Genomic DNA, 121,896 nt, shown 5'->3' on the forward strand with positions numbered 1-121,896 from the left:
ACCTTTTCTTTTTTTCATAGATATATTTTATGCGAAAAGGAAATAAGTTTCTTTTTCTTTTAAATATTTCATATGCATATTAATTCATTATATGGGCTTTTAATCAATAAGAAAATATAAAAAGAAAAAAAAAAAGCAGTAAAATCTTTTATTATTCTGTAACAGTTCCTTAACTTCTATTAAATACATTTAGTTCCTTTTATTTATCATGGAATTTCATTTGATTAAAATTGTTGAGATAAAATTGAGCAAAAATATATGATAACATGAAAAATAATATTACGTATGATTATTTTTTAATTAATGTATTAAGTGAAAAGTAATATAATGATTTATTAACATTGAAATTTCGATATATATAATAGTTACACTGATCAAATTTCATTAAATATAAAAGAATGAAAAAAAAAAAGTTAAAGTCGTTAAGATTTTGAAAATGTTTAAATAATTAAAAAAATTATATCAAATGATTCATAAATTTACAAAATATGTTTATTTTTGCATGTTGTATTATATGTATATTTTTTTTTTTAAGCAAATGCAAATTTTTTTTTGTTTTATTTAGCATTATATATATAAATTAGTATTATAATTATTAATCCATAATTAAATAAAATATATATTTTAAATAATAAAAAAATATATATTTGTATATATTTATATATCCAAAATAATACATAATATTTAAGTAGTTCATAGATACTTTTTATTTTTTAATATTATATAAATATAATCAATTTTACGTTATTCAAAATAATTAAATGTATATAATTGTGTATTAAACTTTTTTTTTTTTTATAGAAATTCAATAATTTTATAAAAAAAAAAAAAATTTAAAGGAATATACATTTAATTTTCTACGATTCCACACTCATACTTTTGTATATCCTAAAAAAATTTAATTCGTTTAAAAAAAATATTAAATTTAATTCTTTTTTTATATTAAAATTACATATAAATGTACATATATATATACATATATACAAATTAATTTTCGAAAAGTGATTGTTCTTTTAAGATTGCTTTTAAAAAAAAAAAGAGTGCACAAGAAAGTACACATAATTATGTAGAATATTAAATATATCGAATTCATTTAAAAATATATTAAATATATATGTATATATATTATTGTAAAATATAATATATATTTTTATGTAAATTTTTATAATTTATGAATTTCATTATATTCATTTGGTTTTGCATTATTATTTTGTATTTTAAATGAATATATTTTGTAAAACTTAATAATCGAAAACCACAATATAGTGTATTGAATTCCTTACTTGCATTAACTTTTGTAACTATTTAATAATCGATCTGCTTAATACAAACAATTTTTTTTTTCTTATATCTTTTTTTATTACATATAAAATCATATTCCAATTTTCATTTTATTTTAATTTTTTTTTTTTTTTTTAAATTCTATATTTTTAACTTAATAAAAAAAAAATAATTATATAAATTAATACATTTTATATAAATACTATTCACAGTAACAGATAGCATACAAAAAATAAATATACAATATAATTTATAAAATAAAATATAAAATAGTAACGATTTTCAAAAATTGTATGATTTATTCACGAATAAATATATTATTTTTATTTTTATGTATATGTTTTTTTTTTTTTCTTAGTTGCACTATTACTCACAGCGCCCCAATATATGCGTGTAATATACCTGAAAATTTTGATAATTCTTAAGGACAGGATTATAACATTAGTTATTCTAGCTTACTATATTAAATTATTATTAATATATCTTTATGAAACCAGTATTTTTAAATTTTGAATTGCATTTTTGATAAAATAATTTATTGAAACAGTATTTTCAAAGAAAAATAAAATATCCTCATAAAATTTAAATATCTTTTAAAAGAAAATACATATCTACCATTATATTTATAATTTTATTAGCATGAATATATATATAATATAATTATTCTAAATATTTTCATATATACTTTTACTATATATTAATGTATGTTTATTAATATTTCATATATTTAAGCATTTTATTTTATATAATAAAATATAAATTTGCATATTCTTATATATGTAATTCTTCTATTAAAATGGTAATGTATTTTTATTATATATATATATATATATAAAGTAAAAATATAATTTTTATTTTTCATAAAAAAAATATATTTTCATTACATATATAAGACAAAAGAAAAAAGAAACTTATTTCAAAGAACAGAAAATTTTAACATTCATAAAAAAAATATATTTTCATTACATATATAAGACAAAAGAAAAAAGAAACTTATTTCAAAGAACAGAAAATTTTAACAGCATAAAAGCAGATAGAAAATGCTTTATTATATATATTAGTTATATATGTTAGTTATATATATTAGTTATACATGTTAGCTATACATATTAGTTATATATTCTTAATTTTTAACTTCTACAAAATATGTAAATTTTTCCCTATTTTTAATATATTTATAAATATTAATGCATAAATTATTATATTTTAATTTTAACTAAAAAATAGAAATAATATAAATAATAAATAATTTATTACATATTTTTTTTTTACTATTTAATTAAATTTAAAAAAGCATCGGATATATGTTTATGTTGCTTTTAAATTTTATTCATTTTAATTAGTTTCATTCCACTTTATGTCTATATTTCTTATATTTTATTCTTTTTTTATCATTTTTTTATGAAGAAAAAAAAATTCATTTTATTATGCCAAACCTTTATAAAGGTTTCTATAGACGTAACAATGATGCATTAATTTAGTTTAAGTTTTTATTTTTTTTCTTAGAGCATATTTTTTTTAACCTTTATTTATATAAATTCGAAAAAATAAAAAAGGACATGAACATAAAAAAGTATTTATATTTATATATTTTTATTATCTTTTTTAACTCTATATCATTCATGTATTATTCGTAGTTTTCACTTATGATTAAGTATATTATATTTCCTTTTTCTTATTATTACGATTTATAATTTATTTTTTTTTAATTCTATATGTTTTATTAAACTTGAATATTTGTTTTTTTTTTTTTTTTTTACGAAAAGTTCATATAGTTATTTCTAAAGAACAACAATTATTTTCATATTTGTTTCCTTTTTTATTTAAATAGTATATATATTATCTTTTTTTTTTTTTTAGCAATATTCTTATAATATTTTTAAATTAAAATAATTCTTAGTTACAGCAATTTATCATTTACTATTTTCTTTTTTTATAATATATATATCTTTATTTTTTTTCTTATTAAATATCATACACACATAGTTAACCTTTTTTTTCTAATATATTTAATATTTAACGACTTCATTGTTTCTTTTAATTAATCATTATTTATTAACTTATTACTAATATGATATTTCGAATTTTTTATGAAAATATATTATTCATATATGCTTAAATGAAATAATTGTAACTGTTATAACTATTATCAAGCAAAATATATATATTTAATTATAATAAAAGTCATTTTTATTTGTATATTTTCTATTTAAATTTAAAAAAAAATTAACATAATTTAAAAAAAAAAAAAAAATAAAATAAAATAAGATGAATTAAGAAATACATAATGGAAATTTTTTATTCTTTATATACATAAATAACCCAAAAAAATAAAAAGAAAGAATAGTGCATGATTAAAAACACATTTTCATTTTTGATTATTTGATGATTTTTTTTTCTTCTGATGCTATACAATTTTTAATTTAAAAAGTATATTAAACATTTAAAAATAAAGATAATAAAAAGTAAAAAAACATAAAGAAAGTTCATATTATGTTTTGTTAATGTTGCTTTAAACTCAAATTTTTATTGAATTTAGAATATTTATGAATAGCTTTCTTAATTATACTTTTAAAATTTTTATTGAAAAATCCTTATTTGTTAATATATGTCTAAATTATCTATCTATTTATCTATTTATATATCTATCTATATATATATCTATATCTATATATCTATATCTATATATCTATATCTATATATATATCTATATATATATATTTATTATAAGCATGTATATTATTTATTAATTGGTATTTTGTTCATTTCATATTGAATTTAAAATGATTCATTTTTGTTTACAACACGTATATTTATTTTTTTTTTTTTTGTTTATTATTTTTCTGTATGTTACAATAAAAATAAATATATATATATATATTATTAAATATATTAAAAATATATAAATTAGTTAATAGTGAACCCTCATTATATGATTAAATTTTATTTGCATAAATATAGTTATATATATTATTTTAAGTATAATTTATATATATATATATATATTTACATTTTTAAAATAATCTTTTAAATGAAGTATTAAATACAAAGGTAATATAATATTTAACATGTAATTTTTTTTTCTCTCCTATTCTACTATTTTGTGAATTTACTCTATTATATTCTTATGAAAATCACATTTTTTTTTTTTATTATGTAATTATTTATTAAAAAAACATGTTATAGTATTTTATATACATTAATATATACATATATATAAATATAATTCCTTCTTTTTATATAAATATATATGTATATAATTCCTTTATTTGTACAAATTTTTTTTTTCAATTATAAAGGAATAATATATTATGCATGAGCCTTTTTCATTTTATTTTTATAAAATTTTAATATAATTTTATATTTTAAGTTAAATATTAATATTATTAATATTATTATTTTACTATTATTATTATTATTATTATTATTATTATTATTATTATTATTACTATATAATATTTCAATTATTTATGTTTAATTATTTATTTTACATTCATTTTTTTTTTTTTACATAGAGAAAAAAGCTTACTATAATTCATATATTTTTAGTTATACAATATTTATAGTTAATAGATTTTTAAGTAATTAACAGTTATATATGTATATATATATTTATGTGTTTATATTTATTTTTATTTATAGAAAAAAGATTGTCATTGTATAGTGATAATTTTTTAATTTACATTTATTATGAAGTTATTACAATTAGTGATATATTATTATTGATATATATATAAAAAAAAAAAAAAAAATAATAATATACTGTGTGACCTTTTATATATAATATACATTTTTTTTATTTAAACTCTATATGTATATATATATAATTAAATACGTAATTTTTATAAAAAAATACCAATTTTAATTATTTTGTTCATTGATGACAACTACATAGAATTGATATGTGTAAAATAAAAAAAATGTTTTAAAAAGAAAATACATATTTTTATGTCTTATATTTATGACAATTCTTTTTAAATTAAAATATAAAAAAGCTACATTAATAATTATTTTTTTTACTTCTCATAATTTATATTTATTTCATGAAATTTTTCTGAAATTCGTTTTTTTCGTGTATCAAATTGCATCATTATTTTTTTTTTTTACATTAAATTCGATTATTAGTGATTATTTTAATTTAATATAAATAAAAAAATTATTTCATTATATATTTTTTTCTTAAAGAATCTATAATTTTAATAAATTTCATAGTTGTAAAAGTCTTTATATATATATATTTCTATTAAAAATTTATGATTACTATTTAAAGTTAATTTTTTATTATTTTTTAGATAAAAAAAAAAAACTGTTTGAATATTTTCTGATTAAAGATTTACCAAAAAAAAAAAAAAATATCATTAATGTTATATATATTATGATGTTTTATTTTTCTTTTTAATATATTATTTTAATTGGCTATTTGTTTGCGTAATATGCTTCATATTATTTTAATAATTTAGTTTATTGAAATTAAGATTATTTATTTTATTAAATTCATAATATTATTATATTCTCAAATATTCTTTACTATTTATGTATTAAAGAAAAGTCTTATATTCCTTTTTTACATTTATTTTAAAAATTAAGTTTTAAATTTTAATATGATGTTAAGTAAAATTATTATTGATTATTCTATATATATATTTTTAAAAAAAACATTCATATTCTTTTTAGGATTCATTGTCTACATTAGTTACAACTTATTTTAATTTTAAATTAAATGATTTATATTATTTTTATTTATTTTATTTTTTATTTTTTTAATGACTTTTAAAATATTTCTAAAAAATTTTATTCACAGGCATAAACAGTAAATAAAATTTATAGGAAATATATATTTACCTTATTAATTAATTCGTGAATTTTTTATATAGGCATATGCATATGTCTTTTTTAGAAAAGTTATAATATAAAGAAATTATATTTTAAATAATTAGTATACAAGTATTTATATTTTATTTGTTTATTTATTATTAAAAAGCATATGCCATTATATTATTGAGATTTATATATTAGAACATTTAAAAAAATTATATTTCTCTTTTTAGAAAAAAAAAATTATAATTTTTAATTATTAAATAATATTTGATGTGTTATTTTCTTTAAATAAAATATTACAACTATTTAAATTATTAATATTTTTAGAAAATTTCAATTTTAATATAATAGACATTATATATAAATTATGTATTGTTCATATACATACTAATTTATTTTTAATTTTTTTATTTTTAATTTGAAAATTTATTAAAAACACGTAATATAAAAAATTTGTGAAATTTGTTAATTAGTAATTTATCTATCATAAAGAAGAATGATACGTTATTAATACAAAATTTATAAAAAAAAATTAGTTTATGATTTATTAAAAAAAAAAATTAGTGTATCTATATATTTGTAAATTCATATTTATTCAAATTTTTTTGCAAACGTATATGTGTATATATTTGCATATTAACATTTATGTAGATATTTTTATGAAAATAAAAAATGGATAAAAATATATATAATTTTTTAAATATTAACCAGAAAATTTCTCAGGAAGAACTAAATTTAATAATCAGTAATATGAAAAAAGAGAATAAAAAAGATAAATTACATAATGTTTTAAATGAAGTATATAACTTTCAAGAAAATAAATTAGAAGAAAAACATTTTTGTACATTAAAAAATAATGATAAAATAAATGAAAATATAAGGATCATAGATCATTTTGAGAAAAATAATTTCCCTTTTTGTAATGGAAACAACAAAAAAAAAAATCAAGTATACTCAATGGAAGATGCTCTAAGCAGCATGGACATACAAAATTCCTCAAATTTATTAAAATCAAGTATAAAAAGAAAAGAAAAAAATAAAAAAGTTGATAATTATGGTAGTAATAATAATAATAATAATAGTGATATGCATGTAAATGAAAATTCAGAAAAAAATATCAATTTGAATTCTTTTAATTTGAATAAATATACAAAAAATGATATGAAGTTATTCATGATTCATGATAATATAATTAATGAACAAAAAAGGAATAATTTTAAATGTAAGAATATGCAAGATTCTATCACTAAAAATAATAAAAATTGCAATATTGTAAATTTAGAAGAAATAGACAATAAAATTAAAGTGAACACAAGAAATGATCAAAAATCAAAAAATATAAAAGAAACTAGCTATGAAGATAAGAACTGTTTTATTAATGCATTTAATAATCTTGAAAATAATCACGTATTTGATTATTTTGTACATGAAAATCTAAATAATCTTAATAATATACATTCTGATAATCTATACAAGTATGATAATGTCAATGAAAGAAATCATATATTTGAAAATAGACCAAATTATATAAATGAACATAATTCAAACTTTATAAATGAAGATATAATTCATATAAATAACAATAATGATAACATGAGTTTACCTAATAATACAAATGGCAACAATAATTTAAAAAACTTACGTGATTCATTGAATATAAATCCATCATTAAACATTTATAAATATTTTACAAATAAAAATAAACAAGTACACAATGTTAATGAGATGTATACGAATTTTAACGATAAAAATAAAAATAGAATAATTGACGATAAAGAAACAGATGATTTCAATAGAATAATTAATTATAATAAAACAAATAATAATAATATATTAATTAATGAAATTAGAAATGCTAATAACTCGATAGCTAAAGAAAATGAAGTAAATAATTACGAAAGTAGAATAAATTACAATGAAAATGATAATTTTGACAATAGAGCAATGGGTAATTATATTACCAATAATAACATAAATTATAAAAATTTAACGAATTTAAATAATTTCAATAATAAAAAGAATGACTACAATATTGATTTTTTAGGAGATTATATAAATAACATGAATATAAATAAACTAAAAATAAATAGCATAAATAATAATAATGTGAATATGACTAATTTAAATATGTATAATAATAATAATAATAATAGCATAAATTATGATGAACAAAAAATGCAAGATATGAATAAAATGCAAGTAGTAAATAATTTTAAAAAAGATGAAATAAATGAATTAAGGAATAATTTAATAAATAATAAAAATACGAATATTCAAAATATAATGAATTATAGCAATTGTAATTTTTTGAAAAATGATACAAAATTATCTGGGTTTTCATTGGATATTAATACATTAAATAGCGCTGAATATAACTTAAATAATTCTTTATATAATAATTTTACAAACAATATGAATAAATTAGAAACTGATTTAAGTGAATATGAAAATTATAAGGAAAATATGAAAATATATGGAAGTTTAAGTCAAGAAAACTCAAGTAGTAAAAATATAAAACCTAATTCATACTTTAAAATGAATGCTCTTAATAATACAAATATAAGAAATGATAAAATAAACGATACAATTTTAAATTTTGATGAAAAAGCAAAATGGTTATTGGATTTCAATTTCGAAAAAAATAATTTCAGTCCGTCAAATACATTTATGTTTAATGAAAAAATGATGAATAAAAATAATATGTACAATTTAAATATTAAAGATGATTTATTAAGTAATATAAGAATTGAAAATAATAGTGAAAAAGATAAAGAAAAAAGCATAAATTGTGATGAATATAATAAATTTGGCAATGTGCATTTTGAAGATTATATTGAAAAAGTTAATATAGAAAATAACCATGTTACCAATAAAGTAAATTATTATGCTATTAATAATGAAAAAAACAGTAAAGATTATTTATTTAATGCGTTGAATGAAAATAAGGGATTAATTTTTACAAATGGAATAAAAAGTTTAAAGTATGATTGCTCTAATAAAAATTATGATCTTAAACTTTTGAAAAATAATGGAGCTTTAGAAAAAAGTAAATTCAATAAAAAAGGAATTATGTTTGATTCATCTGGTTATAATTCTGATAATTCAAAATCTTCTAATATGTTTAATGGAAAAAAAAAAACAAAATCGAAAAAAGACATTTTATTTGATGTCAATAATAATGATGATGCTTTTTTGAATGATATCAATTTAAATAATAATAAATTTGATTATAAATTGGGAGTTATAATGCAGAGTATACGAGATTACAGTAACAAAGTGTTTAACGATTTATTTATGAATAACGATCCTTTTAAAAAAAAAAAGATAAATGAACTGAATTTATATTTATCAAAATTAAGGGTCAAAAATTGTGATGAATTTTTTTTCAATTTAAATAAATTTTACGAAATTGTTCTTACGTTACCTAATTCAAATTACATATATAAGTACAATTCATCTATTTTATATAATATTTGTGTAGTAACAAAAAACCTTCTGTTATTACTTCATTTAGGTGTTTATATATTTCATATTATTAAAACCTGCTTGTTTTGTATTGTAAAGTTAATCTTAATAAAACCTGTTTCAATTATAGATAAGGTATGGTTTTTTTTATTAAGTTTATATAGATGTTTGTTTGAAAAATTATATGAATATTTTCAAAACGATTTGAATAGTGAAAATTTACTCAACAATAAAATATTTCTAGGAATAATTTTATCGTTTACAAATGTTTTTAATGAAACTTTAATGGAATATGCAAAAATTCGTGTATTGTCTAGAAATAAAAAAAAAGAAGAACTTATTGCCTTTCCATTATATGAATCACTAAAACCTTTTTTCTTTGTATGTACAAATTATACAGAAGAAGAAATAAAATCAGAAGATGATAATTACATAAATGAAAAAAGAAAAGATGAGAACAATAATGAATATAATAAAGAACTCATGGAAGAAAAAGTAAAGAAAACAGAGTTAGAAAAATGTATTAATAATTTCGATGAAAAAATGAAAATAAAAAAAAATGATAAAGAGAGTGAAAAAGAAAAGAGAGAAGAGATAGAGAAAGAACAGGGAAAACAAGAAAATAAAATATCCTTAAAAGAAAACAATAATGAAAATCATATTGATAATTTAATTGATGTGGGATTTACAAATAATATAAAGGATAGTGATATATATGATAAAAATATAGAAAATAGTAATATTTTTATTTCTTCTAAAGTATATACCAAAAAAAAAATCGAAGATGAATTATTAGTTTCAATAAGAAGTAATGTCTTATGTTGTGTTCATACATTAATCAAAATGTTTTCACATATTTACATAAACAACTGGGATAAAATTTTATATTATTACAATGAAAAAAGAAAAAAAAGTATTCCAATTTTTATGTCTATTACAGTAAGTGATCGAAATCAAAAATTAAGAGCTAATGCAATATTATGCTTAAAATATTTATTTGATTGTAAACAGCTGAAATACTGGTTTTTACTAAAAGATAATAATAGTAATAATAATGACAATAATGCAAGTATTGTTGATAATAATTATAATAATAATAATGATTATATAGATAATAGCTCTATGAATAACAAAAACGATTCCTTTAATTTATTAAATAATAGTAAAATTCTTAATACTTTACCAGATGAAGAAAACAATTTCGCTTTAAATAAAGATGAATTATCACAAAATGAAATTATATCAAATAATTTAAATAGTATAAATTTTAATAAATCGATTTATATAGATAAACATGGAGAATCAAATAATATTACGTCTAATCAGTATAATTCTATTTCAAATAGCACAAATAATTTTAATAATAATAACATTAATAATTTCAGTAACAAAAATTCTTCGAATATAAATAATTTTGATAATGAAAATAAAGCATTAACAGAATCAGAAAAAAATAAAAATAATCTATATGATGCACATATTAAAGAAGAAATTAGTGATAAAATGAATCCTTCTAATATGAAAATGATAATGACTAAACAAAATGTTGTAAAAATATTATATGCATTAATAAAACTTATAATTAAGACATATACTTTAGATAATAAAAATAATTTTTATACAGCTGCAGATAGATTAAATATTTATCGTTTCTTTTTACGAGTTTCTCAATCAATATCGATGACTAGATTTAAAATTTTTCTATTTCCAATTTTAAAAATATTTTTTTTCTATTTGTTAAAATATCTTATTTATTTCAACCATGGTGACACTTTTCATTTTTGTGTTGAAAGATTACTTCAAAATAATAATAATTTATATAATAAAGTAGAAAGAAGTAATTCTAATGATTTTTTCTCGAATAACGAAGAAAATAGTGACAAAGCAAAAAATGATAATAATATGAATGGTGTGAATCCTTTATATGATCTTAATTGTAATAATAATTATATAAACTCCAACAAGAATAAGCATATAAATTGCGAACAAATTAATGATGACTATTTTTTTCAGAACTACTTGGATGAAGATGATCGCATATTTAGCTCATTAAACAATTATATAAATAGTTTTAAGGAAAATGATGAATATGATGACAGTGAAGATGATATGAGGGAAAACATAACAGAAAAAGATAATGATAAGGCAAAAGAAATACAAGAAGAAAATGAAGAAAGAAATATTTATGGTGATAATGAAATGAATGAAGAAAATGAAGTACAAGAGGAAGAAGAAGATGAAGAAAAACAGGGAAATGGAAAGAAAAATGAAAAAATAAAAAAAATAAATAAAAATGAAAAGAAAAAAAAAAAAGGTAAAAAAGAATGTGACGATAATAATAAAGAAAATACAAATGTTAAAATTAATAATGATGAAAATAAAGATGTGGAAAATAAAAAAAGTAGTACAGTAAAAAATGTATGTTCGTGTAAAATTGAATTAGGTAATATAGCAAAAAATAAAAGAAAAATTAACAAAAAAAAGGGTTCTAATGATATTGCTTCTATGTATAAAAATATAGATAAAATAAATAAAAAGTTAATGTCTAAAGAAGATTATAAATTATTAATAAATATACTATATAGTAATGAATATTCTAAAAATTCTAAATATATATGTACAATCACTGTTATAATTAATATATTTTCTGTTCTTTTATGTGAATATAATGAAGATATGTTTCAATTTCTTTGTAGTAATATATATGGAGAAATTATCAATAATAAATTAAATAATCATAATATTTATTGTGGCAATTTGTCTCAAAATTATCTCTATAATATATCATTTTCTCAGTTAATATATTTTATGTTAATTTTTTTATACAAAATATTTTATCAGCATACTTTGAATAAAAATGATGTTTTAGCAAAAAATTTAAATACAGCTAATATAAACGATAATTTTTTTTTACATAAGAATGAAAACATAAATAATGTGTCCAATACTACTAATATTGATAAAGTGTATTCATTTGATGCAGATAGTAAATATGGTTTTGAAACTTTTAATAAAGACAAAGAAAATAATTATAAATATGAAAAAAGACAAACGATGAGTTCTTATAATGATTTATATGACAATTACATCATTTCTTATATGCAAAAGGAAAATAATGATCATAATAATATAAATGTTGTTGATAAAAATAATTTAGTACCTTATGATATTCAGATATTTAAAAATATATTTTTAGTTTTTCAGAAAACTTTAAAATATTATTTATTTTGTTATATGCATTGTTGGAAAGACGTAAAAAACTTATTGGAATATTTTTTACAATCAGAAAATATAAATATTAAAGTTATTTCAATAAAAATAGTAATTGATATATTTGTTTTTATTAATTCTTATTATGATAATAATTCTAATGAATATGAATTACCGATTTATAAACAAAAAGATGAGTTTAAAAATAACCAAATTTTTAATAATTATAATAACAATATACAACAACAACAATTAAATGAAAATTCCAAATATTCTAAAGATTGCATAAATACTAAAGTAAATGCTTACTTAAATACAAAGGATTATATACCTAATAATGAAAATGAGAATAATATAAATATTTACAATAAACTTAATTCAGATACCTTGAATAATTTATGTAAAAATAAATATAATTCCATACATAATGATTTTATCAATACAAAAATAGAAAATTATATAGATGTTGATATTAAGAATATAAATAATTTACATGTAATAAATAATTTGAATAACTTTAATTATACAAAAGACTCAAATACTATTGATAATGCAAGGTATGTCTATGATGATAATAATAATAATAAAGATAATAGTAATAATAATAAAGATAATAGTAATAATAATAAAGATAATAATGATAATAATAAAGATAATAATAACAATAATAATAATAATAGTAAAGATAGTAATAATAGTAATAATAATAATATTAATAATGTGCATGATGATAACTATAGTAACAATATTAATAATGTTAAGATTAATAATCACAATTGTAATGGAAATAGCTTTAATAATAATGATGATACTACTACTAATAATAATTATATAAGTCACAGAAGTGTTCCTGATTCAATTAATTCCAATAGCAATATAAACACTATATCAGAAATATTCACTGATCAAAAAAAATTAAACATTACAAAACATAATTTAGAAAAAAGTATTGATGTAAATAATGTTACAAATAAAAAGGAAGTATATTACACTAAATTAGATGAATTAGATCAAAATAGCAAAAAAGCGAAATTTATAAAAATTGTAGAAAATGATATGATTTATTTATTTCGTAAATATATATTAATACATATTCATAATATAAATAAGATTCATGATGATGTAATTAATAAAAGAAGTAAAGTGAAACATATATTTTTAAATACCATTATTTGCATTTCTCAGTTAAGTTATGAAGGCTTTAAAATTTTAAAAATTGAAGATATCCAAAAACTAACTAATTTAGTTTCTTCATGTGTTCATAGTATTAAATGCAATATTATAACAGCATTAAGTAAATATATTATTAAATATATTTTTGCTTTTAACAAGAAGTTTATTCAAAATTATGAAAAAAAAATTAATTTATTGCACATGAATTCTACCAACGTTTATTTTAATAATATTCTCACAACAACAAATAATTTTAATATTAAAAAAAATATAAATGTTGATGCTCTATATATTGCAGAAAATATATTGAATAATAAAAATTTTAAATCACATAGTAATGAAATATTTGAACCAAATGCTAAGGAAAGTGTGAATTATACTACTAATTCCTGCTCATTAAATAGTAGTGTTAATAAACAAATGAATATAACTGATAATAATATGAATAATAAAACGTACACGAATCTAAGTGAAAGTAATTCACTTCTACAAAAAAATGAATATAATAATACACAGTATTTTATGAATACAGATAACTCTTTAATATGTGATAAAATACATTCATATGATAACAAAAATAATTTTTTTGACGAACATGTAATGAGTCGTACACAGTCAACAATATACAACTCAGAAATTAATAATGATTACAGTACCGCAAAAATGAATTTTGATTCATCGAAAACAGAAGCATGTACGAGAGATGTAATAGCATTAGAAAATGTAGTCAACGTAATTCCTGATGAATATAATTCTGATAAAAGTCATAATCTGAGTGACAGTTCTTTTGCAAAAAAGGGAAAAACTCAAGGCAAAGAAAGAATTATGATTTCTGATCATAATGTTAATACTTATTCAAATGCAAATAATCAAAAAAATGATTATTCTTTTAATAATGAATCTATGAACCATAAATGGGATGGATATATTGATAACTATAGCTTAAATGAATATAATAATGAATTATTCAATATGCATTACGGAAAATTTATAACACAAGAAAAAAATAATTGTTTTGATTCTAATAATTTAAAGAAAATGGAAAGTAATATAAACAATGATAAAGAGAAAATGAATAATGAAGAACAACTAAGTAAAATAAAAAATAAAAAAGAAGAAATAAAAATAGAAGAAAGAATAGAAGATAAATGTATAATAGAAGTAAGTAATTTTGATATTAATAACGATGAAAATAATACGAATAACTCAACACATAATTTTCTTGATGTTCATAAATTAAGTCAACCTGTTCAATCATTAATTAATTCTAAAGGAAAAGATAAATATGATTTTGTTAATTCTTACATGGATTCAGAAATAGATAAGTATTATTTAAATGATCTATTTCCCATTGAAAAATCTGAAAACAAAAAATGGAAAGATATATATATGTTAGAAAAAAAGAGAAATGAAAAAAAATTATTTGAATTATATTATACATATATTTATATTATTATTCACATAATTAAGTTTTATAATGATTCCTTTGTTGATTTGAAGTATTATACATACAATTGTATATGTGAAATTGCAAGTTCCTATATTCCATTTTATTTCACACAGAAAAATATTAAAACATTTTCGTACTATAGTAATTATAGTAGTGAAGAAAATAAAGATATTAACAAGTTTATTGATTTTATAAATAATATCAACTTATCTACTGATATAAATAGCTTAAACTTATATAACTTAAATAAATTGAATAATAATATTAATGAAAAATGCACTAATAAAGATAGTGATTATGATAACATAAATAATGAAAATAATCTCATTGGTAAATCATTTCAAAATTCAAATAACAAAAACAAAATAGTGTGTGATAAAAAAAAAAATATTAACAATAATATAAAAATATCAGAAAATCACGAAAAATCACTAACTAATATAATTACATGCTATAATAATATGAATGAAGTATTTTTAAATAATATATATTTAATTTCATACATTGAATATATATATATATTATTATTAATCATAAGAGAAAACAAAAACGTAGAAAAAGACAGAGCAGTTTGTTGTATAATTAGATATGTAGGTTTCATTTGTAAAAATATGAACTTTTTTTTATTTAATTCCATTAATTTATTGCCTTCTACGTTTCTTATTAAATATTTTATATATTTAAATAATTTAATTGAAAAAAGATCATTCGACTTCTTTAATTCTGATGAATCAGATAAAGAAATGAATAAAAAAGAAGAAACAGAAAAAGATCAATTATTAAATGAAAAAGATGAAAATTCAATTATGAAGCAGCATATGCAAGCAAAATTTGATATTAAGGAAGGAAAGTCATGCAATAATTATATTCATGAAATTGATATTTTAAATAAGAAAAAATTAAAGGATTTAAAAAACAATAATGAAAAAAGTAATTTCATAGAAAAAAATAATCATGCTAGTGATGAAAAAAAACAATATCCGAAATTATATCACTTATTTTTGAATGTATATATAAAATATGAATATGAATTTGATGACTGTTTTTTTTCATTTAACAAAAATATGCAAAAAAAAAAAAATATAATGGAAGATGCAGAAAATTACAATAAAATAAAAAAGACAATGATCAACGAAAGTATAAATGAATATGATATAATAAATAACGAAAATTTAGAACATTTGAAATGTGATACCACCTTACATCATTTTAATGAAAACATATTTGAATCATATTCCGATAAAAAAGAAAAAAATATATGTTCAAATCCAATCATAATAGAAATAAGTGATATATTCAACTCAAATTTAAGTAAAAATAATCTTATAAATAATCCCAATAATGTTGACGCTAAAATTATTTTATATTTATTATCAATAGTTAAAGATCATATAAAAAATAAAATTACGTGGAATGTATTATATGCTTTTAAATTAATTTATAATAATTTTTCTTTTTTCCTTGCTCAGAATTTTTCTGAATTGCATTATAAGATTTTAGATAATTTGATAAATACATTAAGATTCACTAATGTTTATAAAATTAAAATACTATCATCATTGGCTTTAATTCACATTCCTTTATATTATAATATTAGTAAACAAAAATTGAAAGAACTGTGGGAAACTTTAATATCGAATATTTCCTTTTTTGATGTAATTTTTGTTGATGATAAATCCAAATCAAATCAATTCGTTTATTATTATGACAAGGCGTTAAATTATATAACTATTAGTAAAAAAACAGAATATAAATATAAATGCACATTAAGGGTTAATATTTGTGAATTACTATATATATGTATATATAGATCATATATTCATGCGAATATAAACACATATATTGAAATTGATAATAAAAAAATAAATTGTTATGAAGTTTTTAAAAAACACACACATATCTTTAATATTAATAACGATATACACATATACAATTTAAATCATATATATAATAATCATGTTATGTATTATTCATTTTACAATCAAAATAATTCTACTCAAACTCACACAGAAGAAAAATATATAGATAAAGATGATAATACAAATTGTTATATTTTAGAAAAAAAGGAAGAAAAATCCCATGATGATGATATTTTTGAACTTAAGTTATTTTTAAATGATCATTTTGATAAATATCAATCTGTTTATAAGAATTTATTAGGAACAAGTAAAAACCCAATTTTTTTAGTACTCTTTTTAAAGCTTCATTATGAAATAAAATTGTCATTAAAAAAATATATAGAAAGAAAAAAGAAGTAATAAAAATATTTATATAAAAAAATACATAAGAATTAAGTACACATTTTAATATAATTTTCTTAATTTTTATGGGATTCTTATATTTATACTAACAATTATTGTTTGAATTATTTATATATTTATTATTTTTAATTTTTTTTTTTTTTTAACCATTTTATTTACTCATCTACGAAATTTTTTTTAAAGCTTAAAATGTATACTTAAATTTTAAACAAAAATACAATTATGAATTATATTTAAAAAAAAAAAAAAAATTCAAAATCATTTTTAAAAATATGTAAAAAGTTAAAACTTATTGCCTTAAAGTATTAAATTGAAATAATGAAAAAAGATTAATTCACTTCTAAAAGGTTGAAATAGTGTTCATTTAATATGTAAAATCTTTAATTATGTTATATTTTTTTTAATTTTTTTTTAATTTTTAAAGTTAATCTTGATATATATATTGTTTAAAGTATAAATAGAATTTTATTTAATTTTATTATTTTTTTTTATGTGATTTTTTAATAAATAAGTTAACATCACATAATAAAAGGTATGATTTTATGTTATAATAATTTTGATCTCTTAATATATAAAAATAGCCATTATTACCCCAGTTTGTTCCCCAGCTATTTAAAATTTTCCAATATTTTATTATTTTATTTTTTTCTTTTTCTTTTATATCAAATATATCATCCATATCTGAATCATTTAAATAATTTTCTTTCATAAAATTTTCTACTGTATCTTCTCCCCATCCAACTATAACAACAGCATGATCAACTTTATTCCATATGTATGCATTTGACTTATTTCCATCATGCATTTTTATGAAGTTTTCTTTTAATATTCCTTTTTTATATCTAAAAAATTCTTTTGATGGCTCAATGGCTGCTGCTATAGGACCATTATAGTAGATATATTTTTTTAAATTTTCTTCATCTTCTATATCTAAATACTCAAATTTTCTTACTTTAATTTTTACATCACAGCTGTTTATATATTTAAAGTCTAATTTATTTTTTTCGTATATCTTTTTATTCATTAATATATAGTCTTCATTTAATTCTTCATCATACTTTTGACTTCTTTCATCACTATCATCATTATTATTATCATCATTGTCATTTTCATCATAATCACTATCATCGTTATTATTATCATCATTGTCATTTTCATCATAATCACTATCATCATTATTATTACTATCATCATAGTCATTTTCATCATAATCACTATCATCATTATTATTACTATCATCATAGTCATTTTCATCATAATCACTATCATCATTATTTTCACCATAGTCATTTTCATTCTCTTTTTTTTCATTTATTTCACTGTTGCTTACTTCTACATTATTAAAATTATCAGTTTTTTCTACATCATTTTTCAATTCATTTTCACTGCTATTATTATGCAATTTTATATTTTCAATTATTATGTTTTCTAAATTTTCCAAGAATTTCTTTTTTTTTTTTTTCTTCATATTAATTACAAAAGTGCTATCCTTTTCTTCTTTTTTCACATCATTTCTTTTATGCAGGAAAATTTTAAAAGTGTCAAATCGATCACACAGAAAATTATTTTTTTCATCCTTATTTATATATTTATTCATGTATCTTTTAAAACACTTATCTGTATATAAAAAATTTTCGTAAGCATATTTTAAAGAAATGTATATATATCCTCCTGAACATCCCTGATTAAAATAATCACATATCAACAATTGTTCTTTACTGAAAAATAAAAAATCAATATTTTTTATATAATTATACTTTATCCTTAATCTACTATTAATAATTAATGCAGCTGAATTTGCGTAACAAGAACCACAATTTTTCTGATCAATAGCATTATCAACAATTTTTATAAAATTACCTAATCTCTTTCTTACATCACCTTCATTTGTCCAATCAAAGTTTGATAATGTAATGTTTTTATTATCATAAATATCAAGTAATCTATTTTTTTTAAATTTTTTAGAAATATTATTACTAAATAAATTCAAACTAAAAATATTATTTCCTTCTTTTTTTTCTTCATTTAGTTCTTCACTTTCCTCTTCAATAATTCCTACATTTTTCTCTTGATTTTTATCTTTTTTTTCCTCTTTTAGTAATTTAAACATTTCATAATTCTTATTATGCATATTCACATCAACTACTAGAGGAGATACAATGTCAGATGGAATTTTGTTTGTTGGCATGTCTGACGCTACACTTAATTTTTTTCCATACCAACAATATCTATCCATCGTTAGAAAATTAAAATTTATAAAATTATCATTATAATAATCAATTAATTCATAAAAATATTTTTCTTTAATTATTTTTTTATTCTTTTTTTTTTGTAAAAAAATGTTATAGTAATTGTCTGAGCTTTTATAGCTGATTGGAACATACTTTATTTCTGAATAATTTACATTTTTATTTAATACATATAAATCATTTCGCTTACTATTTAAATTTTTCCTATTTTTTAAAAGATTTTTTTTTATATTATTATATTTTATAAAATTAATATTTTTATTCTTTCCTATGCTATTATACACCAAGGAAGTAAAATTCCTTCCCTTATTTATATAATTATAATTCAAGTAATAAATATTTACTATACCTATAATTAAATTATTACAATAGCTATAAGACACATCACCTTTTTCTTTAAATTTAAAAAAAGAAAAATATATTTCTTTTTTTTTGTTATCTTTGTATATTTCTATGTATAAAGCTTCATCGTATATTATTCTCCAATAACCATTATATTTATAATTTATATGATTATTTTCAATTATATTTATTGTTCTATCATTATTGAAAACAATAACTTTTTTTTTTTTTTCTTCAAAATTTTCTTTGATTTTTTCTGGATTAAGATAGTCTATTTAATAAAAAAAATTATGACAATTTTTTAACTTTCAAAAAATAGTATGAAATACAATAAAATAAAATAAAAACATAACGCAATGTAGTAATATAAAGTAAGTATATGCATTTAAATGTAATGAAGTAAAATGTAACAATATGTCGTAAAAAAAAAAAAAAAAAGAAAGAAAATGAAATATAATTAAAACGAATAGAACAAAAAAAAAATTAAATATATTAAAAATATTACACCATGGAAATCAGAATTATCAGGTCTCCTATACCCACATTCATAATCATAATTAGGTTCATTCAAATTATCTTCAAGGATGCCTTTTTTTGAAATTTGCAATTTTTTGCTTTCTGAATTTTTATTTTTTAATAAACCTAATTTAATTTCCCACTTACCTTCTACATGTCTACTTAAACAATGAACTGGAACGTCACATTTTATATAATTCAAAAAAATTAGGAAAAAAAAAAGGATGAAAATCATATCAAGATAATTTAAAAAAAAAAAAAAAAATCAAATCAACGGAAATTCCTAATAATAAAAATTAATAAAAAAAATCATCACATTTATACATATATATATGTTTTTCTTTCTTTTTCCTTTATAGTGACATTCCAATAATTTTAGAAGAATTAAATATATGATTAACAAATTTTTTTTTATTGAAATATTCTATATCTTTAGCATATACAAAACATAGTTCTATTATTTTTTATTTATTTTCTTGTTAAATTTTTACAATGCACTTAACTGCATAAAATGTTTCGAAATATATATTTGAAATAGTTTTTACAAAAAAGTATCACACTTTTAAGTTAAAAAATTTTATATATATATAAAATGTAAAAAAAAATTTATTTCATTATAAGAATTATCAAACAAAAAAAAAAAGATAGAAGATAAATTAATCAAAAAAATATATTTTTATTAAGTAGACAGGTAGAAATCATTATAATAGTGATCTATTCTTTTATAAATATAGAAAGTGAAAATATTTTTTGAATAAAAATAAAATTTGAGATAATAAATTAAAATCATAAAAAATATTTATATATATATATATATATATATATATATATATTTATATTATTAGAATTATATAATCTTATTTTTTTTTTTTAAATCTGTAAAAGTTCAAGAAAATGAATAAAACTAAGAAATTAAAAATTTTTATTTGTTATATATATATTTTTTTTTCTCTCAAAGATTTATTTTTGATTAACAAATGGTATCATTAGGTTATTCTACTATATAATTATGTGCTTTTTTCAACAGTAATTGAATTAGGTAACCTAAGATGGCTTGTTCTGCAATTTTTTTTGTAATGTTTAGCTTTTCATATACTATTCTAATTTAAAAAAAAATATATATATATATATATATATATATAACAAGTTTAAAAAGTATAAATTATTTAAGAGTAATACATTTAAATATGTATCAAATGAAATAAATTAATATAGACAAAAAATATATTTAATAAAAGTTCAAATTATTTAATTATATATTAAAAAAATTAATAACCAAATGAAAGAAAATGAGAGAATATACAAATACTTCATTATAAGTGATAAAAACGAAATAGAAGTTATATCAAGAAAAATTATTGAAGAAAGATAATATAAAATATTTAATATATATCGTAAAATGTATATTCATATAGATAATTATAAATGTTATAAAAAAAAAATTTATTGAAGTGAATTTTTTTCGAAATAATTACTTTTTTTTTATTGGGATATATTTACATAGAATTTCATCTTCATTTGAAAAAGTATTTTGAATATTATTGGTGTTATTTGATATAGATCCATTCAAATTTTGAGACTCTTCAATAAAACTATATTTTACATTTTTATTTTTATTTTTTAAATGTTTTAATATTTCTTTAGATTTTGAGTTATTTAATTCATTATTTAAAATATTTTCTAAAATAGAGAAAGAATATATTTTAGTTAATATATTTTCAAAATTTTTTTTATTTAAATTAGGAATATAAAATAGTTTGGAGCCAACGTGAAATGGAGTTTTCAATAAAAAACTTAAGACTTTCTTATGTAACAAAATTATGTTTAAAAAAAAAGATTCAATAAATTTAAGCATATCTGCAGCTATTCTTTCTTTTCTAGTTATAGAAAATAAAGTATCTATAACGATTATGAAACTTGAATATAAATATTTCTCATTTTTTTGGTATTTATTAAATAATATTGATCTAAGTGCTTCTATAAATATTTTATTGCTTATTTTTTTTTTAAAATCTTCTTTGCTATCTTCTGATGGATAAAAAATGAAATATTTATATAATTGATCCATTTGATTATGAAATTTTGTTTTTTTTATCATAAATTCTAAAGAACTGTAATATTCATATAAATCATCTGCCTTGAAGTATTTCTCATCTTTTATAGAGGATAAAAAGCATTTTAATGTTTTCATGTTACAGTATTGTGGTGGGTTTTCTTTTTTAAATTTACAATCCTTAACACAGTTATTACATTTTTTATCATCTGAATCACTAATATTTGGTATAGAATAATTTGATTTGGATTCTTTAATTAATTCTTCTGATTTTTTTAAAGCAATTCCATTGTTATGACACATATTAATCATTAATTTTTCACTTAATAATATGTTAAATACTCTTTTTAAATATATATGTACATTTAATTTTATGCTACTTTTTCTCTCATATAGTAATATTCTTACATATTCAATAATATGTTCATAATTTTTTTTCTCAATTTCTTCCATTTCTTCTTTTTGTCTCATTGGATCCTCCTTTTTTTTTAAATCATAATTTTTTCCAAATAAATTATCATCTTCTCTAAATAGACTTTTAAAACTTTTTGCAGCATTTTTAAATGTAGCTATCTCTTCCAATTTTCTTAATTCATATTGCTTAATTAATTTTTTTTTTTCAATCTCTTCTTTTATATTTCCTTTTTCTTTTCCATCATTTATTTCTCCTTTTTTATTTTCTTCTTTTTCTTTTTTATCTTCTTTTTCTTTTTTATCTTTAATTTCTCCTTTTTTATTTTCTTTTTCTTCTTCATCCTCTTGTTCCCCCTGTTCTTCACCTTTTAGTTCTTCCTGTATTTCACTCTCTTGTTCTTTTTTCTCTTCATCCTCTTGTCTCCCCTGTTCTTCACCTTTTAGTTCTTCCTGTATTTCATTCTCTTGTTCTTTTTTCTCTTCATCCTCTTGTCTCCCCTGTTCTTCACCTTTTAGTTCTTCCTGTATTTCATTCTCTTGTTCTTTTTTCTCTTCATCTTTTGCCCTTATTTCCTTTTCTTGTTCTTCTATCTTTACTTTTTCATTTTCTTTCGATAAGAATTCCTTATTTTCTTCTTTTTTTATATATAATTCTTCTTCTATTACTTTTTCTAATAAACTATTTTTTTTTTTTATAGGAAGTATCGTTTCTTGATTAATTTTTCTTACTCCCTCTTTATCTAATGAGTCATTATTTATTGAATCGTTACTTTTATATGAATTATTTAAAATTCTGTACAATCTTTTCTTATAATTTCCATTATTTACCCACTTATTTGGTAAATTAGAGTATTCGAAGTATACCCAATTAGAAAAGTAGCTAAACGCTAAAGGAAGAATAAATATGTATGTTCTCATTTTTTTTTTTTTTCAATTTAATTAAAATAATTTAACTATTAATAATGACATAGGAAAAAAAAGAAGAGAGTAAAAAAAAAATTTTTTTAAGTAATTGCCAACAAATTTTATGAATAATATATCCTCTATCTTAATGTAGAATATAAAATAAAGAAACAAAATAAAAATTATTTTATATAAATTTTCTATTTTATCATACGAGGTAATATAAAAAAAAAAAAAAATTAAAAAAATAATTAAATAATTTTGAATATTATATATATAGTTGAGAAAAAAAAAAAAAAAACCCATATTAATAGTATTTATATATCTAGCTTGGTTGCATTTAATGAGTTGCATATTGCTCAACATGATCCTTACATGTATTAAAATTAGCTAATATTCAAATACCGATAAAGTAAAATTCTTAAATTTAAAATGAGTAAATGATATTATAAAACTACGTATTCAATTTTAAATAAAATGTAATTTTTATAGAAAATTTTGCTTCAAAAAAAAAAAATAAAACAATTATTAGAACAAAATTTAAGGTAAAATATTTATGAATTTAAATATATATACCTTTTAATAAATTTCTAAAGATATATAGATCAACTCATAGATCAAAATAAAAAAAAAATATATAAATAATAATATAATAATATAAAAATAAAAAAAGAAAACAATATTAATAATATATAAATATAAAAGAGAACATTAAAAAAAAAAAAAAACATAAGAATCTGTTTATTAATAAATAGACATGCATGTATGAAAATTTTGAGAAATGAAATAAAAAATTCCCATAAAGTAACATAATTGGGAAAATTTGTTTTTTAGAATGAAAACAAAAAAAAACCTATAGAAAATTTATTTTTTTTTTACGTAAAGTACAACTAATTAAATAAAAAAATGTGAAGTTGCTATTTTTCTTATTTATTTAGAAATTTCCTAAATAATAATTTCTACTTTTTTTATTTTATGAACTCTTTAATAAAAAAAAAAAATATATAACTTCTAAATCCTTAATTTTTTTTTTTTTTCTAACATGCTTTATAATATTACTTATTAAATAAAACTTTCATATTTGAAAAATATTTTAAAAAATAATATTATAATTAAATTTTATAATTTCTTTCTATTTTAGTTTTGGTATATTTACAAAAAAAATATTATAAAAAGAGGAAAAAAAAAAAAATGAACAAAATTAAATCAAATTATTTCAATATGAAATATATATATTTTTAACTTCTGAAGGATTTTTTTATAATGCCACTTTCCCCTCCTTTTACATTCAATTCAAAAATGTAATTATCAAATTCATGCTGAGTTGATCTACATTTGCATTGAATAGTGTAATCACTTTGTATAAAATGAGGCAATTGTAAATAATAAGCATAATAATTATTCTCTGTACTTCCATAGGAAATGTATCCTGGCATAATATCTTTTAAATTGGTACTTGTATTATTATAAAAAACATTATCAAAACAGTTGTTTGGCTCAGTAGAACCATGGGTATCATAAATACATTTAAATCCTACAAAATCACCAGGTTTTGCTTCAATCCTACAAACTCTACCACCATTATGTTTCTCTAAAGGAAATGGTTTTGTAAAATGATCAGAGAAGGCAACACCGAAATCACATCCACTTATTTTATAAGAATTTTTAGAAACAACAACTTTCATAATTCCATATTTATGTGTTGATTTTTTTACAACAAGTTGTGGTTCCTCTAAAACCACCTCTTCATTATCTTGTTGTTGTTGTTCATTTTTTTTTTGTATATTATTTACAAGCTTGTTCACCTTATCTAATGCTCTTTGATCATTTTCATTTATTTGCTCTTCTTCTTCTATTATTTGCTCCTCTTCTTCCTTTTTCTCTTTTTCCTCTTTCCCTTTTTCCTTTTTCTCTTCTTTTACTTCTACTGGTAATACTTTATTTTCTTCATCCGTTTGTAAATCACAAAAACAATGGAATGTTTGATTTTTTATAACTGCTGGTGATACTATAAGATTATTTTCATAAGCTATTGATCCGTATAATATAGTATTTATCGATATTACTGATCTATTTAGATTTTTCGTATCATTATATAAACTTACACTATGAAAACATTTTGTTCCAGCATGTTTGGGGCATATAAAAGTTAATATATCAAATGGTTTGGCATTTATTTCGCAAATTTTATTATTTGAATGTTTAATTAAATTTTCTTCTTTTGTAAAATCACAGACATGATTTTCTGGGTAAGCAGAAAATTGCTTTATGCATAATAGTAAGGCATATAATATATATATATTCATTTTTATAATTTATCTAAAAGTGCCATATAACTTTAAAAAAGAAAAGATATATTTATTATATATCAAAAATATAAATTTTTGCACTAACAAGAAATACAGAAAAATATTTGAAAAAAAAAATATAAGGTAAAAAATTAAAAAAATATTATATAATTCATATATATAAATTAAAAAAGAAATATGTATGATCTAAATAAAAAAGTAGAAAATAAAAATACAACAGTGTTTAATTATGTTCTTGCCATATACAGATAAGTTTTTAAGCAAATTTTTTTTTATTTTTTTAAATAAATCTTTAATATTTTTAATAAAAAAAAAATTTGTCCTTTAATTAGGTAGATGTAATTTTGTTACAACATTAAAATTTTAAAAAAAAGTGTGCATATCATGCATCTTATTATACTTTCTCTTTTTACTTATGGTGGTGTTAACCTATGTAATAATTAACAAAAAATGATTAATTTTTGTTGTTATTCCTTAGATTTTTTTTCTCTTTTTTTATGCATATTTTTTTATTTTCTCATTTTTATAGCATTTTTTTTTTTTTTACTCACTTTAATTTTAATTTTAATTTTTAAAGATTTTACTACTTAAAATTTTTTTTTTAATTTTCAATGGTTTCTGATGTATAAGTTCAATATTTTTTTAATTTTTATTCTTTTTTTTATTTAAACATATAATAAATAAATGTAACAAAAAGAAAAAAAAAAAAATTTAAAAAGGTGTAAAGTAATTTTAACACATAAAACAATTATATTTAATTGCATAAATTGCTCTTCAAATAATATTTTTCTCCAGATTCATTTATTTTTTTTCTTTATAATGTGTAGATTTTATTTTTTTTATAATGCATAGATTTTTTCTTTTTTTTTAAAATGTGTAGATTTCTTCTTTTTTTTATAATGTATATATTTTTTCTTTTTATTTCTTATGCGCAGATTTTTTTATTTTTTTTTTCAATATACTTCATTTATCATAGCTAAGATAACAGCAACTTTACCTTGAAGTTTCATGTCCAAAAAAACAAAAAAAAAAAAATTTTTTTATATTTCTTATTATAACTTATTTTATATTCATATAAAGAAGTGTTATAAAAGAAAATATTTATTTTGTTTAATTTAAAATGAGTATTTAAATTTTAATTAATGAATTTATACAAAAATTTCTATGATGTAATTTTTTTAAAAAGAGAGTGTGTAAAAAAGTGTATAATGCAAAATGCAAAATGCAAAATGCAAAATGCAAAATAAAAGAAGGCAAATTAAAAATAAATTAAAATTTGATCAAATATATTATATTTGTTCAAATAAATATAAATTTTATAGCATGCTAAAATTTATTCAAATTTAAAATAAGCTTAAAATAAAACAGGATAAAAAATTTATAGTAATAAAGAAAAACCTCTAAACATAAAAGGTTAATACAAAAAGTATAAACAAGAATAATTTATACAATATAAAACATTTTTATATAATGTAAAAAAAAAATAAAATAAAATAAAATAAAATAAAATAAAATAAAATAATAATAATAATAATAATAATAATAATAATAATAATAATAATAATAATAATAATAATAATAATAATAATAATAATAATAATAATAAAATTATTTAAACTAAAAAACTTCAGTTAAAAGAAAAATGATATAAACTTTTTTACTTTTTAATAGCTATTGCAATTTTGTTTTAACATTTTCATATTTTAATAAAAATTATCTTAATATATATATATATTTTTTGTCTATATAAAAACAAAAGAAACATAATTTATATTCAAAGATATATCTTTGGACAACAAAGTTTTAATATGAATTTTATAAAACCTATTTCTCTTTTTTTGAATATTATTTTAAAATTTTTTTTACTAAACTAAACATATACATACTATTATTATTGAAGATTTATTCTAATCAAATCTTCATAACTATAATATTTGTGACATTTTATTATCTCTCTATTTTCCATTTTTATTATATTTTTAATTAGTGGTTTTAAATGTAATATGTTCTTTTTTATATCGATTAATTTACTTTTTTTAAATCTCATTTGTTCAACTAATTTAATATTTCTTTGCTTAGCCGACTTATTCATAATAGCCTTTTCCTTTTTCTTAATAAAATGATACACATTTCCTTTATTACTATTATATCTGTACAGAAATATTTATAGTACATATATATATATATATTTATGTAATACAAATTCATAATATCAATATTATGTAAATTTATGTTTTAAAATTTATTAAATATGCAATGATTTTATTTTTTTTATATATAGAAGTATCATAAAATTTTTTTACCTTCCTAATCTTCCAATTCTATGCGTTAAAATATTGTAATATTTGGGCATATCATAATTTATAACATAATTTAAATTAACTGTATCCAAACCTCTTGAAATAGAATCCGTACATATTAAGATATTCAATTTTTTATTTAAAAATTCATTGAGAATTCTTTTTCTTCTTTTATTTGATAAATTACGACTATACTCTTTTATACTATAATACTTTTCATTAGTATAACTAAAATAAATTGTTAAATATCTGAATAAGTTGTGTGATGATTCATCGTTGTCACAGAAAATTAACATATTCAAATCACCTGAGAAAAAAAAAGGTATATTTATATAGTTAAAAATTATTATCTAAAAAAAAAAAATATGGAAAAACATATTTGTAACTTCGTCATTATTATTATCATTTTTTTTTTTTATTTTTGTTTTACTTTTATTTTGAATATCTGTAATTAGTTTAATTAAAAAGTAAAGCTTATAGTATTTATTTTTAGTATATAAATAAAATTCTTCATTTCTTTTATAATTTAATATGTAATAAAAAAATATAGGCCTATATAAATTTAAAGACATTATTTTATCAGAAACTTTACATAAAGTAGCAGAAACTAAAATTTTTTGAAGAAAATATTTTGGTTTATATAAATTATTAGTTGTATTTTGATATTTTTCTACAATATTTGTTAAAGAATTAACTATACTACTTATATTACTTTTATTAAAAGACAAAATTTTATCTACTTCATCTATAACTAAAAATTTTAAATGTTTAAACATATCTTCATTGCTATAAAATAACATTTCAAATTTGTTAGTAGTTGTTACAATAATATTGCAATCTTTAAAAGAATCATCATTATCGATAAATTCATCAAAATAAATATTAGAATTAAACATATTTATATTTAAACTTTTACATATTAAATTGTTTATTCCAAAATTTCTAATAACCGTTAATATTTGATTAACTAATTCTTCTGTGGCTGTCAAAATAAGACAATATAATTTGCTATCTGTTTTGCATAAGAAATAATCTAGTATTGAAATTATATAACATAATGTTTTACCAAGACCAGTTGGGACTTCAATATAAATATCACCATTAATTAAAGAACTTGATCCATTTTTATATAATAACAAATATGGTAAAATGCAATTTTGGCAAGGTAATAATGTTTTGAAATGAAATTTATCATTCAAAGAATTTATAATAAATTCATTTATTTTGGTATTTTTTAACGAATTCCATTTTGAAATTTCTATTTCTTCATCTTCTATTTTAACTATTCTGCAATTAGAACTTAAAGTACTTCTTACCTCTTCTAACTTTTTATTATCTTTTTCCTCATTTTCTTCCTCAGTTAAGTTTTCAAAATTAGGAACTGTTAAATTTTCATTTTCAATAAACTTTTTCAGATGATTTATGTATAAATAATTTTTCATTATATTAATAATATATATGTTTTTTTTAAATTATATATTATTTTGATGAATTTTCTTTTTTTTAAAAATAATATGAAAATATCATATAACAAACAATTTTAATTCCATATTTTAATATTTATTACTTTTTTTTTTTTTTTTAAATTGGATACTTCACAAAATAAAGTAAAAAAAAAAAAATTACATATTTTTATAAATATATTTCAATAGTTTTATTTTTGTTATTATTGTTTTATATATTTTATGTATATATTTATATATTTTAATTTTTTAATGATGTTACAAATGAATTTAAGCTAATATTTATATATATATATATATATATTCTATAAAATTCTTAAGAAAAAAAAAAATAAAATAAAATAAAATAAAATAATTTTTTACAATTGTTATAATCTATATTAAAAATATAACAATTTTATATTAATATTTAATCTTTCTTTATGTATATATATATAATTTTTTTATCTTTAATTAATGCTTTTTCAATGCTTCAAAAATCATATTTTCTTTTAGAATAGTTTTAAAAACTTTTTAAAAATGTGAATAAATTTTATATATTGAAATTATCGTTTTAAATAAGCATATTTCTTTTCCTTTTTACAAATTATAGAAAAAATTTAAAAATAAAAACTATTATAAAACAAATATTATTGATTTATAAAGTTCATAAAAACAATTGTTATAGTTAAAAAAAAAATTAAAATAAATATTTTCTCTTAAATTTTAATATACTTATATTTATCATGTATTAAATTCATAAAATTTTATAAATAAAAAAAAAAAAAAAAAATATAACATATTATATTGTGATAAGTAATTAATGCCTTCAATTATATATTTTCCTTATTTCCATATAAATATAAATAAGCTTTTTTATTTTATTTTTTTAAAAATTTTTATGATTCATCAATTTTTTTATGTACTAATTTATGAATAAAACATAAGAAATTTACATAGCTATATTCCTTATCAACTTTGTCTTCGACACATAATGATATTAAATGTGATTCTTGACTAGATCTACAAAAAAAAAAAAAAAAAAATGATTACATTTACAGACATATGAATATTAATTTTTTTTTTTTTTTTTTTGCTATATATTTACTTTGGTGCAACTACAACTAATGGGATATATTTATTGAAATGATATATTCTAGTTATGTTAAGAATTATACGTTGAATTTTCTCTGTTTAGAAAAAAAGATATAAGTAAATTTATATCAAATATAACAAAAAACGAATATATTCCTTTTAATAATTGTATTATTTTTTTATATATATATTAATAAATATAAATAAATTTTTTATTCTCACTTGCATTAATACTATCTGTCAAACTTAATTCATGGTAATTTTGCTCTGTTGGTATCTCTCCTATAATCTTTAAAAAAAATAATATAAATATAACACATATATATATTTTTATAGATAATATACATAAAAATTTCATTTTTTCTCATTATATAAAGTAAATTTCATTCTATTTAGTTAAAAAATAATAATTTACTTCTATCGTAAAATCCATATCGGAATGATATCCAAAGTAAAGATAAAAATGGGTACAAGCATCTATTAAATATATTCCATTTGAATAAATTTTTTCTGCACTTGTTGGTATTGTTCTAGGAAGAAATATCTCATCATCTATATCCATCGAATCAATTTCATTTTCCCTTCCTTTCATGTGAATTAAATATGTAATAGGATACACATACAAAAGAGATGAAATGATTGGTGAAGACAACAATTTTATTAAACTGTATACTTTTAAATCATGTAAAACTTCTTTCTTCACAACATTGTGTTTCAGTAAAGAAGATACAAAAAGAGGTAATAATTTTAATGTATCAGGCAAAATTAGTTGACCTGAATGAGCAGAAGAGGCACACTAAAAAAAAATATATATATATATATATAAATATATAGATAATTTTGATGATTAAATAATTTTAATAAATTAGATTAACATATATAGAATATTTCTAAATGTATTGTTTTTATTAATAATTAAATTATATTTTATTTCGTACATTTACTCTATAAGAAAATAAAATATCAGCTAAATTATCTATTATTATCTTTGAATAATTATCATTATGTAAAATATTTGTACATAATTGTTTAATTAATAAATTCATTAATGCTTCAGCATCAGTATATCTGAAAACAGTGCTTAAGGAAGTAGTCAAATTCATATGAGTTGTATGCAAACGAACGAAACGATCTCCATTTAAATTTGTATAGATGCATGCACATTGAATGTACAACTGTTTTTTTGTTTCTAACATGTCAGAATAATTAAATAAAAATGCAAAGGTATGGTCATATCTTATTTTGGGAATTTTAATAGTATCAACACTAATTATTGAATTAAAATTATTGTTGCAACAAAATAAATTCTTTACTGTTATATATTGAGAATATCGTAATTTTAATTCACAAAAATAAGCTATATCTTCTGATGTTAGAGTATCCTTTATATTCATGTATATTTCTTTATAGTCTTTTTGCCATACAAAATGTTCAATAAATAATATTTTTCCTCCTGTATTTTGCGCAATATATTGTAAGGAGGGTACACAAATGTGAATATTATTTGATGAAATAATAAATGTATCTACGCTAATATTATAAGAATATAAATCTAATAATAACGAATCGTAAAAAATTTTTTGTTTTACCTCTGACATATTTTCTTGAAAATCTCTTTTTAACTCTGTTATTGCTCCAGTTCCACAATTTGGAGTAGATGTATAGAACATACAAATATTCCCAGCTCCATTTCTTTCTTTTAGCATATCGATGGCAACCTTCAAAGCACTATTTCCACATGAGCCGTATGATTGCATTGTACTTGTAATTGACTTAATGACATCTATCAAGTTATTAATTTTGTCTAAGTCTTCTATGCATCCAAAAAATAAATCATTTAATGGTAAAGGAATAAAGGGATTATCTATATCACTCATTACAATTACTTGGTTATTGTTATTATTTTTTTTACAATTATAAAAGTGTATTGCACTGTTAAATGTAATGATAGCAATTTTTGTTTTATCACATTTAGTATTTTGTACTGCATATCTAATTCCTTCTAATATGGTATGAGTTATATTACTATATACTGCATTATAAGAGCATTCTACGACAAATACAAAATAAGGAGGTAAGCATTTCTTAATTTGGGGATACTTTGATAATATATTATCTCTTTTAAATTTATATTCCTCAGATTCTTTTTTTTCATTTATCATATTTTTTATTTCATTAAAATTAAAATTTATGTTATTTATTATTTCTTCGTTACTTTGAGATGGATCGGTGCAAAAATTATTTGATACTATCTTGTTAGTTTCTGATGTCTCATTAAATGTATTATTCATTTTTTGTTTACCAGATCCTTTCATATCATAAGTAACCAATGAATTTGATATTTGTTTCGTTATTGACTTTATTTTATTTGTTATCATAGTAGCTGTTTGATTAATGTTTTTGTTTAAATAAGTATAGGATAATTTTATACTATTATAATTATTAAAGTATATTGGAGGTAACAAAATATCTACACTACCTTTTAATAATGGAGAAATTCTTCCATAATTTTCATTTTCTCTTTGATTTATCTTCTCATTATATTGATATATATCGAATAATACATTCTCGTTAATAAAAAATTGTGTTTCGCAAAAAACACAATTTTTTGATTTTGATAAATCCTCCAATATAGTTGCATGCAAATAACTAAAACATTTAGGGCACCTTAATATCTCTATATTTTCTTCTTTGTCATTTATAACATCTTTCATATCAATTTTATCTACTTCTCCTTCATTTAAACATGCAAAGGGATTTACTATAACACCAAATGGTATTTTAGATAATTTTAATGTTTCTGAAAATAATGGAACTTGATATAAAGTACTTTTAATAAAGCGAGGATCTGCCTTGCCAGTATCAATAGATATATATGGCTGAAAAAAAGAAGGAGGAGAAATATACTTGCACGTTTCAAAAACTTTTAGGTTTCTTTTATTCTTTTTATCATAAAAATTAATTATAGGTCTAGGAATCTTATTCATGTCTATGCGATTTAAGGTTTTTTTAATTAAGGTGTATACTTCCCCCTTGTCTATTATAGAATTTTCATTATTACTTGAATTTTCATCACTCGAACTTTCTTTTTCATCTTCATATACTTCATTTTTTTTTTTATTCAATTCTTTTTCTTCTTCCAATTCATTTTCCTCATGCTTTGAATCTAAATTATATTCTCCAGTTTTAACAGCATTTCCTAAGTATAAGTTGTTATTTTGTTTACTAGTTAATTCATTATTTATGTTGTTATTGTAATAATTATAATTATTTGATTCCTTAGTTCCGTTTGGATTGTAATTATAATTATAATATGCAAGTGTATTATTCATATTATTATATATATTATTATCTACATTGCTATATGGTCGAATATCCCCATTATTATATGTACGGTTATCTTCATTATTATATAATTTATTATCTGCATTGTTGTATACTTTATTATCTACATTATTATATGCTTGATTATTTGTATTATTATATACTTGATTATTCATATTATTATATATTTGATTATTTGTATTATTATATACTTGATTATTCATATTATTATATATTTGATTATTCATATTATTATATACTTGATTATTCATATTATTATATGCTATATTATCCATATTATTATATGCTTTATTATCCACATTAGTATAGACTCTATTATTATTATTATCATTATTATCAAATAGCCTTTGATAATTTATTTTATTACATATTTGATTATTTGCATCATTATTATATATTTTGTTATTTGTATCATTATTAAGCATTTCATTATTAATATCATTATCATTATCATTATTATTATTATTATTATTATTATTATTATTATTATTATTATTATTATTATTATTATTATTATTATTATTATTATTATTATTTTTATTACTATTATATAACTCAAAGTTATTCATATTATCATATACTTGCTTATCAATCATCTCAAAATGCATTTGATGATTAATCCTGTTATTATTAACCTGATTATTTATATTATTTGCTATACAACCTGGTTCATTCACTAATTTATTTTGCATAGCGTTGCATATATTATAATTTATTTTATTCAATGGATCATTAACTTGGTCATTCATTTTTTCTTTATTTAAAAAGTTCATATTGTTTTGCATTATGTTATCATTAAAATTATGGTTAATTTTACTAGGTATATTATTTATATTATATATATTATTTTTGCTGCATTCAGATACATTATTGATGTTCTTACCATTTATTTTAGATGCTTCATAATTATTTACTTCTCTGCAATTGTTTTTATAAATTGATAACTCATTTTCATATTCTATACTAACATTATTATTTTCATTTATACTATGAGTTATATTTTTTTCTTTATTTTTTAAGGTATTTGCTCCATTCATTTCATCAATTTTCAAATGATTTTTATAAATATCCCTTACTGAGCTATTATTAATATATTTACTATTGACAGAAGTATTATTAAAAACGACATTAATTGAACTGTTTTGCTTATTATCCATTAAATCATGCTTTAAATTACTTTTACTTTCTTTTTGATTGATTGAACTCTCCATTATATTATAATTGTTTATACCTATTTTAGAAATATTTTGTAATTTTATACTTTCTTTATAATTTTCAGTTTCAAAGGAATCCACATTTTTCAGTTCACTTATTCCATTATTATTACTGTTTTTTTTTTCATCATCGATGCCTTGCTTATCACTTTTTAAGTTATCATACGTTAAATTTTTATTTATATCATTTTTATTTTTTTCAAATTGTTTTATATTTTTATATATGTTATCAATATTATTATCCATATATTTATTAATATTATTATTTTGACAGTTATTATAAGCGCTACTACTTACTAAATGCCTACCTTCCGCTTCTTTTATTAAATTATTATCCATGATATTACATTCTGATACTTTTACAAAAGAAGTATTCAAATTATTTTTTAATTCGAGCTCAGATATTCTATTAATTTGATAGTCTTCTGCCTTTAAATTTCTTTCATTATCTCTAGAGATTAAGTTATTATAACTGTAATTTATTTTTTCTTCATTATTTTTTAATTTATCAAAACTACTAAAATAAGAGTTTACATTTTTTTTTTCTGTCATTTCCTTTTTATTTTGTATTATTTTATCATTTGTATTTGAATTATTAAATGTGTTTATACATTCATTATTGTTTAATAAATTTATAGATATATTATAATTATTTGATATATTTGTTATTTTATCTTCGTTATTCAATTTGCTTTCTCTTTTGAGATTTTCATCTAAATTTACTTTTGAAGAAATATCTTTACTTAAACAATAATTCGATGTAGTTAATGAATTCATGTATATATCAGAAATATTGTGAGAATAAAAATTATTATTAGTTTTTAATGGTATTTCTTCGTTTAATTTATTAAATTCTACATTCTGGTTAATTTTTTCTATGCTTTTATCATATGAAAAATAGTTATTTGAGTAATTATTTAAATTATTATTATTATTATTGTTTTCTAGTTTTTCAGAAGATTTTTTTTCATTTTTAACAAATTTATTACATTTGGTTGTATTTAAATTTATACTTGATAAATTTTTGTTTGAAAAACTGCAAAAATTTTCAGTTTCTTTTCTTATTGAAGGGTTGTTCATATTATATATATTTTTCTCATAATTTAAATTATTTTTATTATCTAAAAAATTTTAAGTATTTTCATTTACTTTGTGTATACTTAATCTATTATTATCACGAATATTTAAATTTTTTATAAAATTTAATTTTTTTTTTTATTTTTTACAAATTCATTAATGTTTCAAATGTTAAATTTTTATATAAAAGCAAATCGTTACTATCCTCTATATTAGCATTTTTTTCTTTTTTATTTTTTAAGAAACAAAAAAAAAAAAAAAAATTTAAGTTTAAAAGAAAATTGTAAAATTCTTAAAAAGTATATAATCATATAAATTTTTTTTTTTTTTAATCTCAATTTATCCAAATATTGATTTAAAAAAATTATCAGAAAATATAAAAATAAAAAAAATAATTAAATAATGAAAAAAAAATAAAATAAATAAAAATATAATAAATCTAAAATTTAAGAATATCTTTTTTTTTAATGCAAACGATACAAAATTCATTTTTTTATGTGTGTTTTATTTTTTTCATATATTAAATAAGAAAAATATGAGATCTACATTAAAATTACACATATTATCATTTAATTGAAAACCAGAAACTTTTTATATTTAAAAAATTAACTAAAAAAAAAGACTAAAAAAGCTAGTAGAGAAATAAGTGAAAAAATAAAATATAATAATAAAGTGAAATATATATATATATATATATACAAATATTTCAGATGAATATTAATATGCATTCATAGTTATAATGGTCTTTATATTCTTGATGAATTTCTCATAAATTTTTATTTAATGACATCTGATATACTATATTTGTTCTTATATTAAAAATTTAAAAATTTATAATTCGTTGGAAATGTCATTATACTATGTAGTTAAAAAAAGATACAGAATTATTATTTAAATTGCAAAAAAAAAAAAAAAAATTCCTTTTAATATGCATCAAAATATATTAATATATTGAATTATCCTATATTATCTTTAAAATTTGATGTTAAAAATACTAATTTCTTGAATATTATTTTTGAAATTTTTTTATTTTATGATAGTTGATCTCAAGAGTGAAATTATGTAAAATGTAAATCTTTTATAAGATATGTTTAAAAAAAAAAAAATAATAATAGAATAATTATTTTTATTTTAATAAAAAATGCCATATAAATTTATTAATTTTTAACTTAGTGTATCACTACCACAAGAAGGAATGCAATAAATATAACAACTATGTACTGAGTTTTTATAATATACATATATATATGTATACTAAAAAATATGAAGAATATTTAATATTTCTTTTTGGTTTTATAATTTTTTTAATATTTTTTATTTTTTTTATTTATAAAAATATGCAAATTTTTAAATTTATAATGATCAAAAAGAAAAAATTTGCATTAGAATTGTAGTATTATAGTAAAAATGAAATATTTTAAATTATTGTAAATAAAATTCTTTTTTTTTATAATGTAATTTGTATTGAATGTATAGGAAAAATAAAGGAAGAATAAACATATTTTAAAAATGGATATATTCTTTTAAAGTTTAAAAAAAAAAAAGGAATTAAAAATGCTTCAAAGTTTCTGTATAGACATAAAATTTTCTTTTTATCCTTTTAGTGAGATTAATAAAAAATGTTCATAAGACAAACTAAAAGATATTTTATTTTAAAGATAACTTTTTTTTTTTTCATTAAATATATTATACATAAAAAATAAATAATAAATTAATATCAAAATTAAAAGTAAAGTATGAACAACAAATATATATATTATTACAAAGTAAATAATAATCAAACATTATGTTAATTCAACATGTACAAATTTAAACCAATTATTATTCTTATAATTTTTATCTGCTAATTTTTCAAAATTTTATTATTTTCCATTTTAAAACAAGCTTAGTCTTATTTATTAATATATTCTATAAAAGACTACAAATGTAAACAAATTTACTAATTATTTAAATTATTATGTAATATATAAATATTAAAATATATAAAGAAAAAATATTCGAACAACTTAAAGTAACTATTATCTAGTATTTTTATTATTTCTTTACTACACTATATTCCATTATTTTGATACAATTGTGAGAATATGTCTATTTAATTTTTCTTCTTTATATGAAGTTCTAAAATGACTTATTTATAAAAGCACTTTAAAAATTTAAGAAATTGAAGAAATAATATTAGCAACCATTACACAAATACTATCAAAAAGAGAAAACACATAATATATATATATATATTTTCAATATTGTGACATCAATATAAATTATGCTTTTTCATTTATTTTAATTATTTTTATGCTTATTCTTAAATAAATCATTATAAATATCTTATATTGTTCATTGCTATTTATTCTTAAATACTTATAAAAACACTGTACGTAATTTTGGACTGAAATAAAGCATTTCTTTTAAAAAGTTTCATTATGTAAAGAATCAAAGGAATTAAAAAAAAAAAAAAATAAATAGGACTGATTTTATTTTATTTAGATTTTTAAAATTTATAAAACTTATATGTATTTTATAAAGTAACCTATTTTTTTGTTATCATCTTTTTTTTTTTTTTTATTAATATAATTGTATATTTAAATTAATCTTCTTAATTTTATGATTTATGGAATATGTAATAAAGAAATAATTTGTTATTTAAATTAAAATAATAATTATAACAACAGTTATTAGTAAAAAAAAATCAAAATTAATTTAGTTATAAAATTAAAAAAATATAAAAATAAATAAAACAAAATGTGTTAAGTTCAATTATAAAATGTAAAAATCAAAGAAAAATTAAGTTATAAAATTCATTTTTTTTTTTTTTTCTCCTATTTCTACTTGATATTTTTTTTCATTACTCCCATAGATAATTTAGTATAAATTATTATTTAAATTTTACTTTAGCAAAATTTTACTTTAGTTATTATTGAGAAAAATGTAAAATTTTAAAAATTGACTAAATTCAATTTTATTTTGCATATTATATGATGTAGTGGTATCAAAAAAAGTTTTAATTCAAAAATTAAACATAAAATCACTTTTTTTCTTAATAAATCGTGTTGTCTTTTTTATGCAAACATAAAAAAAAAATTTTAGTTTTTTAAAAGTACATACATATCAAAAAAAATATAAAAGTTCTTCATAAAATTGTAAATATATTTTTGTTCTATTAGATGTGTGTGCATTAAAAATTTTGTAATTTTTGTTCAATTTTCATTATTCATAAGAAATTTTAGAAAAAAAAACATGTATATATGTATCAAAATATAATTGAAATAAAAAAAAAAATAAAGAAAATTAAAATAAAATAAAAGGTAACATAATATAAAATAGTAGACTATTATATCTATAAAAAAAAATATATACATATAGATAGCACAAATGCTGATTCAATATCAAAAATATTTAGTGAAATATAAACCTCAAAAATTTTAGGTAACATAATATGTATATATAATTAATAAATAGAAAAATATATAGAGTTAGTAATAAAAATTAAAAACGAGATTATATACACAAAATTTGTACAATTTATTTAAAAGATAGAAAAAGCACAAAGAGAATTGTTCTATTAAAATAATCTAAATAAAATAAGATATATAAATACTTATATTCTTAAATTAAATTATATATATTCTGAAACATTTATTTTGAATAGAAATAAATTGTTTTTCTAAATGATATTATTTTATTCCTTATGTTTAAATAATATTTGAGATGCCTTTATTTTAAAATAATATATAATTCTTAAATTTAATAATATAAAAAAGAAATGCTTGGTACTAACTTTATTTTAAATTTTTTTAAAAACAAATTTAATGATTTATCAAAAAAATGCTTTACGTGCATTATAAGAAGTTATAAAAGAGCATGCCCTCATATAAGTGATTTTGAGCCATTTGGTATTCATAAATTTTTAAAATGGAATTATAAATTATTATAATGCTAAAATATATATATATATATTTATAAATTTTTAATATTTCTTATCAGCTTCTATGTATTATTTCAGCGGTTTACATAATTATAGGACTTTCTATTTATTAATAAGGATAACTGAAATATTTAATATAAATAAATATAAAAAAATATATATTATATTTAGTACAGATAAATATGATTTTAAAACTGACGGTAAAGAAATATTTTCCTTTTCTACTTTTATAAAAATACGTTATTATTATAATATAGTTATTGTTATGAATGAAATAATATTGACTTTATTAATATTTAATTGAACAAAATGTTGTTATTAAATTATAACTGATCATTTTGATTTTCTATTTTTTCTTTTAGAAATTACTACTAATAAGAAAAATAGAATACATACTGATCAAAGAGTGGATATAAAAATTAGACAGTGTGATGAAACTTTAAATGTTAATTTATTTACAACAAAACTTACAAAAAAAATTCATATAGGAGAAATAAAAATAGATATCAACTCAAGTATTGTTATGAAATCGTTTCCTAAAAATCAATGGTTAAATATTAAAAAGGAAAAGCATTTATATATATAAATATATATTTATTTATTATATTATTTTTAAATTATTTAAAATTCTAAAAAATATGACTAGGTTCGTATGTTTTAAGGATGGGCAAGAAATTTGTAAAGTACAAATGTCCTTTTATAAAAGTAAACTTAAAATATTGAGAGAATAAATATTTTATTTTATTTATTTTTTTTTTTTTTAATTGAAATAATATATATTTTTTTTTATTTATTTTCTTATTTATTTTTCTCTTGATTTCGTTTTTCCTTTTTATTTATTAGTTCAAAAATATGCATGTCCTAATGAGTGTATGCTGATACAAGATGGTCTTGAAATATGGAAGAATAGCTCAAAAAACTTAGGTGAAAATAAAAAGAAAATTAACTTTCAAGATATTCATAAAAACTTTGATGATGACGACGAAAATCTATCTATCATAGATATTGATACAGTAATAAAAAAAATATAATTAGGCTTATCAATAATTTCATAGTTACATTTTTAGATATATATATATTATGAGCATTAATTGTAACTATTTTTTTACTGTATTTTTAATTATGCTATATAATGTTTTTAAACTATTTAAATATTTTTTTCTATTTTTCAAAGGATATAAATGATATAAGTTTAATGCAAAAATTGAGATTAATAAGTTTTGTTTTAGAACAAGAAATATATGTATTTGATTTTTACGCGTATGTACCTAAATATATGTCTGCAAAAGAGATAATGGGTAAAGTATTTATTTTAAATGAAATAGTTTTTTTTTTTTTTTTTTTTTATTATAATTGTTATTATTACAGTTATTGTTGTTTTGTTATAATTTTTGTTCATTATTATATGTATTTTTTTTAGTTAATATAATTATTTATTTATTTTTTTTTTTATAATATGTAATAGGTGAATGGTTTTTATGTTTCCTCTGCTTTAAAAATAATAAAGAAGATGAAACAATTAATATTGAAACAATAATAGAAAGAAATATACATAGAGATATAAATATTCCATTGTTTAGTATACATAGGATAGTTATTGATAATAAAGATAATACAAATGCCAGTATTATATATTCATATGAAGATGTAAGATATAATTTATGTATTCATTCTAAAAAGCATCTTTCTTATATTATTGATGCTATAACACTTTTTACAAATGAAGTAATTTTAAAATAAGAAAGAAAAATATATTTATGTATATATATATATATATTTTATAATATATACTTTCATATATTTTTTAAATTTAGTTAAAAATTTTAAAAGAATCTTATGGTGAAAAATTAGAATTACGCAAAAATAGAATAATGCAAGAGACTAATATGAAAAAATTAATAGGTAAATTAAAATTTAATATATTATGAAAAATTAAAAAAAAAAAGATATTTATATTTTTTTTTCAGGGAAAAGAAGAGTATCATCTCCTAGATTTCGTCGTAGTTTACCAAAAAGTACAAATAAAATGATAAATGAAATGTATTTAGAGAAAAGTAGTTCTAATGAGATTAAAGAGAAAAAAGAATTTATCAAGGATGAATTTACAAAAAATAATGATAAAAATGAAATAGAAAATAACAGAGGTGCATATAATTATAAAATATAAAAAAAACTATATATTCATCATCACAGTATTAATAAAAACTTAAAGAAAGAAAAGCTTAAGAAACTAATATAAAGCATAGTAACGAATTAAAATAAATGTTACAGAAGTCCTATTTGCTTTATTATAATAAAAATGCATATATATATTTTTTAAATTATTTTTATATTATTTTTTTTTATCTGTGATGAGTGTAATTTTTAAAGTCTTGTAAATTCAATATTTTTAATAAGTAAACATCTTAAAAATTAATTAAAATGATGTATATGAACAATCTAATAAAAAAAATTTGTGTTTTCTTTTAAATATAGAATAAATAATTATATATATACATATATAAATTTAAATTTAAATATAAAAAGTATTATTTTTTTTAGTATTTACTAATTTATCTCATTTTTTTTTTTTTTTTTTGTTTTTGTTATTAGTAGACAATTTAAGTAAAAAATAAAGAAATTAAAAAAGTAGCTGTTATTGAATTTAATGCTCAATGATAATGAAAAATAAAAAATATAATTTGATTGTTTTTACCCATATATATATATATATATATATATATATTATAAAATTCATGTAAAATATAAGAAATTATACTCTTGCATGTATTTTAATTTGAATTGTTAATCGAATCAATAGAATAAGTTAATAAAAGAGATTTTAAAAAATTACAATTAAAGCATATAATTATAAATGAATTATTGAAAGTATAAAAAAAATTATGTATAATTCAAAAAATTTTTTAAAAAAAATTTATATATATTATATATATTTTTTCGATTAAATATTTTTTCCTTTTTATGTAATTTTCATTGTATTTTATTATAAAATGTTCAAAATTTTACTTTAGTTTTTTATAACTTAATGTGAATCTAATTTTTCTAATATGATTTATTTTGTATTATCCTTTGTTTTATGATTATTTTAATCTTTTTAATTCATCCTTTTCTTTAGATTCTTTAATTTCATCTTTAGTTTTTAACCCTCTTAGAGGAGGAAAAAATTCCTTTTGCATTGTGAAAATTTTATTTATTACTTCTTTTTCATCAACCCTTTCTTCATATTTTAATGAAATATATTTAGGATAAAGTTCATTTTTTTCACTGATATCATTATTGATTTTACTTTCTGGGAATACAATAGTAACATTTTTTGAGTTATTAACAGCGACCATGTTTTGGGTTGCTCCCGCTTGTAATATACTATTTTGTGCATTAATACTTTTTTTTATTTCTTTCACTTTTGTACTTATATCATCATCCTTTTCATTTAAATCCAAATTCATGTAGTTATCATCTTCATCTTCGTCATCATCTTCATCTTCATCTTCTCCACTATTTTTATTGTCTTCATGATATTCTTCTTCATTAGATTCATCATCTTCATCTTCTCCACTATTTTTATTGTCTTCATGATATTCTTCTTCATTATATTCATCATCTTCATCGCTCTCCATTTTTTCCCCATTTTCATAAAAGTAATCATTTTCTATTTTTTCTTCATGTTCTTCATATAAATTATTTTCTGTATTATCTTTACTTTTATTAGAGATGTAAACTTCTCCTTTTTCTTCATATTCACCCGATGGATAAGTTTCCGAATTATTCTTGTAATTTTTCGTATCATCATAGTTCTCTTCTTCACTATTTTCTATATTATTATGCATTTCTTTTTTTTTTTTTGCACTCATTGACTTACCAATTTTTTGTAACGATTTAAAGATACCTCCGCTACTTAAATGAACGTTCTCGCCTTTTTGAACTTTTATTGTTATTTTACCAGAATATACTATTTCATTTTTTCTGTGATAATTGCAGTAGCATGATATTACTTTTCCTGCATGATTTTCATTTAATTTTATGTATCGTGTATAATAATTTTTCATTTCTCCAATCAGTATGTCAGAAGTGGGGAATACAATAGTGTTAGGTAAAATATCTTGAATATTTTTATTTTCATTAACATATTCAAAACAGTTAGGTGGCTCAGTTTTAAAAAATCCAATATCGGTATTTGTTTCATCATCTAAATATTGTTTAGTAGCTACATCAGAAATTTGATAATTTTTTTCATTAAAATTTTTTTTATCATTTTTATTATTTCTGTAAGGAGGTCCACATTGAAAACCAACAATCTCATTTGAGGCATTCACTATACATTCATTTTTGTTTTTCATTTGATTTAGAATTATTGTATTGCTTAAAAATGATTCTCTTCGTGTATATTCTTTGTAATAATCATCAACTTCATCAATTTGAAAAGAACATCCTTTTGTCTTATTAAAGTTTTTTTTAAAAATAATATTTACTACGGAAAATGATGAATTCATACCATTTTTTTCATTTTTTGTTTCATTTTGGCAGTAGCAATATAAAGAAATATCATTTTCAACGAAAGAAGAAATAAACAATCTTTCATAACCGTCATCATTTTTTAATTCAGGTAAAGAACCTGGAATCACTTCTTCAATTTTCCTTATATATTCATTGGATATTCCAGTCATGTTGTTTAGTAACGATTCATTGTCAACAAAAGATGAAAAACAGTGAATCCTTTCATAATCATTTTTATCATGGAAATCTTTTTTTTGACATTTTAATTTTAAAATATTATATGGTTCAGGCTTGATATAGTAGTATTTTTTATTTGAAAATACATATTCTCTTTCAACAAATTTAGGCACATCATTACAATAGTAATCCAACTCATGCATCTCATTAATGTCTCTTCCAGATAATTCCAAATTATTTTTAATTATATCTCTATTATCATTGTCTATTTTATGTTCCATTGGCTCATTTTCTTTAGATTTAGGAACATTACACTTTAATTCATATCCTTCTTTTATGTCATTCTTCCCTTCAACTTCTTTTATGTCTTCCTTTGAATTTGTCTTTTCTTTCTCCTCTTCTGTTCTCTCTCCATCTTTCTTTACATTCTCTACTTCTTTTAACTGTAGTAATTCCTCATTTAGTATTCTCCCTCCTGTGCTAGATGATGTTTTTTTTTCTTCTATATTTTGTTCTTTGATTAGGATATTCCTACTTTCTTCAGATTCATTATTGTTATTGTATTCTATTTTATAATCAGTCTCAGGAAATATATAATCTTCATTTTCTTCTTTACCGATATGAGAAATTGCATAATCTTTATTTCCTTTATTATCAGTCTCAGGAAGTACATTACCTTCATTTTCAGTCTCAGGAAATACATTACTTTCATTTTCTTCATTATCAGTCTCAGGAAGTACATTACCTCCATTTTCTTCATTATCAGTCTCAGGAAATGCATTACCTTCATTTTCTTCATTACCGATATGAGAAAGTGCATAATTTTTATTTCCATTATTATCAGTCTCAGGAAGTACATTACCTTCATTTTCTTCATTATTAGGGAAAATTTTGTTTATGACTTGTTTAATTGATTCATTAGATATCTCTATTTTGTCAATTTCTTCAATATGTAAGTTATCATTTTCTTTCTTAGCAAAATCATCTACAAGTTTTTTATCTAAAACATGTATAATCATTTTACCTTCTATTTTCGAGTTTATCCCTTTCTTATGAATGCATATACATTCTAAATCGATTTTTACATCGTTATCTTTAGGTATACTAATGTATCTAGGATAAATACCCTCATAAGAAGACTTTTCAGGAAAATCAAATGGATAAATAAGTGTTGTAGGAAGAATTTCATCAATATCTATTTTTTCTCCTTTTACATAAACTTGTTTAAAACAATTTTTTGGTTCATAAGAATAATTTTTAAAATGTTTTTTTTCTTTTAAAGGAAAGGAGGTACAATTTATACCTCCAATCTCTCCAGGAAATAGATCTATTTCACAAGAACTTCCTTTTTCAATAGTACCATTATGTAAATTTGTTAAAAAGGAATCCGTTTTTATGTTTGTGTCGAGAAAAGTAAAATCGCAACCTTTGACTATTACATTACTTTTAGGAATCTTTATATGTACAGTTTTTATTTTTTTACCAGATTTAGTAGGAACTTCACATCCACAATATATAGAATTACTCTTATAAGAATACGGAGGAATTATTAATTGTGAAACACTAACGTCATCTCCTGGAGCAGCTATTATTCCTTCACCTACTAATTCCTTTATATTAAATCCATGATGTAAATATTTTTTATCTCTTGCCATATCAGCTGTAAAATGTGCTAAATGAAAGCATTTATTAGGAATTATACTAGGAACCCAATCATTTATTAAAGAAAGCATTTTCTTTTTTTCTTGTTTAGGGCATCTTACATATATAACATCTAAAGGTTCTGCTTCAATTACACATTCTTCAATTTCATCCTTTCTAAAATCACATGTTTTTATTGAATATTTCATACCATTTATTCCAACAATATAAAGCAAACACAGTATTATTAATATAAAGTTTATACTTCCCAAAGTTTCTCTCATATTTATATATATATATCTTATACAAAAAAAAAAATTTTTAATAATATATTTTATTTTTTGTAAAATACTTTTTACCTATTTGATTAATTTATATATATTCTACTATTTTTTATTAACATTTTTTTTCTCTTATTATGAAATTTCATATAAGTAACTTTTTTCTATACACTTTCTTTGTAAATTATAGTTATAAACATAGTAGTACTTTTATAAAGGATTCATAAAAAAAGATATTAAAATACTATATTAAAAATAGTATATATATATATATTTTAAATACATAGACATCTAAAAATGTCTAGATAAAAAAATAGAAACACAGAAAGTTTTAAAATACTTATAGGTACTAATTTTTCATACGAAGTTGATTGCAGAAAAATATAAAAAGTTGTAATCGTTTGAATGATTTTTGCTTTTATTTTTTGTAGTTATCTAAAACTTTTAAATAAAGAAAAATTCTAATTTTAGAATACCTTCAAAGAAAAAATAAAAAATCTTGAATCCATGTATGCACTTACAAAAAAGTTAAAAAACTTAAGGTATAAAAAGTTATTAGAGATAAATAATAATAATAAATAATTATAATTTTTAAATCTTTATATTATAAAAATTAGAATAAAAAAATTTGTTTTTTATTGAAAAATGGCAATAAAAAAAATTGTAAATTTTTTTATTTTTATTTTGCATGAGTCTTATTTTAATTTGATGTGAGTCATCATTTTCATTTAATTTTATTTTATCATTTTTTTTTTAATTCTTTAATTATTGTTTTAGAAAAATTAAATATTTCGAATTTTTTCAACATCTAAATTTTTATTATGATTTTTGTGTCTCATTAGTAATTGAAAGCCATATAAATTAAAGAGGGATATAGAGGATAATAAATTCGATCATTATAATTTTTTAAAGTTAAATAGCTTACTTTTGAATAAAAAATTTATTTTAACTTTTTTCTTTTTTAGTAAAATGTTTTCCCTCTTATAAAATAATTTATAGTTTTTCAAAATTAAAAAAAAGAAAAAGTGCAACATTACACGCTTTTAGAAGCGTAGTAAAAATATGAATGTCATTAAAATGTAACTCACCTTTTGTTCTTCAGAAAAAACAAATTGCATATTCTTCTTAACGCATATATTTTAAAACACAAGAGAAAAAAAGAAAAAAAAATTCCAAATATATTTAAGTAATTGTAATAATTCTACGAGAAAAGTGTTTCTCATTTATTTAATTATAATATATATATATATATATTTTTATCATTTTACAATCTAACATAAAAATGGAAATTTTCATTTCATTGAACGTTATTATTTTTATGCACTCATTTGCATATTTTTAACAATAGAAAAATATCTAGAAATTCATGTAACATTAAATGTTTGTTTTTTTTTTTATTTAAATTTGTTCATTTGCTTATCGTCTTTTTTATATTAATAGATATATATATAATATTTTCAATGTAAAATTAATATATTTTTATGTGTCTTTCTTCAGTGTTCCAAATAACAATAATTTTTAGCAAAATATTTTAAAATATGAATACATAATATTTTTTTATTTTTTATGCTTTATATTAAAATTACAGATTAATATAAATAAAATAAAATAAAAAGTTCAATAAAAAAAAAATATTTAAAATATTAAGAAAAATATTTTTTTTTTTCCTTAAATAACTTATTAAAGAATGTAAAAAAAAAATGGTTGAATTTTTGAGGAGAGTTTATTTCGAAATATATCAAAGGTAATAATTTTTTTTTTTTTATTGAATAAATATTTTTTTTATAATATTTAATTTATATATAAAATGTAGTAAAAAGTATGCTTAAAATAAGCTTTAAATTAAATTAGTTACTTGTAAGTTCTTAATAAATATATTTAAAATATTTAAGTATTCTCAGTTTAATTCTTTTTTTTATGTAGAATTTGGGGGAACTTTAAACATTAAAAATATTAACATATTTTTTAGCAAACTATTACATTATGTAAACATAAGAAAATCATAAAATAACACATTTTAAGAATAATATTTAATGAATCACATATTTTTATTATACTTTAATTTTTATTGTAATTTTCATTCAAGTTATTATTTTAATTAAAACTATTATTATTTTATTTTTTTATTTGAAAAAGGGTACAATAAATTTATATATTTAATTCACTTTTTATCTAATTCTTGTAATGATTATTATAATTTGGTTAATATGCATATAAAACATTGTAATATTTAATAGAATATTTACTTTTTCTCTTTATAAATGTCCAGAAATAATTTTAAGAAAATTTTTTTGATATAAAAATGAACTTTTAGTTTATCTAAAAAATGAGAATGTAAAAAAATTTTTATAAGCCCATTAAAATGATCCTTTAAAATAGAAAAAATTAACAGACAAGGATAATTTTCTTCAAAAGTAAAAATATTAATTTACAATATGAATTTTTTTTTTTTATCATTTCATTGATATTATTCTTTTTTTTATATGTTATTTATTGAACCTAATATTTTACTTATATATATGGAAACATATTTTTCTAAAAGCTTATTGCCAATTTCATTTTAATTCTGCTTACTATTTTCTCTTATAATAAAATTATATACAATGAAAAATTGCATAAAACAAATTTTAGTCAAAATTCATCCTTGTTTATATGAATTTTTTTTTGATATATATTTTTAATTTTATGCTTTTCTTACTATTATTATTATTTTTTTTTCATTAGTTTTTAATTCATTTTTCTCTTTTTTTTTTTTTTCTTTTTTTATGCTTTACGCTTTATTATTATTATTATTCATTTTTTTTAATTTTCTCTATATTTTTCTTTTTATTTTTATCATATTTCTTAAATTTATTTCCATTTTAATTTTTGTGTGTAACTTTTTTTTCAATGTTTCTTTTTCATTTCATTAATACCACATTCTTGTTTTTATATCTTACATTACTTTTTCTTTCTTTTTTACGTTTTATTTTATTTTATTTTATTTTTTTTTTATATTTATTTTTTTTTTTTCCTTTTTTTTTTTTAATTTTTATAGTGAAATTATATGCGATGGATTCTTGTATTTTTTTAGTTTTAGCTTAGATACATACAGAAAATTTCAAAAATTATTTTATAACATTTATAATATTGTATTATGAATTTAATTCATTATATATAAAATATTCTTAAAGTTTTTTTTTTTAATTATTTATACACTTAAATATCTTAAATTCTACTGTTAAAATATATATATACCTATTAATATATTGAAAAATTTTAAATGTTCTTTTATGAAATTAACATATCTTTTTTTTAGCTTTGTGTTTATTTTATTTTAAACATTATTATTTACATTTTATACAGAAAAGTAAATTTAAGAAAACGATTTTTATTCCTATTTTATGTTACAATATTTTTTATAATTTTTTTTTTTCAAATATATATAATGTATTTTTTTTAGTTTTTGAAAAGATAATTCAAGAACAATTGAATATATATGCACTTTTTTTTTTTTTTTTTTTAAATTAAATAAAAATTAAAAAAATTTCGTATGTTGTTGAAATTCAGATTTTTTTTTTTTTTTTTAATTCTTTTATACTTTTACATGAGATTGAATTAATTTACATTTATTATTTTTATTATTTTTTTTATAATTAAGTTATATATATATCTTGTATGTACTATTTTTCATGAATTAAAAAGATTTAATAAAGTTTATAACTATTTTATTATTAAATTTTTTGACATTTCTAAAATTTTGTAAAAAGATAAAATATTATAAAAAAAAATAAATAATAAAAAATGTAAAAATATACATACATTTTCATATATAAAATTATTAAATTTATTTTTTTTAAAATGAAAAACAATCAAGCATGTGAGCAATCCTCAGATAAGAATGATGTAAGAATAAATAAATAAACATATATATATATGTACATTTATAAGTGTTTATTTTTTTCATCCTTAATTTAAAGCAAAGTTTTATTTTTTATTGTTATATTAATGATAAAAATAAAATATATTTTTATTTAAATATAATTTTTTTTTTTTTAGAATAGTAATAATATTATAAATTCTACACAAAATAATGAGGATCACGAAAAAACTGTGATGAATAACTATAGTGAAGAAAATAAAATGGATGAATTAAATTCATCATTTAACTTAAAAAATGAAAAATTAAGTAATGAAGAAAAAAATGATAATATTTATTATGCAGATGATATAAATAATAATAAACATGATAATTTTAATGATGCTAATAATAAAGATGATGCAGAAAATATAAGTATGAATAATTCTTATAGTAGTAAGAATATAAATAATCAAGAACCAAACACAAATATTTCATCAAAACATATTAATAATACTAATTTGCAAGGGCAATTTCCAATTTTAAGAAATTCAAATTTACCAAATGCCACAACGAATTATAATGATACACAAAACAACGCTAATATGCATTATAATATACAACAAAGTAAAAATGTGAATTCAGATATAAATAATTTACCAGAAAATATGAAAAACATATTACCAAATGTGAACAATTTTTCACCTAATATAAACTCATTTGCACAAAATGCCGATAATTATCCTCCATCCCCTAATTCATCTACTATTCCAAATTTGACATCTAGTATTCCCAATATATTCCCCAATATGAATAATATGACGGGAAATGAAAAAAATATTCCATCGAATATGAGTAATATTCCACTAAATATTAAAAGTATGCCACCAAATATGAATGCTTTTCCACCAAATATGAGTTACTTACCACCAAATATGAGTAACTTACCACCAAATATGAGTAACTTACCACCAAATATGAGTAACTTACCACCAAATATGAGTAACTTACCACCAAATATGAATAACTTACCACCAAATATGAGTAACTTACCACCAAATATGAGTAACTTACCACCAAATATGAATAACTTACCACCAAATATGAGTAACTTACCACCAAATATGAGTAACTTACCACCAAATATGAATTATTTACCACCTAATGCACCCAATTTACCAATAAATATGAGCAATTTTATGCCAAATATGATGAATCTCCCACCTTATATGATGAAAATGCCAAATATGAAAGTGAAAAATAATAAAATGAGTAATACGCCAACTAATTCAATTGATAATGCAAATATAAAAAACATAAATTCCGTGAATAATTATAATTCATATCAAAATATAACACCAATTCAATTTAATAATAGACCCTATATGCAAAGTAATCCTAATATGAATATTGCAGGACAAGGTTTAAGTGCATCTTATTATTTGCCGTCAAACACTTATTTATCTAACTTTAATATGATGAATAATAATGAAGTAACGCAGATGCCAAATAACCCTTCTTCACAGATTTACTTTTATCAACAACTAAAAAGTGAGGAAGATATATTCCCATCTGATGACAAAGAAGAAGAAATGCATGAAGAAAAAAAAGAAAATGAAGAAAGGGAAGGAGATTATATAAAAAATGAAAAAAGAAAATATAAGAAACATTATGAAGAAGATTTAGATATGAAAAATAATAAAATAGAAAGTGTTTCAGATAAAAATATTCATGAATCTAAAGTATTTTCTATAATAAAAGAAAAAGCTAGAAAATGGAAAATGCTAAACAGCAAAAAATATTCAAAAAAAAAAAAATTTGGTGTCGTAGAGGAAAAAGAAGAAATGCCATGTGAGCATTTAAGAAAAATTGTAAAAGAGCATGGTGATATGAGTAATAAAAAATATAGATATGATAAAAGAGTTTATTTAGGTGCATTGAAATATATTCCTCATGCAGTATATAAATTATTGGAAAATATACCAATGCCTTGGGAGCAAATAAAAAATACAAAAGTAATTTATCATATTACAGGTGCTATAACTTTTGTAAATGAAATATTTGTTGTAATAGATCCTTTATATATTGCTCAATGGGGTACTATGTGGATAATGATGAGAAGAGAAAAAAGAGATAGAAAGCATTTTAAGAGAATGAGATTCCCTCCTTTTGATGATGAAGAACCACCATTAGATTATGCAGACAATATATTAGATATAGAGCCATTAGAATGCATACAAATGAAGTTAGATAAAGAAGAAGATAAGAGTGTTATTGATTGGTTTTATGAATCTAAGCCATTATTATATAACAAAAATCATATAAACGGAACAAGCTATAAAAAATATAAATTAACTCTAGAGCAAATGGGTGTTTTGTATAGATTAGGAAATCAGCTATTCAGTGATTTTCAGGATGACAACTACTTCTATTTATTTAATTTAAAATCTTTTTATACTGCCAAAGCTTTAAATATGGCTATACCAGGAGGACCAAAGTTTGAACCATTATATAGAGATATATATGAAGATGATGAAGATTGGAATGAATTCAATGATATTAATAAAATTATTATACGACAACAAATTAGAACAGAATATAAAATCGCATTTCCTTATTTATATAATAACAGACCTAGAAAAATTGCTGTTAGCAAATACCATACTCCTATGTGTGTTTATATAAAATTAGAAGATATTGATTTGCCACCTTTCTATTTTGATCTTATCATCAATCCTATTCCATCCTATAAAATTAGGAAATTCAACAATAAAGACAAAAATAAAACAAGCTTTGACTTTTACTTAACATATATAAGAAGAGAAATTTACTACGAAGATGTGTTAGGCAATGAGAAAGATATTGAAGAAGGAAAAAATAAAAATATGAGAAAAACTCATAGTGATGAAGAGGAAGATGATTATGATAGTAATAGCAATAATTCTAGTGATGTTGGGTATTACACTAAAGGAAAAAATAAAAAGAGAAAGAAAGAAAAGGGTGAAAAAGAAACAAAAAAATACAAAAACAAAAAAGTTATAAAAAAGCATAAAGAAAAGGAAGAGAAAGAAATAAAAAAAAATAAGAAAGGATATAATTCCAATTATGAAATGAGTGATCACGATAGTGATTTGGAAAATCATAGACATAAAAAGAATAGCAACACCAACATGACTGGTAGCGATAGTGTTGATAACAGTGACACGAATGTTTCTAGTAACAAATATAATAACTCAAATAATGTAAGTATCAAGACAAGTAAATATAAAGATGAGCATTATGAGCTTGATAGTACCTTAGAAAACAATTCTTGTGATAATAATCCAAAAAAATATTATAAAAAAAATAAAAAACGAAAGCATTCATACAATGACAATGAAAATAAAGATCAAGATGAGGATGACTCAAAACTAAGAAAAAAAGAAGAAAAAAAAAAAAAAAAAAAAATGATTATTAAAAAAGTAGAATATGGTATTCTACCTTTATTACATAATTACCCATTATATACAGAAAGGACAATTAATGGAATACAATTATATCATGCTCCTTATCCATTTAATAAAAAATGTGGATACACTAGAAGAGGCATTGATATTCCATTGGTTCAATCATGGTTTAAGGAACATATATCAACTAAATATCCAGTTAAGGTAAGAGTATCTTACCAGAAACTTTTAAAATGTTGGGTCTTAAACCATCTACATTCTAAAAGGCCCAAGAGCATGAAAAAAAAATATTTATTTCGAATATTTAAGAGCACAAAATTTTTTCAATGCACAGAAATGGATTGGGTAGAAGTGGGTTTACAAGTGTGCAGGCAAGGGTATAATATGTTAAATTTGTTAATTCATCGTAAAAATTTAAATTATTTGCATTTAGATTACAATTTTAATCTAAAACCTGTAAAAACATTGACTACAAAAGAAAGAAAAAAATCTCGTTTTGGTAATGCATTTCATTTATGCAGAGAGATATTAAGGCTAACAAAATCTATAGTAGATTCCCATGTACAATATAGACTTGGTAATATTGATGCATATCAACTAGCAGATGGAATTCAGTATATATTTTCTCATGTTGGTCAATTAACAGGAATGTATAGATATAAATATAGACTAATGAGACAAGTTAGAATGTGCAAGGATTTAAAACATTTAATTTATTATAGATTCAATACGGGATCTGTAGGAAAAGGGCCAGGTTGTGGATTTTGGGCCCCTTTATGGAGGGTTTGGATATTTTTTTTAAGAGGTGTAATACCATTACTAGAAAGATGGCTAAGTAATTTGTTAGCTAGGCAGTTTGAAGGTAGAGTTTCTAAAGGTATAGCCAAAACAGTTACAAAACAAAGGGTAGAAAGTCACTTCGATTTAGAATTAAGAGCTGCAGTTATGCATGATATTATTGATATGATACCTGCAGGGCTAAAAAATAATAAGAGCAAAGCAAGGTTAATATTACAACATTTAAGTGAAGCCTGGAGGTGTTGGAAAGCTAATATTCCATGGAAAGTTGTTGGGTTGCCTTTACCTGTAGAAAATATGATTATTCGATATATTAAATTGAAAGCAGATTGGTGGATTAATGCAACATACTATAATAGAGAAAGAATAAAAAGGGGTGCTACAGTAGATAAAACAGTTTGTAAGAAAAACTTAGGTAGATTAACAAGGTTATGGTTAAAAGCCGAGCAAGAAAGGCAGCATGAATATTTAAAAGACGGACCTTATGTTAGTGGAGAAGAAGCTGTCGCTTTATACACTACTGCTATTCATTGGTTCGAGTCCCGTAAATTTACACATATACCATTCCCACCTTTAAATTATAAACATGATACAAAATTACTAATTTTAGCTTTAGAGAAATTAAAAGAAACATTTACTGTTAAAAATAGACTTAATCAATCCCAAAGGGAAGAATTAGGTTTTATTGAACAGGCATACGATAATCCTTATGAAACATTATCAAGAATAAAGAGACATCTATTAACACAAAGAGCTTTTAAAGAAATTTCAATCTCGTTTTTAGATTTATATACTCATTTAGTACCTGTTTACGAAGTAGATCCATTAGAAAAAATTACTGATGCATATTTAGATCAGTACCTATGGTATGAAGGAGATTTAAGAAACTTGTTTCCTAATTGGGTAAAACCATCAGATAATGAACCACAACCCTTGTTGGTTTATAAAATGTGTCAAGGTATAAATAATTTGCATAATATTTGGGAAACAAAAAATAATGAGTGTGTTGTCATGCTGCAAACTCAGTTCAATAAAATATATGAAAAAATCGATTTAACATTATTAAATAGATTATTGCGTCTAATTGTTGATCATAATATAGCAGATTATATTACAGCAAAGAATAATACTAATATAACATTTAAAGATATGAATCATATAAATTCTTTTGGTATTATTAGAGGTTTACAGTTTTCCTCATTTGTTTTTCAGTATTATGCTATTATAATTGATCTACTAATATTAGGATTAACAAGAGCCTATGATATTGCAGGACCATATAACGATGTAAATCAATTTCTAAGTTTTCAAAATGTCCATATAGAAACAAGGCATCCAATTAGATTATATTGTAGGTATGTAGATAAAATATGGATATTATTTAAGTTTACTAATGAAGAATCTAAAGATTTAATTCAAAAATTTTTAACAGAAAACCCAGACCCCAATAACGAAAATGTTGTTGGTTACAATAACAAAACTTGCTGGCCTAGAGATTGCAGAATGAGGAAAATGAAGCATGATGTTAATTTAGGTAGAGCAACATTTTGGGAAATACAAAATAGAATACCTAGATCTTTAACATCTTTAGATTGGGATCATTATAACACATTTGTCAGTGTTTATTCTAGAGATAATCCTAACTTATTATTTTCTATTGCAGGATTTGAAGTACGTATATTACCAAAAATTAGACAATTAAGTTACGGTTTAAATATATATACCTCTTATATAAATGAATATAATAAAAAGGAATTAAATGGGGGTGAAAAGGGTAATGATAATAACTTAAAAAATAACGAAGAAAATTCTTATGAAAAAAATGTAGTAATATCATCTAGTGGAAAAGAAGGAACGTGGAAATTACAAAATGAAGTAACAAAAGAAATTACAGCAGAAGCTTATTTAAAAGTTTCAGAAAATAGTATGAAAAGATTTGAAAATAGAGTTAGGCAAATATTAATGTCTTCGGGAAGTACTACTTTCACAAAAATTGCAAATAAATGGAATACAACATTAATTGGTTTAATGACATATTTTAGAGAAGCTGTCTTAGATACAGAAGAGTTATTAGATTTATTAGTAAAATGTGAAAATAAAATACAAACACGTATTAAAATTGGTCTAAATTCTAAAATGCCATCTCGTTTTCCACCTGTTGTTTTTTATACTCCTAAAGAATTAGGAGGTTTAGGTATGTTATCAATGGGTCATATATTAATACCAGAGTCTGATCTAAGATATATGAAACAAACGGATAATGGAAAAATAACTCATTTTAGAGCCGGTTTATCTCATGAAGAAGATCAGTTAATTCCAAATTTATATAGATATATATCTACATGGGAAAGTGAATTTTTAGAAAGCCAAAGAGTCTGGTGTGAATATGCATTAAAAAGGAATGAATGCCATAACCAAAATAAAAAAATTACTTTAGAAGATTTAGAAGATTCATGGGACAAAGGTATACCAAGAATAAATACGCTTTTTCAAAAGGATAGACATACATTAGCTTATGATAAAGGATGGAGAATAAGGCAGCTGTTTAAGCAATACCAAATTATTAAAAGTAATCCATTCTGGTGGACTAATCAAAGACATGACGGAAAATTATGGAACTTAAATAATTATAGGACAGATATGATTCAAGCATTAGGTGGTGTAGAAGGCATACTAGAACACACTTTATTTAAAGGAACATTTTTTCCTACTTGGGAAGGATTATTTTGGGAAAAAGCAAGTGGATTTGAGGAATCTATGAAATATAAAAAACTAACAAATGCTCAAAGAAGTGGTTTAAATCAAATTCCTAACAGAAGATTTACATTATGGTGGTCCCCAACGATTAACAGAGCAAATGTTTATGTAGGATTTCAGGTACAATTAGATTTAACAGGTATATTTATGCATGGAAAAATTCCTACTTTAAAAATATCATTAATACAAATTTTTCGTGCACATTTGTGGCAAAAAATTCATGAATCACTCGTTATGGATATATGTCAAGTTTTTGATTTAAATTGTGATTTACTAGATATTGAAACAGTACAAAAAGAAACTATTCATCCACGAAAATCTTATAAAATGAATAGTTCATGTGCAGATATTTTATTGTTTGCAAATTATAAATGGGGGATTTCCAAACCATCTTTATTATCTGATGAAGATAACATATTTAGTAATAACACAGAAGTAAAAGCAAATAACCCTTTATCGTTTAGTTCTTATCCATATACATCAAATCAGTATTGGATAGATATACAATTAAGATGGGGTGATTTTGATTCACATGATATTGAAAGGTATAGCAGAGCTAAATTCTTGGATTACACTACTGATAATTTATCTATTTACCCTTGTTTAACAGGAGTTTTAATAGGAATAGATTTAGCTTATAATTTATATTCTGCTTATGGGAATTGGTTTAACAACTTAAAACCTTTAATGCAAAAGGCATTACAAAAAATTATTCAATCCAATCCTTCACTATATGTTTTAAGAGAAAGGATAAGAAAAGGTTTGCAATTGTATTCCTCAGAGCCAACAGAACCATATTTAAATACACAAAATTATAATGAATTGTTTTCTTCTCAAACTATATGGTTTGTTGATGATACAAATGTTTATAGAGTTACTATTCATAAAACATTTGAAGGAAATTTAACAACTAAACCAATCAATGGTGCTATATTTATATTAAACCCCAAAACAGGACAATTGTTTTTAAAAATTATACATACTTCTGTATGGATAGGTCAAAAACGTTTATCTCAATTAGCTAAATGGAAAACTGCTGAGGAAGTCGCTTCTTTAATTAGATCCTTACCTATTGAAGAACAGCCAAAACAAATTATCGTTACTAGAAAAGGAATGTTAGATCCATTAGAAGTACATTTATTAGATTTTCCTAATATTATAATAAAAGGAACGGAACTAAATTTACCTTTTCAAGCTTTACTAAAACTTAATAAAATAGGGGATTTAATTTTGAAAGCTACTCAACCACAAATGCTTCTATTCAATTTATATGATGATTGGTTAAACAATATTTCTTCCTTTACAGCATTTAGTAGATTAATTTTAATTTTAAGAAGTTTGCATATAAATCCTCAGCAAACAAAAATTTTGTTGCAACCAAATAAAAATATAATCACTCAACCTCATCATATATGGCCTTCATTTAATAATAATCAATGGATTCATTTAGAAGTACAACTTAAAGATCTTATTTTAAATGACTATTCCAAGAGAAATAATGTGCATATAGCATCATTAACACAAAACGAAATAAGAGATATTTTGTTAGGTATGGAAATAACTCCTCCATCAATACAGAGACAACAAATTGCAGAATTAGAAAAAAATAACTTGGATAATATTGAACAACAAATGAAGGTTACTACATCTAAAACAACTACTAAACATGGTAATGAAATTATTGTATCTACTTTATCTCCTCATGAACAACAAACATTTACCACAAAAACTGATTGGAAAATTAGATATCTAGCAAATAGTTCTTTATTATTTAGAACAAAAAATATATATGTTAATAATGCTTTGAAAAATACCAATCCAGATAACATTACTAGTATTAATTCAATTAATGATTATACATATGTAATTGCTAAAAATTTATTAGAAAAGTTTATATGCATATCAGATTTAAAAATACAAGTGGGTGGATTTTTATACGGTTCTTCACCACCAGATAATTCTTATGTGAAAGAAATTAAGTGTATACTTATACCTCCGCAAATAGGAAATTATCAATCAGTAACTTTATCTAATTATTTACCATCTAGTAAATATTTAGAAAATTTAGAAATTCTAGGATGGATACACACACAAACAACTAATTGTTCTAATACAAGTAATCATTTAACTACTTATGATATGGTCACTCATTTATCTTTTTTGCAAGAATGTAAAATGAAAACATCAAAAAAAAAATCAGAAGGAAATGTTTCTGATGAAGAAGCAGCAGATGATATTAATGAAGATAATGTAGAATTATGCAAGACTTGGGATAAAAACAAAACAATTATACTTACATGTTCTTTTACACCTGGTAGTTGTACTATTAATGCTTATAAATTAACTGAGGAAGGTTATTCTTTTGCTAAAAATAAAAAAAATTCATCTGATTTATATGCATTTCCTAATATTAATAATTTATATGAACAAGTACAAATATTATTATCAAATGTTTTTGTTGGTTTCTTTTTAATACCCGAAGATAATATATGGAATTACAATTTAATGGGAATTAAATTTAATAATAATCAAAAATATTCAGCTCAATTAGACATACCTCAACCATTTTATGCTGATATCCATAGGCCTAATCACTTTTTACAATTTTCTTTACTCGATCAACATGATGGAGATGAAGCAGATATTGAAACATCTTTCATTTAAAAAAATGAAAATAAAAAAAAAAAAAATTATATTATTTCTTATTAATTCACTTTTCTTTTTTTTAACCTTAAGACGAAAATATGTGTACAATTTAAAAAAACAAAAAAAAATAAAATCGAGTATATAATTTAGAACTATTTTAGTCAACTTTTTAAGAATAAATAAATATATATTTATATAAATTAGAGAAAATAACATGTTTTTAATTACCGAAAAAGAATAATATGAAAAATAAAATTTTTTTTTTTGAATTAATTCATATATATATATAAGCACTTTTAATAATTTCATTATTATGTGATTTTTTTCATTCCTTTTTAATTCATTATTTTTTTTATTTAAAATGATTATATACATATTTTTTTCCTTTAATACTTTTCTAAAAAATTTCATTAATGCAATAAATTATTTTTAATGAAAATTTTAAAAAAATAATAATATTTAAAGAAAAAGAAAATAAATAATATGGTATTATATAAATAAATATTATTTTATTTATGAAATGAATAGATTTTATTAACTTTTTTTTATTATAGAGAAACCTTTAAATTTCAAGTTACTCCTTTTTTTTCTCTTTTTATTTATTCTATTATATATCTATATTTTAACATGAAAATATCAATACTTCAATTTCTTTTTTATGACTTAATTATACTTTATTCTTAATAAGTTTATATTTTAACTTTACATTAAGTAGCTTCCTTATTTTTGTTTCGTTTTGTTTTCTTTTTCTTTTTTTTTTTTTTTTTATGACTGTTTCAAAGAACAATTTTTTCTAAAGCACATAAAAAAAATAATAACTTTAAAATTTCAAAATATATTTAATTACTAGATTATTATAATTTCATGATAAATAGAATATATTTATAAATAATAAAACGTATTATTTTTAGAAAGAAAATGAAACATATAAAAAAAAAAAAATAAAATAATAAATATATAAAATTATATAAAAAAATTTGTTCAAACAAAAAAATATAAAAATATATTTAAAAAATTAAGAATCTGCATATATTACCAGACACAAATGGAATATTTTTTTTTAGATAAAATATTCTTACGATAACTTTACCATGTGGTAGATTGAATAAATAGTACAAATGAATTTTATTAAATTTCATATATTAATCAAAATTTAATTTAAAATTATATAGATATTTTTATTTTCTATTATAACAAATTTTTATTTAATTATATTTTTATCAGATTTTTATTTGTAATTTAACTTTTTCTTTTTTCTATTATTGGGAATAATTTTTAATGTTTCCCTTTTTTTTTTTTTTAACATTCTTGTATTATTTGTATTTTGCTTCTGTTTATAATCATTTAAAGAATATTCTAAAAATTCCTCAAAAGTTTTGTGAGATGTTGAACATTTCCATCTTAAATTCCTAAAAAAAAAAATTTTATTATTATAAAAAATTACAATCTCTAGTATATATATGATGTAAACAACTTATATATATATATATATGTTAAAATGAAAATATAAAAAAATAGATATACATAAATAAAATTTATAATATAATTTTTTTAAAAATAATAGACAAAAATATTTTATATTACTTTGCTAATATAGATATTATAAAATAATTATTTATATCATTTTCAAGAATATATTTTTGTTCTATTTCTAAGTTATTAACATTGTAATAATGTTCATAAATGTGAGAAAAATTTAAAAAACTACTTGAATTTATACTTTTATATAATTTATTTGAAAATATAGAAAAATTCTTTATGTTGTAGCATTTAATACAATAAATCTAAAAAGGGTAAAAAAAAAAAAAAAATATTCTCTTTTAATATATTACAACTAAAATATCTTTAAAATTTTTTTTTTTTTAATTCATATATGTATATATATATATATATATATATATATATTTTTTCTATCATATTCCTTCTATTCTTATAAAGCATTTCCATTTACAATATTTACTCAATTTCCTTATTTTATTTTTATTTTATTTTTATCTTATTTTTATTTATTTATTTTTCTTACTTCTATTTTAATAAAATAAAATGTTGTATTATTTATATCTATATCATACAAAAGAGAAGGATAACAAGTATCTAAATTCTGTGAACATATATCACAATTCCTTTTTCTCTTTTTTAATTCTAGTAATGTTTCTTTTAATTTGTTTTTTAGATTTTTTGAAAATATATTAAAAATTTCATAAACTGTTTTTTCTATAGGAAAGTTCTTTATGTCAAATTTTAGTTTTCTTTTGTTTAAATGATTTATAGAAATTTTTAATTTTTCTTTTATATTTTCTTCATTCATTTTAAAAAAAAATATTAAAATTTTTAAAATAAAACATAAAATTTTAAATTATCAAAAAAACATATATGAAACTACATTAAAAATACATAAATATATATATATATATTATGCAAAAAAAGTAAGATTATATTTAAAAGAAATTAAGTTATATAATTAAGAAAAGTAATTTTAATGAAAAAAAAAAAAAAATAATTCAAAAAAAACTTAAAAATATATATGCATATAATACAAAAGAAATATCAAATTATCATTAAATTATTATTTTTTAATTAATTCATATTTTATTGAAATTAATGAAATTTCTATACTCTGATAAAATTAATTTTTTTTTTATTTTTATGTAATCAAATGAGTTGAAAATATAAATCAATAAATAGATTAGTTTTTTTTTTTTTTTTTTTATAAAATAAAATTAATACATGAGAACCAATGCTAAAAAAAAAAAAAAAAAAAAATACCACATTTGAAAATATAATACGATTTACAATAGAATATACATGTGTACATTTATTTAAATTTCAATTTTTGTATTAAGTTATAACTTATATTTTTTTTTTAATATATTTAAATTATAAATTTTTAATTAAAAACGAATAAATTCTAACATTATAAAATAAGATCTATTTGGAATTATGAGAAATTTAACAGAAGCTGAGGAAAAATTTTTAAGTAATTTTTTTTATTTTGGAAAATTATTCTTTTGTATTTTTATAAACCTTCAATATATTAAAAACTATATTTCTCTAAATATTTTTAATATATATACATATATGTTGTATTTTTTTTTATTATATATCCAATTTAATTTAAATAATAAAATTATTTTTTTTTTTTTTTTGTAATTAACTAGATCATGATTGGGTGAACGATAAAAAATGGAAATTATATTTAAGTAATCTATATCCATCTCCTTCAATAAATAATATTGAAAAATATAAAAAAAAGTATTTTCAGAAGAACATTGACAAAAATCTCGATCTAAGTACAAAATTTGATCAAATGAAACAAGAAAATCCAGACAATTCAAATTATCAGAATTTTTATTCTCATAATAACAATTATTATAATTATAGTGGAAAGTTACCATTTCTAATATTTTTTTATTTCATATTTGTCTTATGCTTTAGTGTGTTTTATTTTATAATTCTTTCATTGAATTTAAGTTTATATAAGGTAATTTAAAAGAAAAAAAAAAAAAAAATAATTATAAACAAATAATTACAAAAAGAGAAAATTAGAAAAAAAAAAAAGATAAATAAATAAATAAATAAACAAATATATATATATATATATATATTTTTTTTTTTTATAGAAAATTGGAACATACGTATCTTTCTCTTATTTATTTTCATTTATTGGTTTATTATATTTAGAATATAAAACAAAGAAACAAAATTTTTCACTATTGCAATATTTTTCTAGTGAAAAAGGTATCTCTTACAATACAGAATAAATAATTTATAACTAAAAAAAATATATATTTAAAAAACAATTTAATTATTTTGATTCCTTAACATTTATATAATTATATATATGAGTTATTAAAATATATACATACATATATATTTTATTTATTTTTTTTTTTTTCATATAGGTCAATATTTATCTTATTCTATAATACTTTTTTTTATTAAAGATGCCATTTTAATTTTTTTACCAATTTTTTTAACTCTTCTAATAAATAGTTTTATAATTTTTAAACAAATAAAATCATTATTTCCATCGATAATTCAGAAGTAAATAATTTATTTGATAAAAATATATAAGTTACACATATTTATGAATTTATAATCTTTTTTTCTTTTTGTTCTATAGAAATCACTATGTTAATAAAGTTGTGTCACTATTAGATGAAAATGTAATATATATATTAAGAATAAATTATAAAAATATAAAATTTTAAATATTAAAAAATAAAAAAGTTCTATTAGAAAATATTGATATGTTATAAATGATATATTTTTTTTTTTTTTTTTAATTCAGATGTTAAATACATATATGATGAGAGCCAATATTGAAATTTATAATTTGGTTTTTATAATTATATGCTTGTTTTTTAAAAGAGCTAGTTTATTAAATTTAATTATTTATTTACATTTCTTTAAATTAAAGTAAAAGAAGAAAAAAAAAGAAAAAACTTTTCTTTTTTAATAATATATAATTTGTTGATTTCAAATATATTCTTTTAAATTAATTTTTTTATTTAGATACAGCTCCTCAGATGCTTATTTTCATGCTTGTTTTTCTAAAAATGGAGGTTTACTTTTTATTATATATATATATATAATATATTTATATTAACTACCTTTTTTTTTGTTATTTTTTTATAGAAATTATTCGACAATATTTGTCTCATCCCAAGGTGCCTAAAATATTTCTAAATATATTCAACAAGGTAAAATTTAAATCACCAAAATTAATAACTTATAAATAATAATAATATTTTTATTAAAAATAAAATTAAGAATATTTAAATGCAATAATTTTTTTTTTATTTATTTTTTTTAGTTGTCTCATTATTTTAACGTTTACTTAAGATATAGAAGAAGATAATTTCTATAAAAGCATTTGTTTTTAATAAAAAAGTTAAATTTTTATGCATTAAAACTTATGAATTTTTTTATTTTTCACTTTTTATTATCAATGCTTCTTTAATATGTTTTTTCCTTATTTAATATCAAAAAAAAGAAAAATATATTTTCATTTTTAAAATAAAAAAGAGAAAAAAAAAACATTAAAAATATGGAAATGTACTCGGATATTATGAATAATTTTTAAATTAAAAAAAAAGTAAATAATCAGAAATCAAGAGAACACATGAAAAGAAAAAATGTAATAATTATTTTTTTTTTTTATAGCATTTGTTTCAATTAAATATTATAAGACTTTTGAATTATTTTTTTGTTTTAATTTCCAAGTTTAAATATAAAAAAAAAAAAAAACACTAATATACATAAAGAAAATTATATTAATTAAAAAAACATAAAAAATGAATGATTTAATAAAAATAGCGTAAAATGAAACTAGAAACCTGATTATATAGAGATTTTTTATATATATTTAGAAGATTTTCTTTATTTAAATTAATCCAAATAATTTAAAATTTTTTTTTTTGTATAATTATATATATTTATTTTTTGTATATAATAATTTTTGAATATTTTTTTATATATAACTTTTTTTACATAATATTATATATATATATATTTAATAAAAAGAATGAATAGTAATTAAGGGAACTTAGTATATTTATGTAAATATTTATAAATTTTTAATTTCATAATTATTATGTATCTATACATATATATTTCTATTTTATAAATTTAGTACATGCAATATAAATTCTCATAATTTTTAATTATATTTTAAATAAAAAATATTAATTATATATATATAAGATGATTACGGTAAATAAATTATTTTATTATATTTAAATTATTTTTTTACTCATATATTATTAAATTTTATGAATGTTACACTTGTTTATTGAAGAATAACAATTTTAATTATTCTTTATATTGTATAATAATTCACTGTATTAATTTAATATTATGAATATTAAAATTATTTAAATTAATTTTTCTTATCATTATCATATTCAATGTGTTGCTTTATGCTTTCTCCATTAGAATAAATATTATTTAATGATGCATCCATTTCAAAAGAGCTACAGTTAATTTCTGAATTGGTTAAAGCACATTCTAAGAAAAAATTTCCTTGTTTATGAACAAAGGCATCATCATCTACATTTGTTATAAGGTTATTTATATAGCTATTATTATTTAATGTATTTGATTTCCTTGAATTTTTATCTACATCGTTTTCTCTAAGTATAGAATTTTTTTTAATTTCATTTTCTTGATAATGAAAACTATTCCCATTAAATGCTAACTCATTCTTCATATGATTATTTATATTATTGTTGCTATTATTTTCATTAACATTATTATAGTTCATTTCAGTGATCATTTGATCATTTGCATAATTGTAATTATTTAATGGATTTAAATTATTCATATGATTATTTATATTACAGAAATTGTTTTTATCAAGCATTTCATTGTTTATAATATTTCTTTCTGATTCTCTTATATTTAACTCACTTGTTTTACATATTTCTTCAATACTTTCATTTATATTTTGATCAGAATAATAATTAATATTATAGACTAATTTTTCATTTATACTTATATTATTGCTATTATTATTAATATAATTATTATTGTTCTTATATAAATCTTTTTTTTCTATATTTATATTTGATATACAATTAGCAGGATATATTATATTATCTATCTCATTATTATTTTCTATTTTATTAAAATTATTTAATGTAAATGCATTGTTATTATTATTATACTCAAGTAAGTTTTCTTTTACAAATTTATTTTTTTCTTGAAAGCCGTTATTATGCTTTATACGTATATTTCCATTTATTTTTTTACTAGAATCTGAGTAATATGCATAATCTTTATTATTTTTTTCATTCATGTAATTATTCTTTAAATGATAATCATTAAAATAATTCATATTATTTACATTTTTTTTTTGCATTAGTAAAGCATTCTTTTTTATTTTATTATATAAAATTATATTCGACTGTTTTAATTTAGGAATAAAATCGGTTAATTTATTACTATATCTCCCGTCATCGCTTTTATTAAACTTATTTGTTTTCTTTAAATGAGAAGTATCTGAAAATGTATGTATATTATTATAAATACTATTAATCTCATTACTGCTTAAATTGTTATTACTCACACAATTATTCATATTATTAATCATATTATTGTTTATATTATTTATATTGTTATTTGTATCATTAATAAAATTATTCATATTATTAATGTTGCTATTTGTATCATTAAAATTATTGTTTATATCATTAATATTGTTATTACCATTATCAAAAATTATATTGTTATTTTTGCTTGTCATATTCCTTTTTTCTTCATTATTCAATTTAATATCAGTTATAGAATTATCATTACTATTCAACGCATTTATGTTAATATTAGAATCTCTTATCAGAGGTATACTATTACTAAAATCCCTCTTTTGCTCTTTAAAATAATTTTTATTAACATTATTTCTATTATTAACATTATTGTCATTGTGTTTGTAATTCTTATAATTTTTTTTATAGTTATCAGAACTATAAACTAAATTTTTAAACTTGGTTTTATCGTAGTAGTTTGCTGAATGAATTCTGTTAAAATTAGGTAAATGCTTGTTGTTACTGTTATTTGCATATGCCTCATTTTCCTGACATTTTAATTCGTTTTCTTCTTTTATTCTATTTAGAAAAGCATTATATTCTTCATTTTTAATATGATTTATATTGCTATAAAATTTATTTATTTTTTTTTTTTCTTCTAATATTATATCATTATTTTCATTTTGTATAATTGATTCTGTAGACATCTTTTTTGGTGAAATAGTAGTGCCTTTATTAAAATTTAAAACATTATTATTAACTGTGTTTTCATTTAACTGATAAATATTTTCTTCGCTATCATTTAAATGATTATATACATTATTATTTACACAATGATTACCATTATTTTCATTTATGTTATTCACAATATTATTATTATTTAAATTTTCATGCACATTTATTATGTTATTATTTACATCTTGATAACTATCACAATTATAATTAGCACCTATGGAAGGATTTTCTTTAGAAATATTTCCATTACATAAATATAATTTTTTCACTTTATTAGTTTCATTATCATATATATACAAATCATAAATGTTTTCTATATATTTTTTCTTACTTAAACTCATGAACTTTAATTGATTGTAAGTTTTTTTATCAATTTTTTGATAACAATTATAGGAATCTGCTGTATCTATATTATAAAAATAATCTAAAATAAAATTATAGAAACATCTAAATCCCATATTTTCATCATAGCCATGTATTTCTTTAACACTTAAACCCGATAAATAATCAACAATTTCTTGACTGACAATTTGTCCTGGGACTAATACAGGAAATCCAGGGGGGTATGGTATAATAAAACTAGCAGACACAATCATTTCGTTTTGTCTTATTCTTTCTCTTAGATCATTCAATAAAATATACTCTACATAATCTTCTTCATAAGCTAAATAAAAAGCTTTTCTTAAATCTCCTTCTCTATTAAATATATTTGGATTTGAATATTTTTTTTTGAATAGTGGATGAAAATCACTGAATTCTGATAAATTAATATAATTAGATACTAAATTATACACGCTTTCATTAAATTGATTTAAATCTCTTTCGTTGAATAAACTTTTTTTTTGATCTAATTCTTGAGAAATTAATGATAAACAACTTTTCAAAAATAGACAAGAAGATCCTGTTGTACCTATATTTGTTTGAAATAAAACACTATTTATTGATGTTTTGTTTATCTGAATACCATACTTATCCATTAACCATTTTACTTTAAATGTATCTCCGTCTATTCCTGAGTAACCAGTAAATAGAGTTATTCTTGTTGGGTCTAAAACAAATTCATCTTCACTCAACCAAGAACTTTCGAAATATTCGAGAAAATTCTTCATACCACCCGAATATGAAGAATTATTATAATTTTTATTTTTGTTTTCTAAGAAACTTAAATTGTCGTTATCTGTGTTTCCACTAAAATTACTATCATATGTTAAGGAATTTACGACTTTATAATTTTTTTCCTTTCTTTTTCTTAAACTATTATTTATTTTTGTGTTAGAGTTATCAACATAAGCGTTATTAGAATTATTTTCATGTACAATTAGACTTTTTTCGTTTTTATTATTCAAAATAACAGATGGAGAATTGTTGGATCTAGTACCATTATTTATTTCTATATTGTTATTTCCTTGTGCATTATTATTTATAAAATCATTCTGTAAAAAAGTGTTATTATTATTATTATTATTAATATTATTATTATTATTATTATTATTATTATTATTATTATTATTATTATTATTATTATTGTTATTATTATTAGCATTATTTGCATTTGTATATTCATAAGAAATGTTCATATTTTGTATAGGATACTTCATGTTTTCAGATAGTTCTAACCCTTTCATTTGACTGTTAGAATTACAAGAATAAGTTACATTACCACTACATTTAGAATCAGAAGAGTAATAATCTTTCATTTTTTTCTCTTTTTTTTTCATATAAGAAACTGCACACTGTCTTAAGCTATCTGGTATTAAATCTTCTGAGTTTAAAGTTCGAAAGTATCTAGAAATCATTGGATCATCATTTAATTCTTTTCTTATTAAAAATGCTGCTTCTGCTTGTTTCTCCACTAATCCGTATCCTTCTAATTCCATTTGAGCTCTCCCTGCATCTAAAGTAGCTAATATTTGGTAGTTAGGAGAAGTTGACATATGTGTATAATAAGCTTCTTTGAATGGAGTATAAGCATGGGATTCAAAATTATCATCACTTATTAATATAACACTTCCTTGTCTTAATGATGTTAATGATTTATGAATTGACTGAGTAGCATAAACTCGTACTTTGTATTCAGAAGGGTTTGGATATAATCTTGTTTTCAGTAATTTTTCTGCTGAAACTTCATTTAAACTCTTAACATTTCCAAATTTTTTTAATAATTTTTTATGAATCTTATAATAAATTTTTTTCTGTTCCTTACTTCTCATTTTATCAGCAACGGTCATAGCCGTTCTAAACTTTAAAATAGGATGAAAACATGCATAAGCAAACCATGCTTCATCAAATAAAAAAATTAAATCAGGTTTTATTGAAAGGCATTCTTCTATAACTCTCTTCACATTGTAAACTATACCATCGAAGGTACAATTTGTTAAAATTAATAGTTTTACCAAATGCAATTTATTGCTGTTTCTGTATTCTAATAGTGTTTTTTTAATTACGTATATAGGAACTGCACCATAAATTCCATATCTCGATACAGGATAAGGATCTAAATAGCATGGGAGAGCTTGGCACAAGACAAAACCATAATGATGGGATTTATGGCAAGCTCTATCAACTAATATAATATCACCTGGCCTTACTAAAGCCTGCATAACTATCTTATTAGAACTTGATGTTCCATTAGTAACAAAAAAACAATACTTACTACCATATGCTCGTGCAGCCATTAATTGAGCTTCTTTTAAAGAACCATGAGGATCTAGCAAAGAATCTAAACCTCCACAAGTAGCACTTGATTCAGCTTTAAATAAATTAACTCCGTAAAAATCTAAAAGTGACTGTATCCACCTACTTCTTCTTACGCTATTTCCTTTACTTATAGCTAATGCATGAAATACACCAATTGGCCTTTCAGCATATGATTTTAAAGCATTAAAAAAAGGAGTTTTTATTTTCTTTTTTACTCCATCTAATATAGATTCATGCAAATCGCTATGATCATCATGTGTGGTAAAAATTCGTATTATCATATTATTTACAGATTGTAATTTATCTAATGTGATAGAAGTACAAACACAAAATATATCTACTGAACTTCTAATATATGCTATGCTTTTAATCAATACTACTAAACTATTAAATCCCTTTTTCATTTTTTCTATAGGTGCACGCACAAGTTGTTCATATCCTAATACAAAATCTTTAATATCAAACTTATAATCATTTTTTATAAACCCACTCACTCTTTTATTATCATTGATATTATTATTGCTATTATTTCTATAACTTTGTATGTTTCTGATATCTTTATTATTTGGTACTGAGCTATTACGCATACTGTGAGCCATAGATATTTTGTTTGTATTGTTTATTCCACTACAATTCAAGTAAGAATTATTTACACAGTTGTTATTTAACGAATTATCTTCATTGAAACTAAAATGTTCTTTTTCTTTTACACTTTTATCATCAATAGTTAAATTATCTACTAATACCACTGACAATATTTGTGAATTTATTAAGCAGGCTAATAATGCCTCTTTTGCATTACTTACTTCAATAATTTTATATTCTAATTTTTTATTATTATTTTGATTTGATAATCTATTATGTTCATATTGTAATATTTTATTTAATTCACATGCTAAATCGGAATTATAATTATTACTATTATCTTCTCTTTTTGCTGAAACTATTAAGGTATAAAAAAAAGGGTTTTCTTCAGCTGTTTTTCCAGTTGTTACTGATAAACTTGATAAGGTATCCCCAATTTTATTAGAGACATCTTTATATTTTTTGTCATTTATTAAATTTATAATTTCTTGTAAATTTTCCGTTGCTTCTTGACCCCAATATACTTCTATTGATTCCAAGCAATTAATAATAAAATAAACCAATTCTACATTCAAATTATTTATATATAGTAATAAAGCTTCCCATAATTTTATTCTTAATGAAGAAACATTTGTTGCATTGCTTATGTTTATATATTTTTCTAATTCCTCAATTTTATCATATTTATTTTTTTCTAGTTTTCTTTTCTCTTTTTTGTTTTGTCCTCCTACATATAATGGATTACTTGATGATACATCTGGGTGGCTATTTGAAGACTCTATTTCATCACTCATTGCATTATTACTTATATAATCACTTAATGAATTAATATTTTTTATGTTTTTATCAGGATTGTTTTCATATAAACTGTTAATATATAATAAACGGTTATCGCCATAAAATATGGTTTCATTTCTAGAAGTCATTTAAAGTTAAAATTGCTTTATAAAAATTAAAAAAAAAAAAAAATATATATATATATTTTTTTAAATATATACACATAAGTAAAATGTATTATAAGAAAATATTAATACTATAAATAAAATAATTACTAAAGTTGAAAAAAAAAATTTTTAATTTAATTGTTAATTACCTTGACAAAAATAAAATTAATAATTATAATAATAAATGAAAATATAACATATATATATAATATTATGGTTATGTCTAATTTGTTATGAATTATTTACCTTTTGTTGTATATTTTTAATTGTATATCCCTTTTTTTAATGAACTTTTTTAATTTTATATAATTTACAAATATATAAGAACTTGTTTTGAATCTTCTTGATTTTTTTTTTTTTTAATTAGATTAAGTAAAATTATTAACAAATGATAAAACAAAGAAAAATTATCAAATAGTTAAATTATATGAATAAAAAAAAAAATTAAAATGGTAAATAATCTTAATTATTTAAAAGTAAAAATAAAAAAAAAGTGTAAGAATTTTACAATGGAACATTTGTGTATTCATTTTATATTATATCACAACCAAAAAATATGTCTTACTTCAGTTAGCTTGATCTTTTTTTTTTTTTTTTTTTAAATATGTTCTTTATTTTATATAGAAATAAAAAAAAAAAAAAAAAGGAACTGCAAATTTTATTATTCTGAAAAAAAAAATAAATAAGTTCACTGTTTACAAATAAAAAAAAATTATTTTTTTATATTTTAGTAAAAATATATTTCTTAAAAATAAAACAATATTTGATAATTTCTATACATTAAAAAAAAAAAAAAAATTATTTAATTATTATATTCTTATCAAATAAATAAACTTTTTTAAGTTTTTCACTTCGTCCTTTTTTTCTTTTTTTTTTTTTTTTTGAAGAATTATGGTAAAATGTGTGTTATATTTTGCATGCTTTTTATATTTATTAATAAAAATTATTTATTTTTTCAAAATATCACTTTTTTTTTTTTTTCTACAAAATTTTAAATAAATTTTAATAACCTTCTAAAATAAATAAATGAAGATACACAAGTACTTATTGGAATTTTTCTTTTCTTCATTATGTTTATAAAAAAAATTAAGAAAATTTATAAAAATGTATATTAAAAAAAAAATAAATATATATATAAAATGAAGAGCTTAGAGTATATATAATAAATAAAAAAAAAAATACATGTATGTAAAGATTAAACGAAATATATAAAATTAATAATAAATAAAAAGTGATAAATTAAAAATTTTAAATAAAAAAAATATATAAGCCATAATAAATGAAAATATTGCAATTTCTCTTTATTTTACATTATTGATCAGTCATAATATTCATACATATATATATATATATGTATCGTTATTTTGTAAAACTATTGTATATTATTCTTAACTTCATACAATTTTTAAATTTATGTTTTGAAATTGAAAGTTTAACTTTTTTATAGATATATGTTTAATTTTTATATGATTATTATATGAAAGAATTTAGTTTTTGTAATACATAAAAAAAGGTCCAATATATTTTTTCTGTATTCTAAATTTGTTATATTTTTTATTGTAATTCCTTTTTTAATGTAAATTTTTAATAAAACAATAAAAAAAAGGATACATACTTAAACGATAAGCCCCGAACTTTAAAAAATTGAAAATATTAACAAAAAATACCATTTTTTTTTTTTTTGCTGTGCTATATTAATACTTATATCAGCAAAAATATATATGAATGTATATATTGAATTATTTAAATTATAATAAAAATTTGATCCATATTTGATTTATAACTTCGTTGATTAATAATCTGAGTTTTCATTTTAATTCAAATTATTTTTTTTATTAAATTAAATATAAATTACTCTCAAAATTGTAACATAAAAAATTAAAGTAAATTATTTCTTGATATTTATTTTATAATGTTTTATTAGGTATTCTTGTTCGTATATTATATTTATATTAACATCAAGACATAAGAAACTTTTTTATTTTCAAGCCTTTTATGTTCTTTTAGTTATTAAATATCAAATAATTTTTTAACATTGGTAACTTTAAAAAAAAAAAAAAGCAGACCATATATATATTGGGTAATTAAATAGGGAATTTCCAATTTAATAATTTATAACTTTATTTTCTTTTAATGTTTAAGTTAATTCATAATTTGTTTCTATTTCTTGATTTAAATTTTTAATATTAATAAATTAAAACTTTCTTTGAAAGTTTTTCAAATATGCAAATATAGTATTAAAAATCATTTGTATTCTATGTAATTTAAAATTTTAAAATTGTATAAAATTTTGTTTTCTAAATTATATTTTATAAAAAAAAAAGAAAAAAAAGAGAATTTTTTTTTGCCGTATAATTGAAATTTAAATAAGAAAAAAGTTTTTAATTTTAAAACAAGAATATATGCTTTAATATAATGAAGAGTTGAAAAGAAAAAGAAAAAATTAATTTTAACTATAAAAATTATTTCATAATTTATTTAAAAAGTGGAAAAAATAGTAAAAGAATATGCAAATATTTGTTTTTTCATACTTTCTCTTTCATTTTTTTTTCTATGAATGAATAACATTCCCCTCTCTTAATATAGAATAAGAAAATTTATATATATGTTAAAAATAAAGTAAAAGAAAATTATATATATATATATAAGTAAATAAATAAAGAATTTAATTGGAAATAAGTCTATAAAATTATAAATCAAATATATGAAATTTAATATAAAATATATTTTATTTTTTTATATGAAGTATAGTAATTTTTCTATATGAAAATATTATTGTACAATAATACAGCAAAAATTAAAATTATGTGAACGCTAATTCATTTCTTCTGTTATATATTTTTTTATAGTAAATTTTTTTTTTTTAGTTCAACAAAATAAAATATATATATATAATAAATAAATGAATATAGTACAATAATGAATAACACGTGCAAGTATCTATATCGAAATGTAATAAGATCATGTAATAAAACTTTTAATAAGGATGTAGAAGCTAAAATAAATGTATTAAATGGAATAAAAAATATAATAAGACAAAATTTGAAGACTACAGAAGAAAAAGATATAAAGCAACAACTGATTGAAGCTAATGATTTTATTAAATATCATATTATTCAAGCAGTTTATAATAACTCTACTGGAAATTATAAAGTTCAGTTGAACGAAGAACAAGTAAAAAAAGGATCAATAACATTAGGAACAAAAAATGAAAAAAAAATTCCTTTTAAATAATAAATTATTGCAAGATATAAAATCTTTTAACGGAAAAAAATAAATAACAAAAAAAAAAAAAAAGGGGGACACTTTAGATATATTGAAAAAAAAAAAAAATAATTAAAAGTATATATATTAAATTTTATAGTTCCGTATGAAAAATGTTTTAATATCTGTATAATAATACTTGATTTATTTTAATTATATGTCATATATGATCATTATTAATATAGTTTTTATTATATTTATTTATTTATTTTTTTGTTTATCCATTTGGTATAACAATTAAAAATATATTAAACTGCAAACAGTCATTAAATCAATAGTTCAAAAATATTTTTAAAAAATGTTTATTGAATATTAATGTTTTTATTATTAATATTTTGTAATGTAAATTCATAAATTTTAGACAAAAAAAGATATAATATATATATATATATATATATATATATATATATTAATAAAAGCTAGAATTAATTATTAACAAAAAAAAGCATAAAAAAAAAAAAAAAAGGCAAAAATATCCTCAATAAATGAATTTATGATAAATTAAAAACAAAAATATTTTTATAAAAAAAAATGAAAATAAGCAATAAAAGTAAAATATCCTTCTACTAAATCCAAAAAAGTAAAAAATAAAACTCACAAAAATATTGTATAAAGAATAAATGCAAAATAACTAAAAAAACAAAAATAATAATAATTCTTAAAATTTTTTTTCCTTTTTTTCCCTTTTCTTTATATATATAAATATTAATTCTTAATAATTTTTACATTGAAAAGGTCAGCAATAAATAGTATATGCATACATAAATGAAGAAAATATATATATATACAGGTCATTAAAAATAGTTTGCATATTGTATTTTTAAAAGGGTTTATACACATTATAAATAATATAAAATATTTAAAATTAAAATAATAAAACCTGTTAATTTTGTAAACGCATAATTTGTATCTGAACTAATTATATTATTAATTTTTTGTATATTTTCTTTTTCAGTATCGTCAAAATTTTTTAAGGATTCACAAGTTATATTAGGTATTATTTTATTTCTACCTATACATACGGCGATATTTGTTGTACCAATAAGCTTATATCCATTTTGGCACTTTAATTCAATCTTTTCACCAATTACATAAAATTTTTTATCAGGTATAAGAGAAACATATGGTTCGTTTGCTGGTCTAATACATATTTCATTTTCTGTAACATTATATTTTTCTTTAATTTTTTGCAACTCAGCTTCATTTTCAGCTAATAATGCTCCTTCTAATAAGATAGATGGATTTGGCCTTTCATTTAAATTAGCACATATACGTGTTTCCACCTTTATTGATTCTTCATTTTTTTTATTTTTTTTTCTCCTATGAAAATCATGTTGTGATATTTCTTTTTCCTTTTGATCAATATTGTTCCTAACATTGAGTAAAGGATCAATGCCTTCTTTTGAATTTTTGTCATTTATATCATTACCAAAATTATTATTATCATTCTCACTTGAGTCATTTTCACTGTTAGCTTCCATTAGTATTTTACTTTTTTCATTTATTGAATTATTTTCAGGAATATCTATTTCATTTTTTTCGAAATTTTTTTCTTTTTTTGTATTATTTTCCGGATTTTCTTTATGTTCATCACTTTTAGCATCACTTGAATTCCTATTTTTAGATTCATTATTACTTTTTTTCTTATTTTTTTTCTTATTTGTATCTTCGTCATCATTGTCTTCATCATATTCTTCCTCCTCTTCATTGTTATTATCATGATCTTTTTCGTTCATATCATGTTCATCTTCTTCTTCTTCTTCATTATCTTCATCAAAATCTTCATCAAAATCTTTTTTTTTTTTTGTGTTTTTATTTTTTGAACTATCTTTTTTTTTTTCATTTAAATGTAACTCCAATAAAGAAAGAAATTTTTCATTTTTAGCAATTTCAACCGGTTTTCCGTTACTTAAAATATTGTAATTAATATCATCATTTTTTTCTTTTTTTTCATTATTTCTTCTTAAATGTTCATTTATGTCTTTTGCGAAACCATTTTCTTCGTTTGGATCATTGTGCATTTCTCCATACTTTCTCCATTCATGTTTATAAGATAACCACAAACAATTGAAATTAGATTTGTTTTCTTCTCCTAATTCTTTATAATGTTTTTCCATAAGATGGCATGAACCTTCTGTCTCAAATAATTCACAGGCTCTTATCTCTGATCCCAAGTCATTATCAAATATCTGAAGATGTATATAGCCTTAAAAAAAAAAATATATGTACATACATATATATATATATAATTAATAAATTTTAAAAAATTAATTTTTATATAAATAAGTAAATAAAATAATTGATATATAAATATTATATAACATATTAGAATAAAATAAATAATAGTTTACCTTGATTTTCGCAACCATTATTACTAAATTTGCATTCAGTATACATTAAACATTCCCTTTCTTCTAAAAGCTTACAATTCTGAAAGCACATTTGATATATACTATCATAAAAACATGCTTTATTTTCTCTACAAGCTTTTACATCTAATAGTTCAGAACAAGGACTATAAATTTCAATGTTTTTATCATGATTGTTATGAAAAATTTTAAAAAAATCTTCATCATTATTATATTCATATTTTGTGCTACCACCATTCAAATAAAAATGTTCTCCTCTTTTCATAATTTCTTGTGCTTCTAATTGTGATTTTATATTAATTAGTTCATGCTCTGTTTTACTAATGTCTTTTTCATCATTTTTTTTTTCTGTTGACTTACTTTCTTCAGTATTATCATTTTTCTGAATAAATGAAAATTCTAAAGAAAATAAAAATAAAAAATAAAAGGTAAATAAACATAATAAGAGTTTTAATAACAACAATTCTTGAAACTATATAAATATAAATTTATTATAATTCTTCTTTACTGGATCTAAAATGTGGGTGGTTATTTATACTTTGAGATTTAGACAACTCATCAAATATTTTAACTCTTCTTTGTTGATTTCTTATTTCATACTTTAAAAAAAAAAATAAAATAAAATAAAAATAAATACAAAAAGTGAAAAGAATATTATAATTTTATATATTTTTTAGAATACTCATAATATATTTAAATAGATATGTAACCTTTTTTAAGTTTAATTCTTCCAATGAATTTGAATTTTCTTTTAATCTTTTAATAGCATTCAAAAAATTATCATATTTTTTTTCTGATGCTTTTATTATATTATAATATAATAAAAATATTATTATGCTACATATTACATTCATTTTACTTGTTTTGCATTATATACATTTACAATTTTTTAAAACCCATTCAAATTTGTATAATACATTAAAAAGTTAGATAATAACTTATATATACAATATAGAAAACAACATTAACTACATTCATATTCTTTTCTCTTTTTTTAATTATTTTCTCAATAAATTAATATGAATATATCTCTAAAAAAAATAAAGGATATACAAAATTAAAGGAAAAAAGAAATATAGCATTAAGTTATTAGTTTTTTTTATAATGCACATTAAGTGCATATTGTATTATGTTTTAAACAATAGAGCCAGCATTTAGTTAATTTAAAAAAATATAATATTCGCGCAAATATAAATTTTTTTATACTTTCATTCTTTAATAAAAAAAAAATTTATATAACTAATAATGTTCTCAAATATATATATATGCTTTTTTTTTTTTTTTTGAGTATCTTAAATAATTTTACAGCTTTATTTTTTTCTTTATATATAAATAGTTACTATATAGTTATATATAGAACTAATGCATAAAAGTGCTTTTAATATAAAAATTTACTACTGAAAAATTTTCTATTTTTATTTTAAAGAAATATATGTCACTAAAAATATACATAATAATAGTGTTGTATGTAAATATATTTTTCGATTAAAAACTTATTTTTAAAATCATAAAAGAAGAATTAATTAAAATAAGAAAAAAATCATTAAAGCCTACATTCAAAATAAAACAATTGTTTCTCCTTTATTTTAGTTGAATAATTATAATAATTATAAAATTCTAAACAGAATCTTACCGCTTATATTTTTTTTGCTTATTTCTTCCATTGTTATAAGTACCTTCATTTTACAAGAATAAAAATAATAATATTATAGGATAATTTTAATAAATATGGAATAATTTTTTCTTTTTTTTTTTTGTTACTTTTTGTATAATAATTTCAATAAAAAAAGGAGTAATATGATAATTTAAAAAAAAAAAAAAATGAATAAAGGCAAATATAATCTACATGAGAGATTGATCAATCATTTTATACAACATTATAATAAAATTTCGAAATATTAATATATGCTTGACATTTTTTTTTTATTTATATTCATGCTTCTTTTCTTTCATTTGTTTAAAATTATTTATTTTTAAAGTATTTGTCGTCTTCTAAAAAAAGCAATATTTCTCATTTTTTCTCATAATTCATCTTTTCATATGGAATTTTAGAGTTTTTTTTTTTTTTTTTTTTTTTTTTCTTTTTTTAAATATATAAGTATAATATAAACTTTTTAGAAAAGTATTTTCTTTAAAAACTTTTTGTTTCTTTTTATTTCTTTTTATTTCTTTTATTTCAACTACTACTTTATTTAAAAATATAAATTTTGTTAAATTTTTTCCAACTTTTCAATTTTTTTTTTTTTTTATTTGATAAATTATTCATATAATATGTATAACTTTCTTTTAATTTAAAATATCAATACTATCTTCAAAATTTTTGCTTTTTTTTTTTCTTCTTAAATTTTTTATTTTATATATAATCAAGGAAAAAAAAAAGAAATCTTCAAAATATGTAAAATTTATTACACTTTTTTTTAAAAAAACTCTTTTTTTTTTTTTTTTTCATTTTTAAGGTATGAAAGAATTAATAGGACGTTCAAGAAATGAAAGAAAACTTGATGGTATTTACAATAAGCAAAGAGATATATTAGTAAATCGAATTAAAAATAAAGAGAATAATGATATATTTTTAAATCTAAGTAAAAGAAAAACAAATGAGCCATTACCTTTTCCAGAAATATATGAAAAGAAAAGAAAAGTTAATAAACAAAATATAAATGAAGAAAAAAATGTTACTGAAATAAATAATAAAGATAGTGAAAATAACATTACTATATATAAAGGAATTTATATGATAGTAAATAAGCATATATATTCAAAAATCAAATTCTTTAAAAGCATAAATATTTTTACGAATTTATGCATAAATTATATGAATAATGATAATAAAACTATTTTTTTTTATGCTTTTGATCAAATTTTAAATGTTTTCCTTGAAAAACATCTTTATGATGATATTAAAAAAAATAATATATATACTTTTTACAATTATAATGAATTACATATAAAATGCATGATTTCTTTTTTTGATAAAGTTATAAATAGAATAATTGATAATAAATTTGTAATAAATAATAAATTTCAAGAAAATGTCTCTTCAAAAGTAGAAGAAAGTATAATAACTAGTCAAAATTGTATAAAAAAAGATTCACAAGAAAATCAAGTATCATGTAATATTAATAATGATAATAATAATAATAAAAATTTAAATGAAAATTTAAAAAATGACAACTTACCAAATTTTAGTGATAAAAAAAATGCTTCAACAAAAAGTAATAACTTTTCAGATGAATTAAAAGATAGAATAAAACAAAATGTTAATGTAATAAGAATAACAAAAGAAGAAAAACAATTTTTAAAGCTTCTTAAAATAAAAACATATTATTTAATCATATTATTTAAACTAAATGATAATTTTATTTTTAATAAATTAATTAGCATATATAGACAGATATTTGAAGAAATTCAAAATGAATATGATATATATGAGGAGAAAATAAATCAAGAAAAGTCTGAAAAGGAATTAAATAATACTCAATTAATAAAAAAAAATAATTTAGAAGATGAAGAAAATGATAAATTAACTGAAAAAAAATATGTAGAATGTAATAACGATGAAATGAATGATAAAGAAATCACAAATGACTATTTAAATTATTTTAAGGAAAAGTGGAAATTACCAAATGGCTATGAAATTTTTAAAGTCAAAAGAAATGCATTTGTTAAATGCTTGTCAAATTTGTTCCATTTCATTAATATTCCTTGGGCTAGAACTTCTGTTGAAAGCTTGTTCCAGGATGTATACTTAAAAAAAAAAATTTTTGATTTATGTGATGAAATGCTTATAGAAAATTTACAATCATCAATAAAAGCATATATAAATAAAAGGAAACATAAATATGATTCCCCACATTTGTTATCAATTGGTGAATCATTAAATCCTGTAGTAGACGCTAGAGATGAAAAAATTATTTCAATTCATGGCTCACATATATGGTCTAATAAGCAAATGGAACGCTAATCGTTTCTCAATCTTTTTTTTTTTTTTTATTAATAATTAATAATATTACCGTTTTTTCTATGATTATCACATTTAACATAATTATGAATGTTTTATTATGATTATACATAAAACTATTTTGAAAGTATTGTATACTTTTAAATTCCTTTATATTTCTCATAGAATTATTCTTTTAGTAATTTTTTCTATTTATTTTTAGACATATAATATTTATAGATTAATTTGAATTCATAATTAAGTTTTTTCTTTGTTTTAAATTTACTTCATATTTTAAAAGTTTTTCTTTAATATTAAATAAAAAAAATTTATAAAATAAACATTATACTAATAAATTTAAAGTAATAATAAAACTGTAACAATGATAATGCTAATTTTTTAATAGAGAGATATAAAATCTTTATTCATTTGTTTTGTTTTAGAGATTCAAAAATATAAAAAACAAAATGGAAAAAAAAGAAAAAAAAAAATATGAAAAAATAAATGATCAATAAAATTTTTGAAATCAAAAAGATAAAAAAGAGTAACGGATATAGATTTATATGAAAATTTATATAATAAGACAAATATATAAATATATATATATAAATATGTATACATATATATATGTATGTATATACATATCAAAATAAAATAATTCAGTAAAAAATATTTAATGCTAAAAAAAAAAATTATATATTTATTAAAAAAAAAAAAAAAATTACAGATTTATTAATATATTTAATAGTAAATAAGTAATACTAATAATTTTTATATATTATATCTAAGCATTATTCAGTAAAATCTGTTATTTTGTAATATATAATTTTGTTTTTTTATTTCGTAACTATTAAGATTATGTAATAATTTAATACCTTTGTAATTAAAAATATATTTTGGTGCATTGAATTAATGTATATTTCTTCACTTTATTTTGAAAGACAATTCTGAACAGTTCGATCAAATACAACAATTTTCTGTAATATTAAATTTTTTCCTAAATAGATTATTTTCTTTTATTTATAATATCATATTCACTTATATATATATTTGACTTTTTATTACGGTTTCTTTTTTATTTCTCAATTTGTATTAATTGGCATGATGACGTGGATAATATTTTGATAATACATCTGATTTTATTTTTTTTAGCATATCTTCAGGAAAAATTCTTAATAATTCCCATGCTATGTCTAATGATTGATATATATCTCTACATTCATACGTGTTTTGCGTAATAAATCTTTTTTCAAATTTATCTAAAAATTCTAAATATAAAATATCATCATTTGACAGTGCTTCTTCACCAATAACAGCTTTCATTGCTTTTACATCTTGTGCAATAGCATAATTACTATATAACTGATCTGAAACATATGGGTGATCAACTCTTGTCATATTTTGACCAATACCACTTTTCATAAGACGTGATAAAGAAGGTAATACATTAATAGGTGGATAAATTTGTCTATTATATAAATTTCTATCAACAAATATCTGCCCTTCTGTTATGTATCCTGTTAGATCAGGTATAGGATGGGTAATATCATCATTTGGCATAGTTAAAATTGGAAATTGTGTTATACTTCCATTTCTTCCTTCTACTCTTCCAGCTCTTTCATAAATTGTTGATAAATCACTATACATATAACCTGGATATCCTCTTCTACCTGGAACTTCTTCCCTTGCAGAAGAAACCTCTCTTAATGCATCAGCATATGAAGACATATCTGTTAAAATGACAAAAACATGCATTTCTTTCTCAAAAGCTAAATATTCAGCTGTAGTTAAAGCTAATCTAGGAGTTAAAATTCTTTCAATGGTTGGATCATTAGCTAAATTTAAAAATAAAACAACCCTTTCCATTTTTCCATTTTCTTCGAAATCTTGTCTAAAATATCTAGCAGTTTCCATATTTACACCCATAGCACCAAAAACAACAGCAAAATTATCATCAGAATGATCTAGTACATCTTTTCCTTGAACTAAAGATGCCTGTCTACATATTTGTGCACCTATTTCATTGTGTGGGAGACCAGCTGCACTAAATAAAGGAATTTTTTGTCCTCTGACTATACTATTCATAACATCAATTGTTGAAATTCCTGTTTGAATCATTTCTCTTGGATATACACGACATTGTGGATTAATTGGGTTTCCATTAATATCTAAGAAATCATCAGCTAATATATTAGGTCCTTTATCAATAGGTTTCCCACTACCATTAAAAACTCTTCCTAGCATTTCATCACTTATTGGCATTTTTAATATATCACCACTTACTTCAACATAGCTATTTTTATTATCAATTCCACTTGTTCCCTCAAAAACCTGAATGACAGCTTTTTTTCCACACACTTCTAGTATTTGACCTTGTCTTGTTGAATTATCACTCAAATGTATTGTAACAATTTCTGAGTATTTAGGAAACTTTACATCTTCTATAATTACTAATGGCCCTTGTACACCTATATAAAAAAAAATAATAATTATGAACTGTTCATATATGAAGTAATATTTTCGCATATACTAATAAAAATTTTTATTTTTTTTTATTTTTTTATAAGCATAAAAAGAAAAATACAAAAAAAAAAGAAAATGAAAAAAAATAATAATAATAATTTTTACAATATTTATTTACCTGAAATAGTTTTATATTCTAATCTTGGGCATACTTTGTAGTTCCTTACGGCTGCTAATGCATTTACACGTGATGCTTCTATTTTTGTTTTGATTGGTACTTTACTCATTTTTTGTTTTTTTTAAAGAAATAAAACTTAATAGAGCATACAAAAACAAAATAAATTTAATAATTTATAATAAAATATACAATGAATTATCTATAATAAAAAAATTTATGTATATATGCTAATTTAATTTGTAACTATTATTATTATTATTACTGTATATATATAATAATAGTAATAATAATAATAATAACAATTAATTATTGATTTTCATTTTTATTAGGAGATTATAAGAAAAAAAAAAAAAAAAAAGTTTAATATTGAACACAAATGAAGGAAATAAATAATAATGTTTTAATATATTTATATAAAATAACAATATATATAAAAAGTTATAAATTGAAAAAAAATAAACCTCTACGTATCAAATAAAATGACTAACATAGAGAAAAAGAAATTTTTTTTTTTCCTTTTTTTTTTTGTTTTTCTCCTTTAAGAATGATATCTTCAAAAAAAAATAAAAAATAAAAGCATATATGAAATGACAAAATTCTTCTTAAAACTTTAGCGAGAGAACATATAGTAATTTTTAATTACCTAAAATATTTTTTATTTTTAATATATAAGCATATATATTCAGTAAAGCTTTTTGGGATTTTATATTTTTAAAATAATAAACTTTTTTTTTTTTTTTATATTTTTATTATTATATTTTTCTTTTATATATATATATGATTTAATGTTTTTATTTAATATATTTTTTTTAAATCATATTATTTAAATATTTATATTTTTTTCATTTATGATAGCACTTTATAAGTTAAATTTATAGCATCTCACATATTTATATAATATTAATTTTTTCAATATATATATGTATATCTTTTAATTTGTTCTGAGCACATTTTCTCATTAAATTTTTTTATAAAAAAAAAATATTATCTCTTATTTTTTTATAATTTTTTTCATATTAAACAACTTGTGAAAGTATTTAAAGGTATTTTATTTTATAAAATTCTAAAAAAAAGAAAGTAAAAAAGCATAGTAATTTATTTTTATAAATGGGAAATACATTTTAACAAAAAAAAAAAAAAAACATTTTTTTTATTAAAAAGAATTATATTTTAACTAGATGAATTAAATATGAAAAATAAAAAGGTTACTGAAATTGAAAGTGAAATAACATATACATATCATTTTGAAATAGAATATTTTCATTTTACTTACAAAGAAAAATTTAGACAATATAAATAATAATATGTGATATTTTCCTTTGAATTAAATTGTTGTACGCAAAGATTATAATAAAAACTGAACATTAACTAGCATACATTACCAATATTTATATAAGAATAAAAGCCTGAACAAATTAAATTAAGCATCTAAGGTGTTTTATATTCTAAAAAAAAAATTTTTAGAAACAAAAATTGCAGTGAATTAAAAGGAAAAGTAGATATGTTAAAAATAAGTATAAACGTAATTTTTCTTCTCAACAAATGTAATCAAGAAAATTTCATATATATTTCTATACTATTTCTATTTAACGTTATAATGACTTCTATATGAATGAAATATGTCTGTTTATGTTTACTTGAATGATTTAAATGAAATAGAGAAAGCATATTATTTAAAGGCATATGTGATTCACTTTTTTATTTTTTTATTTTATTTTTTGGATTTTTTAAATAGCTTTTTCATAAGATGAATTTTCCATGAATTTATTGACTAAATTACTTTAAAAAATTTTAAGAAAACATTAAAAAAAAAATAATAATAAATCATTATCAGATTTATATGAATATATCATAAGAAACTTAATTATAATTTTTGTGCAATGCTGTAACTTTCATTTTCACACACAAAAAAAAAAAAAAATATTAACATTTCATCTAAATTTCTTATGGATTTTTCAAATAGAAAATAATTATTAGTTATCTTAACTTTCATTAAAGAAAAAATTAAGTAATTTTTTATTTAATTATTCACATTAAATTTCTATTCGGAAATTTCTTTTCCTTATAATATTTTATAAGTAGTATATATATACATTAAATTGTTATTTATATGCATTGTTATAAAGAAAAAAGGAGTCTACTAATTGAAAAGAAAATTTCCAAAAAGGGAAATAAATTAATACTTTAACTTTTTAATAAAATTAAATTTGTAACAAGTGAAAAATTATTATAAAAATTATTTATTATAATAATTTAAATTTTTATAAATGAGAAATTATATAAAAAAGTCTAATATATTTTCACTTTTTTTGAAATAAAAAAAAAAGCTTCAATTTAAAATTACTTCTTTCTGTTTTGATACTTTTTTTAAGTTCTACATATTTAAAAGAACAAATATTTATTAATTTTTTAAATTTACTTTATTTAGAAGGAAAGAATAAATTATTTTTTACTAAATAGTTTTAAAACAATCGGTGGAAAATATATAAATTAATATATAAAAAAGGTATTCTAATTTTATGCATGCACATATAAATTTAGAACAACTAAAAAAATATATTAATCTTTGTGTAGTTATAATAAAAAAAAAGAATTCTTTTCAGTATTTCCTAGTAAATAATTGAGAAATAGATAATTTTTTAAAGAAATATATATATATATACAAATCTCTTGAATTTTTATCAAAAACAAGGTTTCTTTATCAAACAAATAAAAGGGTCTTTATATTTATTTAAAGATACCGTATCTAAATCTTAAAAAAAAGAAAGATATATATATATATATAAATGCACCCGGTATTATATATAAAATTTTATAATTACATATATAATCATATGTAAGTGTACGTAAAAAATAAATATTTCTATATATATAGGAATATATAAGGAAATATATATAGAGATAATGTATAGAAATAAATATAAAAATATATATATATATATATATATATATATATATATATATATATATATATAATTATATATAAAATTATATATAAAATTATATATAAAATTATATATAAAATTATATATAAAATTATATATAAAATTATATATAAAAATATATGTATAATTATAGAGACATATATATATATATATATATATAATTACACTTAGACATATATATATAAATATATTTTTTTTTTTTTTTAAAATAGGAAACGGGGAAAAAATATAGACACATATAGAAAAAAAGGACACAGCTAAAAAAAAAAATATTTAAAATGAAAAATCCTTTGCTACTGTACTTTTTTATAATGAGGTAGTATGAGTTTTTTTTTTTTTTTTCTAATGATGAATTAAATTTAAATATAATTAATTATAATTTTTTTTTTTTTTTTTTTTTTTTTATCAAAAAATTTATAACACATCCTTTATAAGTTTTTATAAACTTTATAAAAATTCTTTGCTAAAATTTTAATTAACCTAAAAATCTATTAAAATACTTAAAAATCCTTTAAAAGCATTTTAACGAAATTTTCTTATTTTATTATTTCTTTATTTTTAACGTATTCTCCCTTTTTTTTTAACAATTTTTTTTATATTACTTAAAAATGAACTTCGGAAAATTTGTTTCATCATTATCACTAGTTTTAATTTTATATTCAATTGTTGAATTAGCCTTTGCAAATGCAGATGAAAAAGCCAAAAAATTCCCAGGTAAACATGTCTCAACATCAAGTGTAAATCATCCTCAAGGTAATGCTTCCATGAAGGACTCTATAGATAGAATGTCATCTGACTCACAACATGCTTTAGAAGAAATAAAAGTAATATCAAACCTCTTAGATAAAAAAACATCAATTAACAGAAACCTTATCATTGGTACAGCAGCAACTAACATTGCTTTGTTATTATTATTATCTGGTTTAATGGGATATAATACAAAAAGATTAAATGCTGATGATGAAGGCAAAGAAAAATCAGGAAGAAAGAAAGATAACAAAGGTGATAGTCCAAAAGAAACAGAAGAAGATCACTAATTTATTTATAAGGGCTGCAGTTTTTTATAAAATGATTAAGAAAAAAAATTTTTTAAGTTATTTTTAAGAATTTTATAGAAATTCTATCATATATATATATATATATATACATAAACTTTATCAAAGTTTACTTATTTATTAAAACTTACATGAGACTGCAAAAAGTTTTACGCTCATTTTAGTGTATATAGAAGTTTTTTTTTCCCCTTTTTTTTTTTTTATTAACTTTTAAAAAATTATATATATTAAATGCAACGAATTAACGAACTTCTTAATCGTTTGCATGGACATATATAATAGTACACATATTTTTTATTTTTCATTTTTTTTCATACTTATATAAAGATATGCACATGTATATATATATATATATATATATATATAATACTGAAATAAATATGAGAATAATATTTTTTTTTCCCAATTTTTCTTCATTTTGATTGTAAATATATTATTTCAATTAAAAAAAGAAAAAAGCTTTAGTTCAGTAAAGTACATTAATTAGAATATATTGTATCAATATAAAAGAAAATATATATATATATATGATAGAAAAGAAAAACAATAATTGCATAAAGTAGTTATAATAATTTTTATTACCTAATGTTTTTATTCAGTATTTTCCTATCTTTGTGAGTTTAACAGTTAATAAATTTTTAAAATATATAATTATTTTACTTCAAAAATAAAATATGTAATTGTAGAATTTTGTATATCAACTTATCTAAAATAGACTGTTGTTTATTTTAGTAGGACAATACAATTTTTTACAATTTCATATATATATTTATTTTAATCCTTAAAATTTTTTTTCCTAATAAAATAGAAAATAAAGAGGTTTATTTATAATTATAAAAATTCATATATATATATGAATTTATACCTTATTCTATTTAAAAACAACAGAAAAAGAAAAAAAAAAAATAGTTTTTACAACACTTCTAAAATATAAAATCTCATATTTAAATAAAAAAAAAACCTCTTCAAATAACAAAAAAAAATTTTATAAAGTATTTTCCCTAGCAATATATTTTTTTATTTAATTATAATATTTCAATTCAGATTTTATACAAGAATATATATTTTAAGTATATTCTATAAAAATTTTGCTTTTTAATATTTTAATATTCTAATATATATGCTTAAAAAAAAGAAAAAAGTATATTTAATTTACGGTATCTTTAAATAGGATATATAATTAAATTAATATCTTCTTAAAGTATCTATATTTATATTTAATTAAAAATGTCTATGTTCAAAACTAAAAGAAAAATTAAGTGTCATATTTTTAATAATAAAGAGTATTGCATGAAACATTAAATGTTCTTTAAATGATGAAGTTAAATATTTTAATATATTTTTTTAAATTACAATTTTTTCTTATTTTTTACTACATATAGTATTTTGTTTATTTATTTTTTTTGATACTTTCTTTTTATAATAATGTTTTTAATCTATTTTTTTTTTTCTCTCATATATTATTTTACGATTTCCATTTTTCTTCCTTATGTAATTTATTGCTTTTCCAATTCTTTGTAAAAATAATAGTTTCAGACAAAAAAAAAAGAGGAAAAATATTAAAAACTATATACTCAAAAAGATATTTATATGAGAACAAATATAAATTCATTTATATTCTATTATCTATTATAAAGGGAATTTAATATATATTTAAAAATATTAAATTTATTCTTTTAATTTGAAAAAAAGTTTCAATTGTGATTTAAAATTTATATAATATTTTCTTCGTATACTTATATATTTCTTTTTTCTTTTTATTATAATTATTTTTCCTTCTTTCTTTATCACATTGTATAGTTTATTTCATTTTTTCACTACAAATAACTTTGTGCAAAATTCCTTTTTTTTATTTTAATAATAATCCCCATAAGATAGAAAAAAATTAGGTTATGATATGAGTTGTATATTTACAAATTAATCTAATATTTTATTTCTTCATATATATTCTTAATTTAATTTTCTTTTTTCTAGTAATATGAAAATTCTTTTTAAACTTTTTTGTTTTTATTTTATATTATTTTTAACATAACCTTATATGAAAAATGCTTGTTTTTTTATTAAAAAAAATGCAATATTAAAGTATTACTGATTTTATTTTTTATTTTATTTTATTTTATTTTATATATATATATAAATGTTTCATAGAATAACAATTGTGATTCAAGTTATTCCATTTTTTTTCTTTTTTATATATAATTTATCAAAGATAAATAAAACTTTACAATTTTGAATTTTCAAGTTTTTTCAGGATAAATTTATATTTATATAGAAATTTTTTTTCTATTATTTATTGGAAATATATTTCTTTCCTTTCATATGAAAATGGAGGTATATTATTTTCATTGCATCTTAATATAAAAATATTATTATACTTTCATTTATCCATTTAATTAAATCCATAGAAAATATATATAAAGAAAAAAAATTTATAAAGTAATTATTTATCTATAATTTTTTTTAACACACTTCAATATTTATATATGTTTAATATAGTAATAATATTACAAAAGATTATAGTAGAACATGATAAATAAATATGTAAAATTATATATATATATATTAAATATTGTAAATTATGTAGTCTTTCAACGTTTTTTTTTCTTTTCTATGTTTTTTTTTATATTAGCCAAGTGCTGAAATACATATTGTTCCTGTTTTAAGTGATAACTTTTCTTATATTATAATTGATAAGTAATATAATATGAACATATAAAAAAAAAAAATTGAATATGTAAAATTAATATAAAATATATAATGTCTACAAAAAAAATAAATACATTTTTTAAAATTAATTTTTATTCATAGAAAAACAAGAAAAGCAGCTTGCGTAGATCCTGCAGAACCAGAAAAAGTAGAACTTTTCTTTATCAAACTTTCTTTAGATATTTTTTTATTATTATCTATATCTATTTTTTTTTTTTTTTGTAAAATTAAGGTTTTAAGAAAAATAGAAAATTTGAATATTGAATTAGAATACGTTTTATGTACTCATCATCATTATGATCATTCAGGTTAAAAATATATACACACATATATTTACACATATGTATATATATGTTTTAAAGTATTATTTTCTTTTTTTTCATTTTTTCATATTTTTTTATTTTTAAAAGGGGGAAATGTATATATAAGAGATTTAAAAAAAAATATAAAAGTTGTTGGCTCTGCATATGAACAAACTCCAGGTGTTAATGAAAAAATGTATGATGATCAAGTTATACATTTAGGTAAATAAAAAAAAATTAAACCATGTTTTGATTTTCATATAATAAATTAAAATATATATATATATTTTTTATATATATATTAGGAGAATTGTGTATAAAGGCTATTCACGCACCATGTCATACGAAAGGGCATCTTTTATATTATGTTTATAAAATCGATAAGAATGAAAAAGAAGATGAAAATTACTCCCCCATTTTATTTACAGGAGATACTTTATTTATAGCTGGATGTGGTAGATTTTTTGAAGGGAATGCAAAAGATATGTTTAATAATTTTAAAAAAATAAAAAGCATGAGAAAAGAAACATTAATTTATTGTGGCCATGAGTATACACTCAAAAATTTAAAGTAAAAAAAAATATATATATGTTTGCTATAATGCACATAATTTTGTGACTTTATTATATTAATATACTATGTTCTTTTAATAAATTTTTTATCTATATATCAAACGATTAATTCCTTTTAAACTAATTCTTCTTTTTACTTTATTTTAATTATGCATAAAAAAAAAAAAAAATTATAGGTTTGCTTTGTCTATAGAAAAAGATAATGAACATATGAGAAATAAAATGAAAGAAGTTGAACAAAAAATTAAAAATAAAAAACATTCAGTACCATCAACAGTAGAAGAGGAAAATTTAATAAACCCTTTTTTTAGAACACACTGTTATTTTAATAAATTTAATACAAATGATGAAATAAAAATTTTAGATAAATTAAGGGAATTGAAAAATAATTTTTAATTTTATTTTTACTTTTTTTGAAATAAGAAAAAAGAAGTAACCTTAAGTTTTTATGTAAATTCGACATTAATAAGGAATAATTAAAAGTTTAATTTAAAATTTTATTTATATAATTGTGTAAATAAAATATTTAAATATTTTCTTATTTTATTTTAAAAAAAAAAAAAAAAAAAAGCATAAGACTATACTAAAAAGGTTTAAACTTATGAACATAAAAAAAAAAAAATATGTCTAAAACTATTTGCTATATTTAAATTTAAATAAAATAAACATACATAATTAAATGAAATATATATATATATATATTTATCTATTACTATTTTAAAATATAATGAAAGTAAAAGTAAATAATAATAAAATTATTTAAGAAATGAAGTTAATACAAAAAACTGACGTATTTGAGAAAAAAATAATAATTATATATGTTTTTCAAACAATGCATTTAATATATATTTTAGTGGCTTTTTTGTTACGTCTAGATAGAAACCTTTTTGTTTATCATAACTGTGTTTTACTACATAGTATGATATAATATTCTTTATTTCTTTATATGATTCATCTTTTTTTATATCGGTAAAATTGTCATTTGAAATTACACAACCATCTAAAGAATAAATTTAAAAAAAAAAAAAAAAATATGTTAAAGTTTTATAATAATGAAAATCTTATTAAACATATAGGTGTTACTAAATTTTTTTTTTTTTTTTCTTACTTCTATGAGAGGCTATTTGTAATATTAGAACATCATCGTAAGTTCTTTGTTTAATTATTTCTCCATTACAGTTATGATAATATTTTTCATTGCTTATTAATATAACATTTAATTTAATTAATTGTTCAAGATATGAATAATTAAATAATTTTTTATTTCTTAAAAAATATTCATTCCCTTTTTTTGTTACAGGATTTAAAACTATAATGATGTCTTCTACATTCTTTTTTTTAAAAAATAAATAGGATTCATGTAACAGATAACAATCATAAATTGTTGTTAAATGGTTTTCATAGAAATTAAAACTTTTTTCATTTATTAGTTTAGCACACACATTAGCTCCATCTATAATGATTGGTCTAAACTTAAATCCTTCAACGGGATATATATCAAATCCGTTTATAAAATTCAATAAATATGAGTAACAATAATTATATAAATCTTTCTTCGTTTTGCTATACCCATAAAAGAATTTAACTTGATTTAAAGGCTTTATATTATAAATTGATAACGTTTGAGAACTTAGCATAGAAGTAATATTTAATAATTCTTTCGGTATACATAATGGTTTTGCAACTTGAGATGAATCAGTTATATTGGCATCATTATTTTTTATTTTTGCGATTTCATTACTTCCCACTTTATTTTTATTCAATTTATCATTACTATTATTATTATTAGTTACAATATTATTTGTTGAATTATTTGGTTTTTCTTTAGTAATATTTTGTTCTTTTTCATCTAATTCATCAGATGAACTTATATTCAATTTTCTTTTTAACAACAAAGCCTTATATGGTTGTTCTTTATATAAAAAGTTAAAAGAAATTTTTCTATCTTCTTTTATATAATCTTTATTTTTTATTGATAACAATTCTTCTTTTTCATTGTCATTTATGTTATTTACAATATTTTCTTCTACATTATTTTTTTTGTTAATGTTCTTTATTTTTATATCATTTTTAACTCTTTCTTTTTCTAAAAAAATATTCATTACATCTTTTTTTTCATTTATTTCCCCTTTTTTTGATATTTTTTTTTTTTTCCCTTTTTTACTATCATTTGCAAATGATAATACATTATTATTATTATTAATATTATTATCTTTATTGTTATTATTACTATTATTCTTATCATGACTACATTTTACTATATTTTCATATAATATGTTCTTTTTCTTAGAATCATGAAATATAATATCAATTTCTACAGAACAATATTTCATTTTCATCTCTTTAAAATCTAAATACAAAACATTTGTATCACCTTGTAAAGCTTTATAATCTAACAAAAGTTCATCAAAATTTTCTAATTTTTCTTCTTCACTATTAATAAACTTTTTTTCTAAGTTTACATTATGTAAGCTAAAAAGTTCATCTACTAAACAAATTAAATCATTGTTTATTTCATAAAAATTTAAATCGATGTTAAAATTACTAACATTATTATAATAATAAAATTCATAATACAATATTACAACACTATATAAATTTTTACTTAATAGAGCAATGGAATTATTTTTCATTTTTATGTTTTCTTTATTTTTTATACTAGATAAATATCCATATATCAGTTTAATATCAGAAGGAAATATTAAATTCTCTATATATGGCATACTTCTCTCTTCTACACTTATTTTTTTTATTTCATTATCTTTATTTTGTTTTTCTTCATTCTTTGAAATGTTTTTAATTTCCATGTCTTCTTTTTTTTTTTCTTCATTTTGTATAGTACCCTTAATTTTGTTATCTTCCTTTACATTATTTTTACATTCTCCTAGTGTTTTGTTTTCTTTATTTTTTTCAATACTTTTAACTGAGTTATCATCCTTTTTTTTTTTTTCTTCTAAATTATTTTTATTTTCTTCATCTCTTTTTCTTTCTTCATTTTTTAAATTATTTTTAATTTCACTACTTTCCTTAATTTTATTTTTTTCATTTTTTACATTTTTTTTCATTTCATCATCGCCTTTTTTCTTGTTTTCTTCTTTTGCATTACATTTATTTTTTAAATATATTTTATTTTTTTTCTCATCTATATGTACACTATTTTTAACTTCATTAATTATTTTTTTTTCATTTTTTACGTTATCTTTACTTCCAAAAAATATTTTTTCTACTTTTGCACCATTTTCAATTTCATTATTTTTTTTATTTTCATCACTCTTTATATCATTTTTAATTTCCATATTTATATTTTTCTCTTTACTTTTTGCATTATATTTTATTTCTTCATCTTTTAGATTATTTTTAATTTCATCACTTAATTTTTTATTTGTTACATTGTTTTCAATCTTATGCACTATTTTTTCTCCATATTTTTCATTACTTTCAATTTCATTAATTATTTTTTTTTTTTCAATTGTTTCATTATCCTTGATATCCATGTCTATTTTTTTTTCATCCTTCACATCATTTTCAATTTCATTTACTACCTTTTTTTCTTCAATTTTCTCATTATTTTTAATTTTTGGGTCTATTTTTTCTTCATCTTTTATATCATTTTTAATTTCATTTATTTCCTTTTCCCCTTCAACTTTAATATTAATTTCACCTATTTTTTTTTCTGTATCATTTTCCTTATTTTTAATTTTAGCAACTGCATTTGCATCATCCTTTTCATAATTTTCAATTTTTTTTTTTACTTCTTCTTTTTCTATATTTCTATTTTCTTCATATGCATTTTTTTTCTCTTGATCTAACTTTTTTTTTTCATCTTCTATTTTTTTTCTTTCGCAATTTAAAATATTTTTTTCATTTTCAATTTTATCCTTTAGTTCTCCTATTAACTGCTCTTTTAATTGATTTTTTTTAATATGCAATTTTTTATTTTCAATCTGAAATTTTATTTTAATTATTTTATCAAACGGTATTTTTTTATATTTTACTTTTTTTCTATTCTTATTTAAAACTTTCCTTTTTTCTGTTGGTACTATTGTTTTTTCTTCATTTATCCTTTCTATTCTCAAAGGCAAATTTTTTTTTTCTTGATCTAATTTTTTTTTTTCATCTTCTAATTTTATTTTATCTTCATCTAGTTTTTTTATTTCTGTATTTAAAACTTTTCTTTTATCTTCTAATTTTATATTATCATCATCCAGTTTTTTTCTTCCTTCTTCTAATATTATTTTATCGTCATTTATTTTTTTTCTTTTTTCATCTATTTTTATTTTATCTTCATCTAGTTTTTTTCTTTCTTCGTCTATTTTTATTTTGCCTTCATCTAATTTTTTTTTTTCATCTTCTAATTTTATTTTATCTTCATTTATTTTTTTTATTTCTGTATTTAATATTTTTCTTTTATCTTCTAACTTTATATTATCGTCATCCAGTTTTTTTCTTCCTTCTTCTAATTTTATATTATCATCATTTAATTTTTTTCTTTTTTCATCTATTTTTATTTTATCTTCATCTAGTTTTTTTTTTTCTTCGTCTATTTTTATTTTATCATCGTTTAGTTTTTTTATTTCTGTATTTAAAACTTTTCTTTTGTCCTCTAATTTTATATTATCATCATCCAGTTTTTTTCTTCTTTCCTCTATTTTTATTTTATCTTCATTTAGCTTTTCTCTCTCTTCATCTATTTTTTTTTTATCTTCATCTAGATTTTTTCTTCTTTCCTCTAGTTTTATTTTATCTTCATTTAGTTTCTTTATTTCTATGTTTAACATTTTTCTTTTATCTTCTAATTTTATATTATCGTCATCCAATTTTTTTCTTCCTTCTTCTAATATTATTTTATCATCATTTATTTTTTTTCTTTTTTCATCTATTTTTATTTTATCTTCTAAATTTATATTATCGTTATTTATTTTTTTTCTTCCTTCTTCTATTTTTATTTTATCTTCATTTAATTTTTTTATTTCTATATTTAACACTTTTCTTTTCTCTTCCAACTTTATATTATCTCCATCTAATTTTTTTCTTTCTTCGTCTATTCTTATTTTATCTTCATTTAATTTTTTTATTTCTATATTTAACATTTTTCTTTTATCTTCTAATTTTATATTATCATCATCCAGTTTTTTTCTTCTTTCCTCTATTTTTATTTTATCTTCATTTATTTTTTTTCTTCCTTCATCTATTTTTATTTTATCTTCATCTAGATTTTTTCTTCCTTCCTCTAGTTTTATTTTATCTTCATTTAGTTTCTTTATTTCTATATTTAACATTTTTCTTTTATCTTCTAATTTTATATTATCATCATCCAATTTTTTTCTTTCTTTCTCTATTTTTATTTTATCTTCATCTATTTTTGTTCGTCCTTCCTCTATTTTATTTTTATTTTTATTTATTTCATTTTTTTCTCCATCTACCATTTTATCTTCATCTATTTTTTTTTTATCTTCATTTAGTTTTTTAATCTTTATATTTAACACTTTTCTTTTGTCTTCTAATTTTATATTATCATCATTTATTTTTTTTCTTTCTTCGTCTATTTTTACTTTATCTTCATCTAGTTGTTTTCTTCTTTCATCCAATCTTATTTTATCTTCATTTATTTTTTTTCTTTTTTCATCTATTTTTATTTTATCTTCATCTAGTTTTTTTCTTCCTTCCTCTAGTTTTATTTTATCTTCATTTAGTTTTTTTATTTCTATATTTAATATTTTTCTTTTATCATCTAATTTTATATTATCATTATCCAGTTTTTTTTTTCCTTCCTCTATAGTTATTTTGTCTTCATTTATTTTTTTTTTTTCTTCCTCTATTTTTAATTTATCTTCATTTAGTTTTTTTCTATCTTCGTCTATTTTTTTTTTATTTTCATTTAGTTTTTTTCTTCCTTCCTCTATTTTTATTTTATTTTCATTTAGTTTTCTTATTTCCCTATTTAATATTTTTCTTTTATGTTCTATTTTTATTGTATCTTCATCTTGTTTTTTTTTTCTTTCATCTAATTTTATATTATCTTTTTTTATTTTTCTTCTTTCTTCGTCTATTTTTACTTTATCTTCATCTAGTTGTTTTCTTCTTTTATCTAATTTTATAGTGTCTTCTTTTATTTTTATTCCTCCTTCCTCTATTTTTTTTTTTATTTGTATATCTAATATTTTTCTTTTATTATCTAATTTTATATTATCTTCGTCTATTTTTTTTCTCTTATTTTCTAAATTTATTTTATCTTCATTTAGTTTTTTTCTTTCTTCCTCTATTTCTTTTTTCATTTCTAAATCTGATTTTTCTTTTTCATTTGTTAAATCTTTTTTTATTGTTTCATTTAATTCTTTATTTACTACTTCTGTTTTTGTATCATTTTCTACTAATAACATTGTATTATTTTTATATGGTTGTGCTATTGAACTATCTAATTTATTTTTGATTATTCCACACGATGTATCATTTTTGTTATGTATTGATTTTTCATCTTGATGTTCTAATTCTTTTTTATCTAAGCTTTTACATTTGTTTAATTTTCTTGGATATCTTTTTAATCTTTTTTCACCTAAATATATTTCTTCTAACAAATCTAGCATTCCTTTTTCTTTTTCAAAATTTTTCTCCATATCATAATAAATTTTGCAATAATATTCTAAATTTTTTGTTTGAATAAATTCATTTTTTTTTATTTCTATTTGCAAAATTGTTTTTATATCTTCTAATTTTTTTTTAATTTCTTCGAGATCTTTATTTCTTTCTCCTAGTTCCTTTTTTTTTCTTTCATATAATTTACCTTGTTTTTTTGGTGGCATCTCTTTTTTTTTATCACATAATTCGGTTTCTTCTTTTACAAGTTTTTGCACTTTAATTTCTACATTTGCATTTGGATTGATTCTATTTACAATCATGCACTTATTTTTTGATATTTCCTTGTTAGTATCTGATTTTTCACCTTTATCTAATAGAGTAGGTTTAATTGGCACAAAATCATATATAGGAAATATTCTCTTAATATTATTTTTAAATTTATTCGAAAGTTCCTTATTATTTTTAACCTTTTTATTTTCGTTTTTTTTTTTTAATTTTTTCTTTTTTTTATATGATTTATTGTAATTGATATTAATAAAATCAGGAGAAATGTACTTAAAACTCTTAAAAATACAATTACTACTTGTTGTATTTTTACTATTACATTTATTTATTTTTTTTATTATTTTGATTAACTTATTATTTTTTTTACTATTAGCAGACTTTTTAGAATTTTTTTTTTTAACTTTACTATTACTATCAGTAATAGCCTTTTTATTACTGCCGTTATTACTATTAATATAATTATTATTATTATTGCTATTAATACAATTAGTATTGTTATTACATAATATATTAAAGTTATTATTAATATTATCGTTACTATATTGTCTATCATCAACTCTTTCTATTTCATCATGCTTACTTTTAATATTGTTATCTATTAAATAAACCTTAAGTAAATTTTTACTAAAAATATCAAAATTATTCATATAATAATATATATAACCATGAGTACTAAATATATTATTCTTTTTGAATTCATTACACAAACTATTGTTATATGCATCGTTTGCATTGTTTAAATTATTTATATTACTATCACTTGAATTAAGTATATTGCTTTTATTCAAATTATTTATATTACTATCATTTCCATTAAGTGTACTTCTTTTATCTAAATTATTTATATTATTTTTATCAATATTATTTATACTATTCTTATTTAAATTATTTATATTACTATCATTTGAATTAAGTATATTACTTCTATTCAAATTGTTTATATTTTTATTACTAGTAATTACTTTATTTACATTATCCTTTTTTGTTTTTTCATTATTTGAAGTATTATTAATGAATTTCCACTTTTTAGATGGTGATAGCAAGTTCATTACATCTTTCTCTGTTGAGATTATATCATCATTGAAAGTATAAATTTTAGCATAATTGGGATTCTGATCATATCTTTTTTTTATTTCTTTTAAATTAATACATCTTTTATGGTATTGTATATAATAATTTTTATATTTAATAAGCGTTTTCTTATTTTTAACTTCCTTTTGTTCATTTTTATTTACTTCATTTTCTTTTTCATTATTTTCAACTTTTTTTATTTCTTCTATAGGTACACAATTCCCGTTAGTAAATTTTATTTTATTGTTTCCAAAATTTGTTTTTATATTTTTTTCATCATTGTTTTTATCCTTCAAAATTAAATTATTAGGATATGTTTTTTCTCTAGAATACGTATTATTTTTAATTTTTTCTGATTTTAATTCTGTAATCCTACTTTCTGAATTAAAAATAGATTTATATTTATTTTTATCAGAGGAAAACCCATCTATTTCATTTCCATTTTCTTTTTTGTTTATTTTTTTTTTAAAAAAGTATGTTGTTTTATCTTTTACATAATTCATAATTTTATCAAAAAAATTTGAGACTATATAAAATTTTTATGACCTAAAAATATTTAAATTGAGAATATGATATAATTTTACTAATAAAATATGATATAATCTTAACAATAAAATAAAAAAATATAGGTACATTTTTTTTTTAACTTTTTAGAAGATACATAAATTTCTGTAAATATATCTTGTCTTAAATATAGTCATTATATTACCTTAACAATATTTAAAACTTTTGTCTACCTCTTTTTTTTTTTTATGTATATATATGTATTTTTATATAAATTCTTATTTATTTTATTATTTATTTTATTATTTATTTTATTTATAATAATATTTGTAATTATCTTGTAAGTTAATGTTTCAGTTGTTTTTTTCTAGTAAAAAAAGAGATGTGTCAATTATCAATATGTTTTTAACTTTTATTCTTTCTCGTAAATCTAGTAAGGTATTTTTAAAATATCTTTAGTAATATATAATCACAAATATTACAAAATTATATATATAAAAGTTTACGAAGTATTAAAAGGATTCAATTTAAGAATATTAATAAAAATTATTGCAACCAGTTAATATATATATCGAAAAAAATACATTAGAATATTTCTGATAAATTGAATTGAACTTAACTTATTGTAAAATTCATATTAATATATTTTTTATACAGTATTTTTTAATTGCTGTTTTTTTTTTTTTTTATTTAAATTCGTCATTACTTTATGATGTTCTTTATAGAAGGTACACTTAAAACACCCTATGGAAAAAAAAGTTTTTTTTCCAAAAATTTATTCTTTAGAAATATAATAAATTATATCCAATAAATCTTCGGCATAAAATTAAAAATAAAAATATAATCGCAATAAAATAATTTTTTTTTTTTTTTTTAAATAAATGTTTGTCTTAGATATCCCTTTATCAAAAAGTAAATTTATTTGATTTCTTCCTAAATGCGTCTGGTATCTATAAGAATGAATATAATATACATTAATGATCCTTATTTTTTTATATTATATTTTAGAGTATTTGAAATGTTTTTATCTATTATAATATAATTATTTTATGTAACCTCTTTTATTTTTGTTATTTATTTTATTCTTTTAATTTTTTTGATATTTTAATTTTTCTGTTATTTTTTATTTTATTTGATTGATTTTATTTTATTTTTTTTTAATATCCATGTTCAAGATATATGTGGAATAAATCTTTCATTAATAAAAGACTTTTTTTTTTTTTTATTTTTAAATCGAATATTGTTTTATTGTTGTTCTATTATATATATATAGAGAGAATTTCCATTATTTTTTTATATACTATGAAAAAAATTTGAAGATTATAAAACAAATATTTTTTTTTTTTTTTTTTTTTTTTTATGTAACCAAAGTTAACTATTTACAAATAAAAATTCCAGGATTGAATCTTTTTTTTTTCTCTTTTTCACATAAATTTTTTTTTGGTTGTACATTTTTAATTAACAATTATCCTTGTTTATTTTTCTTACTTTTTTTCTTTTAATTTTTTAAAATTATAGATATATATTTAAAAGAACAAATAAAATATTTTTAAATAATAAAATAGGTATGCTACATACCTTTTTATCGAAGTATATGAACACAAATATAAAAATATTATCTATTAAAAGAGTTTCAATAAAGTTAGAGAAAATAGAAACCTTCATTAAACATTGAAAACCTTTTAATAAGAAAAAAAAAAGAAAAAAAAAAAAATTATTTATAAATTATATATATTTTTTCTTATTTATATTATGTAAATCATAATGAGAAATATCTATTATGAAAAATCAGCATGTCTATATTTATTTTTTTTTTCTCTATTTATTTTTTTTGGAAAAAAACCTCATTTAGCATAATAGAAATACAATATGAAAAATGTACATGCTTGAATATTTTTCTAATCAAAATAGGAAAAAAGAAAAAGTAAATAATTAAAATTGAAGAAAAAACAAAAATGATATAACATGCTCTTATTCTGAAATTTTAATTTTAGAAATTAATAATTATGAAAATTTACTTGATATAAATGCGTACAACAATTTTATTTTAATAATTATGCTAATACTATTTTTTTTTTTTTTTCTCTCTTCAAAAATTTAAAATATATAATAATTGTTTTTCGCCGATCCTAATTTTATATACTTTATTATTATACATATGAAACATTTTTTTTTATAACTTCATTTACATTTATAAAAAAAAATTTTTTTCTTTTTTTATTTTTCTAATACTTATATTTTCCATTACCTTATGAATATATATTTTTAAAAATAATCATTTTTTTTTTTTTTTTTTAATATATATATATATATATATAAAGTAATTATTTGATAAACAATATTTAAAAAAAATGAAATTTAAAGTAGAAAAATGTGAAATTTTCATTTTTCTCAATAAATAAAGTAGATACTTAAAATATTTAAAATAATTTTTTTAATTTATTTGGGAATTTTAACTAAATAGCTCATGAATACAAAGAAAAAAAGAAAAAGTGAAATAAAAAGGATGTATATAAGAATTCCGTTTATGTAAAGATTTAAAAAAAATGTATAAAATAATAAATAGTTATTTTATGTTAAATTTGAAAAGAAATTATCGTCATTATTCAAGAAAAAAAAATATAAATAATATAAACAGGAAAATAAATGACCCTTATAGTGATTTATACAAAATGAACTTTTACTGTAACAACTTTAAAAGATTACCAAATAAAAAAACAAAATCAAAAGAATATGAAATAATTAAAACATCAAATAATTCATATTCATATTCTTCTCCTTATCCTCCTCATATTAATTACACACTAGATCCTTATCCAGAAAGTGCTAAAAATTTTTACTATCAAAATAGAAAATACTTAATGAAATATAAAAATGTAGAATATATTCCCATACAAAGGTTAACATATAAAAATGCATCAAAAAAAACAAATTGGGCTACTTATTACTTAAGAATAGAAAAATAAAAATATACATATTAGTGTTAATATTATATATATATATATATATATATATAGTGTTAAAATTTTTTATTTGAAAAGAAAAAAAAAAAAATGAAAAATAATTCAAGTATGTTTTTTAAATATATTTAATTTATTACTAATTTCTATTTTTTTTGTGAATTAAGAAATAATAGTGATTTGATTAAATTACTAAACCTATCTAATTATATATATATATTTTTTTTTATTTTGTAAAAATTATTAAAAATAACAATTAATAACAATTTTTTTTTTTTTTTAATTTTATAAAAATAAAACATTGCATAAACATTTTTAAATAATAAGAAGCATATATGCTAAAAAAAATTGTAAAACACATATAATAAATGAATTATCACATTTTTTTTAAACGTTTTAATTATATAATTTTCTCTTATTTTATCTTTTTTTTTTTTTTTCGGATTTCTTATTTGTTTTTTAATATCATAATATATTAGTTTTATTATTTTATTTTCCGTTTGTTACAATCTTTGTAAAATTCTAAACTTTCCTTTTTTTTTTTATTTTTAAGCAATATTTTGAATATTATACATTTTAACTTGATTATTATACTTTTTTTTTTTTTTCATGTGTATTTGTTTTCGCATTCAAAAACTTGTTTTTTTTCTTTTGACTTTTTAAAATGAATATAGAAGATAAATACAAATTAATTAAAGAAAAATATAAAGAAATAAAAGAGCAAAATGGTAATAATAATTCTTATATTTATTATTTCATTAAAAATTTTATAATCATTTTGATTTTATTTAGACATTCTAAAAAAAGCAATAGTAGAATATAAAAAAGATATTAAACAATTGGAAAAAAATAATAATGAAAAAAATAATAAAATTAATTTTTTATTAAATGAAAATAGTACTCTATCAAATAATAACAGTCAACTATCCAATAAAATAACTCAATTAATAAATTCATTAGAAGAACAAGTAATAAAAAAAAAAATTACTTTAATAATTCTTAATACATATTGTTAATGATTTTATTAATGTCATTATTATTATTTTTATTCCAATTTGTTTATTATTTTGTTTATTTTTTTTTTTTTTTTTTTGTCTAGAAAAAAAATAATTCTGGATGGAGAAATTTAATGTTATTAACAAAAAGTTCTAAAGAAAATATTCATGAATCAGTAGCTTTTGAAGAACTTGAAATAAAAATAAAAGAAAATGGTATGTAATATATATATATATATATATATATATATATATATATATATATATATATATATATATTTTTATTTTTTTATTTTTTATTATTCTTCCTAAATTTAAGTGTTATAAATAGTATATAATATTATTCTAATATATCTTTAATAAAATATTTTCTCATTACTGAAACTAAATTATAATTTAAATTTAAAAAAAATACGTATTTTTTCATTATAATTTTTTTTTAGAAACTCTTCATAAAGAAATTGATGATATGAAACAGGAACATCAAGAATTAAAAACGGAACTTGAAATGAATAAGAAAAATTTCGAAGAAAAATTAAAAGTTAAAATATAATTTTAATTTTTTTTTTTTATATTCTAATATGTTGGTTCTTATATATACATATATAAAGAAATTATACGATCATTAATATATATTTTTAATGTACATTTTAAAAAATTTTAATATTATCAGGAAAAAGAAAGAGATATTAAAATTCTAACTGATAATATAAACAGTTCTAATCAAAATATAATTGATATTGAAAATGAGAAAGCTGAAATAAAAAAACAAATAGACATAAATAAAAAAAAATTTAATGAAACTATAGAAAAAAAAAAAAAATACATAATTGAAATAGAAGATATTTGCAAAAAGTTAAAACATAAATGCTATTCTAAATACAAAATTAATTTTAATAAAATACCATTTTTTGAAAAAAGTGATTATTATGATTATTTTATTCAAGTAATATAAATATCTTCTTCCTTTTTAAATAATTAATTAAATATATATATACACAACTTATTTAGTATTTCTAATTTATTTTATGCTTTTATTTTTAGAATAGAATTAATGAAAATATAGAAAATTTTCAAAATTTTATTTTAATTGTAATAGAAAAATTCATTGAATATTTAGTTTTGTGTAAGGAACTTTTTACATATGAAGATTCTAAGTTAAATTATATATATGAAAATTTTGAAAAAGATACAGAAACAGATAAAATAAAATATTCAAAAATAATAGACGTAAAAAAAATTTCTCAAAATGTAAGTTTTATTTTAATTATTAGTTTTTTAATAAACTATTGATATAAATAAAAATGCATATATAAATATATATATATATATTATCAATTTTTCCAATATTCATTTTTAAAAGGAAATTACTTATATTGAAGAAATCATAAATTTATTAAAAAATTTTAAAAAGACATGGATAAAAAATGAGAATGGTGAAAAAATCAGGGTAATTCTTTAATTCCTATATATATATATATATATATATATATATATATATATATATATTTTATTATTATTTTTATAATATACATATATAACAAAACATTTTTTTACTGAATCACATCTTATCAGGATACGTTATGTGTTTTAGCAGATAAAATAAAAATTCTTTTTTTAAACGTAAATATTTATTTATGCGTTGAAGAATATTTTTTTCCAACAGTTTTCAGTAGTAAAAAATTTATACTCAAAAATGTAATTCATGAATTAAGAAATTTGAAAAATCTTATTTTAAAAATAATAAATACATTTACCTTTGTGATATTTATTTCACCATTCAATAATGAAAATATAATTTTAGAATATTTTAAAAAAATAAATATTAAAAAAATGATAGATAAAAAAAATCCAGATAAATATATATATTGCAATGAAGCAAATTATGATGAAATATATAAAAGTTATTGGAGTGAAGATGAAGGCAATGATTATATATTTAAAATAAATGATTTAGATTTTGGAAAACTAATTGCAGAAAAGGAAAAAAATTCTCTTTCTAAATTTATACATCTAAAAGATTATGTTGAAAAAAATAATAAAATTATTTTATTTTTAACAAATAAATTTAAAATAATTTTAGAAGATATATTATATTCATTTGAGTTTTTAAAATCATACATATCCTTTCGTTTATGTGAAAATAAAGGATTTAATACATTAAATATGGATAAATCAAAAACAATTACTAGTTTATTAGATTTAACAAGTTCCTTCATAAATTCTATTCACAATTATGATATTATAAATTTGAAGCTACTATTAGTTTCAATATTGTCTTATTATAGGTTTAATAAATGTATTTCGTATGAAGAAGAAAAGGATTATTTAAAAAAAATTAATAATGCATTTAACCAAAAAAAAATAATTTCATATAACTCATTAGAGAATAGTTTAAAGGATCTTGAATTTTACAAAAAAAATAATAATGAATTAAATAAAAATCTTTTAAAAAAAACAAAAATCATTAAGAAATTAAAAAGAATAAATGAACAAGTTAAGAATAGAAAATTTGCCTTATCTATACATATATGCATTTAAATTAATTTTTTTTTTTTTTTATTCTATTTTTAGTCTTTAAATGAATGTAAAAACACATTAATGATTAATAAAGAGTTAACGATAAGCAATACATTTTTAATTAATTCTTTATCAAATAAACGTGAGATGAATAATGAAGAAAATATAACTAATGATATTGAAACATATGCAGAAAACGTCTTAAATTTTATAACACTTAATAATTATGAAAACAAAAGTTTAAATATTAAAGAAAAACAATTATTAGAAGCATATATTTGTTCTTGCGTAAAAATAGATCATTTAAAAATTGAAATAAAAGAAAATAATGAGGTATTCATTTATCATATAATTTTTCTTTTTAATTTTTAGAAACTTAACCATATATACATAATATATATATATATATATATTTTTTATAATAGCTTTTAGAGAAATTCAAAAATGACTTTGATATAAAAGAAAAGGAAATAAGAAAATTAAAGCTTCAAATAGAAACATATAAAGTAATAAAATAAATTCATTATTTCATATATGCATAATTTATAGAATAATATAAATAAATTTTTATCTTATATATATATAAAGTACAGATACTATAATTACAAAATGTTTTTATAACGTTTTTTATATTATAGGAAGAAGAAGCAAATATACATAAAAAATATGAAGAACAAGTATGGAATAATATAATAGATGTTCTTTATTTTTTATTAATTTTATAATCATACATTGTTTTTTTTCTCTTTTTTTTTTTTTTCTTTTTATTTATAAAAGATGAATACTTTACATGATTTAATTGTAACCTTAGAAAAACAAATATCTAAACTAAATTCAGAAAAGACTGTAAATAAATTTCTTATTATGTGCACTATATGCGGAAGTAAAAATAATATAGGTAGGTTTTATTTTAAGTATATCAAACCATGATAATACAATTTTGAGAAAAAAAAAAAAATTAAATTGTTTTTGTAGGAAACATTTTGAAGAACAGAAAATGCCTTAAATGTAATTCAATAATTATTTTTTTTAAATGAATTATACAAAAAAAGGAAAAAAAAAAGAGGTTATGATATTATTGCTTTGGCCAGTAGTCTTTATAAGTTAATTGAATTCTCTTACCTTTTTTATTCAAGAAATTGGGATCTATGTAATCATCTGGTAAAGGCGTTTCAGGAATCTACAAAAAAAAAAAATATTTAAAAAATTAAAAGTATATGTTGTATCAATATAAAAAAAAAAAAAAAAAATATTATTAAATGTATGCTTATATAAATGTTTGTATTTTATTTTTTTATTTTTATTTCTCTAACTTTTCCAGGTTCATATGTCCATACTACTTCTGTTGTATTTAAATCGTACTCTTCAGAAAAAATTACAGTTCCATCTTGTGGCAATAAATACTATAAATATTATTTAATCATACATTTTCTAGTTTATTTATTCATATATATTTATTTAGCTGTGTACATTATTTTTTCTTTTTTTTTTTTTCCTTTTACCATTAAATCTTTTAATTTAATTGAGTTATATGGTTCCTTATATGTTAACTTTGAAACATCAATTTGAAAGGGAGGAGGTATATTATTTCCTATTACTTTACATTTTATATAATTTAATGCTAATTGAACATGATATCCATTAATATATGCAGGGCATCCAATAAGCCCTACTAAACTACAAGGGATGTTTAATTCTGTTATTTTATCCTCAACAACTCTTGCAAACTTCAAAAAATATATATGTTTTTCAACTATTCAAAAAAATAAAAAATAAAAAAAATAAAAATATATTTTTTTAATAAATGTATTCTTTGCTTTTATATATATATATATATACTAGGATCTGCTTCAACATGTGATACAACACATTCAATAACTTTTTCATTGATATGAATTCTAAACAATCTTGCCGAAAATACTATTTTGTAAAAAAATAAAATAAATAGAAAAATTAATTAGTAAATAATGATATCGTATTTTTATTTAAATATATTTATATATAACTTTTTTTAATAAAATATTCATCTTAATAATAATACAATATTTTAAAAAAATATAATAAAATTTTATTTAAAGTTAATTCTATAAAAATAATTGTCTTAATTCATAATAAATAATATTTTAATTACATAAAGACAAATGCCCATCTTCTTCTTCAAATGCATATTCATCAATTAATTTATGCTTTATACAAATTCTTTCTTCAACACCATATTTCCATATAATTGCAGGAATATAACCATGTACTTGAATTAATTCTTTTTTCCTAAATTTCTCCCAGCATTTAGCCTCTAAATCTACTACTGTATCTACTTTATAGTTAGATTTAAAATAATTAATCATTTCTTTTTTCAAATAATTCCATTGTTTAAATTTTAAATATAATTTATAATTTAAGTGATATCTTTTTGTGTTATAAATATAATAGTTTTTCCGATTAATTAACTTGAAAATATTCATTTTAAATTTTTTTTTGTTTTTTTTACATTTTTTTTTTTAAATTAATAAGAAAAAATTATTAGTTCCATAATATATATATGCTTTATTTTTCCTTAAGATATTTTTTATTGTAAAAATAAAAAAAGATATTTAAGCTTCATAAAATGAATTCCCAAAAAAAAAAAAAAATACAGAAAAGTATGTAATTAATAGACATTTAAATAAAAATATATAAAATCATATAAAGGATCACAAAATTTTATACTAAAAAAGGGAAACAAAAATATAATTAAAATAATTACATAATATACCAACAATTTTCCTTTATTTTAAATTAATATGCCACATATATATAACAAATTATATCTTATTTACAAAAAAATGAAAAGAACAAATAAGTAAAAGAATTTTAAATGAAAATTAAAAATAGAAAATAATTGCATATGAATGAGAAAAAAGTCAAATAAAATTAAATAATTTATTTATTTAAAAAAAAAAAAAAAAAAAAGTATTTAATTAGCATAGCTTATTTTATGAAGAAAAAGAAAAAAAGGAAATTATATTATATGAAATGTAAGTTAAAAAAGAAGTTTTATGATAAAATAAATATATTTTTAATTATTCTCTATAAGTTTACACAATTACAGCGTCCCTAATATAATAGTACCTATTAAAAAATAATATGAATATTACAAAATATTTTCTTGTTAATTTAAGACATATTTCTATTATTTTTTTTTTTTATTTCATTTATTTTTTAGTTTTTATATTTTTTCTTTTAATTTTTTATTTTTAGTATTTTAAGTTATAAAGATTACCATCCTTTTCATAAAGTTCATCATTTGCACTACTTGTTTCGTAAGAGTATTTTTTTTCTCTACTTAAATTATAAGTTCTTAAATCTAAGGGCTATAAAAAGTTTAATTTATAAAATATAAGTATAAAAAAGATATATATATATATATATATTAAAAAAAAAAAAAAATGTAAAGCAAGCATGGTTTGTATATATTTTTATTTCTTTTTATTAATATAGATTAATAAAATTATATATTACTGTTTTAAAAGTTCTGCTATAAATTTTTATTAATTCTTTTTTTAAAATAGCCTTTTCTCTACAACAAGATATAACTATTTTAAATATATTTTTTGATTCACTTCCACAAATTATCTAAATAAAATGAAAAAGAATTTTATAAGTTTTAGAAATATTTTTTTTAATTAATATTGTTAGATGACTCAAATATAAATAAGAAAATTAAATAATTATATAAGCAAATTAATATTTTTTTTTTTATGTAGTGTGCAAATATTTATTATTTAGAAATATATGCACTTGTATTTACTTTTTTAAAAGCATCAGAACTTAAGGCAATACCATTAGTGTATGATGTAAAATAGGTTTGAAAAGTTTCAACAACACAGTTATTTTTAATTGTTTTGATATCATTAGAAAAATAAATAGTTACTGTCAAATAATAATTACTTTTCATATTCACTTTTTTGATATATAAGTCAGGTAGAAATATTGTTATTATATTAATTTTAACTACTAAGACATTTTCTGATTTATTACTTTTTTCTTTAAGTAATATTTGTTCCTGCTTTTTACTAGATATTTCACTTTCTTCTTTTTTACTTTCCATGATTTCCAAATTTTCTAAATAATTTGAAAAATTAATTGTTATATTTTTGCTCAATTTAACTTTACGTTTAACACGAAAAATTTTTCTTAAACTTTCAGTAAAGCTATTAAATTTTTTATCATATGAACTTTTATTAATTTTTTTCTTTTCATGTATAAAAGAAGCACCTAAATGACTTATGTTATCACTTAAATCAAAAATGCTTAATCTTTTTTTATCATTAATAACAGAACATTTTAAATTGTTTCTTTTTTTTTGTTGATGTGTAGCACTGCTTTTTTTTTCAACAAATACATTTGATGAGAAATATTGTTGCTTTTTACTCTCATCATAATTTAAATTAGAAGATTGGTCTTTTTTTGACGTTTTTCTGGAATTTATAATTTTTTTAAATAATTTTTTTTTTTTTCCTTTTTTTTTTTTTTCTATTAAAAATGGATTATCCGTGTTTGAAATTTTTTGAAAGTCTTCTTTTTTTGTATTGTCAAATTTTATTTCAGAATAAGATTTTTCAAGTAAATTTTTTTCAATAAAAAATTCAAGAGAACTTTTAGAAAACTTGATTCTATTTAAATCAATATAATTTGAATTTTTTCCTTCCTTTTTATTATTTTTTAGGAAATTTTCATCTATTTTTATTTCTGTTTCAAATGAAACTGAATAATTTAAATTATGTGATACTTTCTTGCTTGGTATAAGTTTAACTACTTTTTTTACTTTTTTTGATGTATTTTTTTTTAAAGTGTCACCTTTCTTAACGTAAATTGATACATTTCTCGCAATATTTTCTACAGTTTTAATTTTTTCGTTTTTATTTAAAATTTGCATAGGAATATTTGTCTTATTTAATTTTAAAAAGTTACTTTTTTTAATAATATTTGGAGAATTATTCTTGTTAACTATTTTTGAAAAATTATTTGTTTTATTTAATTTTGTGAGATCATTCTCTTTAATTATTTTTGAAAAGTTGCTTGCTGCATTTTCTTTGTATCTTCGTACATTTAATTTTAAACTATGTTCATTCATATCTCTTTTTTTTTTCTCTTCCTTCATCAAATCGTTACTTTTTATTTTAGAATCAAAATTTAATTTTATGATTTTGTTTCTATTTTTAACAAAATCTTTGTCTTTTCTTTTTTCTTTCTTCACTATATTTCTAAATTTTTTCACTTTGGAAACTGCATTTTTTTTATATAACTTATCTGAATATTTTTCGATATCATTAATATTATACTTGTTCTCTGTTTTAATATTTTTTATTGACTCTTTTGAACTTCCTAAATATCCTTTTGTCTCAGAAGATAAAAATTTTTCATATACATAATCATTTTCACAACCATTTTTTTTTTTTACACTTACTTTATTATCACTAAATTGTAAATTTATATTTTTATCTATTTTTCTTTTTTCATTCAAAAGTTCATCACCAACTTTTTTTTTATTTTCCTTTTCATAAAGTACCTTTACATGCGTCTTTATTTTATTATTATATTTGTCTTTTTCATTGTCTATAATATGTTTTCTAGAAATATATCTATCAACCTCTTTTTCAGTACTAGCAGCATTATCAAAATTGTGCCCATCAATTTTATGACTATTTTTATTATATATAATGCTATTAGTGTTTTCATTTTCATTATTACTTTTACTAGCAATACTCATATAAATATTTTCATATTTGTCGTAACTACTATTTTCATTAATATTTTTATAAATATCTTCATATTTGTCATATCCACTATTTTTATCGCTTTTTATATGAGAATTTCCATCCTTATACTTTTTATAACTACCTTTTTTATCAAAATTTTTATAATTACTTTCATCTCCATTTTTTACATAATTAAGCTTTTTATCAATAATTTTATATGTATTTTCGTTTTTATCATACTTACAGATACTCTCTTTTTCATAACTTTTATAACCGTTATTATGCTCATAATTGTTCATACAATTATTATTATGCTCAAATATACTTTTATCATGATAAATTATTTTATTTTCCTTAATTTTTATATCTTCATTATAATTTTTATTATTAAAATTATCATGTTCATTTTTATTTACATTTTCATTCAAAAATAGACCTTGAATATTGCTTTTATTGTGGATTATATTATCATTTTCCTTTTTTTGTTTAATGCTCATCTTTTTAAAGTCTTTTAATACTATTTTTAAATTATTATATTTTTGTATATTAGTTTTATAAAGATTCAAATCTTTACTTTCATATATATTAATTTTTTCTTTGTCTGATTTATAACTTTTTAAAATAAAATTTTCATTTTTTGTATCATCCTTTACTTTCAAAAAATCATTTACATAACTTAAACTTTTACTATCTAGTTGATTCATTTTGCCAGGATCCTTCTTTTTATCTGTTGCAATACATTCTTTTATTCTTGCAGTATATTTATTGAAATTTATTATATATTTGTTTCTGTTAAAAGAAGTATCAATATTATTCAAAATAAAAGTTTTAAATGCATACTTTTTTTTTGAAGATAATATACTATATTTTGTAATTTTATTTTCATTATGACTTGAAAAGCTTTTTAAGAATAAACTTTTCTTATTACCAGATTTCAATATTTCATTTTTATTTAAAGCTTCATTTTCTTTCTTTTTTACCACTCTTTTTATTAAAAAATTTTTGCTTTCTTTTTCCTTAAATGATGCATATGTATACTTAGTTAACTTCGATTTTTTTCCATAATGATAGCTATCATTACCTATCTTTGTAGTTTCTTCCTTATTTTCAAATTTGACGCTATATTTTTTTTTTCCATTAGTTTTTAAAATTTTATTCATATTAAAAAAATTAGTTTTTTTTCTTCTCATAGATTTAAAAATTGTAAATTTATGTTGAAATTCAGGTGAACAACTCTTAATGTTAGGAAAAGGAATATATTTATTTATAAGGTTATTGTAATTTTCATTACTTTCATTTCTATTTAAATTAGAAAAATTATATATACCTTCTACTCTTGAAAAAAGTTCTTTTTCTTTTTCAATTACTTTTTTTATTTTAAATACTTTTTTTATACCAGCTAATTCCACCTTATATCTTATATTAATATTTTTATCAAAATTTTTTTTCTCTTCAAAATTTCTTATTATTAGCATAGTTAGAGGTAAATTATTGGTGGCGTTATCAATATTAATTATTTTCAACTTTCTTTTTTTTACATTATTAATATCAATATTTGAATCTTCTTTTTGTCCATTTTTTTTCTTTTCTTTTTTTTTATTTCTTTTTTTTTCTCTTTTTTGTATTGTTTTTTTAACTTTTTTTGTGTCATCTATAGTTACAAAATTGTTAATGGATTTATTTAACTTACTATATTTAGAAAACAAATTTAAAACTTTTTTTATTTCTTCTTTATTATCATAGTTTTTCTCATCTATTATTTTATAAATTTTTTTATATATATTTTTTTTTAATTCTATATCAATTTTTTTCTTTATAAATAAAGATAAATTTTTAGGGAATTTAAATTCATTAGTTTTAGATTTATATAACGCATCCAAATGTATTTTTTCATCACTTTTTGTTAAATTCTCACATTTATCTAAATAAATTTTATCACTGTAAGATATATCCTGTTTTTTGAAATGTTTTATATCAGTGAAATTGTCTTCTTTATATTTTTTTTCGTAGATTTCTTCATTCTTATTGTAGTAATACTCTTTATTTGAATCATAATCATTAATTCCATTATAATAACCTGAGTAATTTTCATTGTTTCCATTGTTAATCTTAGATAATATAGATGATTTGAGATTCTCATTTTTATAGTTATCTTCATCTTTATAATCATATTCATTCCTATATCTACTTACATCTATACATATTTTTTCATTAGTATCTCCCTCGTCTAATTGATCCATTTCGATGTTATTTTTTTTTATATTTTTATAATTACCATTGCTAAAAGAAATCGAACTTCTATTTTTACTACTTTTAGATGTTTTTTTCTTATTATCGTTGTTCTTTCTAAAAATTTTTTTGATACCTATATCTTCATTACTCATATCCTCTTCAAAGACGTCATTTTTCATATATTTATTTAGATATTTATAAACATTTTTTTTAAATGCATACATGCCATAAAAATTATCATTATTTTCGTTATTTATTTGGTTTTTATGAAAATTGTTTTCCTTTTCCTTATACAAGTTATTCAAGGTTATCGTTTCTGGAGAATATTTATTATTATTAAAATAAAAATCTTCCATAGAAGATTTAAAAATTTTTATAATTCTTTCTTTTATTTCCTTTTTGTTATCATTGCAATCTTCAATATGAAACTTATTAAATTTTATAATATCATTTATATTCTTTTCATCATGATGAATTGTTTTTAAGTTATTACTATTCTTATTTCCTCTACTACTTTTTTCTGAAAGTTTTTCAATATGATTTAAATTGGAACTATTGTGTTCATACGTACTAATATTATTAAAATTATCTTCTAAAATATAAATTTGTTCATCTTTTATATTTTTTTTCGTTGAATTTTCATTTTCTTTTATTTCTTCTATTGAATTACCCTCTGATTTCTTTCTTTCTTTTTTAATATTTTTCCTTTTTAATTTTTCTTCAAGTTTCTGTGTTTCAGAAATTTTATTCATGTATACTTTATTTTTTTTCGATATATTATTCTGCGACTTTTTTTTCTTTAATTTATTTTTTCTATTTTTTTTTATTTTGAATTTTTCAAATCTCAATTTATTCGTATATGAATTTTCCTCATCGGACATTTCTCTTTCATATTTTTCTATATACATTTTTTCTTCTAATAAGCTATCCTCTGACTTCTCTTCTTTTACTTTATCATTACTTAATTTTTCTAATTGTAATTCATTCTTCATTGATTTATATTGTATAGACAATTTTTTTTCTGATATATCTCTTTCTAGATTTTCTTCTGATGTAATTATAGATTTGCATAACTCTGATTTTTTTATTTTTGGTTTATCTACTTCTGGTTTTTTTTTTTTTGATTTATATATATCTGATTTTTCTGTTTCAAATCTAAGTTTTTCTAATTTTTTTGTCTTTCGTTTCTCTATTTTTTTTTTCTTAGTCTTTACTGTTTCTTCTGTTATATCTGTTTCATACACATATGATCCAAATTTTTTCATTTCTAATTTTTTTGGTTTTATTTTATTTATTATCAGTTTTTTTTCTTCAGTTTTTTTTTCTGAAAGTATATTCTCCGATTTATCCGTTTCATATACATCTATAATATATTTCTTCACTTTTAACTTTGAGAACTTCGGTTTGGTTTTTTCTAAGTTTTTTTCTTTTATTCTGTTATATTCCAATTTTTTTATTTTTGATCTGTTCTTCTCTAATTTATCCATTAATGATTTGTTTTTTTTAGTTTTTTCATCTGTTAATATTTTTTTCTCTGATTCATTTATTTCAAATAATTCTCCCATATGTTTCTTTATTTTTGAGCTTTCTAATCTTATTTTGCAGTTTTTTAATTTTTTTAATTTTAATTTTTTCTTTTCTATTTTTAATTCATTCTTATTTAATTCATATATTTCTAACTCTTTTGTTGTAGATGTTTTCGTTATAGATTTTTCACTTTCAAATGTTTCTGAAATATATTTCTTTATTTCTAATTTTTCTTTTGATTTGCTTTTTTCTGAATTATTTCTTTTTGAATTTTGTTTTTTGATCATTTCCGTTTCATGTCCATGTATTTTTAATTTTTCTAATTTTAATTTGATATTTTCTAATTTTTTTTTAAATTTCCTTTCGCTTAGTTTATTCATTTTGGATGCTTCTATTTGGTACTTTTCCATTTTTAATTTTCCGAATTCTGATTCCCCCTCTTCTACCTTTCCTAATTTTATTTTACTCTTTTTTAATGTTTCCAATTTTAGTTTATTTTTTTTAAATTTTTCTAGCTTTAATTTATTATTTTCCACTTTTTCTTCATCTGATTTATTTTTCCTTACTTTTTCTTTTTCAGATGTTTCTGCTAAATATTCATTAATTTTCAGTCTATTTTTTTCTAATTTTTTTCCATTTGATTTTTTTAACAATTTATTTCTTTTTGATTTTTCTAATATTAATATATTATTCTCTAACTTTTCTATCATTGATTTCCCTCTTTCTAATTCTCTTTCTGGCTGATTATTTCCTGATTTACTTGCTTCTGATTTTTCTACTTCATATGTTTCTGTTTCATATCTTTTAATTTCTAATTTTTCTTTTGATTTATCATCTCCTGATTCATCTTTCCCCGATCCATTTATTTCAGACGTTTCTCTTTTATATCTTTTCATTTCTAATTTATCTATTATAGATTTATTTTTTGCTAATTTTTTTTCTTTTGATTTTTCTGTTCTCGAAGTTTCTTCTTCAAATAATCTTATTTTTAATTTTTCTAATTCTGATAAACTTTTTTTTAATTTTTCTAATTTTTCTATTATCAATTTCTTCTTTTTTAATTTCTCTTCTAATATATTATATTCTGATTTATGTTCCCTTGATTCATCTGTTTCAGATGCTTCCATTTCATATTTTCTTATCTCTGAATTCCATAGTTTCGATATTCTCCTTTCTAGTTCTATTATTTTTTTGTTTTTTTCAAAACATTTTCTTTCTGAATTACTTTTCATCTTTTCTATATTTGACTTATTTCTTCCGAAATTTTTATCTGATTTATTCTTTTCTGATTCATCTTTTTTTGATTTTTTTGTCTTTTTTTTTTTAGACTTACATTTTGATTTATTTTTTTGTAATTTAAGCAGTACCAATTTTTCCATTTTGAATAAATTTTTTTCGAGCATTTTGTCTGATTCATATACCTTTGATCTATCAACTTCTAATTTTTCTATCTCCATTTTATTTTTTTCAAATTTATTTTTTGGTATATTATTTTCTGATATGTCTGTTTCTAATTTTTCTATTTTTAACTTTTTTGACATATCTGTCTTCGATTTTTTTTTTTCAAAATTTTCTAAAGATATGCTTTTCTCTAGCAAATTTGATTTTATCATTTTTGATTTATTTTTTTCTAATTTAAAGTTCTTTTCTAAATTCTCTTTTTTTAATTCACATGGCTTTGATTCTTTTTTATTTTTTTCTATTTCTAATTTTGATATGTTCTTTAATTGCTCTTTCCCTAAATTTTCTATGTATGAATGAGATCTACCTTTTTCTGAGTTACTAATTTCTGATTTTACTTTTAACATATTAATATCTGATTTTTTTGTTTCACAATTTATTTTATTATGTGATGATAGTTTATTAAAACATTTTATTTGAAGAATTTTATCTGAACTTTTATAAAATGTCTTTATTTCATGTATATTTTCATATATGTTATTATTTTTTAATAATTCATCATGTTCTTGTTTCTTTCGCTCATATATACCATTTCTTAAACTTTTCTCAAGGAATTCATTTACTTTTTCCTTATTTTTATTCATCTTATCACTAATTTTATTTGTAATATCAGTGTCTATACCAACTTTTTCATTCTCACTAAAAAGGGTATATTTTAAACTTTCATTAGTATTATACCTTAAAATACTTTCATTTTTTTTTTTTAAATCTAATTTTTTAATTTCTATTTTCTCACATTCCTTTCCATTAACATATTCTTTTTTTTTCTCATTCGTTTTACATAACTTTTTATTAATACCTGAAAAAGTTCGTACACCAATAACATTTGGTATGGATTTATTAAATTGTCCCTTACTGCTGAATTTGGAAATATATTTTTTTAAATCTTCCCTGATTTTACATTTTAAAGTATCTTTATTATAATCTGAAAAATATATAATTTGTTCATACTTATTTCTAATTAATTTGTTGTTGCTTTTTTGTCTATTGCTTACTGTATTTTCTTTGCTCGTGCTCACACTATATTTTAAATCTTTCATATTGTCAACTTTTTCCTTCTTTTTTTCATTTACTTTCATATTATCACAATTTGATTTGAGAGTCATTAAATGCCTATTTTGATCAACATCAGGTTCTTTTTTTAAATATAAGAATTTTTTATTTTTAATTTCTTTCGTTTTATTTGTAACAAAATTCTCTTTCTTATTTTTATAGATATCATTCTCATAATTTATATCATTTCTTAATTTTTTATACAAATAAATTAAACTCTCTTTTTTTTTATTTGGAGAAAATTTAAAATGTGACAAAATATATTTATTATCTTTATTTTTATTATTAAGATTGTCTGACTTAATTTTTATATTATTTGAATAACTTAAACTGCCTTTTCTTTCTTTTAAATAAATTCTAGATGTTTGTTTCATATTATTTTCATTCAAAATGTAATCTTTTTTTATTACATACACATTTTCCTCTTTCAATGGAGAATTATCAGAATGATAAATATTGAGTATTTTTCCCGTAGAATCTGCATAAAAAATTTTAGATAAAGTAAGATATAAGTATTTAAAATATATATGATTTTTTTTTTTTTTAAATAATTACTTAGGATTCGTTTCCTAGAGGTATTTTTTGTATTATTATCATTTTCCTCTAGTTTGAAATCCTATTAAAAATAAATATATTTAAAATATTTTTTGCATTTATTTATCTTTATATATAAATATATACTCATATTTTTATTATTTAAATTATTATTTAAAGCATCATTGGGGAAAATTTTAGTATTTTATAAAAAATATTTATATACTCATAACATATAATAATTTTAATATAGTCTTTCAACAACAGATAGAATCAATAGAAGTATAAATTATTTTAAAAAAATATATATTTAATTTAATATATAAATAACTAAAAGTAAAATCTATAATTTAACATAAAAGTAGCCATCAAAAATAAATGCTTTTTTTTTTTTAAAATTACTTTATACGAAAAAAAAAAATAAAAATAAAAAAATGACTATTCTATTTGATCTTTTTATTAATGTTGTATATATATAATTAAATTTTATATTTATCTTACTTTATCATTGTATTTCTCAAAAATTTTAGAATTTGTTTTTTTATTAAAAGACTTAATTTTGAGTTTTTTGGAATATTCATTTAGATCTTCGAAAATACTTTTCTTATAATTTTGATTGAAATGTGTTTTCCCTTTAATTTTGTTATACTTAATGTCTACTTTACATAAAATATTATCCGAATAAATAACCTCATTTTTTCTATATTTTTCTTGAATTGAATTGTTCTTATTAAAACTTTTACATATTTTTATATTACCTTCAGAAGATATTTTATTAAAATTAGTTTTGGGTTCATTATCATAAGAACTATTATTTGTACGTGCTTTTAATAACTCATATGTTTTATTGTTTTCATTTAATTTTTCCTTTTTTTTTCCTTGCATAATACCTTCTAATCGATTTCTAAAATGATCGTTCATATTTATTTTTTCATTATTATAATCCCTTGAAGAAACATTCCTTTTTCTTGTTTTTGAATATTCTGGAGATATTGAAGAATAAAAATAGAGATCAAAAAGATTTTCAACATATTGCTTCTTTTTGTTAAGTACCTAAGATTAATATATATAAATGTACCAAATTTTTTAAGTTTAATTTTACTTTTAAGAATGTATACCTTTTTGTTTTTAGTTTCTATTATACCTATATTAAAAAAAAAAAAATATGTAAATTAGTTATTTGACAAAATGTTTTAAAAAATATTATAGTACTTTTTAAGTTTTCTATTAAAAATGGAGAACTTTCACTGAAAAAAAAGAACATTATATATATATATATATATATATATATAGGAAACAAAAAACAATTTAATATAATTTTAATATATTCATGAGTTCAATTATTTTATTCATTTTTTTATTAATTTTTTCTTTTTTCTTTTTAATTTTTAAGATGATTTTACTCATAATTCATGGTTACACAATTTTTTAACACTAAATATAGTAATATATCTTGCCAATGCTCCAAAAACTTAGAACAAATAAAAAAATATACTAATTTATAAGTAAATAAAAATAAATATAAATTATTATTTATTAAAAATAATATATTTGAAAAAATGGAAAAAAAAAAAATTACATTTTTTTTATATATCCAAAAATACAAAATTTCCTGAACGTTCAGGAAATATTAAAAAGCAACAACACTTGTTCTACTTGGAAATAAACAGAAAAATAGGAAATTAATCTTAAATATTTCATTGTTTCAATTATTAATGCATAATTAATAATATAAAGTTTCTT

General features: G+C 18.7%; 23 protein-coding genes across 23 annotated transcripts; 10 read left to right on the forward strand and 13 right to left on the reverse strand.

The window, feature by feature from the left end:
- Positions 1–6,771: 6,771 nt before the first annotated feature.
- PRELSG_0301900 (conserved Plasmodium protein, unknown function) lies at positions 6,772–17,655 on the forward strand (the record flags this gene model as incomplete). The annotated part of the gene is made up of 1 exon (XM_028680005.1): positions 6,772–17,655. The coding sequence occupies one exon, from the start codon at positions 6,772–6,774 to the stop codon at positions 17,653–17,655; it is 10,884 nt and encodes a 3,627-aa protein (XP_028531544.1).
- A 481-nt stretch (positions 17,656–18,136) lies between these two features.
- DPAP3 (dipeptidyl aminopeptidase 3, putative) lies at positions 18,137–21,000 on the reverse strand (the record flags this gene model as incomplete). The annotated part of the gene is made up of 2 exons (XM_028680006.1): positions 18,137–20,520; positions 20,757–21,000. 2 exons carry the CDS (start codon positions 20,998–21,000, stop codon positions 18,137–18,139), a joined length of 2,628 nt encoding a protein of 875 aa, XP_028531545.1.
- Positions 21,001–21,756: 756 nt separating this feature from the next.
- Positions 21,757–24,150, reverse strand: PRELSG_0302100 (conserved Plasmodium protein, unknown function; the record flags this gene model as incomplete). Its single annotated transcript, XM_028680007.1, has 2 exons — positions 21,757–21,865; positions 22,241–24,150. The coding sequence occupies 2 exons, from the start codon at positions 24,148–24,150 to the stop codon at positions 21,757–21,759; spliced, it is 2,019 nt and encodes a 672-aa protein (XP_028531546.1).
- A 1,223-nt stretch (positions 24,151–25,373) lies between these two features.
- On the reverse strand, positions 25,374–26,441 carry PRELSG_0302200 (6-cysteine protein, putative; the record flags this gene model as incomplete). Its single annotated transcript, XM_028680008.1, has 1 exon — positions 25,374–26,441. The coding sequence occupies one exon, from the start codon at positions 26,439–26,441 to the stop codon at positions 25,374–25,376; it is 1,068 nt and encodes a 355-aa protein (XP_028531547.1).
- A 1,894-nt stretch (positions 26,442–28,335) lies between these two features.
- Positions 28,336–30,186, reverse strand: PRELSG_0302300 (ATP-dependent RNA helicase, putative; the record flags this gene model as incomplete). Its single annotated transcript, XM_028680009.1, has 3 exons — positions 28,336–28,594; positions 28,748–29,051; positions 29,175–30,186. 3 exons carry the CDS (start codon positions 30,184–30,186, stop codon positions 28,336–28,338), a joined length of 1,575 nt encoding a protein of 524 aa, XP_028531548.1.
- An 899-nt stretch (positions 30,187–31,085) lies between these two features.
- Positions 31,086–36,920, reverse strand: SEC24B (protein transport protein Sec24B, putative; the record flags this gene model as incomplete). Its single annotated transcript, XM_028680010.1, has 5 exons — positions 31,086–31,209; positions 31,295–31,376; positions 31,504–31,570; positions 31,697–32,077; positions 32,220–36,920. The coding sequence occupies 5 exons, from the start codon at positions 36,918–36,920 to the stop codon at positions 31,086–31,088; spliced, it is 5,355 nt and encodes a 1,784-aa protein (XP_028531549.1).
- A 3,757-nt stretch (positions 36,921–40,677) lies between these two features.
- Positions 40,678–43,006, forward strand: PRELSG_0302500 (ag-1 blood stage membrane protein homologue, putative; the record flags this gene model as incomplete). Its single annotated transcript, XM_028680011.1, has 9 exons — positions 40,678–40,807; positions 40,899–41,039; positions 41,202–41,388; positions 41,486–41,544; positions 41,683–41,852; positions 42,014–42,137; positions 42,305–42,564; positions 42,654–42,741; positions 42,807–43,006. 9 exons carry the CDS (start codon positions 40,678–40,680, stop codon positions 43,004–43,006), a joined length of 1,359 nt encoding a protein of 452 aa, XP_028531550.1.
- Positions 43,007–43,919: 913 nt separating this feature from the next.
- On the reverse strand, positions 43,920–47,435 carry LISP2 (liver specific protein 2, putative; the record flags this gene model as incomplete). The annotated part of the gene is made up of 1 exon (XM_028680012.1): positions 43,920–47,435. The coding sequence occupies one exon, from the start codon at positions 47,433–47,435 to the stop codon at positions 43,920–43,922; it is 3,516 nt and encodes a 1,171-aa protein (XP_028531551.1).
- A 3,837-nt stretch (positions 47,436–51,272) lies between these two features.
- On the forward strand, positions 51,273–60,935 carry PRPF8 (pre-mRNA-processing-splicing factor 8, putative; the record flags this gene model as incomplete). The annotated part of the gene is made up of 2 exons (XM_028680013.1): positions 51,273–51,317; positions 51,471–60,935. The coding sequence occupies 2 exons, from the start codon at positions 51,273–51,275 to the stop codon at positions 60,933–60,935; spliced, it is 9,510 nt and encodes a 3,169-aa protein (XP_028531552.1).
- A 1,210-nt stretch (positions 60,936–62,145) lies between these two features.
- Positions 62,146–63,225, reverse strand: PRELSG_0302800 (conserved Plasmodium protein, unknown function; the record flags this gene model as incomplete). Its single annotated transcript, XM_028680014.1, has 3 exons — positions 62,146–62,326; positions 62,502–62,701; positions 62,941–63,225. 3 exons carry the CDS (start codon positions 63,223–63,225, stop codon positions 62,146–62,148), a joined length of 666 nt encoding a protein of 221 aa, XP_028531553.1.
- Positions 63,226–63,857: 632 nt separating this feature from the next.
- Positions 63,858–65,778, forward strand: PRELSG_0302900 (conserved Plasmodium membrane protein, unknown function; the record flags this gene model as incomplete). Its single annotated transcript, XM_028680016.1, has 9 exons — positions 63,858–63,894; positions 64,076–64,398; positions 64,538–64,655; positions 64,820–64,961; positions 65,041–65,083; positions 65,209–65,336; positions 65,433–65,482; positions 65,556–65,620; positions 65,734–65,778. 9 exons carry the CDS (start codon positions 63,858–63,860, stop codon positions 65,776–65,778), a joined length of 951 nt encoding a protein of 316 aa, XP_028531554.1.
- Positions 65,779–66,798: 1,020 nt separating this feature from the next.
- PRELSG_0303000 (lysine decarboxylase, putative) lies at positions 66,799–72,885 on the reverse strand (the record flags this gene model as incomplete). Its single annotated transcript, XM_028680017.1, has 1 exon — positions 66,799–72,885. The coding sequence occupies one exon, from the start codon at positions 72,883–72,885 to the stop codon at positions 66,799–66,801; it is 6,087 nt and encodes a 2,028-aa protein (XP_028531555.1).
- Positions 72,886–75,822: 2,937 nt separating this feature from the next.
- On the forward strand, positions 75,823–76,137 carry PRELSG_0303100 (conserved Plasmodium protein, unknown function; the record flags this gene model as incomplete). Its single annotated transcript, XM_028680018.1, has 1 exon — positions 75,823–76,137. The coding sequence occupies one exon, from the start codon at positions 75,823–75,825 to the stop codon at positions 76,135–76,137; it is 315 nt and encodes a 104-aa protein (XP_028531556.1).
- An 869-nt stretch (positions 76,138–77,006) lies between these two features.
- On the reverse strand, positions 77,007–79,390 carry ASP (apical sushi protein, putative; the record flags this gene model as incomplete). Its single annotated transcript, XM_028680019.1, has 4 exons — positions 77,007–78,373; positions 78,519–78,935; positions 79,045–79,135; positions 79,247–79,390. 4 exons carry the CDS (start codon positions 79,388–79,390, stop codon positions 77,007–77,009), a joined length of 2,019 nt encoding a protein of 672 aa, XP_028531557.1.
- Positions 79,391–80,994: 1,604 nt separating this feature from the next.
- PRELSG_0303300 (conserved Plasmodium protein, unknown function) lies at positions 80,995–82,500 on the forward strand (the record flags this gene model as incomplete). Its single annotated transcript, XM_028680020.1, has 1 exon — positions 80,995–82,500. One exon carries the CDS (start codon positions 80,995–80,997, stop codon positions 82,498–82,500), a length of 1,506 nt encoding a protein of 501 aa, XP_028531558.1.
- A 1,068-nt stretch (positions 82,501–83,568) lies between these two features.
- Positions 83,569–85,226, reverse strand: PRELSG_0303400 (vacuolar ATP synthase subunit b, putative; the record flags this gene model as incomplete). The annotated part of the gene is made up of 2 exons (XM_028680021.1): positions 83,569–84,944; positions 85,118–85,226. The coding sequence occupies 2 exons, from the start codon at positions 85,224–85,226 to the stop codon at positions 83,569–83,571; spliced, it is 1,485 nt and encodes a 494-aa protein (XP_028531559.1).
- Positions 85,227–88,670: 3,444 nt separating this feature from the next.
- Positions 88,671–89,099, forward strand: PRELSG_0303500 (sexual stage-specific protein precursor, putative; the record flags this gene model as incomplete). Its single annotated transcript, XM_028680022.1, has 1 exon — positions 88,671–89,099. One exon carries the CDS (start codon positions 88,671–88,673, stop codon positions 89,097–89,099), a length of 429 nt encoding a protein of 142 aa, XP_028531560.1.
- A 2,343-nt stretch (positions 89,100–91,442) lies between these two features.
- Positions 91,443–93,093, forward strand: cGloII (cytosolic glyoxalase II, putative; the record flags this gene model as incomplete). Its single annotated transcript, XM_028680023.1, has 7 exons — positions 91,443–91,448; positions 91,747–91,811; positions 91,926–91,971; positions 92,056–92,131; positions 92,234–92,347; positions 92,431–92,695; positions 92,874–93,093. The coding sequence occupies 7 exons, from the start codon at positions 91,443–91,445 to the stop codon at positions 93,091–93,093; spliced, it is 792 nt and encodes a 263-aa protein (XP_028531561.1).
- A 416-nt stretch (positions 93,094–93,509) lies between these two features.
- PRELSG_0303700 (conserved Plasmodium protein, unknown function) lies at positions 93,510–101,132 on the reverse strand (the record flags this gene model as incomplete). Its single annotated transcript, XM_028680024.1, has 2 exons — positions 93,510–93,697; positions 93,806–101,132. The coding sequence occupies 2 exons, from the start codon at positions 101,130–101,132 to the stop codon at positions 93,510–93,512; spliced, it is 7,515 nt and encodes a 2,504-aa protein (XP_028531562.1).
- Positions 101,133–103,679: 2,547 nt separating this feature from the next.
- PRELSG_0303800 (conserved Plasmodium protein, unknown function) lies at positions 103,680–104,099 on the forward strand (the record flags this gene model as incomplete). Its single annotated transcript, XM_028680025.1, has 1 exon — positions 103,680–104,099. One exon carries the CDS (start codon positions 103,680–103,682, stop codon positions 104,097–104,099), a length of 420 nt encoding a protein of 139 aa, XP_028531563.1.
- Positions 104,100–104,757: 658 nt separating this feature from the next.
- On the forward strand, positions 104,758–108,645 carry PRELSG_0303900 (conserved Plasmodium protein, unknown function; the record flags this gene model as incomplete). The annotated part of the gene is made up of 13 exons (XM_028680027.1): positions 104,758–104,821; positions 104,886–105,061; positions 105,193–105,304; positions 105,532–105,629; positions 105,762–106,034; positions 106,133–106,339; positions 106,452–106,538; positions 106,664–107,584; positions 107,663–107,941; positions 108,034–108,114; positions 108,247–108,285; positions 108,386–108,506; positions 108,584–108,645. The coding sequence occupies 13 exons, from the start codon at positions 104,758–104,760 to the stop codon at positions 108,643–108,645; spliced, it is 2,520 nt and encodes an 839-aa protein (XP_028531564.1).
- Positions 108,646–108,683: 38 nt separating this feature from the next.
- PRELSG_0304000 (conserved Plasmodium protein, unknown function) lies at positions 108,684–110,070 on the reverse strand (the record flags this gene model as incomplete). Its single annotated transcript, XM_028680028.1, has 5 exons — positions 108,684–108,788; positions 108,922–109,011; positions 109,111–109,325; positions 109,448–109,528; positions 109,740–110,070. 5 exons carry the CDS (start codon positions 110,068–110,070, stop codon positions 108,684–108,686), a joined length of 822 nt encoding a protein of 273 aa, XP_028531565.1.
- Positions 110,071–110,690: 620 nt separating this feature from the next.
- PRELSG_0304100 (conserved Plasmodium protein, unknown function) lies at positions 110,691–121,560 on the reverse strand (the record flags this gene model as incomplete). Its single annotated transcript, XM_028680029.1, has 8 exons — positions 110,691–110,716; positions 110,868–110,958; positions 111,107–111,220; positions 111,396–120,097; positions 120,175–120,235; positions 120,655–121,206; positions 121,272–121,297; positions 121,557–121,560. The coding sequence occupies 8 exons, from the start codon at positions 121,558–121,560 to the stop codon at positions 110,691–110,693; spliced, it is 9,576 nt and encodes a 3,191-aa protein (XP_028531566.1).
- Positions 121,561–121,896: the final 336 nt, after the last annotated feature.

The sequence above is a fragment of the Plasmodium relictum genome (genome assembly GCF_900005765.1).
Source record: "Plasmodium relictum strain SGS1 genome assembly, chromosome: 3".
In the NCBI taxonomy this organism is placed as follows: domain Eukaryota; phylum Apicomplexa; class Aconoidasida; order Haemosporida; family Plasmodiidae; genus Plasmodium; species Plasmodium relictum.